General features: G+C 36.8%; 5 protein-coding genes across 13 annotated transcripts; 1 reads left to right on the top strand and 4 right to left on the bottom strand.

Annotated features, from left to right (window-relative positions):
- Positions 1–24,301: 24,301 nt before the first annotated feature.
- On the bottom strand, positions 24,302–42,515 carry SPA17 (sperm autoantigenic protein 17; the record flags this gene model as incomplete). Its single annotated transcript, NM_001032992.1, is given in 4 exon segments — positions 24,302–24,685; positions 31,167–31,283; positions 39,143–39,213; positions 42,357–42,515. Coding segments are annotated over 4 exon segments (540 nt in total). The 3' UTR covers positions 24,302–24,487.
- A 1,414-nt stretch (positions 42,516–43,929) lies between these two features.
- On the top strand, positions 43,930–102,913 carry SIAE (sialic acid acetylesterase). Of its 9 annotated transcripts, none has more exons than XM_056794546.1 (11): positions 43,930–44,097; positions 44,667–45,452; positions 48,695–48,856; positions 74,088–74,263; positions 79,549–79,687; positions 80,912–81,095; positions 82,452–82,561; positions 82,648–82,781; positions 100,438–100,592; positions 101,115–101,310; positions 102,295–102,913. In XM_056794546.1, exons 3-11 carry the CDS (start codon positions 48,733–48,735, stop codon positions 102,511–102,513), a joined length of 1,437 nt encoding a protein of 478 aa, XP_056650524.1. In that variant the 5' UTR covers positions 43,930–44,097; positions 44,667–45,452; positions 48,695–48,732; the 3' UTR covers positions 102,514–102,913. The 9 variants fall into 9 exon arrangements, with proteins under 9 accessions (XP_056650524.1, XP_056650526.1, XP_016289426.2 ...); XM_056794545.1 differs by lacking the exon at positions 43,930–44,097 and adding an exon at positions 44,112–44,567; XM_056794544.1 differs by lacking the exon at positions 43,930–44,097 and adding an exon at positions 44,114–44,267 and having other exon boundaries at positions 44,671–45,452.
- On the bottom strand, positions 101,238–110,682 carry TBRG1 (transforming growth factor beta regulator 1). The gene is made up of 9 exons (XM_001364476.5): positions 110,299–110,682; positions 109,475–109,545; positions 107,393–107,625; positions 106,801–106,937; positions 106,389–106,535; positions 105,702–105,799; positions 105,425–105,535; positions 104,991–105,133; positions 101,238–104,341 (listed from the first exon to the last, which is right to left on the bottom strand). The coding sequence occupies exons 1-9, from the start codon at positions 110,446–110,448 to the stop codon at positions 104,196–104,198; spliced, it is 1,236 nt and encodes a 411-aa protein (XP_001364513.1). The 5' UTR covers positions 110,449–110,682; the 3' UTR covers positions 101,238–104,195.
- Positions 110,683–112,817: 2,135 nt separating this feature from the next.
- On the bottom strand, positions 112,818–120,141 carry PANX3 (pannexin 3). Its single transcript, XM_001364401.4, has 4 exons — positions 119,827–120,141; positions 118,537–118,679; positions 116,682–116,896; positions 112,818–114,367 (listed from the first exon to the last, which is right to left on the bottom strand). Exons 1-4 carry the CDS (start codon positions 120,005–120,007, stop codon positions 113,728–113,730), a joined length of 1,179 nt encoding a protein of 392 aa, XP_001364438.1. The 5' UTR covers positions 120,008–120,141; the 3' UTR covers positions 112,818–113,727.
- Positions 120,142–122,805: 2,664 nt separating this feature from the next.
- On the bottom strand, positions 122,806–123,744 carry LOC100617634 (olfactory receptor 151). Its single transcript, XM_016433939.2, has one exon. The coding sequence runs from the start codon at positions 123,733–123,735 to the stop codon at positions 122,806–122,808; it is 930 nt and encodes a 309-aa protein (XP_016289425.1). The 5' UTR covers positions 123,736–123,744.
- Between the last annotated feature and the right edge of the window lie 20,435 nt (positions 123,745–144,179).

Genomic DNA, 144,179 nt, shown 5'->3' with positions numbered 1-144,179 from the left:
CTTTTTCTGGCTTCCTGTAGGATTTTTTCTTTTGTTTGAGAGCTTTGGAATTTGGCAATTACATTCCTGGGAGTTGTCTTTTGGGGGTTTAGTGTAGAAGGTGTTCTGTGAGCTCTGTCAGTGGCTGTATTGCCCCCTTGTTCTAGAATCTCTGGGCAATTTTCTTTGATTATATCTTGTATTACGATGTTGAGTTTGGTGTTTATTTCTGGCTTTTCTGGAAGTCTAATTATTCTTAAATTATCTCTTCTCCCTCTATTTTCCAGATCTGTCACCTTGTTGGTGAGATATTTTATGTTCTCTTCTAATTTCTTGGTATTTTGGCTTTGCTTTATTAATTCTTGCTCTTTTACATGATCGTTGTCTTCCAGCTGCCTGATTCTGGCCTTTAAAGCCTGGTTTTCCTTTTCACTTTGGTCAAACTGGTTTTGTAGATGTGTGAATTTCTTTTGCATTATTTCCCACTTTTCCTCCCAGAAGGCTTCCATCTTTTTGGTCATTTCTGATTCAAATTCTTCATGGGTTTGTGGAGAGTTTCCATTTCCTTTGGAATGTTTCGGAGCATTTTCTTGTGCATCGTCTTCTATCTCCTCTGTATTTTGTATTTTGGTTCCATAGAATGTGTCCAAAGTTGCCCCTTTCTTCTTATTTTTCTTGGGATTTTGGGGCTTCTGTGCTTCTGTGGAGTTTGCCATCTCTGAATGGGGAGGATTAGCTTTTCTTATCTCTGTCTGGTGTTTAGAGGCTTTAGTCCTGGGCAGATTGTCGGTTCTATGAGCTTTCCCTGGGTTAAATTGAGTGTGCCTTCTGGCAATGACTTTCACTGGAACTGGAATGGAATGGTCGGACCAGGGGGCCACACTCTCCCCCGGCTCTATCTGCTTCCCTGCTGCTAAGGTGCCCCCTCAACTGGACTGGGTCGGGTTGCTTTCTGGAAGTTGCCTTCAGAATAGCTGGCTGTGAGGCTGTTTTGTCGGCCCTGAGGGTTGCTGTTGTTTCAGAGGACCGTGCTCTCTGTGGGGGAAGGAGTCGCGGCTTCCTGGAGCTCCGAGGGTAGTGACTTTCACTGAGACTTGGATAGCAGGATCCAGCTGGTGAGGCTGTGTTGTCCGCCCTGAGGGTTGCTGTTGTTTCAGACGACCCTGCTCTCTGAGCGGGGTGGGGCCGCGGCTTCCCAGAGCCTTGGACTCTGCGCTCCTACCTCTTGGGTCCCAGTGATCTCGGGTTCTGGCTTTTGAGGGGGGCCGTACCTTTTGATCCAGGTCCAGGTCCAGGAGGAGGATTCCCAGGGTCAATGCTGTTGATCGTTTTGAATTTCGGCGCCTTAGGAGCTTATAGTTTGAGATCTGTCGGGAAGGGTTTTCCGGAGATCTGAACTCTAGCTTTCTCTAAGCCGCCATCTTGACCGGAAGTCCCTTGAGCATTTTTTAATGACTATAGATAGCATTGATTTCTTCATCTAACCCTGCCTATTCATATCCTTTGAACCATGTTTCAATTGGAAATGACTTGTATTTTATAAATTTGACATAGTTCTCTACATATCTGAAAATTGAGGTTTTTATCAGTTATATTTGAGGTAAAATTTTTTACCCAGTCTTCTGCTTTTCTTCTGACCTTGGTTACATTGGTTTTGTTTGTGGAAACACTTTTAATAATGAAAATTATCTATTTTGCATCCTGAAATCTAGCTCTCTCTTGTTTGGTCATAAATTCTTCCCTTTTCCTTAGATCTGACAGGTAAACAATTCCTTCCTCTCCTAATTTTCCTATATCTAAATAATGTACCCATTTTAACTTCATCTTTCTGAGTTCAAATCTGGCCTCCAGTACTTCCTAGCTGTGTGACCCTGGGCAAATCACTTAATCCTGTCTCCCTACCCTTTGTCCCTTCTGTTTTAGAGGTGTTAAAAAAAGGCAGTCCAGCTGTGTGGCTCAAGGGATGGAGACTTGGGTTTGGAGATGAGAGATACTGGGTTCAAATCTGGCTGCATATACTAGCTACATGACTCTGGATAACTCACTTAACCACCATTGCCTATCCCTTACCATTCTTTTGTCTTGGAATTGATACTTATTTATTATGTCCAAATTATGTCTCAGCTTTAACTTTATCTTGGTATATTGTGTGAAATGTTGGTCTATGTCTATTGTCTTCCAGTTTTCCCACCAGTTTTTGCCAAATACTGAGTTCTTGTCCCAAAAGCTTGGATCTTTGGGTCTATCAAATACTAAATTACTATGGTCATTTATGGTTTTGTATTATTTATCTAATTTATTCTTCTGATCAAAACTATTTTTTAGCCAGCATCAGATTGCATTGATGATTACTGCTTTATAATACAGTTTGAGATCTGATATTGTTAGAGCACCTTCATCCTTCATATTTTTTTTATTAATTCCCTTGATATTCTGGGTCTTTTGTTCTTCCAGATGAATGTTGTTATTATATTTTTCTAACTATATAGAACAATCTTGGGGGTACAGCTTGATGGGTATATCACTGAATAATTAAATTAATTTGAGTAGAATGATCATTTTTCTTATATTGATTTGCTCTATTCATGAAAAATTAATATTTTAAAAATTGTTTAGACCTGACTTTATATGTGCAAAAGAATTATGTAATGTGCTTGTGTTTGGCTATGGAGCCTCACTGCTGACTTGCCTGGTTGTCACTTGCTCTGAACTGTGCTCTACTTTCACCCTAGTGAGACAGAATTTTTCTATTTACTTTCTAAGTTGTCTTGGAATGGACAATTATCTACCTTGCCTTTTTGTTGATTCTAACAGCCCAAAATTTGTTTTGAGGCATTATTTCTAAGTTGTTTGGATGGGAATTTAGGAGAGCTTAGGCAAGTTCCTGTCTTGTTCCATTATCTTGGTTCTGCTCTCTCCAGGAAAAAAAAAAAACAAACAAACAACAAAATGTTGACAAAATACAACACTCATTCCTATTATAAATATTAGAAAGCATAGGATTAAATGTTTTTTCTTTAAAATGATAAGTATTACTTACCTAAAACTATTAACAAGTATTATCTGTAATAAGGATGAGCTAGAAGCTTTCCCAGTGATGTCAGGTATGAAGCAAAAATTCCAATAATCATCACTATAATTCAATATTGTGCTAAAAATTATCGCGGTAGAAATGAAAGAAGGAAAAGAAATCAAAAGAAGTAGAATAGGCAATGAGGAAACAAAACTATCACTCTTTGCAGATGAAATGATGGCATACTTAGAGAATCTTGGAGAGTCATCTAAAAAAAGCTAGTTAAAATAACAATGTTAATGAAATTGCAGGATATAAAAATAAATCTACCTAAATTATTAATATTTCTAAATATTACCAACACATTCAAGCTAGAAGAGAGAAATGGAAATTTCATTTAAAACATCTGTAGACATTTATGAAATTCTTGGGGATCTACTTGCCAAGACAAAGCCAGGAAATCTATGAAGACAATTACAAAACTCTTATCACAAAAATAAAGTAAGATCTAAACTATCAGAAAAATTTTAATTGCTCATGGGTAGGCTGAGCCAATATAAGAAAACTGACAATCCACTTAAATTAATTGACTTATTCAATGGTATACCAATTAAATTACCAAAAATATTTTATAGTGCTAGAAAAAATGATAAAATTCATCTGGAAGAATGAAATGTCTAGAACCATTTTGGTGAACCTGTGGCATGTGTTCCTTCCTTTCTAACTCTCCACCTTGCTTGAGGAAATTTTTTTCACACCATCTGCCTCTTTTCCCAGCAGCCCAATGGGAGTGCTTCCTCTCTCCCCTGCATAGGCTAAGAAGGTGGCTCAGGTATGGCATGAGGGTACAGTTTGGACACTTGTTCTCTAAAAGTTTTACCATCACTGGTCTAGAATATCAAGGGAATCAATGAAAAAATGTGAAGAAAGGTGATTTAGTCATAAAAGATCTCGAAAATATATTACAAAGCAGTTATTTGTCATTTGTTTTCAATTTGTCAAATTATGAAATTTGACCAATGATGTTACAATGTTGGGGTTAGGGTATAGTGGGTTTAATAATGGCTAATCAGTCCAAAATGAGTTTGGACCATGATCAGCACAAATAGTATTTTAGAGCATTTGGCATGGAAATGTCTCTAGATTTGGGCATCTCATGTTTCCTCTCTGCTACTGTGATTCTGTTTTGAGCATGGCTCATCATCCTGGGAGATCCTCTGTAAGTGTCTCCCATGTTTCATGATCAACACTAAAATTCTTCAGAGAGGCCTTAGAGGTGCCTTTGTACAACTTCTGACCTCTGTGTAAGTACTTACCTTTGTCAGAGTTCTCTGTAAATTAGTTGTTTACGTTGTGTAACTAGAATTTTCTCCCCATAACTCTCTTCCATAACTTTCCATTTTCCTTCTCATGTTACATGCTAATGTAGGGAGGATATATTTTGAGTGTAGCTTCTCTCTGTCTGTCTGTCTGTCTGTCTGTCTGTCTGTCTCTTTCTCTCTTTCTCTGTTCCCAGGAAGGCAATTATGGAGGCTGGGTGAGAGCCAGGCAGGAGAATTTTACCCACATATTTTTTACTTAGGCTTTTTTTACTTTTGTTCTTTTATTTCTTCTACTTCAAGTGATTACTAATAAATCTTATAAAATATTATACTTGGAGTTATTGATATTAATTTAAATCTTACAATCTTGGCATTCAAACTATATGGCCAATCCATCATAATTGACCTCTCTGCAGTAGAATTTGAATGTTTGGTAGTTCAGTTGGAAAAGGCCTTCAGTGTTTGGTACTTTATCTTGCCAGATGATCTTTCGAATCTTCCCAAGACAACTCAAAGGGAAGAAGTTCAATTTTCTGGCATGCTGTGCTGGTAGATGTTCTGGTTTCACAGGCATACAACAGTGAAAGTTGGCACAGCTTTTGAGGCTACCTTGAGTGCACAATTATCTGGGAACCAAAAGTCATGCACCAATTCTCCCACCACTTTAGTCTTTGTTTGTAATCTTTCAAGTTAAATAGTTTATTATCACCGTGTTAGCTGGTCTTGAAGCCATTTTTGTCCTTTTTTAATGCATCTGACAACATTGTGTAAAATATCATGTTAAAAAGCATGAAAGTGATAAACGCCTCATTTCTAAAAATATATAGAGAGCCGAATCAAATTTATAAGAATACAAGGCATTCTTTAGTTGATCAATGACCAAAGCATATAAACAGGCAGTTCTCAGATAATAACATTAAAACTCTCTTTAGTCAAGTTACCATTAGACAACTGCAAATTAAACCAACTCTGAGTTACCACCTCACACCTATCAAACTGGCTATTAAGACAAAAACATGAAAATGATAAATACTGGAGAATAAATACTGGAGAGGATGTGGGAGAACTGGGACTATGTATATATGTATATGTATATGTTCTGGCCCTAATGAGCAAATATGGTGCAAGTTTCTGAAAGCTGCCCACTTCTTTTCTACTACATGCTTGCTATGTGCTGACTCAGCTTTCTCTCCAGGTCAGCAACAAACTATTCCTTCACAGAGAATCTCTGATCTATTGATGTTGAATATCCTGACAGGCACTTTGCCTTGGGTCTGCTACTGTTTTTGAATTCGAATGTTTAGCTTGGACAAGATAAGTCTATGTTCAGTCCAGCACTCTGTGATACACATCATTCATCACTCACATCCTGTCTGCCTCTTCTTGCAATGACAGTTGTCTCTGGAAAAGAGAGTGAGGCTGATGACTGTCACAATTCTGTCTCACTTAAATCCAATTCATGCATAGATATCACCTAATCCAATTCATGCATAGTTATAGATATCACCTATCATCCACTATTTTGCTATTTTACTTGTTAACTATTTTATTATTTTACTATGTTATTATTTTGCTATTTTACCTACTTTGAAGTGCTGTGGTGGTGGGTGAGTGATAAAGCATTAGGTGGGATATTCTGGGAACTTCCATTGAACCTGGAACACAGGTGGCCTAGGGCATAAAGTAATTGTCTCACTAGATTGAAGCAACAGTAGAATCCAACAGTCCCCTGTATAAAAAAACAGTTTTTAATTTAATTTTTTTTAATTTTCCCCCTATTTTATGTAAAAACAATTTTAACATTCATTTAAAAAAGGTTTTGACTTCCAAATTCTTTCCCTTCTTCCAACTCTCCTCTCCTGGCCTTACCTACTCCCTGAGAAGGCAAGAAATCTGATATAGATTTACAAGTGAAATCATGTAAAATGTTTTCTCCTAGCAGTCTTTTGTGGAAGAGTTCTCAAATGGAAAACAAGAAAAATAAAGAAAATAAATGTAGTATGTTTCAGTCTGTATTCAGACTCAGACTCTTAGAAGGTAGAAGAAATTTTTTGTCATGAGTCTCTGGGATTGTCTTGGATCACTGTATGGTTGAAGATAACAAGGCCATTCACAATTGTTCATCAAGAAATATTGTCTATAATGTTCTTCTGGTTCTGCTTACTTCACTTTGCATCAGTTAATGGAATTCTTTCCATATTTTTCTGAAATCATCCTGCTTATAATTTCTTAAAGGACAATAGTATTCCATAAGTATTACATATGACAACTTGTTTGGTCATTCCTCAATTGATAGACTTCCCCTCCATTTCCAATTCTTTGCTATACAAAAAGAGCGGCAAGAAATATTTTTGTACAAATATTTCCTTTTACCTTTTTTTATCTCTTTGGGATACAGACTTAGCAATAGTATTGATGGATCAAAGGGTATGCACAGTTTTAGAGTCCTTTGAGTATACTTCTAAATTGATGGGCAGCTTTGTAAAAAGACCTCACTGTTTATCTGCTGGTACAAGGAAGGGGCTAGAAAGGAGCTCTAAAAATTGTCAACTTCACCCAACCTTGACCTGCTTACTGAAGCATGTAGAAATCCCACCCTGCTGTCAAAACATTAAAAATGTACAGAAATTATTGGGAAGATGATTCTAGTCACCATTGGTATGTGGAATGTGCACACGGTCATGGACAACACAAAATCTAGTAGACTTGAAAAATGAATACTCTTAATGTGAGAGAACTCAGTAGGTACCAAATCCAAATAGCAGCCCTGAGTGAAAGGCCAGCTTACTGAAGTCAGAACTAGATGCTTGTTTGTCTGGAGTGGCCACTGGGACTAGTACTGTGAAGCTGGCATAGGTTTCACAATCAGATTTAATCTAGTAAAATTAGCAAGCTAGTATGCCTCCCAAAATGAATGAACAATAGCCATATGACAATGTGATTGCCATTTTTAGGAAAGTGCCACACCACCATTATTAGTGAGTATGCTACCACCATGATGAACCCTGATGAGGTCAAAGAAAAAAAATTTGAAGACTTAGAGACCTTTGTTATCAGTGTGTGAAAGAAGATATACTTGTAATTCTGGGTGATTTTAATCACAGGGTAGGTACAGACTATCAAAGATGGCATGGGAGTTGTAGGAAGGAATGGAATCAGAAACGACAAAGAGCACTAGCCACTTACTGTTGAAGACTTATGCATTTCATGATTTCTCATCAGCAACACTGTTTTCTGTTTATCTAAATGCAATAACATGTCATGGATGGACCCTTGTAGAAAGCGTTGGCATTACAAAGAGATAATCATCAAAATAATTTGGTACTAGCTAAAAAGTAGAGTGATAGATGTGTGGAATAGATTAAGTACACAATACAGAGTAGTAAATTATCATCATAATCTAGTGTTTGATAAACTCAAAGATCCAAGATTTTGGGACAAGAATTCACTGTTTAACAAAAATTGGTGGGAAAACTGGAAGACAGTTTGGTAGAAGCTAGGTTTGGATCAACATCTCACATCATATAATAAGATAAAGTTAAAATTGGGACATAATTTAGACATAAAGAATGATACAATAAGCAAATTAGGGAAGCATGGAATAATTTACCTGTAAAGTCAATGGAAAAGAAAAGAACTTATGACCAAAGAGATAAAGAGCATTATGGGATGTAAAATAGATCATTTTATTCTATAAAGTTTTTCCACAAATAAAACCAATGCAGCCAAGGTTAGAAGGAAAGCCAGAAAGCTGGGTTAAAAATTTTTACCTAAAGTATCTTTGATAAAAGCCTCAATTATATAGAGAACCGATTCAAATGTATGAGTACAAGTAACTACCAATCAATAAATGCTCAAAAGATATGTATATTCAATTTTCAGAAGAAGAAATCAAATCTATCTATAGTCATGAGAAATGCTCTAAATCACTTTTTATTTGAGAAATGCAAATTAAAACAACTGAAGTACCACTTCACACCTCTTAGATTGGGTAATATGACAGAAAAGGAAAATGAAAATGTTGGCGAGGATGTGGAAAATTGTCACACTAATATTGATGATGTAGTTGCTAACTGGTCTAACCATTCTGGAGAACAATTTAGAACTATGCCCCAAAGACTATAAAACTATGCATACAAATTGGGACATTAATGCATTCCTGGTAGAGTTGTGAATTGATCTAACCATTCTGAAAGGCAATTTGGAATTATGGCCAAAGGGCTTTAAATGATGCCTGCCCTTTGATCCAGCCATACCACTGCTGGGTTTGTACCCCAAAGAGATAATAAGGAAAAATACTTGTACAAAAATATTTATAGCTGCACTCCTTGTGGTGGCAAAAAAAAAATTGAAAATGAGGGGATGCCCTTCGACTGGGGAATGGCTGAATAAATTGTGGTATCTGTTGGTGATGGAATACTATTGTGCTCAAAGGAGAGGAATTCCGTGTGAACTGGAAAGACCTCTAGGAATTGATGCAGAGTGAAAGGAGCAGAACCAGGAGAATGTTGTACACAGAGATGGATACACTGTGTATCAAACATAATGGACTTCTCTACTAGCAGCAATGCAGTAATCCAGGACAATTCTGAAGGGCTTATGGAAAAGAATGCTATCCAAATCCAGAGAAAGAACTGTAGGAGTAGAAACACAGAAGAAAAACATTTCCTAGATCACATAGTTCTCTGGGAATATAATTGGGGAAGTAGACTCTAAATGGTCACTTTATTGCAAATATTAATAATATAGAAATAAGTCTTGATACATGTATGTAGCAGTCCGCCCCCTAGCTATGGGCAAGGGGAACAGTGGGCATGTGCAGATTGCTCAGTCTTGAGCATGCTCAGTAGTGCTCATGGCTGGGAAGGCCTCTGACCCTTGACCCCAGCTTCTCCCAGGTTAGGCGGGAAAACAGGTTTCTTTGTTCTCCCCTGGTTAAGAGAAACCACACCTATGCCTTGTCATTAACCAATGAGAATCATCCCTATGTACTGTGTATATTTGCATATCAAAAACTATTTAGCCCAGCAAGCTCCGCCTTCTCTCTCTCTCTTCTCTTTCAGGCTAGCTGATGGCTGTCCTTGCAGGAGCTTGGCTTCTGGCCAAGCTCCATCTTTAATCTTTCTCTATTCACCTCTCTGACCTGTGTGGTATGGATCTCAGGACTGGAAAAGCCTACGCAATGGTCCTTTGATCAGAGCTTAGCTGTGGCTCATTGATAATTAATAAAGACTCATTCTGACCACCTCATATCTCTAATAGGACTCCGTCACTCCCCTCGTGGGATCAAAAACTTCTATCCTGTCTCTATCTTCCTACCTTGTGGCTTCTCTCCCCTCTGAGAGAGCTACAATGTAAAACCTAGTTGAATTTCTTGTTGGCTATGGGAGGGGAGATGGAGGAGAGGAGGGAAAGAATATGAATCATAACCATGAAAAAATTGGGGAATGGTTAAATAAGTTGTGGTATATGATTGTGAAAGAATACTCTTATGCTTTAAGAAATGACAAGCAGGATTCTTTCATGAAAATCTGGAAAGACTTACATAAATTGGTGCAAAATGAAGTGAGTAGAACCAGGAGAACATTGTACATAGTAGCATTAATATTGTACAATAATCAATTGTGAATGACTTAGCTATTCTTAGCAACACAATCATCCAAGACAATTCCAAAAGTCTCATGATGAAAAATGCTTTCCACCTCCAGAGAAAGAATTGATGGAGTCTGAATGGGGATTGAAGCACTAATACACTGCTGGTAGAGCTGTGAATTGATCCAAACATTCTGGAGGGCAATTTGGAATTATGCCCAAAGGGCTTTAAAAGAATGCTTGGCCTTTGATCCAGTCATAGCACTGGTGGGTTTGTTCTCCAAAGAGATAATAAGGAAAAATACTTGTACAAAATATTTATAGCTGTGCTCTTTGTGGTGGCAAAAAATTGAAAAATGAGGGTGTTCCCATTGATTGGGGAATGGCTGAACAAAATTATGGTATCTGTTGGTGATGGAATACTATTGTGTTGAAAGGATAATGAACTAGAAGAATTTCATGTGAACTGGAAAGAACTGCAGGAATTGATGCAGATCGAGAGGAGCAGAATCAGGAGAACATTGTATACAGAGACTGATACACTGTGGTGCAATCAAATATAATAGACTTCTCTACTAGCAGCAATGAAATGATCCAGGACAATCCAGAGTAATTTATGAGAAAGAATGCTGTCCACATACAGAGAAAGAACTGTGGGATCAGAAATGCAGAAGAAAAACACAAGATTGATCATATCATTTGACAGGGATATGATTAGGGTTTTGATGTTAAAAGATCACTCTACTGCAAATATGAAAAACATGGAAATGGGTTTTGAACAATGATACATGTATATCCCAGTGGAACTACCTGTCAGCTTTGGGAGGGGGGTGGACAGGTTTGGAGGGATCATCAATCATGTAACCATGGAAAAATATTCTAAATTTAAAAGGGGCATTCATAGAGAGTTACTGAGGTTAGAACAACATTCTGGGTTCAAACAATATCTAGACACATAGATTTAAATAGACTAATAATTCATTTGTCTTTTCAACAATATCATAAAGCATTTTTTTCACATCTAAATAATTTTCCACATGTCTAAATTTGTTTCTGTAACTTCCTCTTATTGCTTCTAACCTCTGGGAACAAGCAGAACAAATCTAATCTCTTGTCCACATGTTATTTCCTCCAATACTTGAACTATTATGTTCCTTAGTCTTTTATCTAAACCAAACTCCCCCATCTCCTTCAACAGATCCCTATTTAGTATGATCTCAAAGCTCTTCACCATTATAGTCATCATTCTCTAAGCTTTCTTTAGCTTATTGATGTTCTAATATATTGATCCTAGAACCAATGTGATCTGACTGGAGTAGATGGAGGTATCAGACTAGAGGAGATGACAATAACTTTATTGGCCTTGGATATTATGCTCCTTGTATTAGCCTAAGATTACAATAATTTTTATTTTACTTTATTGGCTTTTCTTGTTGTTCAGCTGATTCAATTGTATTTGACTTTTTGTGACCCCATGGACCATACCAGCCATGAAGTTATCTTGGCAAAGATACTGGAGTGGTTTGCTATTTCCTTCTCCAGTAGATTAAGGCAAACAGAGGTAAAGTGCCTTGACCAGAGTTATACACATAGTAAATAAATGCTTGAGGCTGGATTTGAACTCAGATCTTATTGACTCCAGGCTAAGTATTCTATACATTGAGTCTCTTACAATCCATTAAAAGTCTCAGATCTTTACCAAATGAATGCTAGCTAGCTAGGTCTCTTTCATCTTGTATTTAATAAGTTTGTGCCTCAAATAGGGGACTTTACAAATATCCTCATTAAAATTCTCATAAGATTTGTCCCAATAGTCTATTGAGATATTTCTTCCATGATATAAAGATCAACTGGAATAGCATTTTCATGCTAGCTTTAGCTTCACTTCTTAATGGATTTCCAGGAGTGATTGGAATAATCTGTCTCAAAATGGCAGCCAAATGTCATTCTTTATTTTTCATTTATTAGAGTAAAATTATATTTGCTAATGCCAAGACTGTTCTAGCTTTTTGTACCAGGACAGTTCCATGCTAATTCTGGACTGGGAAAGTTTAGAAACACTTTTTTCCAGTCTTGCCCTAGGTAAGTTATGGTAAATAAAAATATTTTTTAAAATTTAATTTTTCTACTTACATGTAAAAACAATTTTTAATATTCACTGAAAACTTTTGAGTTCCAAATTTTCTTCTCCACTTTCCCTTTCCACATCTTTGAGAAGGCAAGAAATTTGATATAGGTTAGGTTATACATGTGTAGTCATGTAAAACATATTTCCACATTAATATGTTGGTAAATTTTGGAATATATATCATGGCATGAAAAAGGTTAGAAAGCTCTGTCCTAGCATATTTTGCATACATCAGGTACTTGATGAAATATATTACTAATTGATTGGTAGTTTGGTCATTAGTATTCAAATAAAGAATAGAAATGCCTATTATTCTAGGTGAAGGAGGGGGGAACTGCTTTGTAATTCATATACTTCCAATCTAACAATGATGATCTCAAAACAGGGAAATGTTTTGCATTTATCTGCTTTTTTATTTGTTATAGATTCATTGGAGAGTTTTAACAACTAAAATTATATGAAAACAAGCCCAGCATACTCTGGATATGGATGATAGCAGTCTGGTGTAGTGGACAGAAAGCTGTCTGTCTGGATTAGGGAAAGGAGGTCCTGGGTTCAATGTGACCTCAGATACTTCCTAGTTGTGTGACCCTGAGCAAGTCTGGCCCTTTGCACTCTTTTGCCTTGGAACCAATACAATATTGATTCTAAGATGGAAGGTAAGGATAAAAAAAAAGACTATAGGATTATTCACTCTCAAACACATTCATTCACTTGTAAAAAAATTCCCAAATTGGAATATGGTAGTTCCTATATTTGATTTATTCTATTTTCAACAAATGTTGAGTCAAGGAATAAGCTTTTATTATTTGCGTGCTATGTTCCAGCACTGTGCTAAGTAAAAATTGAGGAAACAAAGAAGGGGAAAAACAAATTCTGAACTTAAGGATTTTACATTCTAATGAAAAAATTCTATACATAAAAAAGTACATACAAGATGCAGGTTGGATGGGAGGTAATCTTAGAGAAGTCTTTAGTGATGAAAAAAAGTCCTTTTGCATAAAGTGGTTTTTGAGTTGAGTCTTTAAGGAAGAAGATTACTTTAAGAGGTGGAGGTGAGAACAGAGATCATTCCAGGCAAGGAGGGACAAGACAGCAAGGAGAAAAGCATGGAGATCCGAGAGGGTGTTCTGTGAGATACAGCGAGTAGATCAGTATAGCATTAGATCAAAGTCACTGTCAAAACCAGAAGCTAGCTCAAGGAATATCAGTGGCAACTTCAGACTGTCAGGGCTTTGATGTAAACTTAATCTAGGCAGAAACTCAGTAATATATTTTTAAAAATAAGTTAATATTGATATCTTCCCTTTTTACATTATTATAGGTATCTACAATATCCCAGAGAGGCATCCCATATAACAAAGAGTATTTTTAAGAGGAAAACAAATTACCACAACTGATCAATACACTGAAAAAGCCCCAAAACACATGTTCAGTGTCTAATACCTGTGGACTTTCCATCTTCAAAGGGGTGGATTGGGGATGTCTTCTCATATTTTTTCCATTTGAATCATGTTTGATCTTTATAGTTAGGTTACATTAAAGTTATGAGTTGTATTTTTTCTTCCATCTTTAATAGTTTTCTTTTCAAATTACAATCCCCTCTTCTGTTGTAAATACAATACTATTTTCCTTTTTATTTATATATTATTTATTATATGATAATTATAAATAATTGAATATTTATATATCATTACTAAACATTATGTAAAATTTATCATTTTATTATTATGATAAATAATATATGTTTATTTAGTTATCACAGATATTTTAGCTAATTCTCTTTTAAGGTGGACTTGTTCCCAATGGTTCCTTTAGTCTCATCTGTAATTCCATCCTCTTGTTAGCTTTCCTTTTCCTTGGAGTTTTAAAAAATTACTTTTTCCTTCCTGCTTTTACTTGATTATTTAATTCTTTCTCCTTTTTATTCTTCTTAGTCAAATATATGCTCCTTCTCTACCCCTTTCAACTAGTACTAATTATTAGTTTTAAAATTTTATTGTTTTGTCCCTCTCTTTAGAGAGGATTGCTCTCTCTCTTTGTTATCCATCCTCTTTTTCTGTCTACTCTGGACTCTCCTTCTTTGGTTGAAGACTCTTATAATTAGCTAGTCTCTATTATTTGTATTTCTCATGGAATCAAAATTTTCAGGGTATCTATTCTAGGTTTTCCCCACTAAGCAGTTTCTGCATTGCCTTTGTTGAGTTTGCCCGGCATATTCCTCTTTTCCATTGTGCCTCACTCCAAGAACAAAGCCAATTTCTGCAGACAACATTGCCCTGTATTAGAAACTGCTCCCCTCTCCCCTACATTGATTATGTAGCCCAGCACTATTCTATACTACTTCCTATTGGTTATTTTTTTCTGTTTGCTTCAAAATCTCCTACCTGGGTCTATCCTTTCTACTCTTCCGGGTGCCAGTTGCCCCCAGGAGTTCTAACTCTCCACCCTCCCAAGGGAGAACAAGTAATATTTTCCAGCTATCAAATCCCTCAAATCACACCAGGACAAGATTCCCATTTCCCTTCACAGAACATCTTTCAGCCATAGAAGGCTTCATTAATGGAACTTGCTCTTAATTACCACAGCAAGGCCTCCTTCCTTCCTCCAGCTCTTTTTCACCCTTCCCCCCAATCCTTTCCAACTCCCCTGTAGGCTCTTCTCTTACTACAACCAAAGGGGTTATCTTTAGTCATTACTAGCCTTTGATTTAATCCATGCATATCACCCACTTCCCTATATCTCTCTTCTCACTTCCTTCCCTTTTATTCACCTTCCCATTTTGTAATATAGCCCCTCCCACACAAAATCCAGTGATTCACCTGTAGGTAGAGTGTCACCAGGTTCCTTCCATAATGCCCTAGACTTACTTCTTCACTTACCTCCACCTGATTTCTGTCTTTACTTTTCTTTGTGTATATTTAAAAGGAAATATATTACTGATTTCTCTGCTATTTTGTTGCTGTTGCTGACCTTGGCTGCCATTTTACACTTTTCTTATTGTCTGGGGCACTCTTGAGCTGCAAATAATTTCTTTAGATCTATTTTTTCTAAGATTTTTTTTCAAATGTTTCTTTTTTACTGAATGCCCATCTTTTTTTATTTGTGGTTAAACTTCTTTGCAGGTGACCCTGAGCATCCGGAGCTTGATTGTTCTTTGGAACACATTATTCTTTTCCTGGTTGTGTTTTCTGGTGGGTGCAGCCTTGTGGTATTTGAAATACCAATTCAAAGTATTCATTGGCCATGTCCAGAAAAAAAAAAATCCAAGGCTGCAAACTCGAATACACAAAGTGGTTCAATTTAATAATATAATTCAGACAATGATCAGGAGAAAAACGTCTAAATATAAAGGAAGGAAAATTCCATGTTTGGCAATTTTGGCCAGTTCTCATTATTTCCTGCATTATAATGTTAAGATTTTTTTTGGTCTTATTTTGTTCTTCTGGGAAACCTATGATCTTTAGATTGTCTTTACACATCCTGACTTGGATAGTGAGTATGTTTAAAAAAAAGTTATTGTTTGCTTTTCTCCTACACTTCTGTGTATTTGCATTCCCAATCTACTATTTTTTTGTATCTTTGGTGAGACTTATTGCAGATTCCAATTTTCTATTCTGCCGTACAGGAAGTAAATTCTATGCACATAATGCTCACTAATTTTTTTTATCCACTCAGAAATAGCATATTGTGGTTCCATGTTCTCCTCACATTCCATAAATTCCTCTATTTCATCAAGTGTTGATTGGTTTCCTTAGTTTTGTAGTATTTATTCATATGACACCTAAACTAATTTATTAGATCTAGAGGTCTTTCTGCTGTTAATGTTATCACTTTTGATTTATCTGTTGATATTAAAATCTTTCAGTTTTCCCCCTGAGATCTTTGGTAATTTCACCCCTACCCCTTATTTTCCCTTATTGCTCACTTTCTGACTCTCATCTGATAGTGGTGTCCTTGGGGACTGGTTTTCAAAGCATCTCAGTTTCCTACACTGGGCAATTCCCCCTTTTAGAGGGAAAATAATTGATTCCATCTGGATTCTGAATTCTTTCCCTTAGGCTTAGTGGAGTGCTGCAGTCTTTCCTCTCTCCTCCCCCCCAACCCCCACTGTGACCTGACATGTCCTGTTCTGCTCCCTCTGTTATGGTTCTTTGGCCAGCAGTTGTCATGCTGGTTAAGGGTTGATTTCTGTAGTTTGGGGTTCTGAGTATCTGGGAGAAGGTTTGGGACCGGGCTCACTTTTTTTTTTTTAAATATATTTTATTTGATCATTTCCAAGCATTATTCGTTAAAGACATAGATCATTTTCTTTTCCTCCCCCCCACCCCCCATAGCCGACGCGTAAGTCCAGTGGGCATTAGATGTTTTCTTGATTTGAACCCATTACTTTGTTGATAGTATTTGCATTAGAGTGTTCATTTAGAGTCTCTCCTCTGTCATAAACCTCAACCTCTGTATTCAGGCAGTTGCTTTTTCTCGGTGTTTCCACTCCCATAGTTTATCCTTTGCTTATGAATGGTGTTTTTTTCTCCTGGATCCCTGCAAGTTGTTCAGGGACATTACACCACCACTAATGGAGAAGTCCATTACGTTTGATTATACCACAGTGTATTAGTCTCTGTGTACAATGTTCTCCTGGTTCTGCTCCTCTCGCTCTGCATCACTTCCTGGAGGTTGTTCCAGTCTCCATGGAACTCCTCCACTTTATTATTCCTTTTAGCACAATAGTATTCCATCACCAACATATACCACAGTTTGTTCAGCCATTCCCCAATTGATGGGCATCCCCTCGTTTTCCAGTTTTTGGCCACCACAAAGAGCGCAGCTATGAATATTTTTGTACAAGTCTTTTTGTCCATTATCTCTTTGGGGGTACAGACCCAGCAGTGCTATGGCTGGGTCAAAGGGTAGATATTCTTTTGTCGCCCTTTGGGCATAGTTCCAAATTGCCCTCCAGAATGGTTGGATCAGTTCACAACTCCACCAGCAATGAATTAATGTCCCTACTTTGCCACATCCCCTCCAGCATTCATTACTTTCCTTTGCTGTTATGTTAGCCAGTCTGCTAGGTGTGAGGTGATACCTCAGAGTTGTTTTGATTTGCATCTCTCTGATTATAAGAGATTTAGAACACTTCTTCATGTGCTTGTTAATAGTTTTGATTTCTTTATCTGAGAACTGCCTATCCATTTCCCTTGCCCATTTATCAATTGGAGAATGGCTTGATTTTTTGTACAATTGATTTAGCTCATTATAAATATGAGTAATTAAACCTTTGTCAGAGGTTTCTATGAAGATTTTTTCCCAATTTGTTGTTTCCCTTCTGATTTTAGTTACATTGGTTTTGTTTGTACAAAAGCTTTTTAGTTTGATGTAGTCAAAATTATTTATTTTACATTTTGTGATTCTTTCTATATCTTGCTTGGTTTTAAAGCCTTTCCCCTCCCAAAGGTCTGACATGTATACTATTCTGTGTTTACCCAATTTACTTATGGTTTCCTTCTTTATGTTTAAGTCACTCACCCATTTTGAATTTATCTTGGTGTAGGGTGTGAGGTGTTGATCTATTCCTAGTCTCTCCCACACTGTCTTCCAATTTTCCCAGCAGTTTTTATCGAATAGTGGATTTTTGTCCCAAAAGCTGAGATCTTTGGGTTTATCGTATACTGTCTTGCTGAGGTCGCTTTCCCCCAGTCTATTCCACTGATCTTCCTTTCTGTTTCTTAGCCAGTACCAAATTGTTTTGATGACTGCTGCTTTGTAATATAGTTTTAGGTCAGGGACTGCAAGGCCCCCATCATATGTGTTTTTTTTTCATTATTTCCCTGGATATCCTTGATCTTTTGTTCTTCCAAATGAACTTTGTTATGGTTTTTTCTAAATCAGTGAAGAAGTATTTTGGTAGTTCAATGGGTATGGCACTAAATAGATAAATAAGTTTGGGTAGGATGGTCATTTTTATTATATTGGCTCGTCCTATCCATGAGCAGTTAATGTTTTTCCATTTGTTCAAGTCTAGTTTTAGTTGTGTGGCGAGTGTTTTGTAGTTGTGTTCATATAGTTCCTACGTCTTGGGAGATAGATTCCTAGGTATTTTATTTTGTCTAAGGTGATTTTGAATGGGATTTCTCTTTCTAGTTCTTGCTGCTGAGCTGTGTTGGAGATATATAGAAAAGCTGATGATTTATGTGGGTTTATTTTGTATCCTGCAACTTTGCTAAAGTTGTTGATTATTTCAATTAGCTTTTTGGTTGAATCTCTAGGATTCTTTAAGTAGACCATCATGTCATCCGCAAAGAGTGATAACTTGGTCTCCTCTTTGCCTATTTTGATGCCTTCAATTCCTTTATCTTCTCTAATTGCTACTGCTAGTGTTTCTAGTACAATGTCAAATAGTAGAGGTGATAATGGGCATCCTTGTTTCACTCCTGATCTTATTGGGAATGCATCTAGTTTATCCCCATTGCAGATGATATTAGCTGTTGGTTTTAGATATATACTGTTTATTATTTTTAGGAATGACCCTTCTATTCCTATGCTTTCTAGTGTTTTTAATAGGAATGGGTGTTGTATTTTATCAAAGGCTTTTTCTGCATCTATTGAGATAATCATGTGGTTCTTGCTAGTTTGCTTGTTGATGTGGTCAATTATGTGGATGGTTTTCCTAATGTTGAACCAGCCCTGCATCCCTGGTATGAATCCTACTTGATCATGGTGAATGATCCTTCTGATCACTTGCTGGAGTCTTTTTGCTAGTATCCTATTTAAGATTTTTGCATCTATATTCATTAGGGAGATTGGCCTATAGTTTTCTTTCTCTGTTTTTGACCTGCCTGGTTTTGGAATCAGTACCATGTTTGTGTCGTAAAAGGAGTTTGGTAGAACTCCCTCTTTGTTTATTATGTCAAATAGTTTGTATAGTATTGGGATTAACTGTTCTCTGAATGTTTGATAGAATTCACAGGTGAATCCATCAGGCCCTGGGGATTTTTTCTTAGGAAGTTCTTTGATGGCTTGTTGGATTTCAATTTCTGATATGGGATTATTTAAGAATTCTATTTCCTCTTCTGTTAGTCTAGGCAGTTTGTATTTTTGTATATATTCATCCATTTCTCCTAAATTGGTGTATTTATTGCCATATAATTGGGCAAAGTAATTTCTAATGATTGCCTTAATTTCATCTTCATCGGAGGTGCTGTCCCCCTTTTCATCTTTAATGCTGTGAATTTGCTTTTCTTCCTTCCTTTTTTTAATTAGATTGACCATTACTTTGTCTATTTTGTTTGTTTTTTCAAAGTACCAGCTTTTTGTCTTATTTATTAAATCAATAGTTCTATCACTTTCGATTTTATTAATTTCTCCCTTAATTTTTAGGATTTCTAGTTTGGTTTTCTGCTGGGGGGTTTTAATTTGATTGCTTTTGAGTTTTTTCACTTGCATTTCCAATTGATTGATCTCTGCTCTCCCTTGTTTGTTAATATAAGCATTCAGGGATATGAATTTACCTCTGATTACCACTTTGGCTGCATCCCAAAAGGTTTGAAAGGATGTTTCGCCATTGTCATTTTCCTCGATGAAATTAATTGTTTCTATGATTTCTTCTTTAACTAAACGGTTTTGGAGTATCATATTGTTTAATTTCCAATTGGTTTTAGATTTGGTTTTCCGTGTACCATTACTAATCATTATTTTTATTGCCTTGTGATCTGAGAAGGCTGCATTCATTATTTCTGCTTTTCTGCATTTGTGTGCTATGTTTCTGTGACCTAATGTATGGTCAATTTTTGTGAATGTGCCATGTGGTGCTGAGAAGAAGGTGTATTCCTTTTTATCCCTATTTATTTTTCTCCATATGTCTACTAATTCTAATTTTTCTAAGATTTCATTCACTTCTTTTACCTCTTTCTTATTTATTTTTTGATTTGATTTATCTAAATTTGATAATGGTTGGTTTAAGTCTCCCACTAGTATGGTTTTATTGTCTATTTCTTCCTTCAATTCTCCTAGTTTCTCCATTAGAAATTTGCGTGCTATATTATTTGGTGCATACATGTTGATTAATGATATTTCCTCATTGTCTAGAGTCCCTTTTAACAAAATATAATTACCTTCCCTATCCCTTTTGATCAGGTCTATTTTTGCATTGGTTTTATCAGATATCATGATTACCATTCCTGCCTTCTTTCTATCAGTTGAGGCCCAGAAGGTCTTACTCCATCCTTCAATTCTGACCTTGGGGGTGTCAACCCGCCTCATGTGTGCTTCTTGAAGACAACATATGGTAGGGTTTTGGATTCTAATCCATTCTGCTATTTGTCTACGTTTTATGGGTGAGTTCATCCCATTCACATTCAAAGTTATGATTGTCATTTGTGGACTCCCTGGCATTTTGATAGCCTTCCCTAATTCTAACCTTTTCTTCTTCGGCTCTACCTTTTAGTCCAGTGATTTACTTTGAATCAGTCCCCCTTGTCCCCTCCCTTGATGTTTCCCTTTTTAGTCCCTCCCCTTTTGTTCCCTCCCCCTCCCCCCTCTCTTTCCCTCCCTTTTTGTTCTTCCTCTCCCCCTTCCCCCCTTGGTTTTCCCTTCTCCCTACCCTTGTTGGGTAAGATAGAATTCAAGATCTCAATGGATCTGGATGTTTTTCCCTCTCAGAGTTGATTTCCCTGAGATTGAGGTTTAAGTAAAAAAAAAACAAACCCCTCTCTTCCTCTCCTTCTTATAGGAGTTTTCTTCCCCTCCCCTTCCCATGTGAATCTTTGTGTGAGAAAGATTATTCTATTTGGTCTTTCTTTACCCCCTATTTATACATTACATTTTCCCCACATGTTGGTATACATAGATTGATATAAATGTAGTCCTTATAGAAGAGAGTTTGAGTAAAAGAAGAAGATAACATTTTCCCCCTTTCCTTAATATTTACCTTTTCAGGTATTCCTTGCTCTTTGATTTTTGGTATCAAACTTTCCACAGAGTTCTGGTCTTTTCTTTGCAAAAAGTTGGAAATCTTCTATTTTGTTGAATGCCCATACTTTCCCTTGGAAGTATATAGTCAGTTTTGCTGGGTAGTTGATTCTTGGTTGGAGACCCAGCTCTCTTGCCTTTCTGAAGATCATGTTCCATGCCTTACGATCATTCAGAGTAGAACTTGCAAGGTCTTGTGTGACCCTGATTGGCATTCCTTTATATCTAAATTGTCTTTTTCTGGCTTCCTGTAGGATTTTTTCTTTTGTTTGATAGCTTTGGAATTTGGCAATTACATTCCTGGGAGTTGTCTTTTGGGGGTTTAGTGTAGAAGGTGTTCTGTGAGCTCTGTCAGTGGCTGTATTGCCCCCTTGTTCTAGAATCTCTGGGCAATTTTCTTTGATTATATCTTGTATCACCATATCGAGTTTGGTGTTTATTTCTGGCTTTTCTGGGAGTCCAATTATTCTTAAATTATCTCTTCTCCCTCTATTTTCCAGATCTATCACCTTGTCGGTGAGATATTTTATGTTGTCTTCTAATTTCTTGGTGTTTTGGCTTTGCTTTATTAGTTCTCGCTTTAAAGCCTGGTTTTCTTTTACAGTTTGGTCAAACTGGTTTTGTAGATGTGTGAATTTCTTTTGCATTATTTCCCACTTTTCCTCCCAGAAGGCTTCCATCTTTTTGGTCATTTCTGATTCAAATTCTTCATGGGTTTGTGGAGAGTTTCCATTTCCTTTGGAAGATTTTGGAGAATTTTCTTGTATATCTTCTTCTATCTCCTCTGTATTTTGTATTTTGGCTCCATAGAATGTGTCCAAAGTTGCCCCTTTCTTCTTATTTTTCTTGGTATTTTGGGGCTTCTGTGCTTCTGTGGAGTTTGCCATCTCTGAATGGGAAGGATTAGCTTTTCTTATATCTGTCTGGTGTTCAGAGGCTTTAGTCCTGGGCAGATTGTCGGTTCTATGAGGTTTCCCTGGGTTAAATTGAGTATGCCTCACTGGAACTGGAGTGGAAGGGTCGGACCAGGAGGCCACACTCTCCCCCAGCTCTCTGGGTCGGGTTGCTTTCCGGAAGTTGCCTTCAGAATAGCTGGCTGTGAGGCTGTTTCGTCGGCCTGCGGGGGGATGGGCTTCGGCTTCTCAGAGCTCCGAGGGCAGGGACTTTCGCTGAGACTTGGATAGCAGGATCCAGCCCGTGAGGCTGTCTTGCCCGCCCTGAGGGTTGCTGTTGTTTCAGACAAGCCTGCTCTCTGCTGGGGGAGCTCTGAGGGCAGTGACTTTCACTGGGACTCGGATAGAAGGCCCTGAGGGTTGTTGTTCCGAGGACCCTGCTCTCTGAGCCGGGCGGGGCTGCGGCTTCCCGGAGCCTTGGACTCTGCGCTCCTACCCCTTAGGCCCGAGTGATCTCAGGTTCTGGCTTTTGAGGGGGCCATACCTTTTGATCCGGGTCCAGGTCCAGGAGGGTTCCCAGGGTCTATGCTGTTGATCGTTTTGAATTTCGGCGCCTTAGGAGCTTATAGTTTGAGATCGGTCGGGAAGGGTTTTCCGGAGATCTGAACTTTAGCTTTCTCTAAGCCGCCATCTTAACAGGAAGTCCTGGGCTCACTTTTGAACCATAAAACAACTTTCTATTCCTAACTCTTCTGAAGGGATCTTTTGTAGCACAGACCTCTGTCTATTGTGACATGAACTGTCTAAATTGGCCCCAGCCATCTTCCTCAGTCTGAAGTGCTACTACCACCTCATCTACCTATAGTGGCCCAAGTGAATTTCTGCAATCTAGAGCTGAGATCTTCTTGGCACTGGACAGAGGACAACTGGGGAGTAGGGTTAGATTTTGCAGAGAGCCTGAGCTGAGAAAACTGAAGCTGAGAGAAGTTAAATGGCTTGCCTAGGGCCACACAATTAGCTAGTAAGTCCACAAATGGATTTGAACTCAGCTCTTTGACTTCAGGTCCTGTACTCTGTTCACTGTGCCAGAAATATAGTGCCCACACTAAGGGAGGTTATATAGTTCCAATTCCACTCTTCTCTGATTTGACCATGTAAAGTATAATGTTTTAGGAAGGATATTGACAAATATCCAGAGGAGGGTGGTGAAAAAAACTGAAGATAAGGCTGCAGAAGATTTGGGGAAGATACTATAGTGACATGTGGAAGGATTAGACTTCTGCAATCCTGGGGTGGAAGTTGTAGAAAGATTTTGGATTGATTAGAATGAAAACTTTCCTAAAAATAGAAGGGGTGATAGGGAGAGGGGAGGAGGGTAAGGAACTACTGTCTTCTATGTGCCAAACACTTTATAAATATTAACTTGCAACAACCCCAAGGTAGTTATTATCCCTATTTTACAGTTGAGGAAACTGAGGTAGACAGGTTGAACATGACTTGTTCAGGGTCACATAACTAGTAAGTCCTGAAGTTGGAATTAGAACTCAGGCCTTCTTGATTCTAGGATCATCCCTCTATCCACTGTGCCACCTAGGTGCCTTCGAAGGCAGTATAAGGGAGAGGCAATGAATTCTCTCACCAGATGACTTAAAAGACAGACTGGATGACCAATTGTTTTTTTTTTTGTTTTTTTTTTTTAGGCAATGGGGGTCAAGTGACTTGCCCAGGAAGTGTCTGAGGCCAAATTTGAATCTAGGACCTCCCATCTCTAGGCCTAGCTCTCAATCCACTGAGCTACCCAGCTGCCCCCTGGATGACCAATTGTTAACACTTGTCAGGTATTATAGAGGGGATTCCTGCTCAGGCATAGTTTGGACCCTATGTATGACAATGTGTAAAAACTTTATGTAGTTGAAAACAAATATAATAGCCAATCTTATGGGATGGGTGGTAGTTCTCTTCATCAATACTGGTGTTATGAAAAGTTTCTACTATTTTATTCTTTAATTGGGTGCTGGTTCAGAGAAGTATCTTTTTAATTGGATGTGGACAAGTCAATTAATTTTTGTCAACAAATTCAGGGTCACAAAGTTGGCTACTCGATTATGTGTAGAACTGAAGGTAAATTTGCCCCTTAATGTAATTTTGTAGTCAAATTAATTCCTATTGCTGCTTTGTAAGAATAAGATGCTTTGTGAGGCTAAGTATATCAATCTCACTTCAAAGTAATCTACTGTGTGTGATTTTACCTAAGAAATGTTGTTAGACCAGAACCCAGGGATAGTAAGTGTTGTCTTTTAAATCATGACAGGAAAGCCAACTAATTCTTTATCAGATATAAAATTCATGAGCTCTAGGGTCTCTGCAGGTGGGGATTTGTACAAATGAGACTCACAACCTCAAAAAATTCTTAAATTGGCTTGTTTAAAGTGGCATGTTTATTAAACTCATGACAGATTCTCACAACAGCAACAAATGTCATTTTGCTACATCAACTTTCCCTTACTAAGGAAAAAAAATGATAACCTCACATAGGATTGATGGATCCAGGCAAATTTTTTTTTCTTGGCTACCTATGATAAAAACAGTCCCTTTACTCATTATTCTCATCAGCTGTTTCATCTGTGGAGTCTCTCTTTTTCAGATATTCCTTTCTTGTCTTATGACCCCGGAATACTGCCTGGATTTTGACAGCAGCATCTTGCATTCCTTCCCGAACAAGAAGCCCTTCCAAGTCCTCTTCATCCTCCTCCTCCTCCTCCTCTTTTTGAGGTTCCTCAGTAGGTTCTTCCTTCATTAAAAAAATGAAAAGGTTTTTTTAAAACTCCTAATTTTTGATACACTAAAAATAGATGTAAAAGTTATATTCATATGAAAATGCAACAATCAAAGAATGTTGCCTCGAGGTAATTTTCTATATTGTCTTGTCATTTATGCACCAAATGAAAAATGCCTAGAGTAGGCATTTTGTCAGTCTTTAATATATCCATGACAAAAATAAATAATTGCCAAGTTATATATAGATTTAAAAGAATAATTCTGAATTAACACTTTCTTGAACAGTAACATATTTTGGAAAAAAAGCAATAATAATTGATGCTTGGTATAAGTTTCAGACAGAATAGTAAACATTTCATTGATTCATATGCAACACAGTTATATTGTACTTTTAGGATGTGAAGTTTTCTAATCAAAATATAAAATAAACCCTTTATTTATTTGTCTTAGAATCAGTAGTGAGTATTGATTTCAAAGCAGAAGAGTAGTAAGGAGTAGGCAATTGAAATTAAGTTATTTGTCCAGGGTCATAGTGCTAGGAGGTATCTGAGGCCAGATTTGTAACCAGGACTTCCTGTATCTAGGCATGGCTCTTTATCCACTGAGCCACCTAGTTGCCCAAACTGTATTTTAAAAAAGAAGTATGCTTTTTAAATTTTATTTTTTGTTACATTTTGAGTTCTGAATTGTTTCCCTCCTTTCCTTTTGTTCCCATTTTTAATGGGCAACATCTGATATGGATATATGTGGGGAACTTCCATATGTCAAGTTCTTTCTATGGAAATGGATAGCATTTCCCTTCATTAAGTCCTTTGACATTGATTTGAACATTCATATTATATAGTTATTATTCATAGCTACTCTAAACACTTTTAGCTTTGCTACATACAACATTCTCTTGGTTCTTCTTGTTTCACTCAGCATAATTTCATGCAAGACTTTACATGTTTTTCTAAAATCAACCTGTTTATTATTTTTTATAGCACAGAAGTATTTCATCACAATTATATGCTAAAATTTATTCAGCTACTTTCCAATTGATGGACATTTCCTTAATTTCCAGTTCTTTGCCACTACAAAGAGAGCTTCTAAAAATATTTTAGAACACATTGGTTCTTTCTCTTTATCCCTGACCACCTTGGACAACAGACTTAATGGTGGTCTGGGTCAAAGGGTTTACACAGTTCTATAACTTTTTGGGTATTTCAGATTACTCTCCAAAATTGTTTGATTATTTTACAGTTCTACCAACAGTGTATTAGCATCCCATTTTTTTCCACATCCCCCCTCCAACATTTGTCATTCTCCCTTTCTGTCACTGTAGTCAATCTGATAGATGTGAAATATTTCAAAATTGTTTTAATTTACACATTTCTCTAATCAATAATGATTTAGAACATATTTTTCATATGACTACATACAGCTTTGCTTTCTTCTTCCAAAAATGTCTGTTCATATCCTTGAATCGTTTGTCAAATGGAGAATGACTTATACACTTATAAATTTTATTCATACTTTAAGTATTTGACATATAAGGCCTTTATCCAAGACCCTATTTCAACCCTGATTTTCGGCTTTCCTTCTAAGCTTGACTACATTGATTTATACAAACCCTTTTTAATTTAATGTAAACAAAATTATTCATTTTATATCCCACAATGCTTTCTATAGCTTATTTATTCATAAATTATTCTCCTATTCATAAATTTGGTAGGTAATGAGTTCCTTGCCCTTCTAACTTATATCATCTTGCTTTAGTCTAAGTCATGTATCTACTTTGACCTTATCTTAGTAGACAGTATAAAATATTACTATGCTAGTCAGACTGCTTTCTAATCTTCCCAGCAATGTTTACCAAATAAGAGAGTTTTTACTCCAAAAGCTTATATCTTGACATTTATCAAATTCAATGTTACTATAATTATTAACCCATATTACACCATTCTATTTCTTAGTCAGGACCAGATAATTTTGATATTTGCTGTCTTATGATATAGTTTGAGATCTGATATACTGCTAGATCTCCTTTACATTTTTTCATTAATTTCTTTGATATCCTTGAAATTTTGTTTTTTTCCAAATGAATTTCATTATTTTTTTAGCTCAATAAAAAAAAAATACATATATATTTGTAATTTGATTACCATGGTACTCAACAGTAAATGATTAGTCTATGTGAAGAACTATAATTTTTATTATATTGGCTCAACCTACCCATGAACAACTGATACCATTTCAATTATTGAAATTGGACATAATTTGTATAAAAAGTGCTTTTTATAATTATGTTCTTAAGAGTTCCTGAGTTTGAATTGGTAGGTGTACTCATAGGTATTTTATATTGTCGATAGTTATTTTAAATGAAGTGTCTTTTACTACCTCTTTTTTCAGGGCTTTGTTAGTGATATCTAGGAATGCAGATGATTTATGTTGGTGTATCCTGCTGCTACTGCTACATTGCTAAAATTGTTTCAACTAATTTTTTAGTTGAATCTCTAGGATTTTCCAAGCATACATACCATTAGTTTTATTTCTTAATCCTATTCTGATTCCATTAATTTATTTTCTTCTTATTGCTATTTCTATATAGCAGTTCTATTAAGATGTTGAATAATAGCTGTGATAATGGGCACCTTCTTTCACTTCTGATCTTATTAGGGAGGTTTCTAGCCTTTCCAGATAATGTTTATTGACAGTTTTGGGCAGATGCTTCTTATCATTTTAAGGAAAAATATATTTATACCTGTGCTTTCAAGTGTTTTAAATGGGAATGAGTGCTGTACTATGTCAAAAGTCTTTTCTGTTTCTATTGATATATTATTATTTTAATTATTTTAATACTTTTGTTCTTGAATAGTTCCCCTTATATTGAATTAGCCCTGCATTCCTGGTTTAAATCTGATGTGGTTACAATGTATTATCTTTTTGATATATTGTGGTAGTCTCCTAAACAAGTATTTTACTTAGGATTTTTAATTAATCAAATATCTATTTTTTTTTTTCCCTTGCAGGATTTATACTTAGCTTTGCTGGGTAGGTAATTCTTGGTTGCAAATTCAGCTCCTTTGCCTTTCAGAAAATCATATTCCATGCCCTTTGGTCTTTTAATGTAGAGGCTATATAAATCTTATGCTATCCTTACTGCAGTTCTACAATATTTGAATTGTTTCTCTTAGTTGCTTATAATGTTTTCTCTTTGACCTGGGAACTTTGAAACTCAAATTATAAGGGGCAGCTAGATAGCACAATCAATAGTGTTTTAGGCCTGGAGTTGGGAGGAGCTGGGTTCAAATCTTGCCTCAGACACTTCCTAGCTATGTGGCTCTGAGCAAATCACCTAATACCGCCATTCTTCTATCTTAGAAATTGATACTAAGAAGGTAAAAGTTAAAAAAAAAACTTAGTCATGCCATTCTTGTGAGTTTTCATTTTAGGATCTCTTTTAGGGGTGATTGGTAGATTTTTTCAATTTCTATTTTACCCTCAGGTAAAACTTCTTTTCTAAGACTTCAGGGCATTTCCTCATAATAACTTTTTGAAGTATAATGTCTAGATTCTTTTTTTAATTATACCTTTCAGGTAGTCTTAACAATTCTCATATTATCTCCCACCACTCTGTTTTCCAGGCCAGTTTGCTTTTTTCAATAAGATATTTCATGTTTTCTTCTATTTTTTTCTTCTTTTGATTTTTATTATTTCTTGGGTGTCTTCATGAAGTAATTAACTTTCAATCTCTTTCAATTCCAGTTTTTAAGAAATTATTTTCTTCAGTAAGTTTTTAAATCTCCTTTTCTAGTTGGTTGACTTTTTATAATTTCTTGCATTATTTTTTATTTCTTTTCCAAAATTTTCCTCCATCTCTCTTGTTTAGTTTTTAAAGTTCTTTTAAAACTTTTCCACCAAAAACTCTTTTGGGGCTTCTGATATTTAACATTTTTCTTTGAAGCTTTACAAACAGCTATTTTGACTTCACTGCCTTCTGAGTTTGGACCCTGATCTTCTCTATCACCATAGTAACTATTTCTGGTCAGGTTCTTTATTTTTTCACTCATTTTTTTTTCATAGCAAAACATACTTTTTATTGTGCCTTCACCTCATGCCCCAAGACATTGTGTGTGTGTGTCCTAGACAATGGCCTTTCTTATTTACTCTTTTTTTAAAAAATATATTTTATTTGATCATTTCCAAGCATTATTCGTTAAAGACATAGATCATTTTCTTTTCCTCCCCCCCACCCCCCATAGCCGACGCGTAAGTCCACTGGGCATTAGATGTTTTCTTGATTTGAACCCATTGCTTTGTTGATAGTATTTGCATTAGAGTGTTCATTTAGAGTCTATCCTCTGTCATGTCCCCTCAACCTCTGTATTCAGGCAGTTGCTTTTTCTCGGTGTTTCCACTCCCATAGTTTATCCTTTGCTTATGAATGGTGTTTTTTTCTCCTGGATCCCTGCAAGTTGTTCAGGGACATTACACCGCCACTAATGGAGAAGTCCATTACGTTCGATTATACCACAGTGTATTAGTCTCTGTGTACAATGTTCTCCTAGTTCTGCTCCTCTTGCTCTGCATCACTTCCTGGAGGTTGTTCCAGTCTCCATGGAACTTCTCCACTTTATTATTCCTTTTAGCACAATAGTATTCTCACTCATTTTTTAAATGGCCTATTTCTTGGGTGTTAAGGTTAGGCTCCTGCTCCTGGAGCCATGTTGGCGAAGATGTGGCACAAGTACTCCAGTGTGCCAGAGGGGGCTTTCCATTCCCCCTCAACACTGCTTCTGAGGACAATTTTTTAATTTGGAAAATTTTATTTAATTAATTTAGAATATTTTTTCATGGTTACAAGATTCATGTTCTTTCCCTTCCCTCCCCCCACCCCCTCTTGTAGCCATTCCACTGGGTTTTACATGTGTCTTTGGTCAAGACCTATTTCCATATTATTGATATTTGTACTAGGGTGATTGTTTAGTCTATACCCCCAACCATATCCCCATCAACTCATATGAGCAAGCAGTTGTTTTTCTTTCTATTCCCACAGTTCTTCCTCTGAATGTGGATAGTGTTCTTTCTCATAAGTCCCTCAGAATTGTCCTGGATCATTTCATTGCAGCTAGTAGAGAAGTCTAATACATTCGATTGGACCACAATGAATCAGTCTCTGTGCATAAAGTTCTCCTGGTTCTACTCCATTCACTCTGCATCAATTCCTGGAGTTCGTTCCAGTTCGCATGGGATTCCTCCAGTCTGAGGACATTTTTTGCATGTCTGCTCCTCTGTCCAGTAGCCCAGTGAGAGCACTTCCTCTTTCTGCTCTCTGGGGTAATGCAAGTGGGCTCACAAGCAGCTTGAAGGTGCAGTTTGGGCATATGATCTCTAAAGGGTTTGCCAATGCTGCCCCACAGTATTGGAGATAATATCTCAGCCTTCTTTTTTTTAAACATTTTTTTATTCAAAGGCTTTGCCTTTTTGGTTCTTCCAATATGCTATGATCCAAGGCCAGGTGTCATCACTGCTCCTCTGCATATACATTGTTTTATGAGTGACCTTAGGTATTCCTTTTTGTCCCAGAGCTGTGCCTAGGCCCCTCTAGCATTACTGCTACCACAAACACTCTCATTCATTAAGGTTCCAGAAGACACCATGGACCTGAAACCAGGAACTATACACATACAAGTGATCACAACCAGGACAACCCTGTCTCTTTGGGACTATACTTACCATGTATGCTCAGTTGTCCTCATTTGCGGACCCCATATCAAGTCAAGTCATTTAGGGTCAAGTCCAGGTCAAGCAGAGGGCCTAAAGTCTTGCCCTTATCAGCCATCTGACACTAATACCACCCATGGGGTAAAATGCTGCAGCCCTAACACAATTGCACCCAGGTCTTATTTATTGATGCATTTGCATCTCTCTACATTTAGACCAAAAGCCAGGTAGGTCAGATCTTTCCTAATGTCTTCCTAATTTGTCTTAGGTGATAGTTTTATCCTGACTTTTAATTATTTCTGTGGCTCTAAAATTCACCTTATCTTCATTTATCTCTCTTTATATACCCAAACTGACTTCTATGCTGATGATAGAGTAATTTTGCTTTCATAATATAAATACTAAACAACCTTTGATGATTTTCTACTGCCTATATTAAATTGAGCTCAAACTCTTAATTATGGCATGTTAGGCTCTCATTTTTCCTGTCCAATCTATCCCATTACTTCTGAAAACAAAAAACTTCTACAAATAAACCATGAGTTTATTTGTATTTGTATTTATTAACAGTATAAACACAAGCAAGCATAACTAGGCATGGTTGAAAATATCTTAATTAGATCATACTGATGTTTAATAATTTGTACATAAAAGTACCTTATAACTATTATAGATAATAGATTGGATTAATATTGGGATTAGATTTAATATTGGGAATATAAATTGGGTAACAAAAAGATACTATTAGTTTGAGGCAAATCTTGAATGACTTGCAAAAAATAACTCACCACAAATGATACTTGTGTCTCTTTCTCTTTTACTGTTTCCTGAGGCATTGTTTCTTTTTCAATTGCAACTTTTTCAGGTTGGATTTTTTGGGTTTCACTTTTTTCTGGTGGTTCATCCTAGAGAGAGATCAACTAGGTAAGGCTTACAACACCAAGTCAAAATGCCCAAAAGTTCTAAAGAATAAAGTAAATTGAATACTAGGCATCAAAGAAAAATTTAAATAAGTAAAATTAGGAAATCACATTACTTACACATAGCAGGAGCTTATTAAATACTTATTGGGTTGAAATGAATTGAAGCAGGCAAAAAGAGGAAGAATGTTGAAAATGTGAAAAGAAATATGGATAAACAAGCAACCCATACAATAAATCAGTAAAAATGATTAAATTTCTCATTTTGGAAGATTGTTGCTCAGTTCCAGTAAGGACTTTCCTCTTTTTTTGGTGATCAGCTCTAAAACATTGCTTTATATCATATGTCAATAATATTATGTACCATGAAGTGCTCAAATCTCAGAGAAATACCAACTAAACACCATTTTGTCTATACATGGTATAAGGTATCCATAAGGTCCATCAGATGACAGGTGGATGAAATTTGTGGGTGAAGGCTAAATGAAAGAACTTTTGCTCTGAAAGAATACAGGGATTTTCTATACACAGAAAAAATGTCGGTTGCTACTTTCAGTTTGTTGGGCAGAAGATTGTTTATATGGGAGAAGGATTTGAACTGAATGAAGAAAAGGAGGATAGTGGAAGTGATTTGGAGGACTTTGGAATTGTGAAGGAAATTGAACATAATTTGATAGGCAGACCAGTTTTCAAAGGATTCAGAGAAAGAATAGGTCCCTTGAACTAAAGTTTTAAGGAAAAGTCACCCAAAAGGAATGGGTTGCTGGTAGAATTCTAGATTTTTGATTCCCTAAGCAGGGACTTGATGCATCTATTTGTCAATGTAATGACAATATTAATTTTCCCCATGGCCTCTATTTAAGATCTGATAAAAACCATTTAGAAGACTTGCCAGGCCAAATGACTATTATCCACTTCTCATGATTCATATGAACACAACTATCCATCCTGACAAAAAGGAATCCAAAAATGCTGGGCATGAAACTTAAGACCTTGGAGTTATAAAGCATGTTTTAATTAGTGCCACCAATTGGAAACAAAGACTTTAGAAGACTAACAGATTTGGAAAGTGATCAGTAAGCTGATTAAATAGATGGTATCTGAGAACAGGATTTGGATTTTTGGATTAAAGTTTAAAGCATAGTAATGGAAGGCTTTTGGTCAAAGATGGAACATACCTAACAAAAAAAAGAAAAATGTATTTGCCTGAAATAGACTGGGGCTTTAAAGGGTCCAGTGCATGTCTAGGGACTGTATGTGTGTGGTGCCTTTTCTCTCATCCTCATCCCCATAATCTAGAAATGATCATTTTTAGGGTCACCCTTCATCATCAGTAAAATGAAGTATGTGAAACACTTGTACTATTACCTCTTCACTATTGTGGCTTTTGTGACAATCTGAATTATTACTGCCTACAGTCTAAAGGATTACTACTATTGCCATTGCATACTGTTCCTTCCATATCTTTTCTACTACATTTGTAAAATAATTAACCTGGATTATAATAGTGGCATATCATCAGACAATATGGCTGGTAGGTAGGCAGTACAAGGGATAGAATGCTAGACTTTGAGTCAGGAAGACCTAAGTTCAAATCCGGATTCAGGTACTAATTTAGCTGTTTATTTCTGGGGAAGTCACTTAAACTTTCTTAATCTTAATTTCCTCATATGTAAAATGGAGATGGTAATTGTATCTACATTCACAGGGTTGTTGTGAAGATCAAATGAAATAACATGTAAAATACCTCAAAGCACATGTGCTCTCTCTACAATCTTACATATATACATACATGTAATTTATATATGCCAGTGATATTATTGTTATTATAATTATTATTAACTATCCTACAGTGTTTTATTGGTGGCTATTGTGCTTTTCCTTGGTCTTTACTGAGGAAGACATTAGTTTCTCTTCCCATCTCTCTGACTAAGCCTTCTTAAGTCATTCTATTTCATGCCTTTGTGCCTTTTAAAATTAAAACCCTTACCTTCTGACTTAGAATTAATATTATATATTGGTTCCAAGACAAGAGAGTTGTAAGGGTTAGACAAGGGGGGGGGGCCCTAAATGACTTGCCCAGTCAGCTAGGAAATGTTTGACTATATCTACTGGACTATATCTACTGAGCCACCTAGCTGCCCTTGCATTTATGCTTTTTGCAAAAGCTGTCTTTCATGTCTGGAATTTTCTTTTATCCCAATTTAGCCTCTTAGCCTAGAATCTCTTACTTTCTCTTCAGGTTTCAGTTTAGGTGCTACTACTTCTACAAGGCCTTTCTTGATCTGATCACCAATAGTCATTAGTGCTTTCCCTCATTTACTTCTGAAATACTTTGTATTTACTTATTTGTGAACATGTTGTAAATCCCTAGAAGAATATAAGCCTTGAGGGTGATTTTGCCAATTTTATTTCCAATATCTAGTTTCTTGCAAACAGCAGGAATCTAATAAATGCTTGTTGAATTAAATTGCACTGTGGTCCTCCAATAGCCTGTGCTTCAAGGAGGTTGCAGGGGTAGGTAGACTCCAGAAAAGGATACAATGTGTTGGTGATAGCACTTGGGAGATGGTAAGCAGTTGAGAAGCATGGGTTCAGTTTAAGTCTAAGTAGTACTGAAGCTATGATTGGCTTGTCCTGTTTCTGGCATTGTTGCCCTCACCCGAAACTATTTTTGAAAAATTTCTAGTTTTGGTTGTTGCCTGAAATCATGAAAAAAAATCCTATGGACCTTAAAATTGAGAAGGAAGGGGAAGGTAGAAAACAGATAAAATATATCAAGCAAGGTCCTTGGAGAGAACAACATGGCAAGAAGAGTAATAGAGATACCCAGATATTCTAAAGATATAAGAAAGGAATAATAAAATCTATGGTTCCAGATGCTTCTACATTGGTGTACTATTAGAAAGCTCAATGAATTGAGGCAAATAAAATAATTTCACATATTTTATTAAGATGTGGTAGAATCACATTTATAGGAATGTGGCTCTGGAAAGCATTTAAAAGAAACATGATATTATAAAAGGTGGATAAAGCAGAATGATACTATATATTAAGAAGATACAAGTGAGAATATATCCAAGAACAAATAAAGGAAAGCTTGGTGGAATGCAGTAGGATGAAGGAAGAAAGCCGAAACAATTTTGTTCTGAAGGTATAGCTTGGATAGAAAGAGGAATTCTTATAAGTAATTCAGAAAACAGATTAAAAGCCTGACAAGGAAATATGTACCCAAAGGATTCTAAGGTCTTTTTCAGGACTACATCTATGATTTTATTATATTAGTTATTGTATCTCAATTATGCATGTATTTTCCTGAGCTCTTTACGAAAAAAAGTATAGAGGCTTACAAGTTCTTAACTTGCCTTAATAATTATCCTTCAAATGGCACAGAAATCAGTGAAGGGGGTTTCCCTTCTGTATCTGATTCTCAATAACAAGAAAGAACTAGCTGATGGAGAAGAAATGATGGGAATTATGGGGGAAGTGACTACTCTATGTTAGAGTTTATGATGGCGAAGGATGGGAAAGCTGGGCAAAATATGATGTGTACCATGTATTTTAGGAGAGCAGATTTTTTCAAAAGGTTCAGAAAAAGAATAGGTAGGGTTACAGAGACTAAAATTCCACAGAAGAAATCAGCCTGAGAGAAGTTCTAAAAAAATTCTGATACTAAGAAATAATTCCAATACAGAATAAAAGATGATCAAAGACTAGAGATTGATGGGCATACAAAAGGAAACTCACTGACCAATTTAAATTTTAAAAAGAAACATATCAAAGATGGAATGCAATGGTAGCTAACAAAGGATGAATATACAAGTGTGACACAATCATATAATAATATTGTAAAAAATGCTAAAGCTCATTCTGAGCTGATGATGGTAAAGCAAGTTAAATATATCTTTATATAGATAATGTTCTTCGATAATGAAAACTATAAATGTTCAATATATTAAGGTACAGGGGATGATAGGTGATGATAACTATGTATGTTATATATGTATGTAAAGGAAGAGAGAATTGAATAAATATATAAGATATGTATATAAATGTTATATATACATATATGTATAGGATAGGATAATGATAATAGGGCAGAAAGAATGTGTAGCTATTCAACTCTTACTTTTACTTCTGTTTTCTTTGTAGGTAGATTTGCAGGTAAAATAATGGAGAAAAATAGTTCAAACAAAACGTATATGAGGAAATAGGAAGGGCATCACAGCTATTTTTACTGAATTCAAGCCATTTGGTCCAGATGAACTGAAAGAACTGGCAGAGATGATTGCTAAGCAATTCTCACTGACTTTTGAAAGATAGAGATGGTATAGAATTAGAAAGTGAGGGGGATGGTTCATCAACTGGGGAATGGCTAAACAAGTTATGGTATAAGAATTGTAAGGGGTAAAAATTATGGTTGAACTGAATATATTTTAAGTTGGTCACCAGGGATTTAACTACTAAATCCCAATGAATTACTCAAGTCAGAATGGCTTTTATGGTAGTTTATTTAAAAATAGAGAGAAGAAATTAAGGAAATGAGAGAGATGGCTGCTCCAGCCTTGTCTGAACCAGGCAGGAATTCAGAGGCCCCAAGCAAAGGGTGGTGGGGGAGGGGTTGAGGATTAAATTTAACACAGCTTCCAGCCATGAAGCCTCCTCCAAGATGAGAGGCCTCTCCAGAGGCTAGCGTCTCCAGAAAAAGCCAAGAAAAGGGAGTCAGCCTTTTCAATCACCGTGTGACAGTCCAAAGGGAAACAGTCTGTTGCCTACCCTTTGATCCAGCCATAGCACTGCTGGGTTTGTACCCCAAAGAAATAATAAGGAAAAAGACATGTACAAGAATATTTATAGCCACATTCTTTGTTATGGCAAAAAACTGGAAAATGAGGGGATGCCCTTCAATTAGGGAATGGCTGAAAAAATTGTGGTATCTGTTGGTGATGGAATACTATTGTGCTAAAAGGAATAATAAAGTGGAGGAATTCCATGGAGACTGGAACAACCTCCAGGAAGTGATGCAGAGTGAAAGGAGCAGAACCAGGAGAACATTGTACACAGAGACTGATACATTGTGGTACAATAAAATGTAATGGACTTCTCTACTAGCAGCAATGCAATGATCCAGGACATTTCTGATGGGCTTATGAGAAAGAACACTATCCACATCCAGAGGAAAATCTGTGGGAGTAGAAACACAGAAGAAGAACAACTGCTTGATCACATGTGTCAATGGGGATATGATTAGGGTTATAAACCCTAAATGATCACCCTAGTGCAAATATCAATAATATGGAAATAAGTCTTGACCAAAGACACATGTAAAACCCAATGGAATTGTTCATCAGATATGGGAGGAGGTTGCGGGGAGAGGAGGGAAAGAACATGATTTCTGTAATCCTGGAATGCTCTAAATTAATAAATTAAATAAAATTAAAACAACAAAACAAAAGAAAGGAAGCAGTCTGAGATCTCAAGTCAGAGCTACTCTACAGTCAAGTTCCAAGGTGAAGACCCCCTCACAGGAAGTGACCACGAAATTTAAAGGCAATTCTTTGCGTCACTTCCTGTGCTGGTATGTGTACCAATGGTGGTTTAAACTTGATTTTGGCCTGCCCAGGGGTCAAGTCAATTGTTTCTGATTTGTCACTTGCTAGCACACGTGGGTCATAGACCTTCCTCCCCCACACTTAATCCTTAAGTGGGGGGTGTATACATTCCTGGTGGCTAAAATTCTAAAGAATAAGTAGGGTGGAGTTCATCTAAATTTCACAGAATGTAATGGAATACTACTGTGCTATAAGAGTGATGAAGGGGATAATTTGAGAAAAATCTGGGAAGACTTACATGAACTGATTGCAAAGTGAAATAAGCAGATCCAGAAGAACAATTTACACAGAAATGGCAATATTGTAAAGATAATGAATTGTGAAAGACTTAGCTAACTCTGATCAATACAATGACCCACAATTCCAAAGTGCTCACAATGAAAAATACTATGTATCTCCATGGATTCAGAGTTCAGAATAAAGCTTATTTTTTCTTCTCCCTCTTCCAGGATATTGTCAATACCAAAATTTGTTTTGTGTGATTTCATATTTATAATTGGTTTTGAATTTCATGTCTTCTCAATGAGTGAGGGAGTTAAGAGAGGGAAAGAAGTTGAAACTAAAAATGAAATAAACCTGAATTTTTTAAAAAAAGGAGGTTGTAGAGAGCCTAACGGATAATGCAAAACTGAAGAGCAAATGTTCTAATTTTCAAAAAAAGGAAAAGAATATAGTATGCCAACTATAAGCCAGTAGTACTGGCTATGATATTCCTTGAAAAATTAGGTAATAATTAAAGGGATGGTTGGTAAATGTCTAGAAAATGAAGTATTGATTAAAAAGAGCAAGAATAGCTTCATTAAAACGCATCACGCCAGACAAATCTCACTTCCTTTGATAGGGCTATGAGTTGATCAGTAAAATTCTGTATATAAAAGTTGTCTAGATTTTAACAAGATATTTGAGAGAAATTTTCCTCTTATACTTGTGAAAAGTAGAAATACATGCTAGATGTTAATAAAGTTGCATTCAGAACTGGCTAAATGGCAAGACCCAAAGAACAGTCCTCAGTGGTTTAATGTAAATTTGTCTTAGTTGAGCATCCTAGGTATTTGTGCTCGATTGCCATTATGTTTACTGTTTTTATTTGAAGATAATTACAAAGACAAAAGGGATGGTAGACATATTGGATGAGAGTATCCAAAAAAATCATGAAAGACTAGGAAATTGAGTTTAATCTAATAAATGAAATGTAATATGAATAAATGTAAAAATCTGTGATTTAAAAAAATTGATTTCAGAAGTATGGAATAGGGAGACATAGTTAGCATGCTTTTCTTATGAAAAAATATCTTGGGATTTTAATAGACTGCAAGGCAAATATTGGTTACTAGTATGATATGACAGTCAAAAAAAGGCAATATAGGTTTTGGTTGTATTAAGAAAGGCATAGTGTCCAGGGCTAGGCGGGTGATAAATTTTGCTACAATCTCTCCTTCAACTATATCTAGGATACTGTGTTTAGTTATGCAAAGCATATTTGCTAAATTAGCAAGTGTTGTGTCCAAAAGAAGGTTCCCTTGCCTGGTTTCAAATCCACTTAACAAGATACTCTTCCCAGGATAAGGTCATCACTTCTAAACTCACCTCCAATACCTTTATAAACATCTCATTTTATATTTGAAGCTTCCTTTATAATAGCATAAATATCAAATAATCACCTGACTAGTAGTGGGTCCAATCTTTGTATGGTCCAATTATTCCAAATAGAGAAAAATTCTATTCCATCATTCTAGGCTCTGTATCCTTAATACCAGTATGTGATTGCAGAATTAGAGAATTCTAAAGTTGGAAGGGGCTCTGAAAATCATCTAAACCTTCCATCTTACAGATGAGGGAACTGTGGTTCAAAGGCATCTAAATGACTTGTTTAAAGTCATAGAGCTGGTTATGTTCTTTTAAGGGGAGGGACAAATGTACAAAGTATGGACTGAGCAAGGTAAATCCATCACAATAAGGGGGAAATAATGGCTTAGAATTTTTGTATGAATTACTTGTAGAAATTGCATGAACGTTCTTTTTCTGTTTAGGTCTATATTTAGTATAAGCCAAGTAAGTGTATAAGTTTGGAATCTTTTAGAATAGGATTTATGGTCAGAAAAAAAGCCATTTTAAATATCTAATTTTATGATATGTGTTCCATTTTTTAATTTTCAAGAGAAACTAATATCTACAAAGATTTAGCTAGGACAGCAAGACAGAGCTAAGGTCAATAGCATCAGAGAGCCATACCTTGAAAGCATGGTTGTTGTAGAAGCGGTCATCTACCTTAGCCCCCCATTCTGCTGGATCGAAATTGGTTTCTGGAAGAGAAATGAAGAATTATTGTGGGTTTGTTCAGGTAAATTCAGAATAAATTTAAAGCAAGCTCTTTTGTCAAATTATAGTTATTTTTACAGCCAGGAATACATTGGTATATGCCTACTGCAAGAGGTGGCATCTATTAATAATAATAGCTAGCATTTATATGGCACTTTAAGGTTTACGAAGCACCTTTCATATGTTATCTTATTTGATCTGAGGGAGGTGCTGTATTATTATTCCTACTTTACATATGAGGAAATTAAAGTGGAGAGGGAATAGGTGACTTTCCTAGGGTCAAATTGCTAGTATATGTTGGAGGCAGGAATTGAATACAGGTCTATCTAAGTACAACACACTGGCTACCAACTTTATACTTGGTTACCTTACTGTGCCCCACATAATATTGTCATAATGGGGAAATAATCATTTTATGTTGTGGGGTTTAAATGGGGCTGGAAATAAAAAGAGATAAGGAGAAAAATGAAAGTGAAAAGAAGATCAATACAAAAAAGTTGGTAATTGGTTTAATACCTAAAGAAGAGAGCTATATTATACAGCCTTCTATACTGTTTTAGCCAAAACTTTTAGTAAAAGAGAAAGATCCCTAAGATGGATCTCTGAGGATTTGGGTGGTTAATATTATTAAATTTTATTATTTCCATGAATTGCTATGTGGCAGATAAAAATACAGTCCTGTAAAACCTCTGAACGACTTATGTTGCATATTATGATGTAAAAGTCATGGCAGTGTTGACACAGCAGATGGATAGCTGGCTTCAAAGCCAATGAGAGCTAGATTCATATCTTTCCATACTGGGAATATAACTGACTCTGGTCAAATCTACTTTCTCAATAATTCCCCAGAGAATTCTCTAGGTGCCCATCTATATTGGTAGAAGGAATTTCCTAATAGGAAATTCTTAATACCAATATAATCACAGGGTCAGTCCAAAAAAAAGATGCAAAGAAATTAACAGACAAAAGTTTACAATATCCTAATAAATAACCTTATAACACAATAATCTAAAAATATTTTGGTAGGGATTTGGGTTGTTTTTAAAAACATGACAAGGAGATATAGTTGGAAAAAGGAAGAGGTGAAAGTAAAGTAGAAAAGAAAGACCAGTAGAGAAAGAAAGTAGTTTATTTTGGAATCATGACTTCTCTTTTAAATCAGTCATTAAAATCATTTGGTTCTTTTTATTCTACAATGTTCTCTTTTATCTGGAAAGGACCTAACTAATCTCTTTACTCCCTTTTAAAAAATTGTTAATTTCTTTTTTTTTTTTAAGAATTTGGAAAGGGCTAGACAGTTTACATTTCATGGACATGGACTTTTATTAGTCTGGTTATACTTAAATCCTATTCTGATGACACATAGTTTGGAAGTGATCCTTGGTTCTAAAATTCTATGTCAGTAAAGCATAAGGTTCCAATCTAACTAAATTCAAAGAGGCATATCACAATTATGTTGGCTACCAGGTGGTGCTTTTTTTTCAGCATTGGCAATTAATGAAGCAATCTATTATTAAGATGTAGAAGAGGCTATGATCTGTATCAGCAGAAGCTGGATGTATTTAAATAGTTGAAAGACTAGTACCTACAGACCATTAATCTGGAATTGCTTTAATTACTGTTATCTGGAAATAGTGACTCAATATTTTTGTAATGGAAGGCTAATGAGTTCTAAAATTACATAAATGAATAAAGTTTTTGCATTGCTTTAACTCATAAAATTAATGTATTAACAAAATTAAGTTATTGCTCATGACACTTCCCATCTTAGGCCAAAGCCAAAGATTTCCCTCTCTTCTCTTTTTTTTCCTCCAGAGAATATATCAAAGTGTTGAAAGGCAGCTAACTTTCAGTCATTTTCATGATACAATCACAATTAAATGTTGAAATGATCTGTGATGTACAGAAAAAAATGGGTGGGGCAGAGGCACCTAACAATGCTGGGAATGGGCAAGAATTGGAACTTTGTGAAGTGTAGGAGGGATGCTACTTGAATTGTATTGGTCTCCCTTTCTCGCTAAACTGAACTAAAACAAGACCCTTGTGAAACGTGGATTTTCCCAGTCACCTTACTCCACTGTTAGATTAATTTCATCAAGGATATTGATTGGTGTAGCTTAAACAGAGAGCTTGTCTCAGTCAGGATTCGGTTTCAGTATAACTTTTGGCTCCTACCAATCATTCATAGGTGCATGATCCTATTAACTTATATGGGTGATAATTTGGAGAGTTCTAAAGATAGAAATGAAATAGATTTGCTTGTTCCCCCTCCCCCAAATCATTGGCTGAAAAGGTAGACCCCTTCCTGTCTCTAGGTAGGAATAAGGTCTTAAGGATATGGGGTGGGGAAGTTGTGGGGGGAAGGAATGGAACAACAAAAGTGGCTGACCTTATAGAGTTGGGTGGTTTCCTTTTTAAAGGAAAGTACTCACTTTTGGTGTGGGACTGTTCAAAATAAACCTAGAAAAGCACAATTATGTCCCATTTAATCTAAACTTTATAGTATTCTCTGTTACAGAACAGTCTACTTTAAAAATGAGAAATATCTAGATATGTTAGGAATTCAATTTCTTTCAGAAGGTTTTTCAGAATAGGAGAGATAGCCAATGATTTAGTTAGTCTATTTGAAAGCTGAGGAGCAGATCTAAATAAGACCTTGAAAGACCAAATATGAAGGACAAAAAGAAACAAGTTAAAATGAGTAAAATGGAATACAGTGAAACCCACATAAGAAATCTCTTCTAATGGAAGGATATCAACTTGAAGAGGCACATATTTTTGACTACTATATCAAATGCCAAAAACTTATATTAGAATATCACCTGTCTTGGGGGTTTCCTTAAACACATTTCTTTTCTTTTTCTTTTTTTAAACTCTTCTTCCCATTTTAGAATTAATATTGTGTATTGGCTCCAAGGCAGAAGAGTGGCAAGGTCTAGGTAATAGGGGTTGACTTGCCCCAGGTCACAGCTAGGAAGTGTTGAGGTCAAATTTGAACCCAGGATGATTCCTCTCTCTAGGCCTGGCTTCCAATCCACTGGAGATATTTCACTGTCCCCTGAAAATCAGATGTTTAATGTCTAACTTAAAAACAAACACTAAATTAAAAGGCTCATTTTAAGCTTACTCTCTCTTTTTTCTAGTAGGTTTTCAAAATATGCTGCTGCAAAAGCTGGAATATTGTCCGGCTGCTCCCTCAGAATCTCCCGTGTCAGCCCTTCAAGAAGATTTCCAAATCCTTGTGGAATTCGGTAGTGCGTATTGGAGAATGGAATCGACATCTCTTTAGAAGGAACTGCCTATTGTACACAGAGATTCATTAAAGAGCACTGACTTTAACCTCTATTTCCAGACTTCATTTGTACAATTAAAAATCTTAACAGTAAATGATTTCTGATAGACAAATAATTCTCTACTTCAGTTTCTCTTGAGCCCACCCCAGGCTCATCTATACCTTGAAAAAGTTGTAGGTTTTCCTTCAATAGTAAGGGAGCACTCCAAAAGATGACCCCTTAGTGGATCAAATAATTTATTTCTACAACAAACTATGTGGATTTGATGTAATTAAGAAAAACTCTTTGTATTTTAATTTCTTTGGGTCTACACGGGGAAAATACCAGAGACCTCCTTACTTCCCAGATATATCAATGGTTAAGGTAAACCAGCAGTTTAATTAAATATTATGATTATAAAATGCCTCTTCAGAGAAGATGTAATCATGGTCTTGTCTAAAAATAAAAACTTGTAGGAAAATTTTATTCAAGAACTAGAACTAGTACATCTTAAGAGGCCCTCAATCATACCAAGGCCCAAGTGATGAAAGAGCCTCAAATTCAATCTTTGTCTCATCTATTTCTCCACGAGGGAGTCATGTTATTCTCTAGATGTGCTAAATTGCTGTTTCTGGGATAAAACAAGGTTCAGGGAAGTATTCTTAAATTTCAGAAGCTTTGGGGTTCTTATGTTTGTTGGCTTTGTCTTGTTCCGTTCTTTTATCTTGACGCAAATGTATATATCGGCTCTTAAGAGGGTAGCAACGCCAATCAAGCTTTTGGTCCCTTAGGCTGGGCTGGACAGGTCCCTTCTGGGAGGGACCGGCTTGGATTAAGAGCTGAGGCCACGGGGAATGGGAAGGGTATGTTGTAGGTATGGCTCAACGGGGAGGAGTTGTGACGGAGGGAAGAGGGAAGTTTGGATCATTTTAGAAAGAGTTGTTCGTGGAGAGATCTCGGGGTCAGGCTGGAGATGGGGTTTGGGGGCCGGAGGAGAGAAAGGGATGGATCCTGGACCTGGCAGGGGAGGGCTGGCGGCGACCCTCTTTGAGGCTGACTTCCCGGCGGCGCTGGGAGTAGCTACTAGGGAGATCTCCGTTATCGGAAAGGAGACTGCCCCGAGCCCTAAGATGTAAGAAGCAGTCTCCTTAAGGGTTCCAGGGAGCTTCCCGAAAGGGCGAAGTAAGAAGGGGGAAAGAGAGGCCAATAGTCGTGGAGACGGAGTAGACGAGATACCATCCTTACCTCTTCTTTCTCCGGCTGCCGGTGACGATGGTTCCGGTTGTTTCTCTTCGTTGCCGGGTAACCGTTTTCTCCACAGATTCCCCGTCTACGGCGGCTGAGCAGGAAAAAAAGCTTAGATTCGTCCTTCTGGAGGAATCACGAGCCGCTTCATGTACTGAAGTTTAAGAGGGTGGGGCTGAGCCCCGCCCTCATCTCAGCCCCGCCCCAGCCGACCCCTCCCTTCACACTGTCCCCGCCCCAAGGCCTGCAGGCCATTTCCTGGGTCCCTCGGAACTATGACGAAGGTCTCGCCCCTTTGGTTGTTGCTATTGTTGGCGTTGCTCAGGGGGCCCTGCGGGGGCAGCGGAGCAGGTGAGGTAGGGACCGGACTGGGCCAGGCTTGACCTTGCTCCTCCAATCAAGGCTGGGTTTCAGGAGGTTGCTTCCTGGTCCCGGCCCTCCCTGAGAGCCAGAAGGGTTCAAAAGGCCCTTCCATCCCTAGACCTAAAGGGACCTTTGAGAATGAGTTGGGCCACTGGGAGGTGGGGCTGGTGGTCGCTACATTAACGCCCGAGGGTTTTTTTTTTGGTTTGTTTGTTTTTGTTTTGGATAGTAGTGGACTCTTGACTACGTGTGTTTCTAGGGTTGGTAGTCAGTGGGTAATAAAGTTTTGCCCTGTTGGTCCGTTTGGGGTGATATTGCCTCAGGAAGACCCCGTGGGGAGATGAGGGGTTCACTGGCTTAACACATACAAAAATCAGCCTGTCTCAAGTTCCGAATAATACTCGGGCACACCCATGATTTAGAGCTCAGTTGCAGATGATATTCGCTAGGGACAAACGGTAGATTACTTGAAGAAGTGAAGGAAGGAGAGGATGATCTCACTGGGCCTAGCTTCTGGGTAGATAGAGCTATTTGACTGAATTTCCTTTCCCTTATAGGAAGTATGGTTATTGAGTCACATTCATGAACCACCCTTCTCTCTGCTTTGGGAACAGCACAGAGGCATCTGTAACTAAAGATCATGAAAATAAAGCCTTCCTCCAATAAAAGGATTGATTATGACTCCATCTACCCCTCCTCTATCTTTTTCTCATTTCAAAGACAATCTTAGGCTTTTTACTTGGCTTCTGACTTGAATTTTCTCTCAGTTATCTGTTAATACATGTTACTTTTGCTTTTTTACCTTCTTTTTTCTCCCCATTCTCTCTCAGCCCAATTCAAAACACTTAGCACTTCTTTCTTTCCACTCAACCCCACAGGAAGGAAAAACTTTGTAAAACTTAAGAAAAATGTAAATGTTTGGAAGGCTTTTTTGAGTATTGTATGTGCATTTGATAACAATATAGAAAAAGCTCTATTACAAAAATATCTTCATATTTTTGCTTTGGATCCTTGGTAATTAAACAGGCTTTATTTAAAGCATTTATTAGGTACCTATTATTAGGTACCTAATTATTAGGTACCATTTATTAGGTACCTATACATATTAGGTGCCAAATACTTATGTACTTGCTGGGGATACAAACATGAACAAACACTCCATACTTTTGAGGAGCTTACAATATGTAATACAAATATATATGTAGAATAAATGTATTAAAGGTAGATAAAGACTACTAGTTAGGGTGGTGGAACGCTAACAGTTGTGAGGTTCAGGAAAAACTAGAGAAGGCTGTGATTGAGCTGTGTCTTGGAAGAATTGAGGGATTCTCTCTGATGAAGAGGTGAGTAGAAAGTGAATTCTAGGTATGGGCAACAGCTGGTACAAAGGCATGGTGATGGGAGAGTGAATGCTATGTGAAGATCCCCTGGTTTTAGGTGTTATGAGAAAAATAGTATCTGATACCTCTTAACCTCTTTTGGGGTGTTTGTGTCAAGGATGATATCAGTCAAATAGGGTAATTGATAATTACAAAGAACAAAGAGCCCAGCTTGGATAGAACTTAAGTGTTTGAGAAGGGAAGTACTGTATAAATCCAGAAGGAGGTTTGGGCCAGGTTGTAAAGTGATTTAAAAGCTAAACAAAGGAGTTTATGTTTTTCTTTTCCCTTGATACAATAGAGAAATAATGAATTGATTGAGTAGAAGAGGGACAGTGTCAGACATGAATTTCAGGAAAATAATTTTGACTTGTCTAGAGGTTGGATTGGAGTAGGGAGAGATTTGAGGCAGGGAAATTCCAAATAATTAGGAGGTCATTACCATAGTATAGGCAAGAGATGATGAGGGTCTGAACTAGGGTGATAGCTTTATAAGTAGAAAGAGAGATGAATTCTCCAAAAATGGGGAAGTTGAAATGGCAAGATTTGGCAACTGACTGTATATACATGGTGAGGAAGAGTGAAGAATCAAAGAAAACTCTCAGGTTATGTACCTTATTAAGATGGTGCTTTGAACAAAAAACAGGTAAAGTTTGATAGAGAAGCAGGTTTGGGGTAAAACAAATGAGTTTTATTTTGGGTGAGATGTCCCTGAAACATCCATTTTAAAATGTCTAATGGATAGTTTGTATGCAGGACTCAAACTCTGGAGAGAGACTGGGGTTGAATATATGAACAGGTGATTTATCTGCATAGAGGTCATAATTGAGTCATCTTATGTTGTCAGGTGAGAGGCAACATGGCATAATGGATAGAAGGCCTGCCTTGATGTTAGGACAGCCTGGTTTCAAGCTCTTTCTCTGACACATGGGTTTATGGGGACCCTGGTCAAATATAGTACATTAAAAAAAAAAACAACCTTGAACTGGTTTAGAATCATTACTAAGTATTGGTTCCCAGGCAAAAGAATGGCCTAGGTAATAGGTTTTAAATGACTTGTCCAGGATCACCCAGCTAGGAAGTGTATGAGGCCATATTTGAATCTAAGACCTCCTATCTCTAGGCTTTGGCTCTCTATCCACTGAGCCATCTAAGCTGTGGCAAATCAATTAACTTTTAGTATTAGATAGCTCTCTAGATTCTAAGTTGCAAAACAGTTTTAGATGTACATTGATGGGATTTTCCAATTCTCCACACCATGAAATCACAGGTCTGGAAAAAAAAATGCATGGCACTATGGGATACAAAGAAAAGTACAGAAAAAGGGAGGAATTGACCATGGTAATTTACAATAACATATCTTTGTCATTGTGTCAGGCTTAGATCCATAAGGAGAAGGAATGATGTATCTTTTATTTATCTCAGGATATAAGAGTGTGGTGTCCTTGAAAAAAGTAGTTATCTAAGTGGAAAAAGCCCCATTATCTGGGTTTCTTTAATATACTGTATAATAAAGTTTGTGACCTCAGGCGAGTCATATGACCTCTCTGAGCCTCAGTTTTCTCATTTGTAAAGGAAAGGATAGATAATTTTTAAAGACTTCCTTTGTAGAGTTGTGTACATGATTGGGCTCAAAAAAGTTTATCGATCATGACGGATTGAGTTGGAAAGCTCCCCTGTGCCTCGGTGTTACTACTTGCCCTCATTTCTTTTCTGAGGTCATTCTTTGGGCTTATATGTAGAGCAAGTGTTTTTTTATATTTCATCTCCCCCAAATTTACTCCTTTTCTCCTCATCTAACTCCTCTGCTCCTGGTTATCATTTCTGTTCGGTATGAAGCACCTATCTAAGACACGGCCCTCCCACACATATGCCTTACTTTTGGCAAACTGCCTATATGGTTATGCAATTACTGGGATGTTGTATTCTTTTCTTGGTGCATTTTGCTAACTATCCCTACCTCGACAGCCCTGTAGAACTAGGATGGCTCATTATAAATAGAAGAAAAGTCTTAATGACTGGACTCTTGCTCAAAGTGGCTGTCCAATAAGAGTATGTGGATGACTCCTTTGACTGTGGACACCTTAGTAGATATCACCTAGGGAACCTTGCAAGATTATTTGTAACTTCTGGAAAGGAAAATTCCATCTTCATTAATTTTGATCCCCTATCCTGGCTATCATTTGACTTTAGATCACAAAATTTTAAGAATTAGAATGTGATTTAATAATGTACTATTTTTAGTTACATTTTGATGACCATGTTACTGAGACAAGTTAGATAATAAGCGTGTTTATTAATAAAACACTTCAATATAGACTTAGTGTTAAAAAATAGGAACTGTCTCGTTAAAGTGAGTTTTGGTTCAGGCTTGTTAGTGAATCTCCGAGATGGAATCTGCATTTTCTACTGCATTTCTTTTTGTCCTTTTGCCAATTTAAGTTTGTGAAATAGGTGAATTTTACTAAAGATTTGTGGTCATACTTTTTTTCTTTCTGACCTCATCTTTGCCTTATTATCCCTATATTTACCATGAAGATAATAGGAACATTAATACTTTTAGATAATCTATCTGGCAGACTATAAGTGCTTAGGTGTAATCAGGACCTCCAACATGTATAGTGAATTGTTTGAGAAAGCTCAGCATTGGTAGAAGGATGAGCAAGCATAGAAAAGAAAAAAAACAGAAGAAAGAAAGGAACAAATTAGAGAAATGCATACTTTACTTGTTAATTCAATAGATATTTATTAAGCTCAGGAATTTTGGTTGGTAAAAGAAAGTGGACCCTGACATCTAGGACCTTACAATTTATCTGTAGGTATTAGAAACCTTAGGAGAGATTAGAAAACAGTGATTCTCTTATAAATTCCCATCTGTAAGTTTGTAACAGGAGTCTATTAGTGGTAGGAAGAAGTATTGGGTCTGAAGTATAAAGAGTAACAAGGTAATCAAGATATGAATTGCATGAAATAAGGGGAGGAAGATGCTTGGATGGCAATGGATTTTTGAGAATTCATCTCTGCTCATCTACACTGTGATATAAAATGTTGACACATGTTCAGGTTAGGCTATTATTAGGAAGAATAAGTTTGAGCTTGTGGGAGTATACTATGTCCAATTCAAGGCCATTTACATAAAGACTGTATGTTCTTTGTTTATCCTGGTTATTAATAGAACTATTCTGCTTTTATGATGAATTTCCTAGGTGTTAATTTTCGTTTTGCTTCATATATTGGTGATCACATGGTGTTGCAGAAAGAACCAGCTGGAGCTGTGGTTTGGGGTTATGGTGAAGTTGGAGGCATTGTGATGGTGACTCTGCAACAAGCTCAGAAAACCATCATGAAGAAGATAGCTTATGTGAAAGGTAAGGTAACCCATATTCAATTCAGCATCTGTCCTCTTCTGCCATCTGCTGGATTACCTGAAAATGAATTTTTGAACTCCATTGCAAGTTGGGTTTTGTGATGCTGCTGGAATTCATGCTAGAATTTTTCCCAAAGATCCTATAAAAATAAACTACATAAATAGGTTTATGAAGGAAGAGTCAGACAACTGGAATAAAGAGATAATTACATTTGGTGCTGGGTGGGGTGAATGAATGGAGAGACCATATTGTCACACATAAAGTAGAGCAGGTAGGGAGGGTACATCAAGTGACACAGAAAGTTAGATTACATGGGAATGTGGTAGGCCTTGATGCTTGAATGTAGTGAACTTCCTCAGGAGATTGTGAGTTCTCTTTCACTGGGGATCTTAAAGCAGAAGATGGATAACCATTTTGGGAGAGTATTATAGAGAACCTTTATCATATGGATGAGATCAAGGGTTTTTAAACTGGCTCCATGCACCGTGCAGACATCTATGAATAGATTTCAAGAAGTCTGCATGTAAATTGAGAAAAAAAAAACTACATTGGTATTTTCAGAAGCATTTTGTTTCCCATGTATTTTATTTTATTTTATGCTTTTAAAAACATTATTCTGAGAATGAGTCTTTAAACTTTGCCAGACTGCCAGAGGATGCAAAAAAAGGTATGCCCTTTTAGGTCAAAACTTTTTTTTGTAATAATAGCACAGCATTTTAATTTCCCAAATAGTCAATATTGATAGATATAACCCACATAAACAAAAACTCTTTAGGGAGTCCTCAGTAAATTTTAAGAGAGTAAAGGGGTCCTAAAACCCAGAAGTTCGAGAACCTCTGGTTTAGATGAACCTTCTAGTGCTAAGGCTATGCGATTCTTTGTGTATTTAAGTGGGACGACATGTAAAATCTTAGAAGGCAGAAAAAAAGATTAATTATTATCAATTTAGGACGCTGGTATCTAACTTTAAGAATAATAATTTATACTTACATAGTACTTTAAGGTTGCAAAGAGCTTCAGATAATATTTGATACTCACAACTCCTTTATGGGGGTGGGGGTAGAATTATCTCAATCCTCTAGAAGTGGAAACTAAGGTTCAGAGAGATTAAGGGACTTCTCTGGCTACCAGATATTGGGAGGAATAATTTAAACTCATGTCCACCTGACTCAATTACAAGTATTCTATCCTTATGCTGACTTTTCACATCTTTTCAGTATTTCAAATGATCAAAGGCATGGTATCATAGCAGATAGTGGAGCTGTTCTTAGAGTCAGGATAGCCTGGGTTCAGTTTCTAACTTATGAGATAAAGGTTGTCACCTTACTATTCAGTGCCCAAGGCAACACTCTAAGACTATAATAAATTTTTTCACCCTAAATTATTTATTTTTCTAATTTACTCCCTTGCACTTTGCCACTCACTTCACCTCATAACAAATTTGCATAGTTAAGCAAAACAAATTCCCACAGCCACCATGTCCAGCTATGTCTCATTCTAAACTTTTAGTTAATCATTTCTTTGTCTTTTTTTATGTAGGATCAATGAACTTCTTGTTGATCATTGCATTGATCAGAATTCTTCAGTTTTGGAAATTGTTTTTCTTTACAGTATTATTATTGTGTACATTGTTCACCTGGTTCTGCTCACTTCACTGCCTCAGATTGTACAAGTCTATTCAGGTTTATTTGAAACCATTCTTTTTGTCCTTTCTTAGAAGGCAGCTAGATAGCTCAGTGGATAGAGTGCTAGACTTGGGTCAGAAGACCTGAGTTCAAATTTAGCCTTAGACACTTACTGGCTTTGTGTCCCTGGGCAAGTCATTTAGCCCTGTTTACCTCAGTTTCCTCATCTAATAAAATGAATGGGGAGTAGGAAATGGCAAACCACTCCAATCTCTTTGCAAAGAAAATTCCAAATGCAGTCATGAAGAATCAGACACAACCCAACAATACAATAGTATCTTAGTATATTCATATGCCATAATTTATTTGGATATATCTCAATTGATGGGCACCCTCTTATTTTCTAGTTCTTTGCCAACATAAAGAGAGCTGCTATACATATTTTTACATATATGGATCCTTTTGAAACTTTTTCTTTGATCTCTTTTGGTAATGGGCCTAGTAGTAATATTGTTGGATTAGAGGATATGCTTTCTGGGATGGCAATATAAATTCCAAACTCCATATTGTAAGATTATAAGAAGTTACAAAGGAGTTTACTATCTGTATTTTAGTGGAAGACATACCCATGCTAGGACATTCTCTATATTGATGAAATGACAAGATTGCACAAAATCCAATCCAATCCAAACCCATGCTTGTCTTACTGAAAATAATTTTTTAATCTTATTGGGATACAATGAATTACTGACAGGATATAGGAATGTCCTATGTAATGTTGAGCAATGACCTTTCATAATAATGTAATTAATATATTTGTAGTCAAAACTTGCTTGTAGTATGCAGGGTCTTTACAATAACTTTTGAAAATGTAATCAAGCTTTATTTTAATGAAGCACTTAATATATATTATCACATTTGATTTTCACAACAATTCCATGATATCCTAAATGTAAATATTGTAATCCTTAATTTATATATGAAGAAACTGAGGCTCAGAGGGCTTAAGTGACTTGGTCAAATTTATACAGCTAGTTGAATATCAAGATCAGGAGCTGAATGCAGGTCTTTAAATCCCAAAATCAGTGTTCTTTTCCTTACCCTGCTGCATAGTATGCCCTTAGTAAAAGTCATTTTAAAAACAAGGGACAAGGTAGTAATTCAAATACAAGAAATGAATGAATATAAAACTCTTAATGATTTAACATTCATTAAAAAAAAACACCTCCCATCTTAGAATGTGTATTTGTTCTAAGGCAGAAGAGCAGTAAGGGCTAGTAAATGACTTGTCCAAGGTTACACAACTAGGAAGTATCTGAGGTCAAATTTGAACCCAGGACCTCTTGCCTCTAGGCTTGGCTTTCAATCCACTAAGCTACTTAGCTGCCCCCTTATCATTATAAGTAATAAGTAGTATTCCATGTCCATGTTAAGTTCTGGCAAAATTTGTATATAATAGTTAAAGTTCTAGTTCATTAGGAATCTAGATAAAATACTATACCACATTGTAATCTGAATTTTCAAAAAAAATCCTATATTTCTGTTTGATAATTCTTTATTATGTTTTTTCAGATTCAGCATGCACAGTGGAGAGGGAATTTGGGGCAAGGTGGCAAAAGAAAGAGAAATGAGGTCAACATTATAAAAGAGGTGCCCCTCCCCTCTTCCTTTATATGCATAGCAGGAAAACAGTTAATATTCTTTGAATTGAATTACACATTTCACTTCTAGCTGTCTTGGCCTCATTTTGGCCTCATTGGACTAGTTGTATTGAGGAGCTGGAGCCACTTCTTCCTTATGGGAAGTGACTTTTTTTTTTAAACATTATTTTATATGGTCATTTCCAAACATTATTCATTGGAAACAATGATCATTTTCTTTTCCTCTCCCTTCCCCCCCCCCCCACCTCTCCCATAGCCAACCGCGATTCCACTGGGAATCACATGTGTTCTTGATTCGAACCCATTTCCATGTTGTTGGTATTTATTTGCATTAGAGTGTTCATTTAGAGTCCCTCCTCAGTCATATCCCCTCCACCCCTGTAGTCAAGCAGTAGTTTTTCATCGGTATTTTTACCCCCATAGTTTATCCTCTGCTTGTGGATAGTGTTTTTTATATCCCTGCAGATTGATCAGGGACATTGCATTGATACTAATGGAGAAGTCCATTATATTCGATTGTACCACAGTGTATCAGTCTCTGTGTACAATGTTTTCCTGGTTCTGCTCCTTTCGCTCTGCATCACTTCCTGGAGGTTGTTCCAGTCTCCATGGAATTCCTCCACTTTATTATTCCTTTTAGCATAATAGTATTCCATCACCAACATATACCACAATTTGTTCAGCCATTCCCCAGTTGAAGGGCATCCCCTCATTTTCCAATTTTTGGCCACCACAAAGAGTGCAGCTATGAATATTCTTGTACAGGTCTTTTTCCTTATTATCTCTTTGGGGGTACAAACCCAGCAGTGCTATGGCTGGATCAAAGAGCAGACAATCTTTTATCACCCTTTGGGCATAGTTCCAAATTGCCCTCCAGAATGGTTGGATCAATTCACAACTCCACCAGCAATGAATTAGTGTCCCTACTTTGCCACATCCCCTCCAGCATTCATTACTTTCTATTGCTGTCATGTTAGCCAATCTGCTAGATGTGAGGTGATACCTCAGAGTTGTTTTGATTTGCATTTCTCTGATTATCAGAGATTTAGAACACTTTTTCATGTGCTTATTAATAGTTTTGATTTCTTTGGCTGAAAACTGCCTATCCATGTCCCTTGCCCATTTATCAATTGGAGAATGGCTTGATTTTTTGTACAATTGATTTAGCTCTTTGTAAATTTGAGTAATTAAACCTTTGTCAGAGGTTTTTATGAAGATTGTTTCCCAATTTGTTGCTTCCCTTCTGATTTTAGTTACATGGGTTTTGTTTGTACAAAACCTTTTTAATTTGATATAGTCAAAATTATTTATTTTACATTTTGTGACTCTAAGTCTTGCTTGGTTTTAAAATCTTTTCCTTCCCAAAGGTCTGAAATGTATACTATTCTGTGTTCACCTAATTTACTTATAGTTTCCTTCTTTATGTTCAAGTCATTCAGCCATTCTGAATTTATCTTGGTGTAGGGTGTGAGGTGTTGCTCCAAACCTAATCTCTCCCATACTGTCTTCCAATTTTCCCAGCAGTTTTTTATCAAATAATGGATTTTTGTCCCAAAAGCTGGGGTCTTTGGGTTTGTCATAAACTGTCTTGCTGAGATCATTTATGCCAAGTCTATTTGACTGATCCTCCTTTCTGTCTCTTAGCCAGTACCAAATTGTTTTGATAACCACTGCTTTATAGTATAGTTTGAGATCTGGGACTGTAAGTCCTCCTTCCTTTGCATTTTTTTTTCATGATTTCCCTGGCTATCCTTGATCTTTTGTTCTTCCAAATGAACTTAGTTATGGTTTTTTCTAATTCAGTAAAGAAGTTTTTTGGTAGTTCAATGGGTATGGCACTAAATAAGTAAATTAATTTGGGTAGGATTGTCATTTTTATTATGCTAGCTCGTCCCACCCATGAGCAAGCAATATTTTTCCAATTGTTTAGATCTAGTTTTAACTGTGTGGAAAGTGTTTTGTAGTTGTGTTCATATAGTTCCTGTGTTTGTCTCCGCAGATAGATTCCTAAGTATTTTATATTGTCTAGGGTATTTAAAATGGCATTTCTCTTTCTAATTCTTGCTGCTGAAATGGGTTAGAGATATATAGAAATGCTGATGACTTATGTGGGTTTATTTTGTATCCTGCAACTTTGCTAAAGTTGTTGATTATTTTGAGTAACTTTTTGGTTGATTCTCTAGGATTCCTTAAGTAAACCATCATATCATCTGCAAAGAGTGATAGCTTGGTCTCCTCATTGCCAATTTTAATACCTTCAATTTGTTTTTCTTCTCTAATTGCTACTGCTAGTGTTTCTAGTACAATGTTAAATAATAGAGGTGATAATGAGCATCCTTGTTTTACTCCTGATCTTATTGGGAAGGCTTTTAGTTTATCCCCATTGCAGATGATGTTTGCTGATGGTTTTAGATATATACGGTTTATTATTTTTAGGAAAGACCCTTCTATTCCTATACTTTCTAGTGTTTTCAATAGGAATGGGTGTTGTATTTTATCAAAGGCTTTTTCTGCATCTATTGAGATAATCATGTGATTTTTGTCAGTTTGCTTGTTAATATGGTCAATTATGTGGATGGTTTTCCTAATATTGAACCATCCTTGCATTCCTGGTATGAATCCTGTCTGTTCATAGTGGATGACCCTTGTGATGACTTGCTGGAGTCTTTTCGCTAGTATTCTATTTAAGATTTTTGCATCTATGCTCATTAAGGAGATTGGTCTGTAGTTTTCTTTCTCTTTTTTTGACCTGCCTGGCTTTGGGATAAGTACCATGTTTGTGTCGTAAAATGAATTTGGTAGAACTCCTTCTTTGTTTATTCTGTCAAATAGTTTGTTTAATATTGGAATTAATTGTTCTTTGAATGTTTGATAGAATTCACTTGTGAATCCATCTGAACCTGGGGATTTTTTCTTAGGGAGTTCTTTGATGACTTGTTCAATTTCTTTTTCTGATATGGGGTTGTTTAGGTGGTTTATTTCTTCTTCTTTTAGTCTATGCAATTTATATTTTTGTAAGTATTCATCCATATCACCTAGATTGCCATATTTGTTGTCATATAATTGGGCATAGTAGTTTTTAATGATTGCCTTAATTTCCTCTTCATTAGAGGTGAGGTCTCCTTTTTCATCTTGGATACTGTCAATTTGGTTTATTTCTTTCCTTTTTTTAATTAGACTGACTAGTAATTTGTCTATTTTATTTGTTTTTTCAAAGTACCAGCTTCTAGTCTTATTTATTAAATCAATGGTTCTTTGACTTTCAATTTTATTAATTTCTCCTTTGAGTTTTAGGATCTCTAATTTAGTCTTCATCTGAGGATTTTTAATTTGTTTGCTTTCTAATTTTTTAATTTGCATGCCCAATTCACTGACCTCTGCCTTTCTTAATTTGTTAATATATATGAACTCAAGGATATAAATTTCCCCCTGAGTACTGCTTTGGCTGCATCCCATAGGTTTTGAAAGGATGTCTCATCATTGTCATTTTCTTCAATGAAGTTATTAATTGTTTCTGCGATTTGTTCTTTAACTAATTGGTTTTGGAGAATTGTATTGTTTAATTTCCAATTAATTTTCGATTTACCTCCATGTTCCCTTACTAATTTTATTTTCATTGCATTGTGATCTGAGAAAGTTGCATTCATTATTTCTGCTCTTTTGCACTTGTTTGCAATGTTTTTATGCCCTAATACATGGTCAGTTTTTGTGAATGTACCATGTGCTGCAGAAATGAAGGTTTATTTCTTTTTGTCCCTATTTATTTTTCTCCACATGTCTATTAACTCTAATTTTTCTAAGATTTCATTCACTTCTCTTACCACTTTCTTATTTATTTTTTGGTTTGATTTATCTAGTTTGGATAGAGGAAGGTTCAGGTCTCTCACTAGTATAGTTTTTCTATCTATGAGTTCCTCTAGTTTCTCCTTTAGAAATTTGGATGCTATGCCATTTGGTGCATACATGTTGAGTACAGGTATTTCTTCACTGTCTATACTGCCTTTTATCAGGATGTAATTACCTTCCCTATCTCTTTTAATTAGATTTATTTTTTACTTTGGCTTTGTTGGATATCATGATTGCGACTCCCTATCTCTTTTAATTAGATTTATTTTTTACTTTGGCTTTGTTGGATATCATGATTGCGACTCCTGCCTTCTTTTTGTCAGTTGATGCCCAATAGATTTGGCTCCACCCTCTTTCACCCTATATGTATCTACCTTCCTCATGTGTGTTTCTTGTAGACAGCATATGGTAGAGTTTTGGATTCTAATCCACTCTGCTATTTGCTTGCGTTTTATAGGTGAGTTCATTCCATTCACATTCAGAGTTATGATTACTAGCTGTGTATTTCCCAGCATTTTGATTTCTGCTCCTGTTTCTGCCTTTTCTTCTTTCACTATTTCTTTCTACACCAGTGTTTGCTTTTAAACAGTCCCCCTTGTTCCCACCCTTATTTTACTTCCCTTTCTGTCCCCCTCCCTTTTTATCCCCCCTTATTTTCCCTGTAGTCTTTCTAAAATTAACCCCCTGCCCCCTCCCTCCCTTGTACTGCTTATCTCCCCACCAGTCCATTTGTTACCCTTCTACTTCCCTATAGGGTGCAAATCAGTTCTTTGTCCCAATGGATTGGATTGTTCTTCTCTCTTTGAGTCAATTTCAGTGCATATAAGACTTGAGTATTTCCTATCTCCAACCTCTTTACCCTTCCAGTGTATTGATGTTCTTCCCTCTCCCACCATGAGCTTCTTTGTGACATATAAATTTACCCCCGTTTGTTTCTTTTCCCATTTCTTTTAATATTAACCTATTTTTAAACTCTAGTTATATATATGTATATACATATATGCATATATGCATGTATTTATGCATGCATATATCTATATACCTATTTATGTCTTGTCCTTTCATCCTATACAGTTTGTCACTGTTCCCTCTAAGTGTACTTCTTTTTGCTGCCCAGGTAATAACAACAGTTTTTAAGAGTTACCAATGACCTCTTTTCTTATAGGGATACATATCATTTTAACTTATTGAGTCTCTTAAAAAATTTTGTTTTGTTTTGTTTTGTTTTTCTTTTTTCCCTCTTTTTAAATTACCTTTTGATGACTCTCTTGAGTTCTGTGCTTGGACATCAGATTTTCTGTTCAGGTCTGGTCTTTTCTTTACGAATTCTTGAAATTCTTCTATTTTGTTGAATGACCATACTTTCCCCTGTAAGAATATAGTCAGTTTTGCTGGGTAGTTGATTCTTGGTTGTAGACCTAGTTCCCTTCCTTTCTGGAATATCATATTCCATGCCTTTCTTTTTTTCAGTGTGGATGCAGCCAGATCCTGAGTTATGTGGTTCCTTGGTAACTGAATGACTTCTTGGCAGCTTGTAATATCTTTTCTTTGGTCTTATAGTTCTTGAATTTGGCTATAACATTCCTGGGTGTTGTCAGTTGGAGATTAAGTACAGGAGGTGATCTGTGGATTCTTTCAATCTCCACTTTTCCCTCTTGTTCTAGGATATCGGGGCAGTTTTCTTTAATAATTTCCTGTAATATAATGTCCAGGCTTTTTCTTTTGTCATGGTCTTCTGATAGACGAATGATTCTTAAGTTGTTTCTCCTGGGATGATTTTCTAAAGCTTCTGTTTTGTGAATGAGATGCTTCATATTTTCCTCAATTTTTTCATTCTTTTGGTTTTGTTTTATAGTGTCCTGCTGCCTTGTGAGGTCACTTGATTCTAGTTGTTGTATTCTGGTTCTTAAAGACTGGATTTCATCCTTAGCTTTTTGGTCATCCTTTTCCTTTTGGTCTGATTTTCTTTGGAGGTCATCTTTCATCCTCTTTGCCTCGTCTTTCATCTCCCTTTTCTCGTCTTTCATCTTCTTTACCTCATCATTCATCTGCTTTGCCTCATCTTTCATCTCCTTTGCCTCATTTTTCAGCTGGTTGATTTTGGCTTTCAAAACACTATTTTATTGTTTTAGTTCAAGTGCCTCTGTTTCCAGATGACTTATCTTAGTTTTTAAGTTCTTTTCCCAATGGTCTTCAGCCTTTCTTAATTGTGTTTTGAATTGCATTGTGAGTTTTTCCAAAGCCTGAATCCAATTTGCTGGGATTTCTGATTTTTCCTTTGCTGATCCCTCCCCCTCTGTTTCATTCCCTCTTTGCTCATTACCTGTGCAGAAGCTGTCTATTGTAATTTCTTTCTTCTTTTTCTGTTGTTTGCTCAAGTTTACCCCTTCTTTGCTCCCTGTATTTGTCTGTGCTCTTGCTCCTCTCATTTTTTTGGTTTTGGGGCTGTCAGTCTTCCCTCTCAGAGCTTTGTCAGATCTCTTGGTACAGTCTCTAAGGGAGGAATCTTAGCTTCCCTGTCCTCTGGAGGCTTTTGATCGGATTAAGTTCAACTGGGTTGGGCTGTATGTGCTCTGAGGCCGAAGACTCCTGGAAGGCTGGGCCGCCCAGGCTCTCTCCAGTTCTCTCCAGCTGCTTCTTTGCTGTCCGCAAGGTTCCCCAGTGCCTTTGCCCACCGCGAGGTTCCTGTTCTTGTCGGAGGCCCTGCATTCTGGGGGGGGGGGGGAGGGGTCCTGACCTCCCTGAGCTCTGAGGAGTCCTGATGCGATTATGTTCAGCTGGATTGGTCTGGATGTGCCCTGAGGCAATGGTGAGACTGGATCCAGATGGAAGGACCCATCCACTGCCCGGTCTCTCCCTGGCTTCCTCCTCGCTGTTCACTCTGGACTCTCCGAGCCTGGTGCCCTGCTGCTCACAAGGTAGACCCTCCAAACCAGTACCTTTGCCTGCCCAGAGGTTCCCGCTGCCGCTGAGGGCTCAGCCCTCTGGGTTGGGGGAGAGGGGTCCTGGGACCTTCCTTCTGCCTTCCCCTTAGACCTGAGTGTTCTTGGATTCCGGCTTTTGGGGGGCGTTTTTGATTTGAGTCCAGAAGGTGGGTTCCCTGCCTCTGTCCTGTTGTTTAGTTTGAATTTCGGTGCCGTAGGGGCATTCAGTTTGTGATCGGTAAGGAAGGGTTTTCAGAGGTCTGAACTCTTACTGCTTCTAAGCCGCCATCCTGGGAAGTGACTTTTAAAGGCTCCTGATGAAATTTTCAAAGGAGTATGGGTTAGGATGTTGAAGTGCAGGAAGAGTTGGCTTTCTTTTAATTAGCTTTTTTTTTTTTTAAATAACCCTTACCTTCTTGGAATCAATACTATGTATTGGTTCCAAGGCAGAAGAGTAGTAAGGGCTAGGCAAAGGGGATTAAGTCACTTGCCCAGGGTTACACAGCTAGGAAGTGTCTGAGGCCAGAATGGAACCCAGGACCTCACATATCTAGGCTTGGCTCTCAATCCACTGAGCCACTCACCTGCCCTCTCTTTATTAGCTTTTGCGCCTCTTCCTTGTAGAAGTTCAAGGGAAAGAGGCACTTATTTATATAGTTCTATAAAAATGCTTTACTGTTTATCTGTCCCACTCTTTTACAGGGCATAATAATTGAGGTACTATTTGGGCCAGAGGAACTAGAGATGCTTTCATGGAGTCATGGAGAAACAAAGAAGATGCTTATTTTTTTTATCCAAATGTATTTTGTTTTCCCAATTACATGTAATAATAATTTTCAGAAATGGTTTCCAAAACTATAGGATACAGATTGTCTGTCTTCCTCCCTCTCTTCCATCTCACCTCTCCAAGATGGTAAGCAATTTGATATGGGTTAGTTTTGGACAAATTGTATCTGAAATAGTCCAGGGTAGTTCCCCTAGATAACTCTGTTGATTTTTTTCTTTGCTTTTTTTTTTCTAGATTACATGTATATACAATTTAAATAATTGCTTTCTGACATTTTTCAATTCATATTTTCTTCCATCCCTTCCCCCCTCCCTAAGATGGCAGGTAATATGATACAGGTATGATACAGGTTGTACATGTGCTCTCATACTATGTATATATATATATATATTTGTCATATTGTGAAAGAAGAAACATATTATTTACACTAGAGAAAAATTCATGGAGGAAATGAAGTGAAGAATAGTATACTTCAATCTGCATTCAGACACCATCAGTTCCTTCTGTAACAGTGGATAGCCTTTTTTGTTATGAGTCCCTTGGAGTTGTCCTGATCTTTGTATTGCTGATAATAAAAGTCATTCACAGTTACTCGATCATACATTATTGCTGTTATTGTGTACAATGTTCTCCTGGTTTACTCTACTTTATATACATCTTCCCAGGTTTTTTTTTTTCTTTTTGGTGATCATCTTGTTCATCATTTCTTATGGCACAATAGTATTCCATTGCAATCATACATCACAAGTTATTTAGCTATTCCCTAATTGATGGACATTTCATCAGTTTATAATTCTTTGCCACTACAAAAAGAACTGTCATAAATATTTTTGCACAAGTAGGTCCTTTTCCCCTATCTTTAATCTTTTTGGGATACAGACATAGTAGTGATATTTCTGGGTCAAAGGCTATGCACAGGGGCTGGCAGGAGAGCCAGGCCTGAAAGCAGGAGGTCTTGGGTTCAAATCTAATTTGAGACACTTCCCGGCTGGGTGAACTTGGATAAGTCACCTAATCCTAATTGCTAAGCCTTTACCTCTCTTTTGCCTTTGAACCAATACTTAGTATTGATTCTAAGTCAGAAAGTAAGGATTTATTTTTAAAATTTTATTATTATTTTCCAGATTACATGTTGATATAATTTTTAATACTTATTTTCTGAAATTTTATGTTCTTTCCCTCCCTTTCCCCTTCCCCTCTCCAAAGTCAGGTAATATGATATAGATTATAGATAAGTTATAATGCAGTACATATTTCCATGTCTTTCAAATTATGAAAAAAGACACATATTGCTTACATGAGAAAAATTCATGGAGAAAATAAAGTGAAGAATGGTGGGCTTCAGTCTGTATTCAGATTTGTCTGTTCTTTTTGTGGCACGGATGTCTTTTTTGTAATGAGTTCCTTGCCAACTGGCGTCCCATGCCCCATGTGCCACAAACTCTGCGCCTGAGCCTTTGGACTTCAAAGCCACATGAGGGTACATCAATAGATGATAATGCACAAAGACAATTGTCATTCTCAGTAACCGAGAGACTACCACTACTACTACTACCCTTGCCTTGTTGATAATGGTTAAGTTATTCACAGTTGATCATCCTACATTATTGTTGTTACTATGTACAACATTTTCATAGTTCTGCTCACATCACTTTGCATCACTTCATTTAAGTCCAGGTTTTTTTTTGTAGTCATCTTATTTGTCATTTCTTATGGCACAGTAGTATCCCATTACAGTCATATACCACAACTTGTTCACCTATTCCCCAATTGATGGAGATTAGTTTCTAGTTCTTTGCCACCACAAAAGGAGCTGCTATAAATATTTTTTTACAGCTTGGTCCATTTCCCCTATCTTTGATCTTTGGGGATACAGACCTTGTGGTGGTATTGCTGGGCCAAAGGGTATGTATGCACAGTTTTATGACCCTTTGGGCTTGGTTCCATATTGCACTCCAAAATATTTGTATCACTTCACAGTTCCACCAACAGTAGATTCATGTCTCAATTTTCCCAGAGCCCCCCAACATTTATTATTTTCATTTTTGATCATTTTAGCCAGTCTGATAGATATGAGACAGTTCCTGAGAGTTGCTTTAATTTACATTTCTCTAATTAATCATTATTTGGAGCATTTTTTCATACAACTAAAGGTAGTTTTAATTTCTTCATTTGAGATAGCATGTTTTTGTCAAGTCTTCTGGAGTCATGGTTGGTTGTTGCACTGATAAGAATTCCTAATTATTTTTGAAATAAAATTATTTGCCTTTATCATATTGCTGTTCTTCTAGTCCTGTTCACTTGACTCTGCATCAGTTCATACAATTCTTCCAAGGTTTCTCAGAAACCATTTGCTTAATAATTTCTTATAATAATAGTTTTACATCATATTTATATACCATAATTTGTTTATTCCCTAATTTTTTTGAATTAATATATCTCAAACTTCCCTTCTTTGTAATTCCCCTTCTGTTTCTTTGTTGAAGGAAATGTTATTTCTGTACTTCTGTGTGGAATGTGTGGGTGTGTGTATATATATGTGTATACATATATACTCATATATATATATGTGTGTATTGTAAAGAATACATTCAGATGAAAATGAGATTGAAGTGTCAGTAGCTCTCCTTATCCTTTCCTCATTTGTATAGTGGTCTGCTTGCACACCTTAATTATGTGAGGTAATTTTCCTTAGTTTTCACTTCCCTCCCTCCTTCCCTCCTCTAGTATATTCTTCTTTTCCTCTCATTCTATTCTTTTCTCAAGATCCTCAATAATAACAGAAACCAAGTCTTGTCTAATTAATTTCCTGATGATGATAGCGCTCAGAGGAGGAACATGTATCATCTCCCTATATTTGAATAGATGCAATTTATCCCTGTATCATTGTTCATTTATGCTTATTTTTATTTTTCTTTTAATTCCTATGTTTGAACTTTAGAGTTAATATACAACTCTGGTCTTTTTGACAGGAGTCAAAAAAGAAGCCCTGTTTCATTAAAGGTTCATTTTTTTATCCTATAGCATTATACTAAGTTTTATTTGGTAAGTTGTTTTTGGCTGTAAGTCCATACCACCCCTTGCTTTTTGAAATATTGTATTAAAAATTCTCTGTTCCAGAATAGTGGTAGCCGGTAAATCATGTATTATCTTATTACTTGAATTCTTTCTTTCTGGCCGCTAGTCATTTTTCTTTAATTTGGAAATTCTAGATTTTTATTATAATGTTTCTAGGAATTTTCATATGGGATTTCTTTCAGAAGGTGGTTTCTTTCTATTTCTACTTACCTCTCTGGTTCTCAATAAAAGTCCTGGGAAGTTTTTGTTTTGCTTTGTTTTTAATTTCTTGAAATGTTATATATAGGCTCCTTTTATAGTCACAGCATTCAGGAAGTCTCTTGGTTTCTTTTAAAATATATTTTATTGTTTTCAATTACACGTAGAAACTATTTTTGACAATTGTTTTCTGACATTTTGTGATTCTGATTCTCTTCCCTTCTTTCCCCTTCCTAGAAGCAGTAAATAGGTTATATCAGTGTTTTCATGAAGTATATATATATATATATATATATATATATATATATATATATATTTCCATATTCCCCATGTTGTGACTAAAGACACATATCACATATATAATAAAAACTCATGAAGAAAGTAAAGTGAATAGCTGCATGCCTTGATCTGCAATCAGATTCCGACCATTCCTTCTTTGACCATGGATATAATTTTTTTTTTTATCATGAGTTCCTTAGGGTTATCTTAGAACCTTGTTTTGCTGATAATAGTTTAGTACTTCACAGTTGCTCATTGTATAATATTTCTGTTATGGTAGACACTATTCCAATGGTGCTACTCACTTCAATTTCTATCACTTCATATAAGTCTTTCCAGGTTTTTCCTGAACTTATCCTGTTCATAATTTCTTATGGTGTAATAGTTTTTCATTACACCCATAAACCAATTGTTTAGGTCTGACTCTTTGTGAAAAGCATCTTGTAATTGTCTTCCTATAGTTGCTGGGTTTGTTTTGGTAAGTGTGTTGCTTAGGTATTTTATATTGTGTATAGTTATTTTAAATGGAGTTGCCTTTTCTAACTCTTGTTGTTGAACTTTATTGGTGGTAAATAGAAATGCTGATTTATGTGGGTTTATTTTGTATCCTATAATTTTGCTAAAGTTATTAATTATTTAGATTAGTTTTTTGATTGATTCTCCAGAGTTCTCCATGTATACCATCATATTATCTGTGTAATAGTTTAATTTCCTCATTGCCTATTCCAGTTACTTCAATTTCTTTTTCTGCTCTTATTGCTATAGCTAATGTTTCTAGTTTAATATTAAATAGTAGTGGTGATAATGGGCATCTTGCATCAACCCTGATCTCATTGGGAAAGTTTCTAGTGTATTTCCTTTCATTACAGATAATGCTTGCAGATGGCTTTAGATAGATGCCCTTTTTCATTTTAAGGAAAGCTTTTTTAATTCGTGTTTTCTAATGCTTTTATTGGGAATGAGTGTTGTATTTTGTCAAAGGCTTTTTCTGCCTCCATTAAGAAAATCATATGGTTTCTGTTGATATGGTCAGTTATGCTGATGGTTTTCCTAATATCAAACCATCTCTTCATTTCTAGTATAAAAAACCCACATGGTCATGCTGTATGATCCTTGTGATATAATGCTTTAATCTCCTTGTTAGTATTTTATTTAAAATTTGTGCATCAATATTAATTAGAGAGATTGGTCTGTGATTTTATTTCTCTGTTTTAGCTCTTCTTGGTTTAGGTGTCAATACCATGTTTGTGTTATAAAAGGAATTTGGAAGAATTACTTCTTCCCCTGCTTTTCCAAATAGTCTATTTAGTATTGGGGTTAATTGTTCTTTGAATGTTTGGTAGAATTCACTTGTGAATCCATCTGACCCTGGGGTCTTATTCTTATGAAATTCTTTGATGGCTTGTTCAATTTCTTTTTCTGTGATGGTGTTCTTAAAGTATTCTATTTCCTCTTTTGTTAATCTGGTCAGTTTATATTTTTATAAATATTAATCTATTTCACTTAGAATGCCAGATTTATTAACATAGAGGGCAAAATAACTCAATAATTGCTTTAATTTCTTTATAATTTGTGATTACACTTTTTCATTTTTGATACTGGAAATTTGGTTTTCTTCTTTCCTTTTATAAACATCAAATTATCCTTTGGTCTTTTCATTTTATTTTTTCATAAAATAAGATCCTTGTATTTTTTAAATTAGTTCAATAGTTTTCTTACTTTCAATTTTATTCATCACTTCCTTGATTTCCAGGATTTCTAATTTAATGTTTAATTGTAGGTTTTAAGTTTGTTATTTTTCTAGCTTTTTTGTCATATACCCCGTTCATTGATCTGCTTTCTCTATTTTTTTTTTTTATGTAAGCATCTAGAGATATAAATTCCCACATAAGTACAGCTTTGACTGCATCCTATAAATTTTGGTACATTGTCTTCTTGTCATTTTCTTTAATGAACTTGTTTCTGTGATTTGTTCTTTGGTCTATTCATTCTTTAGGATAAGGTTATGTAGAATTAATTTTTAGTCTTTCTGCTGCCCTTTGTCAAATGTAATTTTTATTGCATTATGGTCTGAAAAGGATTCATTTAATATTTCTGCTTTTCTACATTTGGTTGTGAGGTTTTTGTGTTTTATTATGTGGTCCGTTTTTATGAAGATGCTTTGTATTGCTGAGAGAAAGGTATATTTCCATTTTGTTCCCATTCAGTTTTCTCCAGAGGTCTAGCTATCAAACTTTTCTGAAGTTCTATTTACCTCTTTGAGTTCTGTCTTATTTATTTTTTTGATTGGATTTATTTCTTTCTGAGAGGAAAAGGTTGAGGTTCTCCACTAGTAATGTTTTATTATCTACTTCCTTTGGTAATTTATGCAATTTTTCTTTTAGAAATTTGGATGCTATGCCATTTGGTTCATATATATATATATGTGTGTGTGTGTATGTATATATATGTTGTTTCATTGTCTACTGTTCTACTGTGCCTTTTATTACGTTGTAATTTCTTTCCCTATCCCTTTTTATTAGATCAGTTTTTACTTTTGTTTTGTCTGAGATCATGATTGCTACCACTGCTTTTTTAACTTTAGCTGAGGCATAGTAGATTCTGTTCTAGCCCCTTATTTTTTCTCTGTGGGCCTTCCTATTTAAGATGTGTTTCTTGTAGATAGCATATTGTGGGATTCTGCTCTGATATCCTTTTATGTTTTATGAGTCAGTTTATCCATACACAGTTATGATTACTAGATGGTGGAATAGTTTGGAAATCTGGAACCACCCTGAGAATCCTCTCAAATCAACCTTAAAATAGTGCCTCAAAACAAATACTGGAGTCATAGAAACTGAACCAACAAGGGGATAGAGTGAAGTAACTCTCCTGCATAAAACAACTTGAAAATGAGGCAGAGAGGGTCTACTTCAAAGGGTGAAGAGGAGAAGTGGAAGCAAAACATTTGCACAGAAGAGTGCTAGCTGCTCGCCTCCTCCAACCTGGGCACAAGCCAGCTTTGAGACTTTAGGACCCTGATTAAGCCAACAGCAGAGCACCTCACACTGGATACTTGAAGTCTCAAGTTCTTGCACAAGGCTCCAGTAAGGCCCCCAAGTCTGTGGGGCTTGGTCCATTCAAGTCTAAGATGAAACCTATAGCCCCATGCAAAATAGCTCAAAGTTCTCTGAGCCTTGTAAGTCCCTAGAAGAGTTTGAATCAGAAGCTTCTAGAGCTCTCAGCCTATAGACCTCATACCACTGTGGAAGAACTGAAAGTTCCAGGAAACCAGAACTAGAGCCAAGGTAACAGCAAGGAAAAACTGAAGTTTAAGAGTGTGCATCCTCTACTCTGAAAACAGAATTCACCTTTAAGGTGAAGTACAAATTTTAAAAAAAGGTCTGGGGAAATGAGCAAATAGCAAAAGAAACACCTAACCATTGAAAATGTTTTTGGAGACAAAGCAAAGCAAGGCCAACTCAGTAGTGAAATAGTGGATTGAAATAGTGGGATACACTGAGGTGTGTGGGTGACACCTCACTCCCCTTTTAGTGCAGTTAAGCAGTCTGTGCCACTGGGCCAGCTACAACAAAGTCTTCTAAGCAGTTGTAAAAATCTAACAGGTTTATTGATAAATAAGAGGTAGAGAAGGAGGATTTAGGATTGAGGATGCCCTAATCACTAATTCTCTTACTTCCCACTTCCCTCTAAGTCCACCATGAGATGGACGCTTTTGTTTCTTGAGGCTCACTACAAACCCTTCCTGTTTCTCTCTTCTTCCTGACACAATAAATCCTCCCTAGTTGTTTTTCAGGATGTGACAGGTCTCAGGATGAAAAGGATGAATTCTGGATGTTAGAGTTCAACTCAGCTGGGCCGGGTCTGAGGTTGACCCTCAGCCCTCACACCAACAACTACCTGTAGGCCAGGTTTTTTTTTTTTTTCGTTAGGGTTGAGAGTCAGTAGGATCTTCTTCAGGATGGTTTCTTCTGATGAGGAAAGGTACTCCCAGAGAAATCAAAAGATTTCCCTTCTCTCACTCACAGGCTGGTAGAAACAGGATCAGCAGAGATAAGCTCCTTCCTTTCCCAGCTCCAAGACAGGAAGAACACCATTGGTAGCTGCACCTTCAAAATCTCTCCTTCCACATTCCAGAATCTCCTGTCTTTGAGTTCCTAGTATGTGGTCATGCTAGCCTCTTCAAACCAACTTCTAACCACACTTAAATTCATTTATATTTCTGTAATTTCTACCATAACAGTAGGGACAATGAGATCAAGGTGGCCACATATAAGAACTTCAACAAAAAATGGGAATTGTCTCAGGAGCTGGAAGAGCTCAAAAAGGAATTCAAAAATCAAATGAGAGGAACAAGAAAAATAGGGAAAAGAAATGAAAATAACACACAAAAATCATAGTTATTACTAATTGTTTCTTTTCATCTTATTTTCCTCATTTGCCCTTTTCTCTTTTACTCTTTCTCTTCTCAAAGATGCTTGTTTTCAACAACTACCTTTCCTCTTTTGTTTGTCCATCACCCTCTCCCCTATTCCCCATTTCCTCCTACTTTTCTATAAAGTAAGCTAGGTTTCCTTAACCAACTGTGTGTGGGTGTTCTTTCCACTTTGAGCTAATTCCAGTGAGAGCAAAGTTCAAGCAGAGCCTGCTGCCTCACCTCATCTTGTCCTCCATTGTATTGTCTTTTACAAGCCTCTTCATGACTCATTTTTTGAATGTGGATTTCAGATATTCCAGTGATTCTTAAGTTAGTCATTTTTCCAGTGAGGTATTTTAGATTTTCTTCAATTTTTTCATTCTATTGATGATTTTTGTCTTATTTTCTCATGATACCTTATGGATTTGTTAGCTTCTATTTATCCAATTCTAATTTTTCAGGAGTTATCTTTGTGTTTCCTTTTTCATTTGGCAAATCTTGCTCTTTAAAGAGTGGTTCTCTTCAATGTTTCTCCTCCTCCTCCATATTTATGTAGATCATTCTAATAAAAGATTTCTTATAGTTAAGATAGGCATATAGGTCAATGTTTATATTCTCTTGATTACTATTTTTAAAAGCAGGAATATTGACTAAATTTGGTTTTCTTGACTTCATATTTTAAATACTTTAAGAATGAACCCTCAGTACCTTCAAAATTGGGTCACCCCTAGTACATATTGCTGTTTATACTTGGTCTTATCAAACTATATTTCCTGCATTGTTTTTCTTAGTGGTCTCACATTTTTATGTAGCACCTCAGAAACTGAAACACTGACTCCAAATTAAGTAGTTTCACTGTGATTCATAAAGTAAGTGAATCATTATAAATATATTGATATTTTCCTGAACTATAGTCTTTAATCTCAAGTAGGAGGTGAAGTGAATAGAATGCTTGACTTGGAGTCAGGAAGACCAGAGTTCAAATCCTGACATAGACATTAGCTGTGTTACCTTGGGGAAATCATTTAACTTTCCTTTCATTCAGTTTTTCTTTATTAAACGTTGGTAGTGGGGTAGAGTGGATAGCATTTAAGGTTTTTGTGAGGCTAAAATGAGATAACATTTGTATACCTTAAAGTGCTATTTTATAAATGCTCACCATTATTATCAGTTTGCCTACAGTACATTTCATCTGGATGTCTCATCTCAAAATCAGCATGTTGAAAAAATAGAACTTAGTATTTTTCCTCTCAGACCAACTCTTCTTCTGAATTTTCCTGTTACTCTCAAGGGTACCACCATCTTTATAGTTTCCTAGATTTGCAACCTAGGTATCATTTTCAACTCTTCATCTCATAGATAATTAGTTGCCAAGTCTTGTTTCTGTTCCTGTATTATCACTTCTATATATCACCTCTTTTCTATTCATAGAGCCACCACTCTAGTTTAGGCCCTTCTTGTCTCGTGCTTGTCATATTGTAATAATATTAAATTCCTTTTTGTCTCAAGTTCCTTTCCACTTTAATCTCCTCTCAACATAGTTGCCAAGGTGGTTTTCCCCAAATGTAGGTATTAATGTGTCGTCTTCTACTCAAAAAATTCTAGTGACTGTTGCTGCTAGGATTAGCTATGAATTTCAAACTTAGTTTGGCATTTGAAGCTCTTCAAAACTAACCAAAACCTAGCTATCCAACTTTATTAAGACCATTTAACAGTACAGTCATCAGACTGATCTCCTTGTAATGACTTACTCATATGATCCCTGATTTTCCATTTTTGTGCCTTTGCACTGGCTTTTCTCATGGCTAGAATGCTGTCTCTTTCTCCTTTCATATCTTAGAATCTCTGGTTTCCTTCAAGACTCAGCTTAAGTGCCTCTTTCTGCATTAAGGCCTCTCGTAGTCTCCCCAGTACCTAGTGTTCCCTTTTGTTTTTTGTATACCTGTATATGTGCATGTTGTCTCTATAGATTATAAGCTTCTTGATTTTATTTTTGTTTTTGTATCTGTCAGGTTTAGCTCAGTGCCTATCATATAATAAGAGCTTAATTAAAACTTTCTGACCACCTCTCTGCCATGCTGTTTCCACTTCTCTCTGCTTGGACCATTATCATCTATCCTGTCCTTGTCAGAATATTGGAACCTGCCCCTGCAACCACTTGTCTTGATAGGCTAGCTTTGGTCTTATCTTGTCCAAATTTAGGCCTCAACAGCACTTCCTGGATATCTTTATCACATGCTCTCTCTGCTCTTCTCTACTTAGACCATAACTTCTACTCCCTCCCTACCAGAAAATTGGATCCTGCCCTTGGGACACTCCCCTCCCTCTTTTCTTACTCCCTTTTGTGGGTGGTTTTCCTTCATTGGAGTGTAGCCTTTTTGAGTGCAGGGACTAGCTTGCTTGCTTACATTTATGTACTTTGCACTTATCACAGGACCTGGCACACAGTAAACACTTAATGCTCTATTGTTTTATCTATCTAATAAATACTTGTTGATTTATTCACAGATGTATTTCATTTCTTATCTGTTGTCCTTCCAGGTTTATCTTTAAATACTCTTGGGGTGATCTGGCTTAATCAGACTTTACACCAAGCTTCTTGTTAACATTTTATTCTTTATTCTTGTTTTTATATGAGTTGATATTTCTCATATTTTCCTCCATCCTCCTGAGTAAATGAGGAGACCGTTTTATAAATGAGTCTCTTAGACATAAATGGTAAAATTGGAGGAGTATATATTTATATATGTATATATATATCATCACATAAGTAATATTTTTGTGCATGAGTGTGTCTGTCTCTATGCAGTTCCTTGTAGGATACAAATGGACTTTCTTTCTTGGACTCCTCCAAAAGAAAGAAGCATAAAGCCATCTTCAAGTGATTGGGGTGTTAGGAGCTGTCATATGTTACAACGAATAAGTGGTAGTCTTGTTAGAACTTAGAGTAGAAGAATTCTTCCAGCTGTTTTAAAAAAATCTTCTCTTAGAAGAGCTATTGATTTAAAGTTATAGTAGAAATTGCAGCTTTGTATTAGTAATGCTGAATTTTGGCATCAGAGCTTTTGACATACATTCTCAGAGTTCTTGCCACTAAACCAATTTGCATCTGGTTAATGCCTAAATTCTGTGGTGGGGGTGGGGGCAGCTGTGGGATTGGGGCAGAATGAGATAAAAGATAGGTTTTTTTCTACATCCAAGCTGACATAGAAGTAGAAAAGGGGAATGTTGTAGAAAATATAATTTTATTCTTCTTGGATGCCTGAGAGCTCTACTGTGGATTTGGCACAAATGAACCTAAAATGATAATAATACCCATCTGATATGAATGGGAAAAAGGAAAAACAAGATAATGTTGTATAACTAGTTTTTAAAAGATATATTTCCACTGAATATTCTTTATTCATTTTTTTCAACTGCTGATAAGGAAGAATAATTAGGGAAAATGTTTATGAGAACAGAAATAGAAGAGAGTTCCCTGAAGTTTAAATTTTTGCCACCGGTTAAAATATTAATAGTATATTATCATAAAGTACATACCTCAGTATTCAAAGTGTAAAAATCTTAGCCTATTCAAGTGTCACCCTTAGCACACTCAGGGCTAAAGTATCATTCCGTTGTTTACTTTGCTTCCCCATTACTTAACTATCCTTTTTTTCTTTAAATCCTTACCTTCTGTCTTAGAATTAATAACTTGTATTGGTTCTGTAACGATGGGGTGTAGGAAAAAGAACCTTTGGGGATGAATGGAATATTGGGGATGAATGGAATATTGAGGATCAACAGTTGCATGAGGCAATAACAACAGTTGGGGACTAAATAAGCACTTGTGGGAAAGTCTCCTGAGGAGCAGGGTCTTGAGGGTGGAGACACAAAAGGGAGTGGAAGGAGGAGCTGTTTCTTTACCTATTCTTAATGAAGAAGAGCAGTAAGGGTTAGGCAATGGAGGTTGAGTGACTTGCATAGGGTCACACAGCTAGGAAGTATTTGAGTCCAGATTTGAGACTAGAACCTCTGGTCTCTAGGCCTTGGTCTCTAGGCCTGACTCTTTAGGCCCAACTCTCCAGGCCTGAGCCACCTCACTGCCCCCATTACTTAGTTATCTTGGTAATGGGTAGATGTTTTTTTTTTTGGGGGGGAAGTGGGGATTTTATAACAATAACTAGCATTTACATATCACTTTATGGCTTGCAAAGTGCTTTACAAATAACTGATTTTATCCTCACAACAACCTTGGCAGGTATTAGTATCCCCATTTTACAGATGATGAAATGGAGGCAGAGAGGTTAAATGACTTGTCCAGAGTCAAAAAAGCTTTTAAGTGTTTAAGGCAGGATTTGAAATCAGGTATCTTTAAAACAGGTCTAGTGCTCTAGTCACTTTACCACTTTTTAGGTAGGAGAAATGACTAGAGAAGGCTGTAAAAATGAAAATAGAATACAGTGGGCAGACCTGTTTTGTATTTTGGATGATTTAGAAGGATTCCTTGAGAATAGATGTCTACCTTGAGAGGTGGTAGTTAAGTTTAATGTCTGGTTTAAACACAGCCCAGTTCTGTTTAGGTTGCTCAGGCCAGAGATATATGTAGCCTCAGACATATGATGAGGTGATTTATCTCTTTTTGTTCAAATATCTCCATTTTCCTCACTGTTTCCTTTCCCTGTTGCTCTATTGGGGAGCAAATATAGATGTTTTAATTAAGGGTGATCACATCACTGTAACCAATTACTGCTTAGGTCAGGATTGTATTTCTCCCTATCATCGGTGTAGGCATCCTGGAAAAACCTTGGGAAAGACTAGTCAGGACAGATTGGGTGTCTGCCTGCCCAGAAGTGTAAGCCATACGGAGCACATAGCACCTGTGTCACACAGTCTGTACTGGCTGCCCACTGTTTCCAAAACAGTGATTTTTGTACTTTAGGTGCATTGCATATTTAGTAAGCTAATGTCTGATTATTTTGACAATAAAATAATAACAGTCAGTTGACTCTGGATCTTCTAAGTGAACCTCTGTGGTCTGGGGCTATCTAGGCCTTCAGGTCTCCCTCTTTCAAAGGGAAACAATACCCAGTTTTCTCTGTCTCTACCTCAGATTTGGTAGAGATGTTCCCCCTGCAGTGGTGAAATACATCTCTTTTGTCTTAAGTGTTCATTGAAACTACATCATTCTGTCCTCTTAGCAACCTGCCCATGAGAATGTTATATAGCTTTAATACAATACTATTTACATGTATGTCCCTTTTAATAAGTTTTTCTCTCATGACCTTGAATTTTGACTTTTCTATATGAGTACACAATAATTAGGTTTTTTCCTTCTGTATTTTGCAAAGAAAATTAAAGTTTTCATTTCTCATTTTTTTCTTTATTTTCCCTTTATCTTCCTGTGCTGCCAACTTCCTTCCCATTATTTGGTGCTCCCAGACTCTTTTATTATTCATTGTAGGAGTGCTTTATTGAAATTGCTGAGAAAATTAAAGAGTACATTCCAAAGAATAAGTTGAGAATTTCTGGATTCGGTACTTAGACTCTTTTTTTTACTCATTGTGGCTTAAGACTACAGTCCTATAAGTGTCTATGGAAAAACTTGAGCAGACATTTAAATCTGGTTAATATTGTTTATAAGTAGGTTATCTAGGTAGGTTTAAATATTCCTTTCTACTTTGTTTTTCTGTGTATTTGTCCATCTGGTAGAAGAGTGGGAAGGAAAAAGAGAGAAGAAAGTCTTTTCTAATACTTCTCATTGCTAGCATATCTACTAGAATTTAGATTTTTGCGTAAAAAACTCTCCAAACTATTTTGTCTGTTTTTGGTAGGATAGTACCAGTATAAAGCACACATATATACCCACAGAGAACTGGCCATTACACCTGGAGAGCTGGTTTTGTTTTTGTCATTCTAGATCTTTCAGCTAGTTTGTTTATCCACAAAATGGGGATAGTAATGTCTCTGGTCTAGCTTACAAGGGTGGCTAGAAGGATCAAATGAAAGGATGTGAAATCTTTCTATAACCTGTAAAGCTCTAAAAATGTAGGATTATTTAGCTTGTGCTTTTGTTATCACTTTGGTTATAGGTTAGCCCAATTCACAGATCTCATTGTGGCCTTAGTTTTTTGTCTTGGGCTCCCATTTTTTCATGGAATATTTGACAGTGCTGAGAGGGAGGATGGATAAGTAAGTACAGAGCAAGAATTGCCTTATTTTTTTTAATTCCCTGAGACAGGTGGGCAGAACCTTTGATGTTCCTTTTTTCCCATCTGTTGGTCAAAATGTAGATTACTCTCTTTCCAGGTTTCAACTAAATAGTAGACAGAGACTTGGGAATAACACATGAGTACCTAAAGCCTAGGGTTGAATTTTAGTTTTGTTTAAATTGATTTGAGATTGATCAGATCCTTGGGGTCTTGCTAATGTTTCAGAACAATCTGAGACCTGGATCGTGGTACTGGATCCTATGAAGCCTGGTGGGCCTTATAATATGACGGCAGAGCACATCACCAAAAAGAAGATATTTAGCCAGACAGTATATGATGTCTTATTTGGAGATATTTGGCTCTGCAGTGGGCAAAGTAACATGGAGATGACAGTTTCTCAGGTAACTTCTAGATACATATCAATGTCTTACAAATCCTTCACATTGCCCCTTGGGCAAAAGATAACCAGCAAAAAAGAATGGTTGGAGAGTATAAAAAGGAAGAGGAGGGTTTGGAGACTTAAATGAATTTAATTTTGAATTTCTTTTCCCTTATATTTTATTCTATGAGTCCTAGTTATTTATTAAAGTTATTCTAAAAAACAAGTTGAATTTTGAAAGAAAAGTACTAGATTAATCCATAGATATATATGGAGACTTAATGAGAAAAGAGCATAATAATATTGCAAAGCACTCTTAATTTTTTTTTAATTTTTTTAATTTTATATTTTATTTGATCATTTCCAAGCATTATTCATTAAAGACATAGATCATTTTCTTTTCCTCCCCCCCACCCCCCATAACCGACACGTAAATCCACTGGGCATTACATGTTTTCTTGATTTGAACACATTGCTATGTTGATAATATTTGCATTAGAGTGTTCATTTAGAGTCTCTCCTCTGTCATGTCCTCTCAACTGCTGTATTCAGGCAGCTGCTTTTCCTCGGTGTTTCTACTCCCATAGTTTATCCTTTGCTTATGAATAGTGTTTTTTTCTCCTAGATCCTTGCAGATTGTTCAGGGACATTATACCGCCACTAATGGAGAAGTCCATTACGTTCGATTATACCACAGTGTATTAGTCTCTGTGTACAATGTTCTCCTGGTTCTGCTCCTCTCGCTCTGCATCACTTCCTGGAGGTTGTTCCAGTCTCCATGGAATTCCTCCACTTTATTATTCCTTTTAGCACAATAGTATTCCATCACCAACATATACCACACTTTGTTCAGCCATTCCCCAATTGATGGGCATCCCCTCGTTTTCCAGTTTTTGGCCACCACAAAGCAAAGCACTCTTAATTTGCTTATTACAGAGAGTGTGGTCTTTCTAGCATATTGGGCCTGAGAAGACATATCTAATAGAATAAATACTATTGAAAAAGTTAGGAAGATCATCTAATCTTTTGGTGGTAATAACAATAATAGATAGCACTTAATAGAACTTTAAGGTTTACTGCTTTACAGTTTTTATTCTAGGAAGGAATCAGTTCTGGTAGTTTTTATTATTATTTTTTAAAAACTCACCTTCTGTCTAAGAATCAATACTGAGCATCAGTTCCAAGGTATAAGAGTAGTAAGGGCTAGGCTACTGGGGTTAAGTGGCTTGCTCAAGGTTATGCAGCTAAGAAGTGTCTGAGGTCCGATTTGAATCCAGAGCTTTTCATCTTTAGGCCTGATTCTCTATCCACTGAGCCACTTAGTTGCTCTTCAGTTCTCAAGCACTAGTGTTTATAGTTCTTAGCTTTCACTTTCCAGCTAGAACAAAAGGGAGATAGCATCTGTTGGCTAAAGAGTGATTCAGTGCTTTGGGTATCCAGGGATGTACTAATCCCTCTTTTAGATAACTGAGAAAGAGTGTAGCTTTGTTTTAATGTGGAATAGGGTCCTCTATTACAGCAATTCCTTTGAAGTATTTACTAAAATACTAAAGTATTAAATAAAAAATGGATATTGATAAAAGTTACCAAAATGTTATATACTGTAGATTATCATGTAGGCTAAGTAAGTGCAATATTGTTTGGCACATTTGAAATGGGAATGACCCAATCAACCTTTGGATTATGTGTAGAACTTTGCTTGGTATTAGGAAGTGCATTCTAAATAAGATCTTTTGCATTACATTTGGCACATATGAGCATTTGATAGGCACTCATTTATTCTGTAAAGTAGGAAGGAATTAATGGACTTCCTTTATTAAGCAAAATACATGGGAAGTTTATCATCCTCTCTAGCTCCTCCCTCAATTTCTTCCCACTATGATTTTTTTCCTGCTTTTCCAGTCTCTCTGCCTGTTTTGTCTCTATTCAGAAAGTTATCTTAATCCATCATTTTTCTTCTAAAAAAACCTTTAAAACTGTATCCTTTTCTACAAACACATTGTATTTCTTGTCTGCAGCCTCTAATTCAATTAACCACTTCTTGTTTTTGATAGTGATGCCACAAAATCGTCCTAAGGCCTTTTAAAATGTATTCCTTTTCAATTTTATCATTAGATTCCTATACTTCTTGACTTCATCCCTTCATAGAATCATAGGTACTTTCTTATCTGAGTTCTTCCTTTTTATTCTCTATTATTTCCTACCTTATTTTTTGATTCTTTTTTTTAAGTAGATAGAAGCAAAAATGGCAGTTATACTTAGTGTTAGAAAACATGGTTTTGTACAGAACAGGAATTACTGCTAACTCATTAGGGAAAATAGTACTTTCCTTAATGCTTTAATTGCAGCTTATTGTTTGCACAGAATGGAATGGACCAGATCTGCTTTTATGTATATAGTCATATTCTTAATAGCAGTCTGTGCCAAGAGGATCTCATGAGCTATACTAGGTTCCCATTAGTATGGGAGAAACAGACATTTTCTGTGTGGATTTTTTCTCCAATTCTACTTTTTAGTTAGACTGAGTCTGTAGGTTTTGCACGACAAGGAAATAAGCAAGACTTAGTCCAGGGGATTAATTTTTAACTTTTGTTTAACCTGTTCTCATATAAAGTGAGCAACATTCTGAGTGGTGACAGACCTGAAAACCAGGTTTGTAATTTGTTTTGCTTTTTCCCAATAGTCTTTGGGGCCTTTTTCTTCTTTTTGAAGCAGCAGAGAAGGGAGAAGATTCTCATCTTCTTCCACCACACCCCCAGTCAGTCCTAGGAGGTAGAATTTCTGCTATTACCTACCAGCCTTTACATTCAGATGAAGAAAATGGCAGATTGTAGCTCATCTTGTTGTTAGGGTGAGGTGGAATTTTTATATTTGCCGTTATTTATAACGCTGAGTGAGAAATGTATAAATGGAAACACGTTTAAATGTCCATCTGTTGTCTCCTAAGTCAGAGAGGGTCTTAGGAGTTGAATCTTCCCAGTTAAGTTCAGAAAAAAGATATTTATTTCCATTGTTAGTACTGAAAATCTATTTGATAGTTATCTCAGCAATTTCATCTTCATTTTACAGATTTGAGGCCTAGAGGGGAGGGAAGGGCTGATAATACTAGATTATTGTTAAAAAGAGAATTCATGATTGATCTAGTTATATACATTTGAACCCTTCTTGACCATAGTAAAATAATTTATAGATTTCAAATGCCATCAATCAAACATAAAGATTTCTCAATGCCTTATCTCTCTCTCTCTCTCTCTCTCTCTCTCTCTCTCTCTCTCTCTCTCTCTCTCTCTCTCTCTCTCTCTCACACACACACACACACACACACACACACACACACACTGACACTCCTCATAGTGAACTCCCCACATAGACCCCATGCCTAGATTCTCCATGGAAATCGATTCTTGATGTTTCCTCATTAATTCAAGAATGTTCTATAAAGGTTACAAAATGAACACAGGAGAGCAGCTGCTTTGATGGTGAACAGGGTCCTATCCCTAGAGATATACTGGTGCTTTCTTGCAGCAGCAGTGGCGTTAATGACTTCAAATACCTTGGTATTCATTTACATCCTCATTTAAATACTTGGTAGAAAAATAATTACACTGAGGTGTTTGATGAGATGAAATCTGATCTCAGCAGATGGAGTAGGCTTCCTCTTTCATCAGCAGGGAAACTAAGTGTCATTTAAATGAAAATCTTTCTGAAATCTCTTTATTCCCAAGTTTGCTGCCAATATCCCTGAGGAAATGCTTCCATCAAATGGGGCTAGTGATGCTGGGATGGGATACCAAATCCTGGAGTGATTGTCACTGTGCATAGTAAGAAATACTTTATCTTTGTTAACACTTTCCTTTCTGTGGATTTTGAATTTGGGGATGAATATTATGGACACATAATTAGAGACGGATAGTTTCCAGACAGTGTTATTGGATCCAGTACCTTGTTCTAGGTGCACTGAAGAACACTAACCTCCCTGGCTATGTGGGCTCTGCATACCCCTTGTGCTGGCAAGTGGCTCCCTTATTCTTCCTCCCCAAGCTAACATCTCATTTTGATGTATCACCCAAGTTCTCAGTCACTGCGGAAGCTAGTGTGGGTGGTTGAGAGGAGGGGAGAAATGAGAGAGACCTTATTCAATGTTTCCATGGAAGCAGCATAAGATCCTTTCTTAGTGCTTTTAGTATAGGACTAAATTTTCAGGGAGGTGATTTTCACAGGTACTTGCAGTTGAAAAAACAGTCTCCTTGCCAGAAGAAGCTTTGATTATCTTCTTCATCTAGTTCTTACTATCTAATGTTTATTACCAGGCCAGATCCCAAATAGGCAGATCTGGATTTCTTGTGGGAGGCTTTCTCTTTTCCACACACAGTTATTGTCTTGGTACCAATGAGGCCAGTTACAGGTCTTATAATTCAGGACTGCTGCTAGATTCAGTGGCCATTTCATTAGTATGTGGCTGTTCTGTTGGCTATGGCAGGCTTGGTGGCAAGTCAGGAGGCAATTCAGAGGGCAACACATTTGGATGAAATACACTGTGGGGGCGCCCTGGCTGCTCTATTGTTTCTGGTGCGCAGTGGGCAGGAGGGCCAGCTGTACTCTCTCTGTGGTGGGCGGGAGGGAAGGAAGGCCAGCTGCACCCTCTTGGTGGCTGGTGGCCAATGGAAAACGTCCCAGCTTTCGATGCACACCAAAACAACAACCTTACCTCAGCTGGATCCCCTCATCCCTGAGGCGAATGATAAACACATTTCCTGATACATCTTTTAGTCTTTTGTTTTTGAAGAAGCTGGGGGAATTCTGAGATGGTTGGGTGGAAGTAGAGAGGTGAGTAAGAAGGACTTAGAAAGAAAGCAAATTCAAACCAATTCAAGTACCATTTCAATAAACGTTTATTAAGTGCCTATGATGTTCAACACACTTTCAGAATGCAAGAGAACAACACTTAGATGACTTCTTAGAAGAAAGATTTCTAATAAGTTTAATGAACAAATTATCTAGGAAAACATGCATTTTTACCTAAAATACCTCTTAGCCATCTGTGTCTTGCTACCTTCAATATTGATAATGTTTTAATCATTACCTTGTGCAATTAGAACATCCCCTCCTTTCAGTCTTTGACCTTTTGTGGTCTTATGTTTTTGGTATTTTGCTCCAAATTCTGCATATCCTTCACTTCCCAAATCAGCATTGGTGTTTGCAATTTGGCAAGATAGTAAGAATGTATTTAATTATCTATCAGACTAATATAGCCCATAGGTTTTATGGCATAGGATATAATACATAATATTTATACCCATTATTTAGATTTTTAATGCTTCTGAGGAGGAGGCAAGGGCTGTTGCCTATCCATTTATCCGCATCCTTACTGTTGCTCTTGTTGAGGCAAAAGAGGAGCTGGAGGACCTTATTTCAGTTGATTTGCCATGGTCTCTGCCTACCCCAAGTAAGTATCTTCTGAGGTTATCTCTTTCTTCTCTACATTGATTTGATACTTGGAGTAGTTCTTTGCTTCCATGATGTGGTTATTCTACCTTCATTAATCCCAGGCATAGTCTTTATTCTAATTCACTTTTTTCTCAATGTGGCAGAAGCCTTTCAAAGTTGAGGAAGAACCCAGGAGACTCCCACATATCTACATTATGGTGGTAGCTTTTCTTTGCAATATAGAGTATGTTGGACTGTATTGGAATTTGAAGCATTGTATTGTGTTCTTTGTATAATTAATTGTATCCAAATTCCAAGTCTTTTCTCTATATGTAATTTAGTGATCTTATCTCTAAAAAGGGAATGTAATTTTTTGAGATAATTTTAAAAAACACACTATACTTTCTTTTCTAGCTGGTCTCCCTCTATCTTTGTTCCACTGAAATTTGGGAGGTAGTAGAATCAAATGGAAGTGAATGTGGGTGGCACATAGGGACAGAAGTATAGGAGTGGTCAGAAAAAGGGCCATTGGCTTCTTTGCAGACTCTCGTCTATTGCAGAGGGGACCTGAATTTTTAAATTTTGATGAGCCTATAAGAGATATGGGGAAACATATTTTCTTGACTACAGTGCTTTAGATTCTTGGATGAGTGATTGTTTTCAAGATGGAAAGACTGAATTAAGTGGCAGAGGGGAACTCAGAATTTAAAAAGAAATAAATGTTAAAAAATTTAAATGTAATTGAAAAATATTTAGCAAAATATAACATTTTGCTGAATTAAAAACATTGACATTTTATTATGTTCTAGATGGAGATCTTTATACTTCTCTTTATGAGAACAAGTATTTTCAGTTAATGCTTTCACCTTTCAACAGTAAACAGTATTCAAGTATCAGTTGGATTTTAGCTCTAAAAACTTAAGATTCTATGATATATTTTTCTGTTTTTTTTTAGAGATTTCCCCCTTGTGAAAGCTTGAAAGAACAAATCATATTACTTGTTGACAAGGACAAGAAAAATGAATCAAAATTTATGGGTGAAGATTTTTAGGAGTTTCTGTTCCCTGTCCTTCAAACATCTTACCTTTGAACAGTTCTGGAAAGGATAAAAGGGTGGCTAAAGTTTTACTTCATTGTTTTCTTTGTATGATTCCTATACCTCTAACCCAGACTGCTTCTAGTTGATGAGATTTGCACTCATTTCTTGATATCTCTGATTGTTTTCCTTTGTTTCTTTGGACAGAAAACTTGGGCCATGGAAATTTTACTTATTATTCAGCAGTATGCTGGCTGTTTGGGCGCTATTTGTATGATACCCTGATGTATCCCATTGGACTGGTCTCCTCCAGCTGGAGTGGAACACCAATAGAAGCCTGGTCATCTTGGCGGTCTTTGCAATCCTGTGGGGTCACAATGGAAGAAAAACAGTAAGAAATCAGGTTCAAAGATCAAATCCTCTGATTGGTTTTTAAAGCCCTTTTACAACTTGCCTCATTTCTACCCTTCCAACTCTTCTTATACTTGACTCCTCACCACTCTGAGATCAAGTTGCACTGTTCTTTTGCTGTTTCTTGACCATAATACTCCATTTCCTTATTCATTCCCTGTGTGTAGAATGCTTTCTTTCCTCACTTCTGCTTCCTAGCTCATTTCAAAGACTTAAGTCTTCAAGAGCCCTTAACCTTTTCCTGGTGTTTTCTCTCTGAAATTACCTTCCATTTACATTGTACATATATGTGCACATAGTTATTTGCATGCTGTCTTCCCTATTGGAGTAAGTTCCTTGATGTCAAGCATGGTGTTTCTGCCTTTCTTTGTATCCTCAGAGTTTAGCACAGTACCTAGTGCATATAAACACTTAATAAATACTTACTGACTTGACCTGAATGAATTTAGAATACTGACCCTGATTGAGTGGGTTCCCTAAGAGGATCAAAAATCTGGAAGAGGATATGCCCTATACTCACATGCATATCATCGTTTCCCTTAAGATGTCAGTCAGCAAGGCTATATATGTATGTAGAAGTTATTATTTTTAAACACTCGAGATGTTCATTAAGAATAGACATGCCCTTTGCTCTTACTGAGCTTCGAGTCTCTTGGTGGAATTGAGACATGCATATATATATGTGTATATATATAATCAGCAGAAATACATATAAAAACAAAAATTCGTTGACAGGAAAGGTAGGCCAGATAGTGTTCTGATAGGTTGTACAAATGCATCAGAAAAACTGGGAAGACTGGAAGAGAGATGGTCCTTGAATTGTTCAAAGGAAGGAAGAGATGCTGTATGATTAGCAATATTAGGGGAGATTATTTAGTATATTTAAGACATTTTGTTTAAAGGCTTGGATGTGAGAGAATGAAGATTGTTAGCATGACTGGAATAGAAGGTTTGGGTTGTAGTATGAAAGGAGCATTAGCCTGGGACATAGGGGCTCACAAGCAATCTCCCAACTTCTTCCTGTGTGTGCTGACTTAGAGGAAGATGCCATGTTGACTAGACCTCAGCTCTTCAAATTTGAATGATGGGTTACATGATATAGTCTGATATTAAAAAAAAAAAACTTTTTAAGGATCATGGGAGGAAATACTTTCCCATGTAAGATAGGTAGAGATTTTTCATCTTTCATTTGAAAGAGTGGTTCAATTTCCTTTGTATTTGAAGCCACCTGGGAGAGCTAATACTTTTTTTAAAGAAAATAGCACTGAAATGAAAGTTGGATAGGGCCCTATCTTAACCAATGTCTGATATTCCCAGTGTGTCTTATTTATTCCAGGCTTTGTTTCCCCAGTCTATATAATGGCCCCACTGACCACTCAGTACTTTGGAATTCAATGATCCATCCACTACTCAATATGACATTAAAAGGAGTGGTATGGTACCAGGGTGAGTATGTAGGCTGTTGTTGTTTAGTCCCCAACTCTGTCCTTACAGGATTGTTCCTCACTCCTTATATTTATTATTGTTTTCAGGAGAGAGTAATGCATACTATAACACTGATTTGTATAACTGCACCTTTCCTGCTCTTATTGAAGATTGGCGCCAGGCTTTCCACTATGGCTCTCTGGGACAGACACAGCGACTTTTCCCTTTTGGATTTGTGCAAGTATGTGGCAAGAAAAAAAGTTTATAAAGTGACTTTTGTGTGGTGATGCATTATGTTTATATGTCTCTTAGAGCCAATAGACCATTTTTCCTTTGTCTTTCTAATCAGCTGGTATAGGAAGCAGAGATCAAGGCTTGGTTTACTTCACTTCACACGTGGGGAAATTGAGTTATAGATTTAGAGTTGGGAGTGATCTTAGAGCTCATATAGTCCAGTCTTCCACCTATCCTGAGAATCTCCCCTGCATCATCCTATACAAATGGCCATTTATGTCTGTGCTTGACCACTTTCAGTGACAAAGAAGTTTTCTATTTCGTTTTTGGAGTAGAGAACAATTTTGCCAAGTGTATGTTCTTTTCTGTTGACTACTCTTCTATATTATAGAATTATAGACAACAGAGATAGGGAGGGACCTGTCTGTGATTTTATTGGTATAGGGAATACCCAGATAAGAAAACTCTCATCAATGGAGGTTGGCATTATTATTTAGCCTTAAGTAGTTGACTAGAATACTGACAGATTAAATGACTTGTCCAGAATCACACAGCCAGAGGGTATCAAGAATTGGATTTTAGTGAAATCCTTTATTTAAATTTTTTTTTCAGTTAACGAGCACTTATTTTCTTTTCTCTTGCTCCTCACCCAAATGAGCGGAAATCAAAACTCTACTCAACCAAACCAAATCCTTGTAACAAATATTTGGGGCAAAACAAATTCCCAATTTGATCATATCCAAAAATGTATATCTCTTTCTGTATCTTGTTTCCATAACCTTTCTGTTGGGAGGTGACTAACATGAAAATGAAATCATTAAGGAAAAAGGGGTCTCTAGAGTCATGGTTGGCAATTGAATTGATCAAATTTCTTAAATCTTTCAAGGCTGTTTGTTTTTACAGTGTCCTTTCCTCTGTTATTATATAAATTGTTTTCCTGGTTCTGCTCACTACAGTCTTATTTATGTCATGCAGGTTTTTTTGGCTCCAAGACCAGATCTATATATTGTACTGTCTTGGTGTTATAAGAATTATTTTCCCTTTGTCTATAATCTTCCCTCCATATTAATTAAAATTCCTTTCATGTTTACAGCAATAATTACTCTCCTAGGTTTTTTAAATTGAAAAGATGATTCCTGAAAGGCATATAAATGGGGATTCTTAAAATATTAAAATTTATTTATTTACATTCTTTTCTCTCTTTATTACTATTCTGTGTGTATATATCTGTGTGTGCATACATGTACTCATTCTGAATCCATTATAATATTGCTGTTATTGTATAAATTTTGTTTTCCTGGTTTTGCTCACTTCATTTTGTATCAGTTCATACAAGTCTTCCCAGGTTCCTGTGAAACTATCCCCTTCATCATTTCTTACAGCCTGATGGTATTCCATCATGTTCATATACCATCTCTTGTTGAAGCAGCTAGGTTGTGCTATGTAGAGCAACGAGCCTGTATTCAGGAAGACCCGAGTTCAAATGTGGCCTCAGACACATACTGGCTGTGTGATCCTGAGCAAGTCATTTACCTTCTCTCAGCCTCACTTCCTTAAACTGTAATATAGGGATAATAATAGCACATACCTTCCAGGGTTGTTAAGAGTGTCAAATGAGATAACATTTATAAAGTGCTCACTTAGCAGAGTGCCTGTACATAGTAGGCACTTGATAAATATTTGCTTATTTAATTCCCACATTTGATGAGCATCCTCTCAACTTCCAGTTCTTTACTACCAAAAAAGAGTTGCTGTAAATATTTTGTACATTTTCTTCTTTCTTTAATCCTTATGGCATATAGACATAGCATAGCTTTTTGGACAGTTCCAAAAGTGTAAATAGTGACAAGTTCACTGCTCCACTAACAGTGTACCTGTTTTCTTATAGTTCTTCAGTATTTGCTTTTTCCCTTTTTTGGGTCAATTTTGCCATTCTCATGGATAAGAATTTATTTAATTTGCATTTCTCTAATTATTAGTGACAGACTACTTTTTTCATCTGGCTATTGATAGTTTGGATTTCTTTCTCTGAAATCTGCTGTTTCATGTTCTTTGGCTGTTTTATCAATTGGGGAATGAGTCTTATTTCTTAACAAATTTGAATTTAGTTCTGTATGTATCTTAGAAATAAGACCTTATTGGATAAACTTGCTTTAGATTCACACCACCATAAGTGCCCCAATTTCATGCTTTTCTAAGTTTAACTGAAACTTTTCAATTTTATGTGTTGAAAATTACTTATTTTACTTCCTGTGATCTTCTTTATCTCGTTTGGACACAAGCTCTTCCCCATTCCATAAATCTGAGAGGGAATTACTTCCATGTTCCTATAATTTATGATGTCAGCTCTTCATGTCTAAAATGTACCTATTTGGAAGTTTTCTTGGGAGACTGCGTTAGATGTTGGTCTGGATGTAATTTCTGTTAAGATTGCTTTCCAGTTTTCCCAAATGGCTTAGAGCTTTGGGTTTATCTAACACTAGACTATTGAGCTCATTTGCTTCTGGATCTTGTGTTTCTAATCTATTTCACTGATGAACCTCTGTATTTCTTACCTGTTAACAAATTGTTTTTATGGTTATGGCTTTGTAGTATAATCCCAGATATGATACTGGTAGGGCATTTTCTGTTTCATTGTTAATTTTTATCATATTTCAGTAACTGTTATCTTGAAAATGTTAACAGTAAACAAAAATGACCTATCTTTTATTCCCCCATTAGCTATGCCCATTTTTATTCCCTTTTCCCCCCTGAGAGATGAAGTAATTTATCACACCATTCAATGACAAAGCTATGAGTTCCCATTGTGGCCTTTTGAGTACAAAGTCTAGGAGCTCCCTAATCTACCCTTCAATGGTGGCAGTACAAATAAATACTTGCTAAATACTGGGAGTTTGGCAAATATTTGTAGAGGAATTAATCAAGCATTTTTGGCTAGAAAGGAGCTAGTCAAGTATTTTAAATGTGTGTTTATTCACATTACCCCCAGATCCAAATTTGAATGCTCTTTTTTTCCCCCTTTCTTCTGCTTTTTGTGAAGCCTTGTCTCTCTTTCCTACATGAGCTCTGGGCTCACACAGATTAAGTTTGATTCTGGGGGATTGATCCCAAGACAGTGAATATTTCTCTGATTTGTGCCCCAACACTTGAAACTTTCTCCAAGGAAATCTCCAAAATAAAGCTTAGAATGTCTGTTTCCCTAAAATTGAATAAATTCCCAGTTCCCACACAGACATTCAGTGAACTGTGAGTCCATTGTAGATGGGGCAGTCTTTATTTCAACACTACAGGAAAATGCATGCATTACAAGAACTTTAATATCAAATATCCTGGAAGGTAAAGATACTCTGGGGCTTCTGAACACACACTTTCTATTCACTTTGGACTTGCACTATCTAAGCAACAGCAAAGGAGAGTTGACAAGGTCCAGAATTGGTCCATTCTATGACTCCAGTTCTATAGCTTCAGGGCTAATGGTGGTTATCTTCTTCTTTATCCAAGGAATATCAAAATGAGAAAAACTTCTAGGAGGTTCAGTACCTGAATGTTAGATCTTAGTAATTCTCAAATTTGCAAATCACTAGGTTCACACAGTAACCCTTGGCATAACCCCCATGTCTTGGGAAGCCTATTCTTTTTTTTTTCCAGATTTATTTTCAAATTTTTATTTTATTTGTGTTTTTACATTTTTTTCAATTATATGTAGAAACAATTTTTGACATTTGTTTTCTGACATTTTATAGTTCAAATTCTCTCTCCCTCTCCACCATTCCTTCTGGTAAATAGTCTGATATAGTTTATACCAGCACTGTTATATAGTACATATTTACATATTGTTCATGACAGGACAAGAAGACACATAGTACATATACACACATATGTATATATATATATATATATATAATAAAAATATCATGAATGAAATAAAGTGGAAGATGACATACTTTGATCTGTAATCAGACTCCAACAGTTCTTTCTTTGGCTATGGAGAGCATATTTTATCATGAGTGGTGTGAAGGATATATCTTGGAAAGTTGCTTTTCTGTTAATAGTTTAGTCCTTTACAGTTGATCATCATGCAGTATTTCTGTTATGTAAACATTGTTTTCCTGGTTCTGCTCACTTCATTTTTCAATCAGTTCATATAAGTTTTTCTAGGTTTTCCTAACGTATCCTGTTCAACATTTCTTATGGTACGATAATATTCCCTTATAACTATATACTACAACTTGCTCAGCCATTCCCTAGTTGACGGCCCCATTTTTCTTAATAAAAATTTCCTTTTTCTTTACTACTTCAGTTCCATTGATCACTCACTTGTATACTTTTCACTCAAATCTTTATCTTTTTAAATAATCTATACATATGTAACCTTTCTTCAAGAAGATACTTGATTACTACTATTTATAATTTTTCTCAAGAAAAATTCTTGCTTTTGGTTATCTCATAATTAGTGTTCCTTTATACTTTCGTTTTGTACACTTCACTTGATTAAGTTTTTCTCCACCCTTGTAAAATGTATAACCTCTAAGTAGCAGCTCCTAAAATAGGATAGATGAGATTACTTCTTTTTACCCATTACAAATATGTGTGTGTCAGGTGAAATTAATTCCTCTATTAGCCATATCCAAAAAAATAAAGAAAATGAAAGAGAACATATGCTTTAGTCCGTAATATGAGACAATCATATCTAGCTGGAGGCAGATATCATGTTTTTCATCATGAGACTTTTGGAATTGTGATTGGTCATTGTGTTGAACAGAGTTGCCCAAAACTGATTATCTTTTCAGTTTTATTGTTAATGTATAAACTGTTAGGATACCACTTCATTTTGTGTAGGTTCATACAGGTGTTCTCAGCTTTTTCTGAGACCATCCCTTTCATCATTTCTTTACAGCTATTACATTCATATACAATAACTTGTTCAGCCATTCCCCAACTAGTGGATATTCTCCAAGTTTATAATTCTTTGCCGATTATGAAGAAGCTGCCATACTTTTGTACATATAAGTCCTTTTCCTCTTTTGGGATATAGACTTAGAAGTGGTATTGCTGGGTCAAAGGATATGCATAGTTTAATAGCTTTTTTAGGCATAGTTCTAAATTGCAGAGTCACTAGATTAGTTCACAGCTCCACCAACAGTGCATTAATATACCTGTTTTCCCACAGCCTCTTCAGGATTTTTAATTTTTCTTTTTTGTCATCTTTGTCAATATGATGGGTACAAAGTAGTAACTCACAGAGTTGTTTTAATCTGCATTTTTCTAATAGTAATTTGGAGCTCTTTTTCATCTAGTTATTTGTAGCTTATATTTCTTTCTCTGAAAGCTATCTATTCATATCCTTGACCTTTTTTTTTGGGGGGGGGGATGACTTCTTTTCTTATAAATTTGACTCAGTGTCTTATATAGCTTGGAAATGAAACCTTTATCAGAGACATTTGTTACAAAGGTTTTTTCATATTTTAATTTTAGCTGCTTGGTCTTTGTGCAAAAATTTAAATTTTATGTAATCAAGATGATCCATTTTACTTCCAACAAATTTGGTCAGAAACTCTTCCTCTATCCATGGATCTAGCAGGTAATTTCTTCCATGCTCCACTAATTTGCATATGATATTACCCTTTATGCCTAATCATGCATCTGTTTTGAACTTATGTTGGTAGATGGTATGAGCAATTGATCTGTTTTGGTTTAGAATATTGGACTATTGATATAGTTTCTTTCAAATTGCTTTCCAGTTTTCTCAGTCTTTGTTGAATAGTGAGTTCTTGCCCCAATATCTGAGATCTTTGGCTTTTTCTAGCACTATATTACTGTGTTCATTTGCTTCTGCATGTTATGTACCTAAACTGTTCCATTTTTCCATATATCTGTTTCTCACCTGGTACCAAATTGTTTTGATGATTACAGCTTTGTAGCATAGTTTGAGATCTGTTACTTCTAGGACCAGATCTCACGTTACCATTTAACCCCCATTGATTCCATTTCATTGATACTCTACTTTTTGTTTCTTCAGATGAATTTTGTTATTTTTTTCTTGCTCTATAACAGTGATAGCAAACCTATGGTATGGGTGCCAAAGATGGCATGGCACACAGAGGGCATGTAGGCCACCCCTCATTCCTCCCCACAAGTTCATTACTAGAAAGGAAGAAGGACTCATGCAGAGCTCCTCCCTTCCCCCGATCCACCATGCTTGATGACATTTTTTCACATCCATCACCCCTCTGCCCAGCAACCCAATGGGAGTGCACAGGGGGGAAGATGGGTGGCTCACAGGCAGCAGAGCTGGAGGGGAGCAGAGCACTTGGGCTACTACTCTCTCCCACTCCATACACACTGAGAACATTCCTCACTTAACCCGCCCTTCCACCCAGTAGCCCAATGGGAGCACTTTCTCCCTTCCCTTCTGGAGTAAGGGGGGTGGGGCATGCTTAGCACTCAGTGGGGGGGGAGGGGCACCACATAAGGTCTTGGGGAGGGCTGGGCATGGCACTCTGTCTGAGGGAGTTGGGGTGGGGGTAGGGCCTGGCACTTCATCTCTGAAAGGTTTGCCATCACTGCTCTATTAGATGATTCTTAAGAGTTTGTTTAGTATGGTACTGAATTTAATTTAGGTAATGTTTTCATTTTTATTAGATTGACTTAGCCTACATGAACAATTAACATTTCTCCATTTGCTTAGGTCTGTCTTTATTTGTAAGAAGTTTGCTTTATAATTGTATTCAGATACTTTTTTCTGTGTGTCTTGGCAGATAGATTCCCAAGTATTTTATACTATCCATAGTTATTTTAAATGGATTTTGAATGTAAATTTTAAATGGAATTTAAATTTCTCTATCTCTTCCTGCTGGGTTTTATTAGTGATATAATGAAAAAAGAAATATAGAGATGGCTTGTATATATAGAGAGATATTTTATAACCTAAAATTTTACTTAAGTTGTTAATTATTTTGATTAGATTTTGAGTTGACTATCTAGGGTTCCACAAGTAACCCATTATATCATCTACTAAAAGCGATAGTTTTGTTTCCTTTTTGCCTAACCCTGTTTCTTCAATTTCTTTTTTTCTTGTTTTACTATTTCTGGTGCAGTAGTATATTGAATAATAATGATGATAATAGACATCCTTGCTTCCTCCCACAACTAGAAAGCTGCCTCATTTATCTTTATTAAAGATATTTGCTCTCAGTTTACTTATTATTTCAAGAAAAACTTCATTTATTCTTTTGTGTTCTAGAGTTTTTAAACAGGAATGATTATTGTATTTTGCCAAAAATCTGCTTTCTGCATATATCCCAACTTTATTTTTTATGTGCAGTATTTATGTTTTTTCCTCCTGTTTTTTAGCATTCAACTTTCATGTGTAACTTAAAATATTTTACCTAGTAACATGTAACATTATGCAACTGTCATTGATTATCTACATGGCATAAAATACATAGAACCCTTAAATTATCTTCTTTTTACCTGCATTGTAGATAACATTTAATATAATGGGGCTCCTTAGACTCTAGTCTTCAAGACTAGACTTGGAAGCTTATAAGCTGCCATGGGAAGTCTGTTTTGAGCCTGGATCATCTCCTTGGCCAAAACACTCCTGCTTGGTTTGATTTCTAAACCATTTGAGGGTGTTGTTTTTAGGTGGTCTTGATTTTATTGAACATATTGTTTACCCCAAAGAATTATAGGATTACTAGGATCATGAATGAGATTTCCTAAATCTTTTCAAGGTCAGTTTAACCGCATCTTAGGTTCTTAATTGTCCAATAATCTGATATATTCAATACCTTGAAATGTCCATTTTCCATATGCCTGGAATGTTCTTGAGCTTATTCGGGACATCTGATTGTTATACAAGCTTTTTTTTTTTTTCCTCACCTCCTTTTTATAGCCTTTTCCCAAGTTCAGATCCTTTTTATTTTCAAGGAATCTGAAACCTCCCACCTCAGTTTCAAATGGGCCAGATGGAACTTGAACACTTTCCCTCACTTTTTTCTTTGCTTTTATCAAAGTTAAAACAGAAATATCAATCAAAAAAAGTTTGATGTTTATCCTTCCTAGTCCTTGTTGGCTGGGAAATATACATGCCAACTGTCTTACAACCATATTAACCTTATTATTCTATACAGAGATGGAAAAGATGTTCAGCAGATAAATCATATATCCAGTTGGTGATAACTAGACATAAAATGTATAAAAAGACTGGAATTAATGTCTGAATTAAACTTTATTCCAATGGATCCCACAGTGTTATTTTTTTCTCACCATCTTCCAATCTCTTTTTGTTCTATTTCGCAGCATTCTTTTTTGGGAGTATGATTTTTTTTTTTTATAGATCCTCCTTCCATTTAAATTTCCTGTATGTTCTTTTTCCATTTCTTCCCTATATTCATTTTGACTTGGACCACAGTTGTTCTGTTCACAGTTTTGAAAGTACTAGTATAACTTTTGTTGCCAGTTCTGAATGTTGTAGTTAAACTTAATTGTTGTTGTTGCGTTTCAGTTGTGTTTGACTCTTCATGATCCCATTTGGGGTTTTCTTGGCAAATATACCTAGAGTGGCTTGCCATTCCCTTCTCCAGTTCATTTTATATATGAGGAAACTGAGGTGAACAGGGCTAAGTGACTTGCCCAGGGTCACATACCTAGTAAGTATCTAAGCCCAATTTAAACTCAGGAATATGAATCTTCCTGACTCCAGGTCTAGCACTCTATCCACTAAGTCTCCACCTCACTGTCCAAGACTTAGTTTACCTGTAAATATCATCTTCTTTAAATCATAAATATTTACATTGAGATTTTCATCCCTGGACTTTGAAGCAGGGTAACTACCTAACTGAATGCCATGCCTGCCACTAAGTAATTATTGATGTTGTTGTCTGTTGGAAAGACCACTGATCTGAGTTTGGGAGACTTGGTTGGTATTCCTTGCTCTGTTGTAATAATTGGGGGATTTTGGACAAGTCATTTAATGTTTTTGTTCTTCATCTTGGATATTTAAATAATAATTTGAATATTACTATAACATTATAGTGCAGTCACCAAAAGGTAATTAATGTTAGGGAGCTTACATTTTATTTAGGGATATAGGAAATGTATTTGAAAGATAATAGTACAAAAATAGCATATAAGTACAAATGAATATTATAAGCAATAATTGATATAGAAGTTCAGAAAAAGGGAGGTCTTTTGAAGATAGTTAAGACTGATTAGAGGATGTTTCATGGAGGATTAGATTTGAACTAGACCTTGGAGAATGTGTAAGACTCAGGTAAATGGAGAAAAAGTAAAATTTGTTTTCTAGTTCATATTGGGAAAACAAAATGGATGAAAATATGAAAGTAGAAATGCATAAGAATGTCTTGGGTGCAAGGAAATAAGTAAGTTTGACCTGAAAATGAAAGGAGTATGAGAGTCTAGAAAGATAGAGGCCAAATTATTGATGGCTTGAATGCTGGGCTAAAAATTTTTGACTTTATTATATAGTCAGTAGAAAGTCATAGAGGTTTTCCATAAAGGTAATATGATAAAAGCAATTTTAAAGGAAAATCAAGTTGGTCAGCTGGTCATAGTGTACAGGATAGTTTAGGACCGGGACAGGGAAGATTATGGATTTAGAGCTGGAAGGGACTTAGATGTATAGCCCACCCACCTCATTTTACAAACAAGGAGATATGCTAAGAGACTTGAAGGGTAGCTATTACACAGGTAGTAAATGCAGAGTTGGGGTTTAACCAAGAATTTAGATTCCAGATTTAATATTCTTTCTACCACAGATAGTTCTTACTTTATATAAGTGGACTATTCCATAGACCTCTATTTTTTTACATAATTTTTACATAACGTAAATTTGCTTATGGAAGGAGAGAGGGAGGATGAAGACAGACATTAGGGGCCTGACACAGAGAGGGAGGTAGGGACAGAGGTCCCCTTTCTGGGTGCTGGAGGTCTCAAGGCAAGCCCTTGATCTGTAGGCAGCAGCTGCAGTGATCTACATGAATGGCTTGGAGAATATTTTATTTTACTTTTTTGGATAGGGTAGGGTCGGAGGTTGTGGGGTACGGAACTTAACCAAGGGGAAAGAGCAGAGAGAGAGCACAGTAATGTACATTCAAGTTAACTGGAAGTGTTTTTTTTGGAATGTGGATTTCTTTTGGAATTCTTTATGCAAAGTCAAATTTACATAATGCTGGAACTTGGTGCAATACTAATCTAGGGTATTTAATGAGGGCAGCACTAAAGTGGCTGAGAGTTGCTTATCTGTAAAATGAGTTGTGCTAGGTAGTAAGATTTCTTCTAGTATTAAAAGTCTCATCATTCAATGTTCCATGTTCTGGATTATCATGTAAATATTTTGATCCTTCAGATTCTGCACAGGGGTCTTCCATTCCATCCGATGGTATGTGCTGTCACTTCCCCATACATTAGCCCTCATTTCTGCAATCTGTTAGTCAGGAAAAACCCCAAACAAAATAAGTTCCTAGTTTTGCCTTATGATTGACTTATTTGTGCTTGGTCATCCCTGTTCCTTCTCATTTTTTTGTCTTTTGGAACAGTCACTTTGGTTCACCCTCATTTTTCTCTTTAATAACTCACTTCCACTTTGCATCCACATCCCAATTTTTATCTTCACATGAAGCCATCTTGGCTCTTCACATAATTCTTAAGATTTAGAAAGTGTTTAAAATTTAGGAGATTCTGTATTTGGGGGGGGGGATTGGGGAGGTTTTCATACAGTTAAAATACAGGTTGTATACAGGTAGGCCCTCCCAAATGTGGTCATTTGTATACTTTGAGGTACCTTTGCTATACGATATGTAGGTAACAATACCTCAACTGATCTGTTTTAAAACAGGCAGGACCTTTAAGGTCTCATCTTGAGAAAATATCCCTTTGGCTCAAGAAGCAGAGGTGCTGGTGCCTCCTTGTGGCAGGACTATAGTAGTGCAGCTGAGGTATTTTGGAGAGAGTAGGAATTCATTGCAGCCTTCCTTGCTTTCTATAAGTAAAACTGGGTGAAAGCTCATTTTGCTAGGGCAGAAATAGTAGCAGCAGGAATTATTATAGACTAAGTATATGTGGGTGATAGTAGAGGTGGAATGTCTTTGGAATAAGTAAAGAGTTCCACAGTCTTAATTTACTAACTGGACATGACGATGCAGTGAAGATTAGTGTGCTCAGAGTGGCTCAAATATACCAACAGCAGTGTTTGCCCCAATTAGGTTACAAGATGAAAAGTCCTGAGAATGCTACTCTTATTACTCCTACTGTGTGGCTTATAGAATAGTTAAGGCACTGAGCTTGATTCCTTGCTATGAATTTCCAATCCAGTGGGTACAGTTCTGTAAGCATCACTACTCACTGGACCTTCACTTGGATTTCCTGGTTTTCGCTGTCTACTTTTATAGCTTTTCAAAAGTGGGGAGAAAAATCAACAACCCAACACTCATGTGCCATGATGTAACCATTTTTCCTGTATCCATGTTGATCTGAAATCCAGTTAATTTCTTTAATAAAGTTGGGGGCATCTCTATTTCTTTATAATATGGAATCCTCAGTAGTTTTCTAGCTGCTCTCAGTTCTTCCTGAGGTTGCAGACAACTCCCATTTGCCTCATATTTGCAGAGATGGTTTCAGATGATTACTGCGTGGACCAAGGGAAAAGAGAAGGAAAATGAATGACACTACTTTCCTTTTATGATATAATTTTGTGGATAGGCAGATAAAGGCATGGATTTGAGGCAATGTGGTCAGATAAGAAATGTGGTTTCTATTCCTGACTATGATCTGATCTACCAAATATTGATTAGATCATTATTGTTTGTGAATTAGCAAGATTAACTAATGGGGTTAGACTTGGTATACTTGTGTTGTAATTTAAGTATAAAATATATTTTACTAACAAGATAGTGCTGGAAGGGAGGAATGGTGTTACAAGTATTAAAGAATACACACAGAATAAAAAGGAAGGCAAAAAAATAGCCATTACTTTCAAGTAGTTCACAGTCTATTGGGAAAGGCAACATGAAAATAACTATGTATATATATATATATACATATATATATATACATATATATAGATATAGATATATATGATAAATTGGAGTTAGTCAATAGAGGGAAGGCACCAGCATGAAGGGGATCAGGATAGTCTTCTTGAGGAGAATGAAATTTTAGCTAGTTCTTGAATTCAAGGAAGCCAAAGAAGCCAGGAGGCAGAGATAAGTTGGGGAGACTCTTTCAGGAATGGGGATAGCTAATGAAAATGCCCAGAGTCTGAAGATGATGGAGGGCCTTGTTCAAGGAAGAACAAGGAGGTCTGTGTCACTGGCTTGTAGAATACATGGGATGAAGGGCATATGCGAGAATAAGGTATAAAAAGACTGGAAAGGAGGGGGCCAGGTTGTAAAGTGATTTTAAAATGCCAAACAGATCTTTTTTGATACTATTTGTTTTTTATTTATATGGATCTGTGATGGCGAACCTATGACACATGTGTCAACATTGACACATGTAGCTATTTTTGATGACATGCAGCCCCATGCGGGCTCAGCATGCCTCGGGGCCCAGAAACTGCCTGGGGAGCCCTGTGCCTGCACATACCGGGCCACTGAAGCATGTGGCACTCCCGTGGGGGCGGGGAGGAGAAACACGCACGCACATACATGCACCCGAAGGAGTGCACTGAGGGCAGGCAGGCTGCTTTCTCAGGGCCCCCAGGGCCAGCAGCGTCAGGCCTGTGGAAGACTGGATGGGGCTCCGGCATGTGCAACAGAGGAGTGCCTGGAACCTATTACTACACACTTTTAGCACCCTGAAAAATATAGCAATGGCTTTACTCACAATTTCCCCCTACATACTTTTGTGAGACCTTATTCTCAGTGTTAAATAATATAAAAACCAACAAAATAAACAGATTGACAGATGAAGTTAGTAGCGTTTGCTTTGGCTTGAAGTGTACAAAATACCAACCTTCAATTGATGATTTAGCCAATGAAATTCAGCAACAAAAAAGTTGCTAATAGGCAGGTTAGTTAGAGAATTTCCCCTCTCCCTCATTTATCTTAGTTCATGGCGCACCCCACACAAGTTAAGTAATATCAAGCCTAACAAAAGAAACTGACAGATGAACACAGAAGTCACTAACTGGTAAGTTAACTAATTAGTTTTTGGTTTATTAAATACAGTTATATTTACAATTGTATATTTTATTAAATAGTTATATGTTACAATTATACATTTTTGTTATTTAAACTATAAATATTGCAAAATTATGGTTTTTTTCCTTGAAGTGACACACTACCCAAGTTATGCTCGGTTTTTTGGCAGATTTTGACACACCAAGCTCAGAAGGTTGCTCATCACTGATAGAGAACATAATATAATGTTATATAACAATATTTATGATTATAAATATATAATAAATATGCTTATCCAAGAAACAAATTCTCATGCCCAAAAATGTCTCATTGTTTTCCCCCCTTCTTCCCATCACTCCCTCCTCCCTAAGAAGGCAGATAATATGATATAGGTTGTACATGTTTTAATACATATTTCCCTGTTCATGTTGTGAAACAAAAAATATATATTCCTTATAATTAAGAAAAACTCATGGAGCAAATAAAGTGAAAACTGCATTTGGACTCCATCCTTCTTTATCATGAGTTCCTTGGAATTGTCTTGGATCCTTGCCTTGGTGATTAGCCATTCAGTTCATCATCATACATTATCATTGTTACTGTATACAGTATTCTCCTGGTTCTGCTCACTTCACTTTTGTCACTACATCTAAGTCTTTCTAGGTTTTTTGTGATAATTTTTTTGGGTCATTTCTTATGGCATAATAATAGTTCATGATTTATTCAGATTGTTTATTTTTATCTTAGAGGTGACAGTGTGTGTGTGTGGTTAAGTCTGAACTTTAGGAATATTAATTTTGACAGTGGAATAGAGTGATAAACTGAAGTGGGGAGAGATTTAAGGCAGGGGGGCCAACCAGCAGATTATTACAATAATTCAGGTGTGAGGTGATGAGGGCTTACATGAGAGTAGTGGCAATGTCTCATGACACATATGAGACATAGAGGTATATTTGAGAGATAAAATCAACAAGACTTAGCAACAGATTGGATAGAGGGGGTGAGGATAAGGAGTCAAGGATGACAGCTTGTGACCCTGGGTGACTGGGACATGGTAGTACTCTTAACAGTAATAAGGAAGTTAGGAAGAGAAGAAGGTTTGGGGCAAAAAAGCAATGAATTCATAATTTAATTTAAGATGAGTACAGGACATCCACTTTGAAATGTCTGAGAGGAATCTGGGGAAACTATTAAGAAAAAAGAATCATTAGCATAGAGAAGATAATTGAAGGGGAGGAAAGTATTGCAAGAGGGCAATTGGTAAGAACAAAGTCAGAGTTGGAAATAAGGTGGAATGTTCATATGAAATGATTAAAGAGGAAATGTGGTTAGTTTGTTCGTTCAAGGGAGTAATTAACATGTATGTTTAAGTTCCCTAGTATGAGAACTAGAGTCAAGAGAAAGATTGTGAGCCAGGCATTGAACTCATTTAGGCAAGAAGGAGGCCAGTGTGCCAAAGGTCAGCACAACAGCTACCAGCATTTTGATTGGGATGTAGATATAGATTGAATGAGCTTTAGCTGAGGTTACTTACTCAATGATAGTGATATGAGAGAACCTGGAAGTGGCAATGGAGAGCAAGGAATATTCCAACTTCCCTATCTGAAAGTGTAGCCAAGTGCTGGAAAGTGGGAGGTCAGAGCCAGGTCTCAGTGTGAGAGCCACAAGTTGGAATGGGAAAAGAAATGACTTCAGATGAAAATAAAATTTAAAGCTATAGAGCAGGCATTCAAGAGAGCACATTGGAAGGCATTGATAATTTTAGAAAAGGACATTTTGTGCATGTATGTTGGGGGGAATGGTTGGGTTAAAGGGTCTGGGAGTAAGAAATTGGTCAATGGGAGATAGAAAATAGGGTTTGAATGATGACAAGAGGATTCACAAAAGTGTGACCATATGGAGTTTGCTAATATTTTTAATTAGGTTTTCATTGTCTATATAGGTTTGGCCTAAGGATGTAGTCCTTTAAGGGCTTCAGGAAATTCAGGATTAATGCTGGGCAGGAGACTAAACTGAAGATTTGAATGGCCTTTCTCAACTTCCTTAGAAGAGGGAAGTTTGGTGCTTGATAGAATGGCATTTTCTCCTCTTACTCCAAAGTCAGGAGACTGGTGCTCAATGGACACATTAACACATGGTGATTTAAGAGGGGCATTAACTGGAAGAATTATAGAAAGTTTTGTGGAGGCGACTACTGAGCTGAAAGCCACTTTGTCCACAGGACCTTTCTTGATCACTCTAGTTAGTAAATGTTTTCTTCCATCATCTCATTGCACCAATCCTAATGAAGACCCTCTATTTCAAAATTACTCAATATTCACTTATCTATGTACATGTTACAAGCTCCTTGAATGTGCAAAACTAATTTGTCTTTGTATTTCTAATGACTAATCAAGTGCCTTGAACATTGACCAAAAAGCACCTAATAAATGTTTGTTGAATTGAATTGGATAAGGATTTGGAGGTAGAGATTGGGGTAGGGGAATGTGATGTGATGTGATGTATGGGGTACATTTTGTGCGTGAAGATAATTTAGGGAACCGAACATTAATGCCCTTCTAGATTTATTTTCATACATCAGTTATCTACTGTAAATAGGGTGGTTCCTCAAATAGTTCTTCCTCATATCTTAACCTTGCTCATACCAATCATTGTCTTGCAATATATCACTCCCTTCTCTGCCCACTTAACTCTGGATGAACCTAGCTCCAGTCCTGCTTCTCCATATCCAAACTAAGAGATAGTAATAGAGCATCTAGTTCCCTTGATAAATGCTGTGCAACAAGTCTAGACGAACTACATCTTTGGGTACCCAAAAAAAAAATGTTTGCTGAGCCTTTCTTAGGGATATATGAATGATTGTGGAAATTTTGGTAAAGATACCACAAGACTGGAGAAGGGCAAATGCCTTTATTTTTTAAAAAAGGAAAGGAACAGTCTGTAAACTCTAGTTTAGTAAGCTCAACTTTAACTCCTGGGAAAATTCTAGACAATGGACATCTAGAATAAGAATTGGGGATTACAGTTAGTAGGATGGATCATGACCTCATTTGCTTTTTTAAAAGGTTACTAACCTAGATTATATCTATGTATATTTGTAAATATATATACACGTGTGTGCTTATTCATCTATGTATCACAATATGTTATATATAGCTTTCCTAGATTTTAGCAGAATATTTGATAAATTATCTTTCATTTTTCTTGTGTTAAGAAACATAATTTAGATGGATTCAGAACTAGTTTTAAGGCTAGACTCAAAGAGTAATTGTTGGAAAACAAACTTCCTGAGGATAGGGATTATTTCATTTTTCCTTTGTATTTACAGCACAATATCTGACACACAGTAGATACCAAATAAGTATTTGTAGATTGAATGGTTCAAAGACAACTTAGCAGGCCTCCTTTGTATACCAGGTACTTCTGCTTGGTCCTATTCTGTTTAACATTTTCATAAAAGCACAGATGACATATTTATTACCAAATTTGTAAATATTATAAAGGTGGGACAGAATTTGAATCCAAAAATGTCTTTACAGGCTTAGAGCATTGGTCTGATTAATGGGGCAAAAGTAAAATCTTAACATTTGTGTTGAAAAATAAACTTCACAATTATAGGGTGGGAAATAAAAGGTTAGATAGTAATTTATCTGAAAAAGATCTGAGTTTTAGTATACTGTGAACTCAAGATATATCAATAGTGTGATATGGCATCCAAAAATAGCTCAGACATTGGAGTCATCTCAGGAATAAAGTGACAGGGTTCCTCTATAATTTCCTTTTGTTAGACTACATTTTAAGTATTATGGTTGAAAGCATCCAGAGAGCAACCAGGATGGAGACAGGATTTGACTCTATGCCATGTAAAGATAAGCTGAAGAAACTAGGAATGGCTAGCATGAATTTAAAAACAATTAAAGAAATTTTGTTTTAAGTATTTGAAGGGCTGTTATATGAAAGAGGGATTTATATTTGTTTTGTTTGGCTTTGAGAGCAAAACTAGAAAAAATAAATGGATATAAGCTATAAAGAAGCAATTTTAGGCATAAGATTAGGACAAATTTCTTAATTAGCAAAACTATCCAAAAATGGATTACCTTGGTAGTCGGTAAAATTTCCTATCATGAAAAGTCTTCAAGCAGAGGCTAAATGACCACATTAAAGATGGGCATTTTTGGAGAAAGGGCATTGGAGTGTGTGGAGGGGTACAAGATGGACTGACAGCCTTAAAAATGTTCTAACTCTAAAAATTCTTTGGTTCTTCTTGTCTTCTTCACCACTCTATCCCAAGTGATCTTTCTTTGAAACTCATAGCACTTCTTACTGGGTATTTAATCATATGGAAGGGTCTATAGATCTTATACTTCCCAACTTCCAAAGTGCCTAACACAGGGCTTTACAAACAGTAGGCACCTGATAACTATTGAATGATAGGTTATAGAAGAGCCCTTCTATTGGGAAAAGATATCAGCCTGAGAATCCTAGGTTATTACTCTGAATAATGTTTTTCTTCTTTAGTTATCTACAACTACATCTAAGAAAAAGGATGATGGATTCCCAAGAATCCGTTGGCATCAAACAGCTGATCTTGGCTACGTTCCCAATGTGAGGATGCCCAATACCTTCATGGCTGTGGCAATGGACCTCTGTGACAGAGATTCTCCTTTTGGAAGGTACAATTTTGGATTTGGCCTAGACAATGTGTGAGCATTTTGTTCTGAACTATGGCCTCCTATGCTCATTTTGAGGAGAGTCTAGTATGGTTTGGAAAAGAATATGTTGTGGGAACAATGGAAAACTAAAATGTATTATGAGTCAGAAACCAGATGGCTTTAGGTCAGGGATGGGGAGCAGTTGACTTAGATGAATTTGCTAAATCTAGGACTCTAGTTACTTTAGTACCTTATCTGAAATGCAACTCTCCAAGGAGCAGTCATATTTCTTGGTGAAAGGAATCTTGATGTCTCTCCTAGGTTTATTAGAAGACCTATCATTTCTCCAGTTCTGTTTAAAGAGAAGTGACACCAATCCATACCTTTTGGACACCACTCACCATAACTGTTTTACCAGCTATTATAGATGACTGCCCAACAGATACAATCAACTATGTCTTGTTTGGAAAATACAGTGGACATTTATTTTAACCTGAGTGAGCTATTAAGGTCATATTCCTTTCCATGTTTTCTTTCTTATAGCATTCACCCTAGAGATAAACAGACTGTGGCCTATAGGTTGCATTTGGGGGCACGTGCTATAGCCTATGGAGAAAAGATGCTTCCATATCAGGGTCCACTCCCTGAAAAAATAGAACTTTTGGCTGATGAGAAGTTTCTCAAACTTTATTATGAACAGAAAATCCAGGTGCAGAAGTTAGATGACAAGATCTATGAGGTAAGGCACAGCAAAACAAATGGATATCTGGCAAACTCACCTATGCTTGGAGTCCTGTATTTAACTGTAACATTTCTGAGGATCTGTTACAAAGTACTATTATAAAGAATGAAATGGGCAACATATATAACAAATATTAGCAAGTTGAGAAAGTAATTTGGGCAATAGAAGGGAAATTCAGGAGAAAATGGGGCCATATTTAAACTGCAATAACACTTTCTCTGGGATATTGTAATGGGGTTTGGTAACCTATAGGTCACATACTTCAAGGCAATCCTGGTTAACTTTGGAATATTAACCTTGGGCTTTGACCGACTCTTTAATGTTCAAAATTTCATTAGCAATGATTTTGTATTAACCAGGCCCTCTTTCAAAATGCAACATACTATTAGTCTCCTTATTTGGGAGTGCATCTGACTACCCCAAAAAGGTTCCTTGTTCTCCAGTTCTAACTTCCTTACCTTTGGCTCCTTTTTTAAGTTCTTTAAGAAGCAACCAGAGACTTTTGTAATTATTAGCTGTCATAAGAAGCTGTCCTTAATTTTCTTCTGATACATGTACTTCTTTGTTCCCCTTTTGGTTGATTTATACAGCAGGATAATTTCCAAAATTACATTCTTAGTACCTGCCTGAGTCTCCTAAGGTCTTGTATGTGAAAGCTTTGCTAGAAATTATACACTGAGGCTAGCTAGTAGTGGTGGCCTCTGATCCTGACCTTTATTTTTGGATGAATGAAAAGTACTTACCACATGCCAAGCACTGTTCTATGTACTAGTTAGTTGTTTTATTCTGGCTGTTTTAACTTTAAAGACTTGTTTCTCTTCTTGTTCCTATTTCTAGTTATTATAGAAAATGCATTCTTGAGAGGAGTGACTTTCTCTTTTCTGTTATCACTGGGTGGACAAACAAGGCCTAGTTTTTTAGAATTTCCTGAAACTTGTTTGACCTGACCAAATCTAATTAGCTGACTGTTTTTTGTTTCAGATCTTATGCTGCAGTGGTCATCAGTGTAAGTGGATTCCAGCTCCCATGGGCAATTCCTCCTCCCAAACTCTAGCTCTTAAAGTTGATTCCTGTCATGGCACTGTGACTGCTCTCCACTATGCCTGGACTACATGGCCATGTGAATATAAACAGTGTCCCATTTACAATCCTAGCAGTACCTTGCCGGCCCCACCATTCATCACATTCATTCCAAGTTAAGACTCCTGGTTGGGCTAAATTTGGGGAGAAATGAAAAAAAAAAGTGGAATTAGGCTGAAATGCTGATTTGAAATTCCTGTGTTTTTTTTTTTTTTACAAACAATCATGGGTGACCCTTTAAGGAGCCAGACAGATCCTGTGGATTTGGTATTTTAGATAGAAAAGGATCACTAGCATTGTTACTTTCTCATGGAGGTTCTTCACATTCTCATAAGTGAGGAACAGTTTGGGAGGTACTATTCGGAATTTAAAATTCAAATGCTGAGGGAAAGTTGGTTTGCTTTAAAGAAAAGATTTAAAGTAAAATTAATGCCCAATTTGTGTCTCTAAATTTTTCGGTTTTATATATTTCTAAAGGCAAATCTTTAATATAAAAATAAAATTACTTTGGTTATTCTAAGGTGTTTTTTTCTCTCTCATAACTGCTTACTGTAAGGAAAGGTTGTAAAAGGAAAGATGGAAATAACTTTGCAGCATATCTTGCTGTGACATCAGCTCTATGATTCCAGTGTGACTACAACAGTGGATTACAGCTACCCTCTCCTTTCCCAGCATCCTCTGCTTCCAACCATCTTTGCTGTCACTCAACTCTTCTTGCAAAATTCCATCTTTCCTTTTGCAACCTCATTAGGATATTATTATGCATTAAGATCAATTTATGTGGTACTTCTAAGATTTACAAAATACTTTTCCTCACAACCCAGTATCACCTGTTTTTATAGATGAATTTGTGAGGCTGCCCATGGTAACATAAATAGCAAGTCAGATAGGGCCTAAATACAGGTTCTAATTCCCAATACAGTGCTCTTTCTACCACTGTGTTCAAAAGTCTAGATACTTTTTATATTACCAGTTAACTTAAAACCTATTAAGTCTTATCAAATACTATTTAAAGCAGTTTAATTAGTGACAATACCATACTTATTCACAACCTCTAGTTATGTTCAGAATAAACAGGGTGGGTGCAATCTGTAGGGACCAATGGTTGTTGGCCATCAGGATTAAGAGGGTAAATATGTTAAGACTGCTATAATAAGTCTAGAGTAGGCAGTTGAGATTCATGCATCAAAACCAAGGAAAGTATTCTTGTCAGTACTCAGTAACGTCTAAAAACCAAGTGGTGGTCTAGAAACAAAGAAGCTAGAGCTAGGATGGAGTGATCCAAGCCTCGACTTTAGGATCATCTCTATGAAAAATGGTAACTGAATATATGGGACAGACTTCCCTAGTGTCTATGTGTACAAGGCTCTTGCTTTCATTGAAATCTTACAATAAAAGTAAAGTAACAATTTGTGCTTAAAAGGATTCAGACTACTATGTAGAACTAGATAAGTGGTTAGCTTAGTAAATCAGAACCATTATTGTATGTTAGTATTAGCAAAAACAAATTACACAAGAGAATAATTCACTTCAGCCTTGAATAAAAATAGCAACAGCAGGAAAGTGAGGACCAGATTACAATATTCTAAAAACAAAGTAGAATTGACAAGAAAAGTTTATTACAAAAGATAAAAACAGCCAAATCTTCACCAGGGGAAATAACTGCCAAGAGATCTTCTATCATACAATGGTAAATGTTAATGCTTCTGTCACTGTGGCTGGGTCTTGCTTCTTTCATATGTTCTAAGTTTTAAGTTTAAAATTTCACCATGAAAAACCTGGTGTAGTCTTGGCTGCCTTGTTCAGTCTGAGGACTGGGCTGGGCTGCATTGGGACGGAGAATTAATGTGCTGCAGGTGAGTGGCTGGCAGGGGCTCATGTGTCAGGAACATAGGTTGATAGGATGACACAAATGATGCAGGCTGAAGCCCGGGGAGATCCAGAGATCCTAGAAAAACAATGTAAATTCTACTGCTGCCTGAAAGTGCCAGGTCACAATCCTGATAATCAAGGAAAAATAGGCCTTTGCAATTATTTCTCTTATATTCTTTACTTAATTTTGTTGGAATTGTATTCCCAATAAGGCCCAATATGGAGGGCCATTTTTACATAGGAAGGAGCTGAGGGTCTGAGGCACAAAGGGATGCTTAAGCTCACAGTGAGTTAGAGATAGCAGTATAATTCAAATTTAGTCCTCTAGCTTCTTAGATAAGGGTTCTAAAGTTGACTGTGCTGTTTGACCATGCTCAATTATGTCTGGAATATGATGCCCTCTACTTGTAGAGAGACAATCCAAAGAAGCAGAACCAATTCCTAAATATCTTTCACTTGTTACAGACACTAAGGGTTTTGAATGCCCCTCCTTGGTAGGATATCAGGAACAAAATTGCCAGGGAATAGGTTTCCTTAGATTTTAAGACTGAGATGCTAATTCTAAGCAACTATACTAAGCCACTCAAAACAATAAATGCTGTAGCCTGACGAGACTATTTCCAGATTGTACCATACAAAGCCTTGGCTTATGCCAAACTATGGGAAGAGGGATAGGTTAGCTAAAAGGCTGATAGTTTCATTAAGAAAAAAGTGAGGAAAGTTACCTGGCAGAATGGGATCATTCTGATCTTCTTTAAAGGTCTGTCTCTGAAAGGCCTCAAAGCTCATAGTGGCATCATTCTCTGGTAGCCCCTGGGGGACCTGACCATCGCCAGGTTTACACACATCAAACTTCACCCACTGGTAACTGTAGGATCAGAGGGAGTATTCATGTGAGCAATCTGCCTTTCCTAATACAATCTCTGTTCCTTTAACCATCTTAGTATATATCTGGGTACTGTTTTTTAAGAACATCCTTCAGCAGCCAGATCTTTATCCCATCAATACACTAAATTCCCCCTGCCCCTCTACATTAGTTACTACAGATAAAAGAAAAAGGCTGGCATATTTAGAGAGCCATAGTTTAGATTTAGATCCCCTGGTTAAATGATTGCTATGGTTCTTCCTCTTTTGGGAAAGCAGATGTGGCCACACTCACTTGATACATTTCCGAGCTCCTGGACAACTCTGGATCAGGTTGTGAATGGTTGGATGAGAAAACCCAAAGAAATCAGCCCCAGATGGAAGCACATTGGGAAGTAGCTTCCCCCTAAAAAGCAGGGGGGAAAATTAAGAATAAACTATTCAAGAGGAGGATCCAAGAGAAAGCAAGCTTCTCCAGGAAATAAGACCTCAGTCCAAAGCTTAGAGCAAAGAAAAATGTCTCATCATACTAATACATGTTCTTATGCTTGCCCACTAATGGGCTAACCCACCGAGCTGCACTGATGGTCTTGAGTAGCTCAGCATGACAGGCATTTGCAGAAGAGCCCACAATGGCATTCTCAGGGTCATCCTCGGGCACAATCTCAAACTGGGAAAGATGATAAAGTAGTTCAGGAAGATCCTCCAAAGGGAGGTAAGAGTACATATCATGCTACTCTTATAACTATAATTACCACACTGTGGAATATGGAGCTACTCTCCCACATAATGGACATTGTAAGAATGCTTCTCTCAGAGAAAAGCCCCAGACAAGATGAGAACCCAGAGATGCCTAGAAAGGCTTGGCTGGTGTTTAGGACATTATTTTAAAGGCTAATATAGTCATCAATACTCCCAATAAAATTCAGAAACTCTTGACCCTCCACTGTCACTCAATCTCAAAACTGTAACCTAAGTAAAAACTGGCCAACAAAGCTTTAAACGTTTAAAACCTTGGGACAGGAAGTAGTGATTGGGAAACTGGACAATATCATATCTGTGCTTTAAGAAGTAAAATATAGAAAAGCAGGTTAGGAATTTTGTATCTTGGTTTAGCTTTTTTCCATACTTAAGTCCACCATGAAGTCCAAGTGAGTCAAATTATTCCTGACCCTTTGTGGCCCTGAGCTTCTTAAATTGGTAGTTCATAACTCACTCACTCACTTGTAGCTACATATATATTCCTAGAAGAGCTATACCTGCGGCTGCATACCACCATCCTTGATTTGACAGGTGTACAGACACTTCTGGTCCGGGCACTTCATGCTGGCATACACTCTGGTACTGCAGAATCCCACAGGGTAGATAGCACCCTCATCATGGAAGCCAGGCCGATCAGTGATGATCTACAGTGAGAAAGGGTCCCCCCCACCCCCAACAAGGTTTTTGGTCACAATTCAGGGCCATTTGGAGCTGACAAATAGTGACTCATACCCCTGGAGTATGTGTATAGCAGAAAACTGACCTGGTATCCTAGGGACTAGTTTTCTAGGAATAGTATGGACTGCCAAGGGGTTACTTGCTAATGGGAACAGAAATGTCTCACTGAAATTTATTCCCATTCCCAAATTTAGCTGATCACCCTCTCTACCCACCACTGGTCTCACTCACCTCCCCTAGGCTATAAACTGTTAGACCCCCTAGTCCGATGGGAAACACAGGCCGTCCTGAGGGATCCAGGGCAATGGGCTGAACCAGCTTGCGAGCACCTCCCTCCATTTTCTTTTTCTTGGATGCTTTCTTCAGAACTGAAACGCAAACCTGGGGTCACCCACTTTAGACCCTTCATTGTACTGAGGAAAGGGGCAGAATTTACATGTGGAAGCTACAGATAAGCATTCTGGCTCTACATAACACTTTTCTCCTCAGGCTCTTAATGTTCTTACTAACTTGTCCATCTTATAGTAACCAAATAGCTCTTGGTACCCAAATATCTTCCCCTTCTGAGAGCTTCAATTTCATTATCTAAAATTCTCAAAGCTGGGAAAGCTTTCCTAAAAGTGACCTATTCTCTAAGCATTGTACCTTCCTATCCAAAAGAGATGGAAGCCCAGCTTTTTTTTTTCTCTTTATAGCTAATCTAATTTTCTTCCCACTAGTTCTAAGGTGTTTTGATGGCAATATTTAGACACTAGTTACAGTGCCAGGTATCTGCTATAAATGTATGAGAAAAATGATAGACAGACATCCTTAAGCAAAATACCTTCGACTTTGTTGTTTTCTTTTCCTTTTTCTTTTTTTTCCTTCTTGGGTTTCTTCCCAAATTGCTCTTCAACCACAGAGCTGGACACAGGAATAGATCCGGTTCCTTGAATAGGACCCATAGAGGTAGCCACACCATAACTCAAAGGCAGGTTAGAACTGTGGGTGGTGGCTACTGTCTGGGTCTCTCCTTCAGTCAGAGTTTGCAGCTGGAGTAGCTTTTTCAGGAGGTACCTATATGGTGAAGGGGGAGAAAAAGCCAAAGGGATAGAGTATATGCTTTGTCAAATATCACATCTGAACTTTAGACATTGGAGAATACTAGAATTGTATACAACAATATTGACACTATATAGTAGAAAGAGCACTGGATTTGCAATCAGAAAACCTATATTTAAATCCCAGCTGTTTTTAATTAACTGTGGGACCTAGATAAGACATCACCTCTCTAAACAGTTTCTTCATCTGTGATAAAAGAGTAATAGTATTCAAATTATCTACCTTAAAGAGTTGTGGGGGAAGGCATTCTATAAGCTATTAGAATTAAACCAGGTAGGTGGTGGGGGAAGGGAATGACTGATATCAGTGATAGGGTACAGCCCCAATGAAGAACTAAGGGATTGAAACAAGTCATTAAATGATCAGGCCTTCTCTCGTTTGCCCCTAGGATTTCTTTAAATGTGCCAACTCTAGAGGAGCAGAGACCATATCTTTGTAATGCCCACAATGCACAGATTTATATGTAGTAGGCACCCAGTGAAGATGCTAGGGGGCATAGCAGTTAAAGTGCTGGGCCTAGAATCAGGAAAACTTGACTTCAAATCTGGGCTCAGATTTGTACATTTGATCAGTCGTACATCGTCCTAGTTTGGATAATTTTCCTCCCCCTTTAATTGGGATAGTTGGAATGTATGCCTCTGTTCTACCTGCTGCTCCATCTACCTCAGGAACTCAGCAAGACATTGGGCATAGTAAGGGGGCAAGTGGCCATCAGGATCGAGGAGCATCAGCCCTGGCCCTGAATGCTTTCCTGGTGCCTGTCTTGTCACTGGCCTCTCCTGTATCTTGGGGACATGAAACTTTTCATCTAGCTAGCAAGGATTCCTTCCCATCGTGCCTCAGGATCTCCACTAAGTCTTGGACTCTTGTCGCCATTTACCCAGAAATCTCTAGGAAGTTGTAAATATATTATGTCGATACTGCTGTGAACTTTTTAAATGGCCTTTGTCTTTTAAAGAGCTCTTAAATAAACAGAGGGCATACACTGCTCTTTATCGGCATAAAAAAAAAAACACTATCTGTGTGGCCCTAGGCAAGACACTCTGCCTCAGTTTTCTCGTCTGCAAAGTGAGCTGGAGAAGGACAAATCACTCTAATATTTTTAACAAGAATACCTCAAATGGAGTCACAAAGTCAGATGACAGACTAACAACAGATATTCAATAAATATTTGTTAAATGAATGCATCATCTCTTTATGCTTGAGTTTCACATTTCCCTACTCAATAAACTCCAGTGGTTCCTGATTATCTCCAGGATTAAATATAAAATCCTGTTGGCTTTTAAAGTTCTTCACGATTTGGCCCCTTTCTAATTTTAGTCTTTTTATGCTTTTCCCTCTTCTACTCTATGATCTACAATGACTTCCTTATGTTCCTCACCCATCAACTGATTCTGTGCCTTTTCACTGGCTATGCCCAATATATGGAATTCCTCTCTGCCTCTTGGTTTGTTCAAAACAATTCAAACCTCATCTTTTGCAGGAGGCCTTTCCTATACTGCTCCTCCCTCTAATCTCCCCTCAACCCCTCTCCCCTTCTTTCTGAGATTACATGTCACCACTATTAGAATATGACATTTTTGAGGGCAGATCTTATATTATTTGTATCCCTGGTTTAATAGTGTCTGGCACATACAATTTAATAAATACTTGCTGAAAACTGATTCACTGTCCAAGAAAGCAGGCTTATATGCTCAGAATCTTCACTATGTTCTGAAGTCCCAAGAGGTGGGGATCTCTTCATCATTCTGTTCACTAATTCACTAAAAATGTGTTTTGCAACTATGACAAGAAGCTGACTCACCTTCTTTCTTCTTTTGCTTTGATAAACTTCTCCTCAAGGCGGGCAATTTCATCACAAATAGCTGCATTTTCCTTTAGGAAAAATTTTGAAAAGTCTCATCACTTAAACAGTTTCAGGAATAAATGGTATAGGCTAAGAAGTTCAGAAATCTCTAGTTAAAGGTACGGGATATTTACTTTTCATGGCTGGGGAGGGCAGGGGCATCTACTGAAGCTTAAGGAACAAAGGACCCTTTTAGGTAACAGAGAAGAGCTCTACAAGGGGATTCTTGGATGGTAACCACAGCAGAGTATCTGTCCAAACCTTTAAATGAATGCAGGCATAATATAACTAAAGTTTAGGTCTATTTTATGAGGATCTGTCATCTCCTATATTCCTCCAGGTGCAGTGACTTTTTGGAGTGTAGAAGACTGCTTCAGATAACTCAAAGCATTATATGAACCTAGATGCTTAAGGGAAATCCAGCTGCCTCCATGCCTTAGAAAGAATACTCGAAGAAAGAATAAAACAACACGTTTAAATCCATTTCCACATCTTTTTCATATTTGTAAGAAATAAGTTTTGGAAGCTTCCGTGTTTTTGTATACACAATTTCACGGGTAGGAAGCCATTAAATTTTTACTCCCCTCTGAGGCCACACGATAAACTTATAAGTAAAATACCTAGACTTGCCGGCTGCCAAGGGTTGAGACTTTTTTTGCCTGGAAAACAGGTTCCTGAGAGAAAATTTAATTAGTGTGTATATTTGGGACAAGGACCTTTATTCAGAGTGCGGGGAAGAGGCTTGGGCCTGGCAAGGACTGGAAGCTGTGGACAGGACTTACAAACACCGTGGCCTTGGCTGCCTTACGCAGCCGGAGGTACTTCAGCCGGTACTTCTCGTTCTGACTTTTCTTTGGGGGCTTTTTCATTCTGGGCTTGCTCGCTTGCAGTGGGGAAAGAGGAGAGGAGGCGAGGCTGCCCAAGAGGCTCATGACCCGGCCCAGTCGCTGGGGCTCCGGGGAGTGCGTTCCGGAGACCCCGTCCGGGCTCGCAGCATTGGCTCCTGCTCCCGCTTCAGGGAAGTGAAGAGAACTGCTCGCCGATTCCAAGTCAGGAGAGGCCGAGAAGGCCCGGGCGGCCTAGGCCCACTATCCAGGTACGGCACTGCGCTTCCGGGTCCCGTCAGTTACCGGAAGAGAGAAGGGTTTAGAGGAAATGACGTTTTCGACTCGGATTGCTTGCGCACCCTGGCGACTGAGGTCTGCGAGGCGGTCTCGGAGGCCATGTCTGGTCTGCAGCTGCGCAGACGGGGATGTACACTGATCTGCTTTTAATGGGAGTACCAGACACGCTGATGCTTTGAGTGGGGAAGACCCAGACCTCAGGATGGGTTTGCAGATCTTCCGGGATCGGGGAGGGACAACCTTTTCTTCGCCCACCCTGCCCCACTGCCCCGCAGGTTCCTGTCTAGACCTTTATCTTCTATCTACCCTGTGCTTTGTGTCAAGCCACCGGGCCTTTGACGCATGACAGCCTCTACTCTTCCCTCCCCTTCCCCCCCACTCCCCTTTAGTGTCAAATATCGTGGATCCATGGTTAGTCTCTCATCTTTCATTACGTATGGCTGGCCCTTACAATCTTAGCGCAGTTTGGCTGCTAAAATTTAGTGTTCAGATTTGAACAAAAGCCTAGGAAAAGTGCTGGACTCGGTTTTCATCTGTCAAAATAATACGACACAGCCACAAAGCACTCCAGTGTCCCCATGACTAATGAGAAAAAGCAGCTAATATGAACCTGATGTTAGCTCTAGAACTTAAACACAAAAGCAAGGTGGCAGTGGTTGCAGAGCTAGAACAACCCACTGAAGGTATACGCAGCTCACTAAATCTAGCTGGTTTAGGGATTGTATGATACAAAAATAGAATGAACAGAGCTGGAAACCATCTTGAGATGAGAAAACTGAGGTCTGGGAATGGTGGCCTGACCTGGACAAAATGAAATTAGCTCCACCACGGTTTTATGAGCCTAACTTTCTAGCTAAGTGTTTGAAATCTTCCTGTCTGTAGGTATTAATACCAGCTTTGGAAAAACAAAAAACAAAAAAAACAAACAGCTTCAGAGAACAGGGGGAAGACCTATATATGAACTTCTCCAGAGAGATTGAGCAAAACAGTATAGAGAAAAACAACTTTGAAGGTCTTTAGGACTCTGATTAACTTAATGATAAATCAGGAGTCCAAAAGAATGAAGATCAAATAAGACTTTCTCCTGAAAGAGACCTAATTTAGACTTGGTTATTGTGGGGATTTGTTTAGTTCAACTTTGAAACTTATGTATTCAGGTTTGTTTGTTTTTTTAAACTTGCTCATGAGTAGAGGAAGTGAGGGATAGATGAATTTTAAAATTGCTTGTATTTTGGAAAAATAAAAATAATAAACTAAAACCCCCCCAACACTTAATAACCCTTCCCATATTACCTCCAGAAATTATGTATTTGATGATATAGAGATGTAGAATCAGTACCTGTGAATAGTGGTAAAAAGTTTTCAATTTTTGTTTAAAATTTTGTCAGCTCCCTGATTTATTTTAGGCCTAGCAAAGCTTCTTTCTGGTCCTTAGGATAGTAGACTCTAAGCTTGTTTGCATGGCTTCTTCTTGCATCTTTGCATAAAGGGCAGGAAAAATATCTTCTTTTGACCAAGCAGTCAGGTTGCTTTGAGCTAATGGATCTCAGTAGTCTCCTTTTAGGAAAGTTTAGAATATGGGTTTGATTCTTCCTCCTGAGGTAGTGTTTGAAGGATCCTGGGACCCTTGGGTGGGAAAGAAATCCAATTTAATGAATTTTAGGTAAAGTTTTAGGAATTGAACATACTCTCTTTGAATTCCAGAAGCTTTATGGCTGATTTGGACTACACATACAACAGTTTTCTGCAGAAAAAAGTGTTCTATAAAGAGGAATTAGCAATAGGAAGGTCACTTGATTTCCTGCCACCTCCTCTGCTTCCTCAACCGCAGTAAAAAAAAAAAGAGTTTAGGTTAAATCTAATATCAGAAAACAATAAGGAAGATTTAGTGGAGGCCACCTGTAATCCCTTTTACTGAAGGATGCTGAGCCAGGTGAATCCCTTGAGGTAAGAATTCTGAGTTGCTTTGGGATAACACTGACTAGGTACCTCTGGAGATCCTCTGGGAGTAGAGGGCCATTGGGTTGCCTAAGAAGGAGCAGATCAGCCTATGGAACAGGTTAAAGTTTCTATACCAATCAGAAGTAGGATTGAGCATTGAGAGGCTACTGTACTGCTAGCCTAGATGAGATAGAGATACTCAGTCACTAAAAGAAAAGTTCTGAGAAGGTACTCAGTATTGTCGTTGTTTCATTATAATTAATAGTAATCATTTTGTCATTAAGGCCTTTTCAGTGTATAGATGTACAAAATTATTTGTAATGATGTATGTTGACTTTGTGGTCAGCAGGGATGTGGAATCCAATTCATGGTCCTGATCTTTGCTTTTGTAAATCTCTAGTCAAGATCCTTAGAAGTCCTTTGTAATCCTTAAAACATTATGCATGTGTTAATATGATTGATGATGATGATGATGATGATGATAAGAAAGAGATAATGTATTTTGAAATCCAAAGACTATGAAAGAATTGCTATATGAATTTGGCCTTTTTCTAAATTGTTCATTTTGGTTCAGGTTCTTCCTGCCTCAACCACCAAGGGCAGCTTTGGAGACAGATTCTGACCTGTGTTCCCTTTACCAACATCTACTTTCCAAAACATGATAGACAAATTCTGATGATGCCAGGAATTTTTGAGGACATTGAGTCACTACTGTAGTAGTTAAATGTCTGGTTTATGGTTAAATGTCTATTTATTCTCTGTCCTATTAGGATCTTACATTTGGGCAAAACCCATGGAACAAAATCAATGATCAGGACAAATAGTCACAAATAATTTCATGATCTTTCTTTCCTAATACATCAGTTGGGTCTTTGTTCTTAGCTTCTTGCTTATTAGGATTCAAACACAATGAGATTTAAATGTACAACCTTTTCTAATGTCTAATGGTATGGTTTCATCCAGGGAACTGAATCTTTTGGCTTGTGTAGGATGTAATCTCCAATGATATTACCTTGGCAATTCTAAGGCATGCAATATATGCATTTGTATGTGTTCAGGGGTTCTGTGATTGTTCATTAGCAATAACATCAGGGAAGGGGTATTGTTCTAATTTTCCATCAGAATTTTTACCCTGCATGTCTGTGGCTATGGGTGATCATCATATGCCTTGGATGTGAGATGTTTAGGTTTTGAGGGCTCTAAGCCCGCCAACAAGGTCATGAAATCTACCACTGTGTCAATATGATGCTTCTGAGTGGTTGTGTCTTTCAATATACACAAAACACTCAACCAGCTAAAAGAGATGAGCTCAGAGATGTTTGCATGAAGGAAAAGTAAGATCACATTGAGATCATTGATGGGGCAGCCCAGCATTTTTCTACTGAGTAGATCAAAAGCTGGTAGCATCTCATAGACAGATAGGAGTCTCTTGTCCCATTGACACAGTCGTGTCAAGTTGTACATTATCACTGGTACTAGGATTAGGTACACTGCTGCACTGGAGAAGCTGATCAGCTGGAAGATGGAGAGTGAGGTCAGTCTGCATGTAATCAGATCTGGGACATCGTTTTCTTCTCTTAGCAGCCCCATTTTGATAGAGCAGCTAAACTCTTCTTGGAAAAAGATATTCAGGTGGAAATATCCAAGGTATAGACAGGTGGCTGAGATGAAGAGGAGCAAGAGGGAATTCCTTAGGAGGTAAGTAGCCACCAGGATATGTGAACGCTGCTTACAGGCCAGGTACCTTTCTAGCAGGGGGAACTCAAAATATCGTTCTTTCCGAGCCCTTGGAGGGAAGAGAGAAAAAAAGGAAAAGATGCAGAGTTAGTAAGAATGTTTAGTGGTTGATTTTGGAGACCTTCTTAGCTCCCTGCCAAACTGAGCAGTAAATAAGTTGGAAGTTTGAAAAGGGTCATTGCACTCAGTAATATGTTCTTAGATCTGGAGTTATTATTTTGACCCCTTTTCCAAACTTCTCTATTTTTATGAAGGGCATCATCATTTTACTGTCACCCAAGTTCATAACTTCTAACCTTGTGTATCCAATTAGTTGTCAGTTGATTCTACCTTTATGACATCTCTTACGTCCATCCCATTCTCTCCATCCTAGTTCAATCCCTTGTCAGCTCTCACTGGACTATTTTAATAACTTTCTATTATCCTCACATGTCTCTCTGCCTTTGCACAGATTAGCCCAGAATGCATTCCCTCACTGCCATCTTTTACAATCCTTAATTTCCTTCAGAGTTCACCTCAAGTACCATCTTCTGATGAAGCTTTTCTTGATCCCCTCAGGTTCTTGTGTTTCCCTCACCCAAATTATCTTTTACTTATTTTTTATCTGTTTGGAATATACTTGTACGTACATAAATGTCTTTTCCCAATAGAATATGAACCCCACAGCTTCTAGCACAGTTCTTGCATATAGTAGGCACTTAGTAAGTCCTTGTTGATTGATCACAGATTACTGTTTTCCTCATGACAACCCTGTAAGGTAGATGATGTAAATATTATCATCTTTATTTTATAGATTAGAAAACTGGGTTCAGATTATGTGATTTACCTAAGGTCTACTGTCGATTCCCTACAATCTGTATTTTTCTCATGTGCTTTGGACTTTATTGGGAAATCAACATTTGGAGAATGTTAAAATACAACTACCAGGGGCAGATTGAGAGCCAGGCCTAGAAGTAGGAGGTCCTGGGTTCACATCTAGCCTCAAATCTAGCTATGTGACCCTGGGCAAGTCACTTAATCCCCATTGCCTAACCCTTACTGCTTGTCTGTCTTGGAACCAATACCCAGTATTGATTCTAAGACAGACAATCTGGGTTTTAAAAAAACAACACAATTACTCCAATCTTCTGTTTCCAGTGATGCTAATGTGGAGTGTACCTGTTTTTTTTCCCCCATTTCTTTGTTCCCAGGCACTTAGTGCATTCCTGTAAATTTCCTATATATTAGTAGAGAGGCTGATCTTCTTGGTAAGGTAGAATATATCTAAAAAATAGTAAGATCATTAGGCAGTAGCAAGTTTATTGGAATGAACATTGGACTTGAAGTCAGTAGTAGTAGTATGTGGTTTTAGTCCCATGTACTTAATGTGAATTTAAAAAAATTAGTATATTCAATCCATTTTCCCATTAATCTACCAAGTGTTGCTATTCAGCTAGGTAACTCAGTTTATAAGAGAAAGTGATAGTTATTTTCCTCAATGAGATAATTGAGTTGGGAAAACAAGGTACACAATGAAGGATGACAGGCAAACAAAGTGCTTTACCTGTGTCTTAGCAATGTCAGGAGAAAGAAAGGAAGGCCTCCATCATGAGCATGTTGAATGGGCCAACTGACACAAATTCATGGAGGACATGGACAATAATTGCAAAGGACAGGTAATCATGGATAATCTGCAATCTATATCATTGAATCTATATGCAATCACAGGTCTGTAGAGTACTTGACTATGTAATTAGTACTAAAAAGATAATTAAAGATAATAAATGGAAGTTAAAAAAAAGAGCTCAGTGTGAACTGGGAAAGATGGGATGGAAACGATGTGATTCTCATGGTGAAGATGGAGTATAAACTGGGCTTTGTAGGGTAGGTATAGTAGAGTGGACACATGCCATTATGCAGGAAATGCAGCATAACGTTTTGGAAGTGGAAAGTAACATCACACATCTAGGAAACTGAAAAAAAACCCCAATTCCTCTGTTTGGAATAGAGAATTTAGGTTGGAGAATAAAATGGGAAATGAGAATGGAAAGGTAGGGGAGTGCTAAATTATAGCTGACCTCAGAAGATATTCTGATAGATTAGGATTTTGTTCTTTAGGCCTTAGGGAGCTATAAAAAGATTAATCTTTCTAGTATGTTCATCTATAAAATGGGGATACAATCTTTGTTTTCTACTTTTAGATGTGTTAATGCTATAAGTTTGTAAGTATTTTGAATTCTTGGATAGGCAAATGCAGTAGAGAATGATTTGATTACATGGATGCCAAGACATCTCTGGGCCCCTTCTCCCACTCTTATTGGAACTTAGACTTTTTAGGAGAGAACAGATAAGAACAATCAAGGTTACAATAACAACTAACTTACTTCTCCAGCTCATCCCAGAAAATGTCAGGGTCAGCACTCTTTTGGCGGATCTTCAGCATATGTTGTACTAGCCGGATGGAACGGTTATAAGACTTGTCCAATTCACTGATGATGAACAGGAGGTCAGAGCTCAGGGATGGAGCAGCCACATAATTCCATAGCAGAGTTGGAAGGTACATGATCACAGCCAGAGCCAAAAGGGAATAGGGGAGAACCTGCAGGGTGGTAGCAAACTGCATTAAGTATTGGGGGAAAAAGCAAAAGTTCTGAGTGTTATGAGGAGGGGGCTTTAGAGAAGGGAGTCCTGAAGGGATGGATTTTTCTCCTTTCTTCCTATATCAAGGGTAGAACTGGCAGTATAAACTGTGAGCCAAGCTAGGCTTAAGGATTGATGTTATCTCCAATGTGGCTAAGATCAGTGATTCTTAAGAGAATCAGAGGAATCCCTTGATCATCAGCTTTGCTGGTAATTTTCAAGAATGGACAATTCCACCATCGGGGGAATAGAGGGTAAAAGAAAGTTCCCTGAAGAGAACTAGATATCTGAGTTCTGCTTAGTTGGTAGGACAAAGGTAGGAAAAAGAGGAGTCAATATTCTTAATCTCCCTTTTCTCCCTTCTCTGTTCTGAATTCCTCCAATTCTCCATATCAAGAAACATTAAAATTCTCTTCATCTTTCAAAGCCCAACTTAAGTCCTATTTGTTATAGAATCATAAGGTCACAAACTCTCATTGTTCAAAGGGACCCAGTTAGAAATCTTCTGCCAGAATAAAAATTCTTTCTACGATATCTCCTTTTATATGAAATCTTTCCTGATTATTTCAACCTCTAGTGTTCTCTCCATTTTTTGTATTTCTATATTGCTTCTTGTCCACCATGTGTATCATGTGACAATATAATGGCTTTAATCATTCTCTGAGTATTTCATGTATGTGAGTCTTGTTTTCCCAACTAGATTGTAAGTGTTCATGTGACCCTTATAGTACTTTATCAGTGGTGGGCACATAGTAGACACTTGGCAGATAATTCATTGAACGTGAATTGTTAACTCATAGCTTCTGACTATTAGAGAGAAATGGTTAGGTCTCAAACTCTAAGAGGAGAGTTTGAAAAAAAAAACAGAAAAGAAACATTTAAATGAATGGGAACATTTTTTTGTTTTTTATTATTTTTAAAAAAGAACACATTTTTCCAGTGATACTGCTTCATGAGTTGAGAGAAGTTTAGAAGCGGTGGACTGGAGCTCTCTCTAACTTGCTAAAACCCATTATAAAAATTTCAGTTTGATCCTTTACATCTCAGAAATTGTCAGTTGCTACAAATCAGGGCTTATTGTTTTGTTGGTTATCTAGACTTAAGAAGACATCAATAATGTAGATTAAGTTTAAAAGTATATGTAGATAAAATTTTTTACCCCCTTAGAGGGCCTGGTTGTTTAACATTTACCAGGACATCATTGTATTGCTTTATAAATACTGCTTGAACTGAGCAGGAGTATAATAACAAGCTCAGGGAATGAAGTTATTGGCTGATTGTAAGCCTAGTGACTGTAGGATAATAATAATAATAACACATTTATAATAATACTTTAATATTTTACTTTAAGATGTGCACAGTTCTTTATGTCTATTATCTCATTTAAGCCTCACTTAAATCCTTAATTAGAATCCCACAAATTCTTGTTCTCACTATGTGGTTCTTTTAATACAGTCCTTGGTTTTTTTTGTTTGGATGTCAGTACTATGGCATTTTGGGGGGCCTCATAAATTCAAACACATAGGATGTTAAGCATAGTCTTTTCTACCCCCACATCAACAATTGGGCCAGTCCATGATTATTCTGGATGCACTGTACCTTGTGGGCCCAGAGGGATTTTGTCTTATAGTTTCCAACAGCATCCCATTCATGATGCACCAGGGAGTCCCAGCAGGAACTGTCCACATAGCCAGCCTGTCTGATGGTGAAGTTACTGGGAGAAAAGCAACTGATCCGAGAACCTGGAACAGAAACAGCATTAAAGTGGCATTAAAATACACAGTAGAAACCTAGAAAATTGTGCATCAGTGTTCCCTGAGAACTGCCTTTCAACCTCCTTAATACTCCTATGCTTTACCTTCCTAATATCCTTCAATTTAGTACAATAAGCATTTTTTATTTAAAATTTTGAAATTTTCTATTGTTACCTCCTCTTCCATCACCTTAAAAAAATAAAAGAAAACCTTTGTAACAAGCATGCATAGTCAAATAAAACAAATTCCTGCAATGGTCATATCAAAAAAATATGTCTTGTTCTGTACCACTCTGTTAGGAGATAGATAACATGCTTCAATCATCAGTCCTCAAAGATAATGGCTAGTTTTTGCATTGACCAGAATCCTTCATTCTTTCAAAGTTGTCATAATGATCATCAAACATGTATTAAGCACCTACAATGTACCTCCTAGAAGGAATTGTCACCCTATAAAAAGCCTAGAATCCTGACTCCAAATTGGAGGGGCAAGGTGATATTGGCAAAAAAAAAATCACAATTTTGTATTTTACCATCATTCTCCTTCAGCACACACACACACACACACACACACACACACACACACACACACACACACACACACAAAACAGCTTCTGTTTTGCAAATGGAGGAATTGAGGCAAAGCAAACATTAGATACCCTTTTTTAGATTCCCTAGAGAGAGCTAAAGTGGCACATTATTATTATGTTATGGTAGAATGTTAGATGAAGTTAGGAAGACCTCAGTTCAAATTCTCCCTCAGAAACTTACTACCTTTGTAACCCAATCAACTTCTTTCAGACTCAGTTTCTTCATGTATAAATTGGGGATAATACCTCACAGGATTGTTATGAGGAGGAACAAATAACATAAGCAAAGAACTTTTTTAAACCTTGAAGAACTAAATAAAATCTAGGTATTATGCTACAAAAAGGTGTCATGGTCAGGATGAGAACCCACACATCCCAAGCCTTAGCTGTTTGATGTTTTTTTGTTAATAGGGGAAAGCAAGCAGACCAGGTAGGGGAAGGAAATGGCATTGGTGGTGGGGAGGGGAAAGGGAAGTAAGGGACCCGGGAAGAGAGAATGCAACATTTCCTACCTTCCTGCAGCTTTGGAATGAGATAGCAACTTACCAGCAGAGAATTCCTGGGCAAACGCTAAGGACATCAGCAACAGGGGGAAGCCTACAGTCACAAACTTGATGATACGATCGATGGGCAGCTCTAAGTGCAGTCCCTTGAGCCGGGGGCCTCTTCGGTCAGGCAGCAGGGCGTCTGAGAGCATATACTCTGCCGCAGTGTGTGCCAGGGACATGATGCTCTTGAATGTGGGGGCCTGAAAAGACGTGGGAAGGAAACCTAGGTATAAGAAGAAGGTACAGAGAGCAGCTTCAGGCTACTGGGCTCTGAGCTAAGCAAGTCGGCAGCCCAGGGATGAAATGTGCCATGAGTAAGAGACTGTTCTGTAAGTAACTGGTCAGGACCCAGGGAACTTGATCAGTACCCAGTTAATTAGAGGGAGACTTGAGGCTTGGGTGTGCCTCTGATGATGGAGTGTTAGAACAGAATAACTGTCTTTTCTCTCTGTGGCTGTCCTGGGCCTGGGTGGGGTCTCATGGCTTTATGCAGGCCTCTTATTAATGAGTTATTTTCTGCAGGGCTGTTGGGGATGGGAAGGGGAGTTGTGGGTATTGAGCTTTAGGGCCAATGCCCATTCCCCATATAATTGGTGTGGAATTTGGATGGAGTTTGCTTAAATGTGTTGACCACCCTCATTTTGTGGTTTAGGGTGGAGATGGAACCCTCAAGCCTCACTAGAGTTGGGTATCCCATGTAGCTAGCCTGCTTTATCTTTAAGATAACTTAAGCTCTGGGCTTTTTGCTCCCTCCCATAACCCAATCATTCTGCATGTGCCATTATAACTATCCTTCTTCCTTTGATTTTTCTGTTGTATCTTTCATTTCTTACTTTAATATTTCAAAGATTTATGTTTGTTTGTTTTTTGCTGCAATAGATTGAAATTCTCACAACTTAATAGACAGTCTTTGAGAGTAATTATGGCTAAAAAGATTCACCATCATATGAGCAATCTGGATGAGCTTCTGTGAACATAGATAGTTTAATCCTCAGATGCAGATGACAGTGCAAAGGGACTACCAGCCTAGAAAGAATGTAATTGAAGGAAGTATGGAGATAGAAAATTTTTAGTGAATATGAGGAAAGAAAAAACAAGGGTGTATTTAGAGAGAAAAGACAGGTAAGAAAAGAATGATTGTGTATTTTTTCCCAGTTATACCAAGTCAAACATTTATTGATTACTGCTATGTGTCAGGCACTGGGCTAAGTTCTGGGCATACAAAGTAACAGGCCCCCCTCCAAAAAAACTCCAAATGAAAAAAAATCTCAATCTCAAACAGTCATTGCTCTCATAAATGTCATAAATTGGAGATAATTTGAAAGAAAAGGCAGTAATATTAAGGAGGACCACGAAAAGCTTGCTGCAGAAGCTGAGATTTGAAAGAAACCAGGGAAGCCAGAAGGCAGACAGGAGGAGGGAGAGAGCTCCAGATATGGGCGACAGCTAGTGAAAATGCCCAGAGTTATTGAGATGGACCATCTTGCTTGATGAATAGCAAGGAGACCAGTATCATTGGATTGTAGAGTTTGTGGGGGATTAAGGGGCAAAAAGACCATAAAGGTAAGAAGAGCCATGTTATGAAGAGCTTTAAAAATTAAACAGAGGATTTCATGTTTTATCTTGGAGGCAATAGGGAGTCATTGGTGTTTGTTGAATGGGGAGGACTGGGTGATACTTCTCTAGGGTATACCTTCCCTAGTGTGCCTGCCAGTGTAAAAAAAACTCAATGTGATGTTTTTTGTCTTTAGAAACTGATAAAATAATGAACTTTTTCTCAAAAGCCCAATTCTAAGAGATTTTTAATTCACATAACATTACATTTACAATCTTATTATTGTTTAATTGTTACAGTCACATCCAACTGATATACATACATTCATTACAGGACCCTGGATAGTGCAAAATGTTTCTAATATTGGAATAATTGTACAAATTGTACACAAGCCTGTTTCAAACGAAATGTGGGTTGGAATGGGAGTGGAAGGGGTGGTGGTGGTAGAGTTTTCACTTTAATAGCTCTGGAAAATATGTTGTTGAGGACTTGGAAGCCAAAAAGGGAAAATTGGGCAGTATGCTATTTTGGGTTGACATGCTATTTTTCATATTTAGAGTTCATGACCAAAAGTCACACCAATTTTATTCACTAAACTACAGCCTTTCTCTTCTCCATATACTCTTCCATTTTTCTTCCTTTTATTTTTCACTGTTCTTTTTCATTTCATTTTCATTTTTGTGATTTTTCAAGATGGTTCACTTCAAAACCTACACAGGAAAACATGGATTGACCTTAACTCAAATAAAACTTCCTTCATGCTCTGGATGTTCTCCATCTTTTTGCAACCTGCCTATTCTCTGTGGGTAACAACTGGGATGATGATGGGTTTTCTTTCATCATCTTGACTTCATAGAAAGAACAGATGACAGAGGTTCAATCATTCAGGTGGATTTGTTTCCATTTGTCTCCTGCAATTTGCCCAATCAGGTTTTTTCTTTTCTTTTTTTCTGGGCTCTGCTCAGGGTCTTATTCCATATAGGGTTCTAATATGAATCATGGAAATTTACTCTCCTATGGAATTTCAGGATTCCCACCCTGAATTTGGAGGGGAAAAATTCTCTTTTATAAATCTCAGATTCTCTCTGCAATTCCAAGTTATGAAGAAATCTGAGGAAGAATCACATCTGTCAGCTCATGTGGTTACTGATTTTAGTGCTTTTCTGTGCTTGTGGGAGAGACATGCATGGAAGTGTCAGGGTGAGTCCTTGAGGATTATTGCTATGCTCCTGAGGGGATACAGAGGGGATGTGCCTATAGTCCCTTGCATGAGTCACAGGTTACAAAAGAAAAATGGCTATGGGGAGAACTACTTACTCTTCATCCCAAAATTTAAATCTTCTAAGGGCTTCTTTGCTTTCTTAAAACAACATGCTATTTAAGCAGTAGGCTGAAGAAGAGGGAATAATCATGATAATTGAATCAGGACATATTTATCCTCAAGGTTTTCTGCAAGGCAGCTTTTACCTCTTTGTTCCTCAGGCTATAGATCAGGGGGTTTAGCATGGGGATCACTGTGGTGTAAAATATAGAAGCTACATTCTCTTGGGCCAGGGAGCTGGCTGTGGAAGGTTTTAAATACATGAATGCAGTAGACCCATAAAATAGACCAACAGCTGCAATGTGGGAACTGCAGGTGCTGAAAGCTTTGGACCTTCCTTCAGTGGAGCGGATGCGGAGGATGCTGGAGAGGATGAAAGCATAAGAAACAAGGACTGTTAAGCTGGTTGCTATGATGTTAAATCCAGCCAAAAAGAAAATGAGCATCTCAATATCATAGGTGCTGGAGCAGGAAAGTTTCATGAGGGGTAAGATATCACAGAAGTAATGACTGATAAGGAATTTACAATAAGACAATTTTGACATAAGGACTGTCTCTATTGTTGAACCAATGAATCCCATTATATACACTATGGCCACCAGTAGGAAGCAGACCTGATGGGACATGATGACATTATAGAGCAATGGATTACAGATGGCAACATAACGGTCATATGCCATCACTGTCAGCATGTAACACTCGGCAATAACAAATACAAGGAAAAAGTAGAGCTGAGTCATACACCCTGGATAAGAGATGGTGTTTTTCTCCAATACAAAATTTCCCAGCATCTTGGGTGTAATAACAGAAGAGTAACAGAGATCAACAAAGGACAAATTACTAAGGAAATAGTACATGGGGGTGTGAAGGTTGGAATTCAGCCCAATGAGTGTGATCATGCCCAGGTTTCCCACCATAGTGATTGTGTAGATCCCAAGGAACAGAAAGAAAAGAGGGAGCTGGACCTCTGGAAGATCTGTTAATCCTGCAAGGATAAACTCAGTTGCTGTTGAGTGATTTTCTGCTGCCATTTTCTTCTAAGGAAGGATAGGGAATCTGGGGGATGGAGAGAAGAACCACATTAAAAGGTGCTTCTATTTCTACTCATTTGAGGGTAGGACAAAGTTAGAAACTTATAACCTAGGATTTTACTGTACCCTTGAGATCTGTCTTCACCTTCCCAGGGTTGTTGTGAAGAACAAATGCGATAATATTTTTAAAGCTTTGATCATATAGCCTACCATTTAATAGATGCTATAGAAACTTGAGCTATGATTAAATCTATATTTTAATCAGCATTCTTATTACAATGTTCTGACAGTTGTTCATCCAAGTGTCCCCTTGCAGGTCTCTAGTGAAGGGAATTCCACCATCTTCCAAAGGCTTTTTGGTAGCTTTGACTGTTACAAAGTTTGTTTCTCTGCCTGAAGAGCAAACACACTCTGAAATTTCTGCTTATTAGTCCTAATTCTGTCCCCTGACACTAAGCAGAATAAATATAATCCCCCATTAAATATTTGCAACCTCCTCTTGTCCTCTTTACTCTAAGTCTTTCATTAGGCTCAATATCTCTTTTTTAAAAATCAGGTTCTTATATGATATGGTATCTAATACCCTCACTGTCTTGGTTCCTTCTGCTAGATGATCTCCAGTTTTTTAATCATCCTTCACAAATTTGATACCCTGATCCAAAACAATACACATATGAACTGTCCATTTGTTATCCCTCATTCTCTCTTCATAATGAACTCTCCCAATTCTTCAGTCATACATTTCTCTAATATTGTCTTTTTTTCCACTTCCTCTCAGTTTTTTGTTGCTTTGGCCTGCTTGCACCCATTATACATCTCTCCATTACTTTTTATTGGGGTAGCTTGTAATTTTAATTCTTTGAAGATGGTGGATTTTCTAAGATTTCAGTTATAAAGCATTACTACAATAACACTGATGTTAAAAAGATGGGTTAAGTAACAATACAGAATATGAAATGAGTCGATTCTTCCCAGAGAAGAAATGATGAGAGTCACCTCAGTAACAGCTAGCTATTGACTAATTAGAGCAAAGAGCAAAATGGATACCAAATTAGAAGAAAAAATAAAAATGAGAAGTCATGGCATGTAAAGAAAAAGCTCAACTTGAACTATTTAACTAAGCTGTCAATGGTGAACAATGGGAAATGGATTAAAGAATAGACATTGGCACCAATTATCAACATTTCCTAAGGAAGTTTATCCAATGCAAATCAGTGACTACAACAATGAAACACCAAAGAGGCTGCAAACTACTTTAGACAATAAAAATTTGATTTCTCTGCCAAGTAGAGAAGATAGATGGTACTATTTATCATATTTCTTACTGGAATGCTCATGAAAATCATACTAAAGTCATTATAATGATTCCTCATACCACATCTAAATATATCTCTGTATTTTTTATTTTTTTCTAATTTGCTGTTTGATTTGGTATTAGAATTTTTTAATTTTTTAAGGTTGTTTCTATTAGAAGAGAATGAGACCAAATTCAGGTAATTTTCAGAGATAAGGCTAGGAGAAATTTCTTAATGAAATAAGAGTTAAAAATGACCATAAAAGAAAAAATGCATAATTCCAGTTGCATAAAATTAAAGTTTTTACATGCAGAAAATCAATGTATCTTGGTCAAGAAGGGAAGCCACTGAATAGGAAAAATATTTGCATCAAATATATATATATATGTATATATATATATTTTTAAAAACCCTTACCTTCTATCTTAGAACCAATACTGTATATTGGTTCCAAGGCAGAAGAATGGTAAAGGCTAGGCGGTAGGGGTTAAGTGAGTTGTCCAGGGTCACACAGGAAGTGTCTGAGGGCAGATTAGAACCTAGGACCTCCTATCTCTAGGCCTGGCTCTCAATCCACTGAGCCACCTAGCTGTCCCAAATCAAATATTTTTAATATGTGTCTGATATGGAACATATATAGAGAACTAATAAGTATAGATAAGACCAAGTGTCATTTCTCAAGAGAAAAGTGATCAAGGCATGTCAAGTAAACTTCATGAAAGGAGAATTTGAAACTATTAATAATCATATAAAAAGATAGGTCTGAATCACTAATAATAAGAGAAGTGCTATTCAGAACCACTTTGAGGTTTCAACTTATGCCCGGCAAATCCAGCAAATTATCAAAGATGAGAAAATATGGGATGTTACTATTGGAAAAATTGTGTAGAAAGACAAGCATGGTAATATACTATTGTTGGTAGAGCTGTGAATTGTGCTAATAATTCTAGAAAGGGTTTTGGAATTAAACTAAGAATAATTAAAATAACATTCTTTTTTTATCATATCTTATTGCTGAACATATACTTCAGGGAAGTCAGAGTTAAAAGAAAGGTCAGAGATATAGCAAAAATGAATAGTGAAGAGATAGAAACAAAGTTGATGCCCATTGATTGGGAGGACAACCAAGGAAACTGGGGTACATGAATGCAATGTACTTTGCTATAAAAATGATGAGTATAATTTGGAGTATCATGGGAAGACTTACATGTACTGATGTAGAGTGTACTAAACTGAACTAGGAAAATAATATACATAAAACTACAATAATGTAAATGTAAAGAACAAGAAATAAAACCAAATGCTTCATATAAAAGACCAAGATATTTGACCTTGAATAAGGTATGAGAAAATTCACCTACCTCCCCGTCTTTGCAGATGCAGATTCTGGGTACAGAATATTTCATATTCTGTTAATGTTTTATTGTTATTTTTTTCATCTTTCATTTTTATTCTCTTTTATAAGAGATGGCTTTCTGAGTAGAGGCACAGGGTAAGAATATATTCAGAAATGTAAAAATGATCTAAAAACAAAAGATATCTATTTATATATCTGTCTTTCTGTCTGTGAATTGACAACTCAGTGAAATGTTATATTTTCCAGATGAAAAAGAAGATGGGAAATGAAAACTACAGGTCTTGCATTGATATTGCACTAATAGGTGAACCATGAAAGCCACAGGGAAAACAATTTCTTCCTTAGTGGTTTGTTGGCAATTAGTATCAATAGTAACCAGCTAATTAAAATTTTGTTGTGCCCTGAAACCCATATATAGGTAGTAATATTGTAAAGAAAATTCCCCTGTTTTACAAATATACAAATCTTTTGTGTATATACATATATGTTTTTTGAGATGTGGTCAGGTTATTTTCTTCGAGTGCTAAATAGCTAAATAGCTTTGCTTTGCTAATAATGCTCTACTAAAATCTTACTTACTTTTTGGTATAGAGGTGACCCTGAGTTATTGAAGGTTTTACCAACACAAGAAAAATGTTGGCAAATCCATTCAAGCCAGAGTGGCTTTGAGTATGAGGTAGAACTTGGCTGTACTTGTGTCTGACATCTGAGGATGAGCAGAGAAGCTCATCACATGATATAAGTTAGATATAAAAACTCCTAAAGACCATTTACTAAGGCACTGAGGTGTTAAGATCTATATGTAGATATGCCTTCTCCACTTAAATCTAGAATCTTTTATTGAATCATAATAAGCATGCTAAAGAATGGAAGCAGTTAGTAGCAGGCATGTTAGCCCAAGGAAAGATACCCAGTTCCATTTGAGCATGCAGGACCTATATTGTGGCTATGGAAGCAGACAAAAACCAAGAGTGAGGAGTTAGTGGGTTGAAAGCGTTCTGTGGCTTTTAGGAGTGAAATGAGACTTCTTGAAAAGCAGAATAAATAGGAGAGGGGGTTAGCTTCAGGAAAGATGAAAACCTGGAGAATCTGATGAAACCTTAGAGTTTCTTTGGGCTAAAGGAGATGAGGGAAAGCAGTTGGTTGGAACTAGAAAAGATGTAGAATACATGGAAAGTCATGGAAAAAAGGACCTAGATAGGCAACTACTTGGTCCTCATAGTTAACCTATGGGATTACTATGGGGAACCCCCCCAAACACAATCCCCAAACTTTCTGTTTATAAAACTCAAATTCTTTTAGTATGTGCTTTGCAGTAGTTGAGACAGATAGGTGGTATAGGAATGGAGTCCTACACTTGGAGTCGGGACAACTTTAGTATACATCTTGCCTCTTTTGCAGCTTTTTGTTCCCTAGCCATATGACTCAAGGCAAACCCTTTAACCTCCATTTACCTTAATTTTCATTACTGTAAAGTGGGGATAATAATAGCATTTATCTTGCAGGGCTATTGTGAGGATCAAATGAAATAACATTTGTATAAAGCCCTGGCATAGTCAGCATCATATATGTAAATGCTTTCCTGGTTCCTTTTCTGTTTTCCCCCATCAGAAATGTCAGAGGCTGGGCTATAAAAATCATGAGTCCTACAGTTGTTCATAAAAGACACCGAATTATGTAAATCAATGTAATTAGTATATTAGGAGACTGATTGCAAGTAGAAAGAAACTAGAGGATTTCTCTATAAATTTAAGAAATAAATGCCATGACAGGGCTTGTTTATGTAGGCCAGCAGTATTTTGCTGTGATGTGGTTCTGCTTTGCCATTTTGTAAGAGAGACCTTATAACATGGCACAGTGGAAAAAGCTAGCAAGTTTTATAATAGTTTAGGATTTGCAAAACACTTTGCAAATGTTATCTTTTTTCTCCCTACAACCCTATGATGTAGGTGCTTTCATTATTCCATTTTACATATGAGGAAATTAAGGTTGAGAGAAGTTAAATGACTTGCCTAAGATCACACAGGTAAAATCTATCTGAGGCAGGATTTGAACTCAGGTATTACTCCAAGACTAGCTATCTGCTGCACCACCTACCTATATAAAATGACAAAAACTGCTAGAAAAACTAGAAAGCAGTTTAGCAGGAGATAAATTTTGTTCAGCATCACACATCATATTCCATATTGTCTCAAGTGGTTATGTGACCTAAATATAAAAAGTCACATTATAAAAAGTGAGAGGAGAATAGAAGGAGAACGTTTTCACAAATATGGCTGGGGTAACCTACAAGGTATAAAAAAACATGTTTTTTGTGGGGGAGAAATAAGGCATAGATATATAATTTCATTAGTGGGATCATCCATCCGTATAATTTTGACTACATAAAATAAAAAGTCTTTTGCATGAATAAAAGCAGTGCAACTAAGATTAGGAAGGAAACTTTCAATTGAGGGATAAAAATTTTTGAACCAAATAACCTATATTCAAGATATATGGGGAATCAACACAATTTGAAAGTAGTATTCCCTGGTGAATTGAGAACTGGCTTCAGAATCATAAAGACTAAGCTCAAGTTCCTCCTATGATACTAAATATGTGACCCTGGGCACTAATCTCTTAGTTTCCCAGTCCTCTAAGTTGTAGAGCATATGATGATCTACAATGATAAGTTTTCTAGTTGGGAGTTCCATATATCAAGGAAATCATAATTCCAAAATCTCCCCAATCAAAGTCCAAAAATCTCCCAAGTGGTCAAAAGATAGGATCATAAACATTCTTGTTCTTTTAGAAGAATTGAAAGCTATGAACAACTATATGAAAGACTGTTCCAAAGAACATATAGGAGAAAAGCAACTTAAAACAACTCTGAGGTTTTATTTCATATTTAGCAAATTGCCAAATATGACAAAAGAAGAAATTGGTCATCATTAGAGGAGTTGTAGCTAAGGTAGGTAAACTAATACACTATTAGTGGAACTGTGAGTTGGTCCAGTCATTCTGGAAAACAATTTTGAATTATGTGATAAAAGTCACTAAATTCTTAATATTCCTTAATCCTACTCTTTGGCCCAGACTTTGAGAAAGTAAAAGACAGAAAAGGAAGGAATATATATATATATATATAGTCACATTTTTGTGCTAGTAAAAAACCTGAAGTAAAGTGAAGTTGAGAAAGCAATGGAGCTAAGGGAAGGGAATTAAGGGAAGAAAAGGCAAAGGTAGAGTAAATGAGAAGAGAAGAGAAAAAAGGAGACTAAGAAAAGGTCACTTTATATATGCCATTGCCATTAATTCAAGATCCTTGAAGAAAAATAGCAAGACCTTCAACTGTTATGAACTTATTTGTCTACAATATGTTTACCTAATTAATGTTGTTTGGGGAAAGCTTTGTGGGCCAGAATTCTACCTTTTATATCCAAATAGATAAAATAAATAAGAACTAAATAACATTGAATCAATGTAGCAAGAACAGGTTATATCAAGTGTCAATGATCTTACCTTGAGGTTGCACCAGTAGTAGTAGTCGACCTTCATATGGTTAGGATTGATATTGTTGGACATGCAGTAATCAGAAGAAACATTTTATGTTTCTTTCTTAAAATTGGGGAAAGGGAATATGATATAGAATAAAGAAGATATGGTTATATTTGGCATAGCCAGACTTCTACAATATAAAAAACAGGAAGTAGTAGAATATATTTTCCTTTCTGTTACCACAGCTACTTGAAACTTAGAACTAAATATATACACTGAAGAAAGATAGAATTAATCTACTTGCCCTACTTAGGCCTAAGAATTTTAGGGGGTCCCTTGGTTCCTATGTTGAATGAATATGCTAATATTTTTCTACTTCTATCGCTATCGCTATTCAAATTAATCAGACACCCAGAACCATCAAGAAAAATAGATTCCTGAGGTTAGGGTTTTGACCTAGCTATGGTATCTTTGGTCTTATATTAGTGAGCTCTGTATGTAAATTGACATTCATGGACAGAAATTCTCCAGGGAGCCCATCACCCCAGAGACTAGGTTCCTCAAGAAAAAAATAATTAGAACCTGCATTTATATAGCATGTCCTGTGAAGTTCCTGTTAAGTTTTTAGAAATTTAATATTCTTTTTCAGTGGCCTGAATAAGCTTTGTTCCTGATCAGCCTTGGCTTGGTAGTTGGGATATTTACTTTATAAGTATTATCAATATCATCATTATAGCAATCATCAAAGTTACCATTATCATAATGATAATTATAATCTAACAAATATTCTAATCATATTTTCAAAGAGCCAACCTGATGGTAGTGCATCAAGATCTGTCCACAAAATTGGGAAATCAGGAAGGCCAAGGTACCAGTTCTACCTCTGACAGAAATCACTTAACCTTTCATTACTTCAGACAACTCTCCAAGACTATAGGGTGCAGAAAACTTAGCTAACTTCCATTGATAGAGGGAATTTCCTTACTAGGAATCTCCCTTATAGATAGAATCATAGGTTCAGACAAAAAAATTATTCTATTTTTTGAGAATTTAGACTTAGGCTTTTAATTGTAGTAAATATGGAAATCAGAGAAAATTTCAGAGTAACTTGAAGTATCAGTAACTTTGGCAGTGAGGAATTTGCTCCCTTCTTTATTGTTCCTTTTAATTCCATGATTTCCTGCTATAAAGTGTGAATTAAAAACTCAGTTGTTCCAGTTTTCATGTGATTTGAAGCAATTTTCAATATTATTTTTAAATTTTTGTTTAGAATATTTTCCCATGGTTACATGATTCATAAGCTCCCACTTCCCCTGTTCTCTCTTCCCCCCTCCCAAAGCTGATAAACAGTTCCACTGGATTATACATATATCATTGTTCAAAACATATTTCTATGCTATTCATATTTGCAGTAGAGTGATCCTTTAACATCAAAACCCTAATCACATCCCTATCACACTATGTGATCGAGCACATATTTTTCTAATGCATTTCTGCTTTTATAGTTCTTTCTTTGGATGTGGATAGTGTAAGGATGATATTAGAAAATAAGTATTGTTTTATTAGTTTAGGGATGAGAAGTAAAGTGGCTGGCTTGAGAAAAGGACTGGAGTTTGAAGTAGAGCTGAGAGAGCATGTTGATTTCAGATGTGACAGTTATAACCATTTTTCTGTGTCAATTATTCTCTGGCAGTTGGGAGTTGCTCTCTGGTAGTTGGCAGAGACACACTCTCAGAGACTCTCTCTGGGCTGGAGGAGGTAACATCTTTGCCTCTCTCTCTCTCTGTCTGAGGGAAAGATCTGAAGGAGTTCAGTGTTTTACTTTCCCAACTTGGGAAACACTATTGAATATCTATTGTGGTTTTTATAGATTGTTTAACTCTGAGGAGACCAAAGGAAAACCTGGTCTTTGGTTTGGACTCCGAATCTTAACAGACCTAACTGGATTCTTGTTGAGTAGCTAGCCTTTGCTATTTTTTTAATTTAAATTTTTAATTTAGAACATTGTTCCTTGGTTACAAAAATCATTTTATTTCCCTCCCTCCCCTCCACCACCCCTCCTATAGCCGATGCACAGTTTGACTGGGTATCACCTGTGTTCTTGATCAGAACCTCTTTCCATGTTGTTGGTATTTGCGATAGGATGTTCATTTGGAGTCTATTTCCCCATTCATATCCCCTTCGATCCATGTCATTAAGCAGTAGATTTTCTTTAGTGTTTTTACTCCCACAGTTTTTCCTCTGGATGTGGATAGTTTTTTCTCCTGTACCCCTCTAGGTTATTCAGGACCATTGCATTACCGCCAATGGAGGAATCCATTACCTTCGATTGTACCATAATGTATCAGTCTCTGTGTACAATGTTCTCCTGATTCTGCTCCTCTCACTCTGCATCACTTCCTGGAGGTTGTTCCAGTCTCCATGGAATTCCTCCACTTTATTCCTTTTAGCACAATAGTATTCCATCACCAACATATACCACAATTTGTTTAGCCATTCCCCAATTGAAGGGCATCTCCTCATTTTCCAATTTTTTGCCACCACAAAGAGCACAGCTATGAATATTCTTGTACAAGTCTTTTTCCTTATTATCTCTTTGGGGTACAATCCCAGCAGTGCTATGGCTGGATCAAAGGGCAGACAGTCTTTTATCGCCCTTTGGGCATAGCCTTTGCTATTTTATAATTTGAAGGCGAAGTTAAGATTTATAAGGATAATAGTGGTAGTTTTTATTTAGATAGTATAAATCTGGGCTAGTCATATCAGGGAGGAGTAGTGTAGCCTGTGAAACACAGGAGAAGTGGTTCCTTGTGGAACCTGGAAGTTTATTTGGGTGGAGTTAGAATCCCTTAGAATTAGAAACGCTTTATCCTTATATATTTCAAAAAACATTTTATATTTATAATAAGAGTCTCTTTAGCATCCTTGTACCTGACCCTGAAGGGAAGTTCACATTTGAGCTTCACTTCATCACTGAGGATACTTTTGATTACTTCTATCAAAAGTATCTGAAAGTATCCAAACAGTTTGAAGCTGATTGGTGAGTTAAACAGTTTTAAACAGTTTTGAACCTATATTGGAACTGTTTTTTCCATCTAATTTTATGTGGCTCACCATTATTTTTTAAAATTTTTACAATAACATTATTTCTCACAAGTTCTTCTGGATTGTTCTGGGTCATAATGTGATTTTTTAATAGTTTATGATTCATCTCTTTGAAGCTGTTCGCTTATAATCACTGACCACTTATCCATTGGATAATAGCTTGTATATTTGTGTTAATTCTTTGTGCATGTTGACTATCATACTTGTATCAGATGCCTGATATAAAGATGATTTCCCTCCAATTGGTCATTTTCCTTTTTATCATACCTGCATTGATTTTGTTTTGTGCAAAAGATTTTCAATTTCATATCATTAAAATTATCTATTTTTTCTTCTGTTAACTTTTCTGTTCTTTGCTTGATACAATTTTTGACCTGCCATTTTGAAGAACTTTAAAAGATTGGTTTGGAAGGATTTTCAGAGTGGTTTCAGCTTTTTTTTTTTTAATATATTTTATTTGATCATTTCCAAGCATTATTCGTTAAAGACATAGATCATTTTCTTTTCCTCCCCCCCCCCACCCCCCCATAGCCGACGCATAAGTCCACTGGGCATTAGATGTTTTCTTGATTTGAACCCATGGCTTTGTTGATAGTATTTGCATTAGAGTGTTCATTTAGAGTCTCTCCTCTGTCATGTCCCCTCAACCTCTGTATTCAGGCATGGTTTCAGCTTTTGTTGCTACTATGTTGCCATCTTGGCTCTATCCCCGTGATACAATTTTTAATAATTATTTTCTGATATTTTGTGATTCTTGTTCCTTCCCTTCAAAATCTTCTCCTCCCCAAGATAGTAGGTAATATGACATAGGTTGTATATGTATGATCATACAATACATATCTCCATGTTTGTCATATTGTGAAAGAAGAAACATGTCACTTACATTAGAGGAAAATTCATGGAGGAAATTGTAGCTGACCAGCAGCTACAAAATATTCTTTTGTGGGTGAGCACCTGAAAGGGAAGTTGAAGACTGTGGGAAAAATGGATGGAAGGATTTAAAGATTAAGAGAGAAAGAACATAAGGAGAGAAGAAAGACACAAAGGCTTAGATTTCAACAGCATGCTCCTCTGATGGAATTGAGAGATAGAGAGGCACAAGTGAAACCAGTTTTTATTGCTGTTTCAAGGAATGGGGCAGGCGCAAGGAGGGGTCAGAATGCCATAAGTTTAGAACTCCACTTTATTACAAGGATCAAGAAACCAAACATGTGAAATATAAGAATTATATCCAAAAGTTTGGTGCATGAGTATATTGCTCATAAGAGTCAGCTTTTGAATACATCTTTAATACTTTCATGGTTAGTTCATACCTGGAATCCTACAGAAATAAAGTGAAAAATGATGTGCTTCAATCTTCTTTCAGACTCCAGAAGTTCTTTCTGTGGTGGTAGATAGCCTTTTTCATCATGAGTCCTTTGTAGTTTCTTGGATCCTCGCATTATTGATGATAGTTATGTCATTCATGGTTACTGATCATCATACATTATTGCTATTACTATGTACAACATTCTGCTGGTTCTTCATTTTACTTTGCATCAGTTCATATAAGTCTTTTCAGATGTTTTTGTGATTGTCTTGTTCATCATTTCTTATGACAATAGTAGTCTTATTACAATTATATACTGCAGCTTGTTCAGCCATTCCCCCATTGATTGGCATCCCTTATTTCCAATACTTTGCCACCACAAAAAGAGTTGCAATAAGAGTTATTAGGATTAAACAAATTTGGATTTAGTAAGCTTTGGACAGAGTAAAGAGACTTCCAGATCACATTGCCTTAAGCCCAGCTTGGAGTCTTAGAGAAAGGTTCCTGGCAGATAATCTTGAAGCCTGCAGGGAATCTTGAGGAGGAGAATGTTGGTTTTCCAACTGACATTCATTCCTGGCTGTGTATCTGATGTGAACCTTAAAAAATTCTCAGACCCTACGTCATAAGGTTTGGTTAAGACCATTCCCCATTTAAACAATGAAGGGACTTAGATCAGGAATGTGATACCTCTACTCTACCCCTACTTAAACATACTTTAGGAGAAGAAACTCCTTGCTGAACAATGAAAAATACTTAAACCCATACTTATAGTAAGGCAAAAGTTCTTAAGCTGTGCCTATTTTTAGATCTAATACAAAAGGGTGCTAAGTACCTATAAAGGTCAGGAAACTTGTGAATTTACAAGGAGAAAAGAGGTGAGAACTTACTCAGGTATGAATTACTCAAAAGTTTAGACTACTTAGGTGTGAATTAAGAATGGTCTGTCCTTTGGAAAACGTCTACTGTGATTGGTAGATGTAAGAACTTAGGGGAGGTGACATAGGAGAAAATTCGCTTTAAAAGAAGCTCAGAAAGGGAGCTGAGAACAGTCAGATGGGAAAAGCTGAATTGGAGGAGGCAGCTGGTGTCTCTCTGAACACTAGAATTTTGCTTGGGACAAATCTTGTGGTGAGTGGATTGATGACTGACTGATCTCTCTCTTTTAAGGCTGGCCTAAGCTGGCCTAGCCTTTTTTCTCATTATTCCCTTCTCTCTCTCTCTCTCTCTCTCTCTCTCTCTCTCTCTCTCTCTCTCTCTCTCTCTCTCTCTCTCTCTCTCTCTCTCTCTCTCTTTCTCTCTTTCTCTCATCTCTCTCTCTCTCTCTCATTTCTCTTTCTCTCTCTCTCTCTCTTTCTTTAATTCCTCATTTGTATTAATTAAAATCTCCATAAAACCTAGCTGACTTGCGTATATTTCATATTTGGGAATTTTTCCCTGGCGACCACTTTATATTTTGATTTAAAACAAGACACTGTCTTGAAACCATATTTCTGTGGTCACAATTTAAGCCAATCAACTCTTTTATCTGTAACAGTTTATGACTCCCACTATTTTAATCACTACACTGACTTAGAGAAAGCTGAAAACTCTGCTCTCTGGGAAACCTAGGAAACCTGAGTGGCAGTTTGGAGGAAGGAAGAGTTGGAGAGTTGGGAATAGCTGGTGAAGAAGATCAACAGAAAAGAAGAAAGTTAAAAGGCTGTTTTTTCTCTGTGACTGCAGAGTGGTTAGGCCCAGAAACCTGATTAGTCTTTGAGGCCTACCAGGCCAAAAAAACTGAGTAGGTCCAGAAGATGAGTGAGCTGAAATTACCAGGAGACAGTAACTTTAAGACATACATAAGGATATTAATGAATTAGCATAGATTTATTTAGTATAGATTTTTGGGTTTTAGAGATAGATTTAAGGAGCTCAGAGAAGGCCTGGGATCCTAGGCATAAGAAACTCCATGAGGGGTCCTAGTTTGGGAGTGGGATAAGGTAGAATACCCTTAGAGTTAGGGATCCTATCCTCAACCTTTTTACCTATCCTTACCTATCCTTAAACCTTTTAAACCTTATTAGAGGTTTTTGTTTTCTTAAAAAACTGTCTCCAAGCCATTCACTTAGTTATCCTTGTGTAGGCCCCAAACCAGTTACATTGAGATGCAGCTTACAACAACACAAACTCAACTGTCATCCAGCTATCCTTTTACCACCACCACCAACAACAAAAGAGACTATAAAGAAGATACAGTTTCTTTTGTTACCAGTTTATCCCCAACAATATTTTTGCCTAATGCAAATGCCAACAACAAGGAAATGGGTTCAGAGCAAGGACACATGAGATACCCAGACGAATTGCCCATCGGCTAGGGAAGGAGTGGCGGGGGGGTGGGGTAGGAAAGAAAATGATCTGTTTCAAATGAACAATGTATGAAAATGACCAAATAAAATAATGTTAAAAAACCAATATTTTTGTATAAATAAAGCTATTTCCCCTATATTTGATCTCTTTTGGATACAGACCTACTTGTGGTCAAAAGTTATGCACAATTTTGTGGCCCTTTGGGCATGGTTCAAAAACCAAATTTATTATGTCAGTTCAGAGCTTCATCAATAGTGAGTTAGTGTCCCAATTTTCTCACATCCCCACCAACATTTCTCATTTTTATTTTCTGCCATATTAGCCAGTCTGATAGGTTTGAGGTGGTACCTCAGAGTTATTTTAATTTGCAATTCTCTAATCAATAGTGATTTGGAGCATTTTTTCATATGATTAACAATTTTAATTTCTTCATCTGAGAATTGCTTGTGCTTATCCTTTGACCATTTGTCAGTTGGGGTAATTAATTATTATTAGCATAATTATTATAGTTTTCAGTGATAGTTGTGGAAGCATATCTTTTCTAGATGACAGCTAAGGAGACAAGAAACTCTCCCAGACATTTCAGGAGAAACACAATGCAACCCTAACTCTTTGGAGTATGTTTCCTTATTGTGTTCCACTCAAATCCCTCCCTTTCTCCACCAGATATGTTCCCCTTTCCTCAGAGGCACAAGATTCTGGAAGAAATAGTTTTACATTTATTGTGGGGGGATTAAGAATTATTTTGTTGCATAGATTTTATTTATAAGTTTTATAAGTGTGATTCAGTTAAATCCTTTATTGTTTAAATTCTGCTGCCTTGTCTATCCTATGAATAGAGTCTGCATTGGATAGGGGTTTTAGTTGGGATTGCATTTTTCTTTCTTCTACATCAAGACTGAGTATAATATGGGCATTATTTAGGGTGATGGGAGAGATAACTGTAAGGTGAGGATTGAAAGAAGGAAGTGGATTCATTTAGCCTGGAGAAGAGAAGACTAGAATAGGAATCATCATAAATATCAAGTACTTGAAGGACTATCATATGGAAAAGGACTTGTTCTTGGCTTCCAAAACCAAGTAAAGATTAATGAGTGGGAGGCAGAATCAAGATGGTGGCGTAGAGGCAGCAAAAGTTCAGACCTCTGAAAACCCTTCCCTACCTATTGCAAACTAAATGCTCCTAGGGGATTGAAAATTAAACCTAACAACAAGACAGAGCCAAGGAACCCTCCTGCTGGACTCAACTTAAAAGCTATGCCCCCAAAAGCCAGAATTTGAGAACATTCTGGTTTAAGGGGAAGGAAGAAGGAAGGTCCCGGGACCCCTCCCCCACCTAGAGTGCTAAGCCTCCAATGGCAGCTGGAACCTCTGGGAAGGCAAAGGAACTGGTCTGGAGGTGAGTACCTTGCAGGCAAAGCTGTGCCAGGCTCAGTGTCCAACACAGGCAGTGGGGAAGCAGATAGAAGAGAAACGCAGAGCTCAAAGAGGAGTCATAATTGCAGCAGTGGAGACACTCCATAGTTCCCCCAACCCCTTCCCAAGGCTTTGGCCCCAGGGCACATCCAGCAACCCAGCCTGACTTTATCCCATTAAAGCCTCCAGAGGGCAGAGAAGCTCAAGCTCTAACACCCCTTCCCCACAGACTGCACTGAGAGATTTACTGACAAAACAAAGGTAAAGGTGGAAAGAAAAGCCCAAAACCACAAAAAAAAAATGAGAGGAGCAAGAGCTCAGGCAATAGCAGGGAGTAAGGAAGGGGTAAATATGAGCAAACAACAGAAAATAAAAGAAGAAATGACAATGAACAGCTTCTATACAGGCAATGAACAAAGAGCAAACGGAACAGAGAAGGATGAGGGAACTCCAATCAAAAAAACAGAAAACCCAGTGAATTGGATATAGGCTCTGGAAGAATTCAAAATACAATTCAAAACACAATTAAGAGAGGCTGAAGACAACTTTAAACGCAGGTTAAGTCATCCAGAAACAGAAAACAATGTCTTGAAAGCCAAGATTAATCAGCTTGAAAATGATGCAAAGGAGATGAAAGATGAACTCAAAGAAAATCAAACTGGAAGGAGAAGGATATTAAAAAAGCCAGGGATGAAATCAAGTCTTTAAGAATCAGAATACAACAATTAGAAGCAAGTGACTTCACAAGGCAGCAGGACACTATGAAACAAAATCAAAAGAATGAAAAAATTGAGGAAAACATAAAGCATTTCATTCACAAAATAGAAGATTTAGAAATTCGTCCCAGGAGAGACAACTTAAGAATCATTGGTCTACCAGAAGACCATGACAAAAGAAAAAGGCTGGACATCATGCTATAGGAAATTATCCAAGAAAACTGCCCCAATATTTTAGAACAAGAGGGAAATGTGGAGATTGAAAGAATCCACAGATCACCTCCTGTACTTAATCCCCAACTGACAACACCCAGGAATGTTATAGCCAAATTCAAGAACTATCAGACCAAGGGAAAAAAATATAAGAAGTCATTCAGACACCATGGAACCACAGTGAGGATAACACAGGATTTGGATGCATCTACAATGAAGGACCAAAAGGCATGGAATATGATCTTCTGGAAAGCAAGGGAACTAGGTCTACAACCAAGAATCAATTACCCAACAAAACTGACTATATTCTTACAGGGGAAAGTATGGTCATTTAACAAAATAGAAGAATTCCAAGAATTTTTAAAAAGACCAGACCTGAACAGAAAATTTGATGCCTAAGCACAGAACTCAAGAGAATCATCAAAAGGTAACTAAAAAAGAGGGGGAAAAGAAAATGAAACAAAACAAAAAAAAACCCAAAACTTTTTCTAAGAGACCCAACAAGTTAAAATAATATGTATCCCTATAAGAAAAGAGGTCATTGATAACTTAAAAATTGTTATTATCACCTGGGAAGCTTGAAGAATTACACTTGGAGGGAACAGTGACAAACTGTATAGGATAAAATGCCAAGACATAAATATGTATATAGATATATGTATGCATAAATACATACATATGTGTATACATATGTATATGTATATATACAACTAGAGCTAAAAAAGAGGTTAATACTAAAAGAAATGGGAAAATAAATAAAAGGGGCTAAATTTATACATCACAAAGAAGTGCATGGTGGGAGGGGTGGAGAACATCAATACACTGGAAGGGTAAATAGGTTGGAGATAGGAAATACACAAGTCTTATGTGCATTGAAATTGGCTCAAAGAGGGAAGAACAATCCAATCCTTTGGGGCAGAGAACTGATTTGCGCCCTATAGGGAAGTTGAAGGGTTACAAATGGACTGGTGGGGAGATAAGCAGTTCAAGGGAGGGAGAGGGTGAGGGGTAGTTTAAAAAGACTGTAAAAGAAAATAAGGGGGGAATAAGAAGGGAGAGGTAGAAAGGGAAGTAAAATAAGGGTGGTAATTAAGGGGACTGATTAAAAACAAAACATTGGAGTAGAAGGAAATAGTGAAAGAAGAAAAGGCAGGACTAGGAGTAGAATTCAAAATGCTGGGAAATACACAGCTGGTAATCATAACTCTGAATGTGAATGGAATGAACTCACCCATAAAATGCAAGCAAATAGCAGAGTGAATTAGAATCCAAAATCCTACCATATGCTGTCTACCAGAAACACACACAAGGAAGGTTGATACGCATAGGGTAAAAGTAAGAGGATGGAGCCAAATCTATTGGGCATCAACTGATAAAAAGAAGGCAGGAGTCACAATCATGATATCTGACAAAGCCAAAGTAAAAATAAATCTAGTTAAAAGAGATAGGGAAGGTAATTACATCTTGATGAAAGACAGTATAGACAATGAAGAAATATCAGTACTCAACATGTATGCACCAAATGGCATAGCATCCAAATTTCTAAAAGAGAAACTAGTGGAGCTCACGGATGAAATAGATAGAAAAATTATACTAGTGGGAGACCTGAACCTTCTACTTTCAGAACTAGATAAATCAAACCAAAAAATAAATAAGAAATAGGTAAGAGAAGTGAATGAAATCTTAGAAAAATTAGAGTTAGTAGATATGTGGAGAAAAATAGAGACAAAAAGGAACACACCTTTTCAGCAGCACATGGTACAGTCACAAAGATTGACCATGTATTAGGGCATAAAAACATCGCAAACAAGTGCAAAAGAGAAGAAATAATCAATGCAACCTTCTCAGATCACAATGCAATGAAAATAATAATTAGTAAGAGTACACAGAGAAGCAAATAAAAATTAATTGGAAATTAATGCAATTCTCTAAAATCGATTAGTTAAAGAACAAATCCTAGAAACAATTAATAATTTCACTGAAGAAAATGACAATGATGAGACATCCTTTCAAAATCTATGGGATTCAGCCAAAGCAGTACGCAGAGGGAAATTCATACCCTTGAGTTCATATATTAACAAATTAGAGAGGGAAGAGGTCAATGAATTGGGCATGCAAATTAAAAAAACTAGAAAATGAATATGAAGACTAAATTAGAGATCCTAAAAATCTAAGGATAAATTAATAAAATTGAAAGTCAAAGAACTATTGATTTAATAAATAAGACTGAAAGCTGGTAATTTGAATAAACAAATAAAATAGACAAAGTACTGTTCAGCCTAATTAAAAAAAGGAAAAGAGAAAACCAAATTGATAGTATCCAACATCAAAAGGGAGACCTCACCTGTAATGAAGAGGAAATTAAGGCAATCATTAAAAATTACTATGCCCAATTATATGGCAATAAATATGGTAATCTAGGTGATATGGATAAATATTTACAAAAATAGAAATTGCCTAGATTTCCTAACAGAGGAAGAAATAGACTACCTAAACAACCCTATATCAGAAAAAGAAATTGAACAAGCCATCAAAGAACTCCCTAAGAAAAAATCCCCAGGTCCAGATGGATTCACAAATGAATTCTATCAAACATTCAAAGAACAACAAATCCCAATATTATACAAACTATTTGACAGAATAAACAAAGGAGTTCTACCAAATTCCCTTTATGACACAAATATGGTATTGATTCCAAAGCCAGGCATGTCAAAAACAGAAAGAAAACTATATAGACCAATCTCCTTAATGAATATAGATGCAAAAATCTTAAATAGGATACTAGCAAAAAGACTCCAGCAAATGACCATGAGGGTTATTCACTCTGACCAGGGTAGGATTCATACCAGAAATGTAAGGATGGTTCAATATTAGGAAAACCATCCGTATAATTGACCATATTAACAAGCAAACCGACAAAAATCACATGATTATCTCAATAGATGCAGAAAAAGACTTTGACAAAATGTAACACTCATTCCTATTGAAAACACTAGAAAGCATAGGAATAGAAGGGCCTTTCCTAAAAATAATAAACAGTATATATCTAAAACCATCAATGAACATCATCTGCAAAGGGGACAAACTAGAAGATTTCCTAATAAAGATCAGGAGTGAAACAAGGATGCCCTTTAATACCTCTATTATTTAACATTGTACTAGAAATGCTAGCAGTAGCAATTAGAGAAGAAAAAGAAATTGAAGGTATTAAAATTGGCAATGAGGAGACCAAGCTATCACTCTTTGCAGATGATATGATGGTCTACTTAAAGAACCCCAGAGAATCAACCAAAAAACTAGTTGAAATAATCAACAACTTTAGCAAAGTTGCAGGATACAAAATAAACCCACAAAAATCATTAGCATTTCTATATATCTCCAACACATCTCAGCAGCAATAATTAGAAAGAGAAATTCAATTTAAAATCACCCTAGACAATATAAAATACTTAGGAATCTATCTGCCAAGACAAACAGAGGAACTATATGGACACAACTACAAAACACTCTCCACACAATTAAAACTAGATATAAACAATTGGAAAAACATTGACTGCTCATGGGTAGGATGAGCTAACATAATAAAAATGACAATCTTACCCAAATTAATTTACTTATTTAGTGCCATACTTATTGAACTACCAAAAAACCCTTTTTTACTGAATTAGAAAAAAAAACACAACAAAGTTCATTTGACAGAATAAAAGATCAAGGATATCCAGGGAAATCATGAAAAAAAAATGCAAAGGAAGGAGGCCTTGCAGTCTCAGACCTCAAACTATACTATAAAGCAGTGATCATCAACACAATTTGGTACTGGCTAAGAGACAGAAAGGAGGATCAGTGGAACAGGCTTCGGGTAGTAACCTCAGCAAGACAGTCAATGACAAGCCCAAATATCCTACCTTTTGGGACCAAAATCCACTATTTGATAAAAACTGCTGGGGAAATTGGAAGATAGTATGGAAGAGATTAGGTTTGGATCAACATCTCACACCCTACACCAAGATAAACTCAGAATGGGTGAATGACTTGAATATAAAGAAGGAAACCATAAGCAAATTAGGTGAACATAGAATAGTATACATGTCAGATTTTTGGGAAAGGAAAGACTTTAAAACCAAGAAAGCTAGAAAAAAATCACAAAATGTAAAATCAATAATTTTGATTACAACAAATTAAAAAGTTTTTGTACAAACAAAATGAATGCAAGTAAAATTAGAAGGGAAGCAACCAATTGGGAAACCATCTTCATAAAAAAAAACAAACCTCTGACAAAGGTCTAATTACTCAAATTTATAAAGAACTAAACCAATTGTACAAAAAAAATCAAGCCATTCTCCAATTGATAAATGGGCAAGGGACATAAATAGGCAATTTTCAGTTAAAGAAATCAAAACAATAAGCACATGAAAAAGTGTTCTAAATCTCTGATAATCAGAGAAATGCAACTCAAAACAACTCTGAGGTATCACCTCACACCTAACAGATTGGCTAACATGACAGAAATGGAAAGCAATGAATTCTGGAGGGGATGTGGCAAACTCAAGACATTAATGCATTGCTGGTGGAGTTGTGAATTGATCCAACCATTCTGAAGGGCAATTTGAAACTATGCCCAAAGGGTGCTAAAAGACTGTCTGCCCTTTGACCCAGCCATCCCTGCTGGGTTTGTACCCCAAAGAGATAATAAGGAAAAAGACGTACAAGAATATTCATAGCTGTGCTCTTTGTGGTGGCAAAAATTGGAAAATGAAGGGATGCCCTTCAATTGGGGAATGACTGAACAAATTGTGGTATATGTTGGTGATGGAATACTATTGTGCTAAAGGGAATAATAAAGTGGAGGAATTCCATGTGAACTGGAATGACCTCCAGGAACTGATACAGAGTGAAAGGAGCAGAACCAGGAGAACATTGTACACAGAGATTGATATACTGTGGTAGAATTGATTGTAATGGACTTCTCCATTAGCAGCAGTGCAGTGATCCTGAACAACTTGGAGGGATCTAGGAGAAAAAAAAATTATACACATTCAGAGGAAACACTGTGAGAGTAGAAGCACAGAAAAAAAAAACAAAACACCTGCTTGAATACATGGGTCGAGGGGATTGGGGATGTAGACTCTAATTGAACATCCTAATGCAAACACCAACAACATGAAAATAGGTTCTGATCAAGGACACATGTAATACCCAATGAAACT

This window comes from Monodelphis domestica, chromosome 4, assembly GCF_027887165.1.
Source record: "Monodelphis domestica isolate mMonDom1 chromosome 4, mMonDom1.pri, whole genome shotgun sequence".
NCBI lineage: Eukaryota > Metazoa > Chordata > Mammalia > Didelphimorphia > Didelphidae > Monodelphis > Monodelphis domestica.
Note: the sequence above shows the minus strand (reverse complement) of the source record. Positions and strands in the feature narration are given on the sequence as shown.

What these genes read in the sequence shown, in the direction of transcription:
- SIAE (XM_016433942.2), top strand. Translation starts at nt 44,022, where the DNA reads ATGACGAAGGTCTCGCCCCTTTGGTTGTTGCTATTGTTGGCGTTGCTC. An exon ending in ATGGTCTCTGCCTACCCCAA is followed by an intron (nt 79,688 to 80,911) that starts GTAAGTATCTTC and finishes TTCTTTGGACAG; the next exon opens with AAAACTTGGGCCATGGAAAT. An exon ending in AGAGATTCTCCTTTTGGAAG is followed by an intron (nt 100,593 to 101,114) that starts GTACAATTTTGG and finishes TCTTTCTTATAG; the next exon opens with CATTCACCCTAGAGATAAAC.
- TBRG1 (XM_001364476.5), bottom strand. Translation starts at nt 110,448, where the DNA reads ATGAGCCTCTTGGGCAGCCTCGCCTCCTCTCCTCTTTCCCCACTGCAA. An exon ending in AAAGCAAAAGAAGAAAGAAG is followed by an intron (nt 107,626 to 109,474) that starts GTGAGTCAGCTT and finishes TTCACCATATAG; the next exon opens with GTACCTCCTGAAAAAGCTAC. An exon ending in AGAAAACAACAAAGTCGAAG is followed by an intron (nt 106,938 to 107,392) that starts GTATTTTGCTTA and finishes TTTGCGTTTCAG; the next exon opens with TTCTGAAGAAAGCATCCAAG.
- PANX3 (XM_001364401.4), bottom strand. Translation starts at nt 120,007, where the DNA reads ATGTCCCTGGCACACACTGCGGCAGAGTATATGCTCTCAGACGCCCTG. An exon ending in TGCCCAGGAATTCTCTGCTG is followed by an intron (nt 118,680 to 119,826) that starts GTAAGTTGCTAT and finishes TTTCTGTTCCAG; the next exon opens with GTTCTCGGATCAGTTGCTTT. An exon ending in AATCCCTCTGGGCCCACAAG is followed by an intron (nt 116,897 to 118,536) that starts GTACAGTGCATC and finishes ACCACCCTGCAG; the next exon opens with GTTCTCCCCTATTCCCTTTT.
- LOC100617634 (XM_016433939.2), bottom strand. Translation starts at nt 123,735, where the DNA reads ATGGCAGCAGAAAATCACTCAACAGCAACTGAGTTTATCCTTGCAGGA.